General features: G+C 45.9%; 1 protein-coding gene across 2 annotated transcripts; it reads left to right on the forward strand.

The window, feature by feature from the left end:
* The first annotated feature begins 55,488 nt into the window (after positions 1 to 55,488).
* ASNS (asparagine synthetase (glutamine-hydrolyzing)) lies at positions 55,489 to 120,266 on the forward strand. Of its 2 annotated transcripts, none has more exons than XM_040352286.1 (13): positions 55,489 to 55,589; positions 57,046 to 57,313; positions 64,902 to 65,139; positions 66,408 to 66,593; positions 80,708 to 80,809; positions 82,647 to 82,774; positions 91,062 to 91,188; positions 98,616 to 98,722; positions 102,742 to 102,842; positions 103,829 to 103,910; positions 105,044 to 105,199; positions 118,854 to 119,108; positions 120,112 to 120,266. In XM_040352286.1, the coding sequence occupies exons 2-12, from the start codon at positions 57,065 to 57,067 to the stop codon at positions 119,061 to 119,063; spliced, it is 1,686 nt and encodes a 561-aa protein (XP_040208220.1). In that variant the 5' UTR covers positions 55,489 to 55,589; positions 57,046 to 57,064; the 3' UTR covers positions 119,064 to 119,108; positions 120,112 to 120,266. The 2 variants fall into 2 exon arrangements, with proteins under 2 accessions (XP_040208220.1, XP_040208222.1); XM_040352288.1 differs by having other exon boundaries at positions 55,502 to 55,589; positions 57,049 to 57,313.
* The last annotated feature ends 23,913 nt before the right edge of the window (positions 120,267 to 144,179 follow it).

The following is a 144,179-nucleotide window of genomic DNA, read 5'->3' on the forward strand; positions in this document are numbered from 1 at the left end:
TCCTTCATCTTAGAAACAGTTCCAAACAAATTGTTCCGTGTAGACAAACATGTGTGGTATTTAATCAAGCTGTATAAACAACGATAACAAAGCCCTGGCACCCCGTTCTCTATTTACTTTGTGATTCCGACACAATTAATTGCCTATTGTGAAAGTGTTGTACGATGTCAAACAATACACCTCTGAGTTACTCAGAACTATCGCACTGTTTCCTTCTACTCTGCTGTGACACGGATTAAAGCTAAGGAGAATGTGTGTAGGGGTTGGGAGGCACCATCCCCAAAAGATGTGCAACTACCGTATTTATCGGCGTATACCGCACACTTTTTTGCCCTTAAAATCAGGGCAAAATCGCGGGTGCGCGATTATACGCCGATAAATACGGTATGTGCACATCTTTTGGGGATATACGTCGATTCCCGCTTCCCGCGCAGTGTTTGAACCACTGCGCCGACATATACAGAGCGCAGTACACTCAGGTATACTCAGGCAGGCTCGGCTCCTCTCGCGGTCACGTCCTGTGCATCCTTTACGCGTGAGGAGCCGAGCCTGCCCGAGTATACCCGAGTGTACTGCGCTCGGTATATGTCGGCGGAGTGCTTCAAACACAGCGCGGGAAGCGGGGATCGGCTGAAGAACACAGCGGGGAGGACACCACGATGGCCGCAGAAGAACGCCGGACCGGACAAGGCCGCCGATGGACGCCGGGCAAGACACCGACGAGGGGCATCCAAACTGTAAGTATTTCTTTTTTTCCAGGAATTTTTCTTCTAGGTTGGGGGTGCGCGCTATACGCCGGGCGCGTTATAGGAAGATAAATACGGTATACAGTAAAACCTTGGATTGCAAGCTTCATTTTAAATGGACCTTGCCAAAATGTGCATTGACACAGGGTGACTGGTTACTGTGGATGCATCAGTATGAGTGTACCAATGTCCTGGTATTATGAAAATGGAAACTAATCTAGACTAGAAGAAATGGACTTTTGGCGGTACGAGTAATCAATATAAAAATCTATGAATATTTATTTGTAGGAAATTCATATAAAAAAGTATACAAACATATAATACTAGGTCCCCAGTGGGTACTTCAATAACACTTCCAAAACCTTATAGAAATGCAAGTACGCTCATAACATGAGAATACGTAAACATCAAAAAATATATGTAGGATTTGTGTCCTTAGAACTGGGTCCAATATGCGTAATAATGGTTCTTGCTTTACTCAACATGTTTCGCGTGAAAACGCTTCATCAGGAGCATGAAAGTCTAATAAAAGATATACATAAACAGAAACAGCATCAAAAGATGTTAATTAATCACACAAGTTTATACAAAAAAATAAAAACAGCATATTAACCACTTAAGACCCGGACCATTATGCAGGTTAAGGACCTTGCCCCTTTTTGCGATTCGGTAGTGCGTCGCTTTAACTGACAATTGCGTGGCCGATTCACCCGGACAGTTCTGGTTTTGAATCATGTGTCCAGGTTTCAGACTGCCTCAAACCCAGACACATTATCAGACCAGACTGTGGCTCCCCAGGTAACTGAGTACCACAACCACCGAGTGTATAGGCATGTGCACACCTTAAATCACCAGATTTTCCAACCACCCAGAGGGCTGGCTGCAGTTATCTAAGACAAGTGTCTGTGACACTCTCTTTCACAGTGCCCAGAGCCAGCATAGCCCTCCACCCCCAGGGATGGGAGAGGAGAAAGGGCTTGATGTGCTCCTCCTCCTACTCCTACACCTCTTTATCCAATTTATCTACCGGCTGCTGGGCTTCAAATTTCCCACCCACATAGCCCTGGGGATTGGAATGTGGGCAGGAAATTTAAGGCCCAGCAGCCGGTAGATAAATCGTGGATTAAAGATGCCAATGCCCGAGCCTCCATCCTCAGATGAGTGATCTCACCTTCCACGGTCGGTGGCTGAAGTCTCCCCCCTCCCACCCTTCTCTCTCTTGCATCCCAGTGAGTGACAACTAAGATAAGGGGAACCCAGATGTAAGGGGGGCTTTGGGAATAGTTGCCACCTCATCCCTTTAAACCTGAACACATATGAATTACCCAGGTTCGGAGCAGGGCCGTCTTTAACCACTTCCCGCCCGGTCAATAGCATATTGACGTCCGGGAAGTGGTTGTGTTATCCTGACTGGACGTCTATTGACGTCCTGCAGGATAACAGACGGCACGCGCCCCTGGGGGCACGCATCGCGGGGGATTCACGGCGATCAGTGGTGTGGTGTGTCAGTCTGACACACCGCAACACCGATCTCAGTAAAGAGCCTCCGGCGGAGGCTCTTTACCACGTGATCAGCCATGTCCAATCACGGCTGATCACGATGTAAACAGGAAGAGTCGTTGATCGGCTCTTTCTCACTCGCGTCTGACAGACGCAAGTAGAGTAGAGTCGATCGGCGGCTCTCCTGACAGGGGGGGGTTTGCGCTGATTGTTTATCAGTGCAGCCCCCCCTCGGATGCCCACACTGGACCACCAGGATGCCGCCCAGGACCACCAGGGAAGCACCCAACATGTGGATGGCCAGGTAAGTCCCCATGGCCATCCACATGTACAAATGTATACATAACATATGGCAATCAGTGCCCACAAATGGGCACTGACTGGCACCATCATGGCACAAACACAATATGTGATGCCAAGCAATGCCACCCACCAGTGTCATCAGTGCCAACCACCAGTGTCTATCAGTGCCCATCAGTGCCCACCTATCAGTGCCCATCCATGCCACCTATCAGTGCCACCCATAGTATTTTTTATTTGTTGCACAAAAAATAAAAAAAATCGCAGAGGTGATCAAATACCACCAAAAGAAAGCTCTATTTGTGGTAACAAAATGATAAAAAATTTGTTTGGGTGCAGTGTAGCATGACCGCGCAATTATCATTCAAATTTCTACAGCGCTGAAACCTGAAAATTGGCTCGGGCAGGAAGGTGTATAAGTGCCTGGTATGAAAGTGGTTAATGTTGATTGGATTCTGGGCAAAAATTTCTTGGCCCCTCCTTCCATGCAATTTAGCGCTACACCTGCTCTGAGACATACAATAAATATCAGCTAGACTTAAAATCGGTTTACTGTATCAGATCAGGCAGTGATTGCGATTGGTTGCCAGAGGTTACAGCATATCCTTACCACTTGCTCACTGGTTGCTAGAGGTTACAGCACACATTACGGCTCACTGATTATTTGCTAGAGGTTACAGCACATGATTTCTTCTTGTTGATTGGTTGCTAGAGATTACTGTACAGTAATACTGCTCACTGATTGGTTGCTAGAGGATACAGCACATCATCTCCTCACTGCAGAGGGGCATGATATACATATGAATGACGCCTGTATTTACATATGAATGCCACTGGCCTCAGCTATTTACATATAAATGTTGCCGCTATTTACATATAAATGTTGTCATTATTTACATATGACTGCTGGCGCTATTTACATATGAATGGCGGTTATTTACATGTAAACACAGGGTCTGCAGGTAAGTCATCTGTACACAATAGGGAAAAGCTGGGCAGCATTAGTAGCAGCACTTCACACTGAGATATCAGAACACAGCACAGGACTAAAACATAAAGGGGCAGGGGAATTTAAACTGGGATAGTTGGCAAGTATGAGGCAGCTGCTTTGGGCTCCACAACAATGACAGGGCCCAGTGTACAGACCACCGGATCGATCCGCGGGAGCCAATTCAAGCGGATAGATTTGTAGACATGTCTACAAATTTTTATCTGCTGGAATTGGGAAATTTCCGCGGATAAATATCCGCAGGAATGTACACACCATAGAATCTATCCGCTGAAACCGATCCGCTGAGATTTTTCAGCGGATGGATTCTATCGTGTGTACGGGGCCTTAAATGGTATGTACGCAAGAAAAAAAAAAAAAAAAACAACAGCATACTGTCGGTCTCATAGGTCGGCTCCATGCAATGTTAGAATTCTTTTTTTAGGATGAACCCCCGCTTTAATCGGCCACAAAACCTGTGTAATTAATATGTTTTCAGGTTTAAAGGGATAAGGTGGCAACCCTATTCGGGAATTTTGATTTAAGGGGGGATACTGGGCTTTGGTGAGCAAAAAATTTGCTGTGCGCGGCTAAAGTGTTCGGGTTTGGTTGAAGAAAAGGTGGCAACCCTAGTTAAGGGACCGGCTATACAAAGTTGACGGGGAGTAGCAATGACTTCAGCCTTGTCACAGTTTAGCTGAAGGAAATTTTGAGTCATCCACGTTTCCAGGTCACAGTTGGATATGAGAGAAAGAGACAAATTGGAATCTGGATTAGTATGGCTGGCTGCCTACCGAGCCGCCAGGAGACACCAGTCTTCATGGCGCACACAGGACCCAGTGTTATTTTTGTCACCAGTCATTTTTCATTTCCTGATTTCCTATGGCTGTTCTGTTTGGAAGAAGTGATGAGTATGTTTGCCAGCTGAGTAAATGACATGACAGCTCACACCCATAGAGAATACATCATGAGTGTTCTGCGAAGCTGTCTGGGTCATATACCAAGAGCAATTTCCACATACTATACCTTGTTACGTGGCAACCCAGGGAGAGGGTGAGGGAAGGATAGTATGGAGGGACGGAGGGTTGGACCTCTGTATACAAAGAATAGGAACACAGAAAGCTACGAGAACATGGAGGGCTGAGATCAGCACAGAGACATGGGGGGGGGGGGGGGGAATCAATAAAGCTGCTGCACCACTTTTCTGGTGTTAATCCCTCTTGTTAATGTTTTGCACCGAATAAAAGTGATTGTAAATGTATTTATTTATTTAACCACTTAACCCCCGGACCATATTGCTGGTCAAAGACCAGAGCACTTTTTGCGATTCTGCACTGCGTCGCTTTAACTGACAATTGCGCGGTCGTGCGATGTGGCTCCCAAACAAAATTGGCGTCCCTTTTTCCCCACAAATAGAGCTTTCTTTTGGTGGTATTTGATCAACTCTGCGGTTTTTAGTTTTTGCACTATAAACAAAAATAAAGCGACAATTTAAAAAAAATATATATATTTTTTACTTTTTGCTATAATAAATATCCCCCAAAAATATATATATAAAAAAAATCGCAATTAGCGTTTATTGATTGGTTTTGCGCAAAAGTTATAGCGTTTACAAAATAGGGGGTATTTTTATGGCATTTTTATTATTATTTACTTTTTACTAGTAATGGCGGCGATCAGCGATTTTTTTTTCCGGTACTGCGACATTATGGCGGACACTTCGGACACTTTTGACACATTTTTGGGACCATTGGCATTTTTATAGTGATCGGTGCTATAAAAATGCATTGGATTACTATAAAAATGCCACTGGCAGTGAAGGGGTTAACACTAGGGGGCGGGGAAGGGGTTAAGTATGTTCCCTGGGTGTGTTCTAACTGTAGGGGGGGTGGCCTCACTAGGGGAAATGACCGATCTTCTGTTCATACATTGTATGAACAGAAGATCAGCATTTCTCTCCCTGACAGGACTGGGAGCTGTGTGTTTACACACACAGCTCCCGGTCCCCGCTCTGTAACGAGCGATTGCATGCGCTCGGCGGCGATCGTGCCCGCCAGGCACGCGGACGGGAGTCGGGGGCGAGCGTGGCCTGCGCGAGAGCCGATGTATAGCTACGGGCTCTCGCGCAGGGGAGACGGCGGCTGGTCAGCAAGTAGTTAAATTCTGCCTAACTAGGAAAATACGTCATGGTTTTCAAGTGCAGTACCGGGGGTATGGCTGCAGCAATATGCCATAACCCCTAATATTGTTTTTTTTTTTTTCAACCAGTGATTTTTTAACCGCTAAAAGTGATCCAAGTGGCTGATGAGCTGCTGGCTCACTTTTAGAAGTGGTGGGAGGGGTTGCCCCGCCGCTTTTCTGTGGTACTTGGGCTTACCTGGATGATTGGTGACCCCGGGAACCGATCCGCTGGTTGCAGCGGTGGCCACAGAGATTAGCTGAGGAAAGATGGCCTCTGCTAAGAGATTATGGTCTAAGACAGGGGTCTACAAACTGCAGCTCAGGGGCCGGATGTGGCCCTTTGCCAGGGCACCGTTCTTCCCACAGACACCAATGATGGGGCACTATTCCTCTTACTGACACCAATGATGGGGCACTATTCCTCCCACTGACACCAGCGATATGGCATTTTTCCTCTCACTGACACCAATAATGAGGCACTATTCCTCCCACGGACACCAATGATGGGGCACTTTTCCTCCCACGAACACTAATGATGGGGCACTTTCCTCTCAATGACGCCAATGATGGGGCACTGTCCTCTCACTGACACCAATGATGGGGCACTATTCCTCCCACTGAAACCAACACCATTTTTTTTACTCCCACTGACCATCTAGCCTATTGCATTGTTTACTCCTATTGATGCCAGAACGTTTTCTACTTCCACTGAAAACTGCCCCCCCCAAAGTCGGAAGGATAGTAAACTGGCCCTTTGTTTTGAATGTTTGGAGACCCCTGATCTAGACTGCAATCCTGCACAATTCCTCTCACTGACACCTATGATTGGGCACCATTCCTCCCACTGACACCTATGATGGGGCACCATTGCTCCCACTGACACCTATGATGGGGCACCATTCCTCCCACTGACACTTGTGATGGGGCACTAATCTACTCACTGACACCAATGAGAGGGGAACTATTCCTCTCACTGACACCAATAAAGGGGCACTATTCCCCCCACTGACATCAATAATGGGGAATTATTCCTACCACTGACTCAAATAATGGGGGTACTATTCCTCCCACTGACACCAACACCAATTTGTTTACTCGCACCATCAACCCTTTTGCACTGTTTACTCCTACCAATGCCAGGACATTTTCTACTTCCATTGGGCACAGTTCAGCCCCCCTAAAGTCTGAAGGACAGTAAACTGGCCTTTTGTTTTGAAGGTTTAGAGACCCCTGATCTGGGAGGACCGGAGCTCAATGTAAACAAGGCCATTTTTTGGAAAGCATGAAATCTATGCTTTTTTTTTTGATCTCATGCTTTCCATTGTAGAGGAGAGATGTCCGGTCTTATTGATCCCGGATCTCTCCATAAGGAGGACCTGTCATGCTTTATTGCATGGGTCTTCAAACTACGGCCCTCCAGCTGTTCAGGAACTACAATTCCCATCATGCCTAGTCATGTCTGTGAATGTCAGTGTGTTACAATGCCTCATGGGATGTGTAGTTCTACAGCTGGAGGGCTGTAGTTTGAGGATCCCTGCTTTATTGTTATGGCAAGGGATGTTTACACTTCTTACGACAGCAATACAAGTGTTAAAAAAATGTAAAGGGACAGTGTAAAAATGTAAAAAAATGTAAGCCTCTGGCTCTAATCAGGTGCTTAAAAAAAAAAAAATCTGGCCGCTGTAATTCATGTGCCCGCTGCCCTGAAAAGGGCCAGACGCATGAATAGGGGGTGGCCGTGGATATATTTCAATCCATTGCATATACAGGGGGTTGCGGCGATCGCTTAAGAAAGGGGGTTGCGGTGATCGCTTCCATGCCACGCCATATAGAGGGGCCCAACCCAAGTACTGAGTACATATGCATGCTTCTACTTTTCAGAGGTCCGATATTGTTCTAAGTACAATCCTCCTTGTTTTATTGATTGCATGTAATGTTCTAATTTTCTGAGATTGTGGATTTGGGGTTTTCATGAGCTGTAAGCCATAATCCTCACAATGATGACAAATCACGGCTTGAACTATCTTGCTTTGCATGTAATGAGTCTCTCTCATTTTGCACACAGTGGCCCCGATCCTGGTCTTCTGGGGTCCCTCTGCGACTGTCTCGGCTCCTCCCCGCATCAGCTAACCCCCTTCATGGGAAGCGCTCTCCCAAGGGGGTAAGCTTGCGGACACACTCCCGTGGCCATAGCCGCCGACTGTATCACACGGCCCGCCCCCAGCACGACGTGTCATTGCATGTGATTGGCTCGCGCTGCTGTCAATCTAGCAAATCTAGCCAATCGACGGCCAGACTCCGAAGAGAAGAGGACGCCAGGGACGCGCACAGCAGATTCGGGGGGCTATCATTGCCAGTTTTTTTTTCACCTTAATGCATAGGATGCATTAAGGTGAAAAAAAAAAAAAAAAACCCTTTACAAACCCTTTATGGGCCTGATTTACCAAGCCTTTACTCCATGACTCATGGAGTAAAAGCAGGAGTAGCAGCCGTTTGGCCATTTACTAAAGAAATACGCTGCTAGTGCAGTGTATTTCCCTAGTTACTAATGTGCTCCGTGCGCCCAGGAGAGGGTGCATTGTGCACCAGTACAGACCTGGCGCACGGCACATTGAAGTGTAAATTGCGGGGGTTTGGGCGGGAGTTTATTAGGGGGGGAGGTGGGGGGATGCAGGGGAAGTGAAGTGACATGTGTTTTAAAGTGTTTGGCGGGCCGAATTGAAAGGGAAAGTGTTTTTTGAAAACAGATCCCCGTACGCTTGCACAGTGCGCCTGAACCTCGGGAGGTTCATTTGCATACTGGGCATGCGCAGAGAGAAAAGTCAGGGATTCCCGTGCGCCTTGTCAGTACGCCGTGAAAATCTTGGTAAATACCAAGCGGCGTACCCGTGATTGCGCTGCGTGACGCGGCGCACGGGAATCTCCGAGCTGTTTTCAGCCCTGAAGGGGAACTCGGCGCCAAATTTCAAACTTGAAATCGGCGCGGGTCCCCCTTCAGGGCTACATTAGGCTCTTAGGCTTGGTCCGGAACGTGAGGGGTTAAACCCGCGCCGATTCGGCGCGGGGGTCCCCCCCAGATCCAAACCAAGCCCTCATCCCAAGCATGCAGTCTGGCCCGGACAGGAATGGGGGAGGGGACGAGCGAGCGGCCCCCCCCCCCTCCTGAGCCGTACCAGACCGCATGCCCTCAACATGGGGGAGTGTGTGCTGTGGGGGAGGGGGGCACTGCCCCCCCACCCCACAGCACTCTTGCCCCCATGTCGATAGGGACAAGAGCCTCTTCCCGACAACCCTTGCCATTGGTTGTCGGGGTATGCGGGCGGGGCTAATCGGAATCTGCGAGCTCCCTTTAATAAGGGGGCCCCCAGATGCCGGCCCCCCACCCTATGTGAATGAGTATGGGGTACATCGTACCTCTACCCATTCACATGGGGGAAATGTAAAGTAAAAAAAACACACCACACAGAATAAAATATTTTATTAATCTGCTCCGGAGCCCCCCCTTTCTTCTTTAGCTCTCTTAGAAGGGGGGGTTTCTTCTCTCCCGATCTTCTGCCGGGACCCTGGGCTTCGGTGATTGCTGCCGGGGGAGGGCGCCATCCCTCGGTCCTCTCCGGAGCCTTCCGCCGGATGCCCCCACCCCATTTAAGCTCTTTTTCATTAGGGAGGGGCATCCGGACTTCGGGGTCTTCTGCCGGGGGATGGCGCCTATCCCCCGGTCTTTCCGGTGCCTTCCGCCAGGGTTCCGGTCTTCATGGTCTTCTGCCGGGGGTGCGCCAACTCCCCGGTCTTTTCTCTGCTCCCTCTTCTGCCTGGCTCCCCCGCGGAGCCAGGGCTTTCTTCCGTCTTCTTTCTTCCGTCTTCTTTCTTCTCTCTTCCTTCTTCTGCCTGTCTCCTCCGGGAGCCCAGGGCTTGTCTCCGCTGTCTTCTTCCTTCTCTTCCATTGGATGTTGACACGACGAGGTCCGGCGCTGGAATGCCGTCTGAGCAGTGGGCATGGACTTATATAGGGCAATGCCACCATGTGACCTCAACCCATGTGACATCACATTCCCATCATGCCCAGGGAATGTGATGTCACATGGGTTGAGGTCACATGGTGGCATTACCCTATATAAGTCCATGCCCGCCGCTGACACGGCATGTCAGCGCGGAACCTCGTCGTGTCAACATCGAATGGAAGAGAAGGAAGAAGACAGCGGAGACAAGCCCTGGGCTCCCGGAGGAGACAGGCAGAAGAAGGAAGAGAGAAGAAAGAAGACGGAAGAAAGCCCTGGCTCCGCGGGGGAGCCAGGCAGAAGAGGGAGCAGAGAAGACAGAAGAGAAAAGACCGGGGAGTTGGCGCACCCCCGGCAGAAGACCAGGAAGACCGGAACCCTGGCGGAAGGCACCGGAAAGACTGGGGGATAGGCGCCATCCCCCGGCAGAAGACCCCGAAGTCCGGATGCCCCTCCCTAATGAAAAAGAGCTTAAATGGGGTGGGGGCATCCGGCGGAAGGCTCCGGAGAGGACCGAGGGATGGCGCCCTCCCCCGGCAGAAATCACCGAAGCCCAGGGTCCCGGCGGAAGATCGGGAGAGAAGAAACCCCCCCTTCTAAGAGAGCTAAAGAAGAAAGGGGGGGCTCCGGAGCAGATTAATAAAATATTTTATTCTGTGTGGTGTGTTTTTTTTACTTTACATTTCCCCCATGTGAATGGGTAGAGGTACGATGTACCCCATACTCATTCACATAGGGTGGGGGGCCGGAATCTGGGGACCCCTTTATTAAAGGGGTCTCTCAGATTCTGATAAGCTCTCCGCCCGCATACCCCGACAACCAACGGCCAGGGTTGTCGGGAAGAGGCTCTTGTCCCTATCGACATGGGGGCAAGAGTGCTTTGGGGTGGGGGGGCAGTGCCCCCCTCCCCCACAGCACACACTCCCCCATGTTGAGGGCATGTGGTCTGGTATGGCTCAGGAGGGAGGGGGGCGCTCGCTCGTCCCCACCCCCATTCCTGTCTGACCAGACTGCGTGCCTGGGATAAGGGCTTGGTTTGGATCTTGGGGGGGACCCCACGCTATTTTTTTGGGCCCCGGTTTAACCCCTTATGTTCCAGACCAAGCATAAGAGCCTGGTATGCACCTGGAGGGAACCCACCTTATTTTTTTTTGGGGGGGTCTGGAGTTCCCCTTCATGAACAGCGATCTGTCATTTACACATGTCAGTCCCACCCCCCCCCTACAGTTAGAACACACCCAGGGAACATATTTAACCCCTCCCTCGCACCTAGTGTTAACCCCTTCCCTGCCAGTGGCATTTTTTGAGTAAGCAATGCATTTTTTACAGCACTGATCGCTAGAAAAATGCCAATGGTTCCAAAAAAGTGTTCGATGTGTCCACCATAATGTCGCAGTACCGATAAAAATCGCTGATCGCCCCAATAACTAGTTAAAACAACAAAAAAAAAAAAATTTGTAGACGCTATAACTTTTGCAAAAACCAAACACTAAACGCTATTTGCGATTTTTTGGAACCAAAAAGATGTAGAATACGTATCGGCCTAAACTGAGGTTTTTTTTAGTTTTTTGAATATATATTTTTGGGGATATTTATTATAGCAAAAAGTAAAAATAATTTTTACATATGTGGGCGGGACTTACGCAAGTCCCGCCCACATATATAAACATCGTTCAAACCACACATGTGAGGTATTGACGCGTGCATTAGAGCGAGAGCAATACTTTTACCACTAGACCTTCTTTGTAACTATAAACTGGTAACCTGGAAAAAAAAGAAAAAGGTCGCCTATGGGGATATTCACGGAATTCATTTTGGCCCCATTGCAGGAGTGTTTCCAATAGTAAAGCGTGACATGTAAGGTATCTATTTACTCAGTGTAACATCATCTTTCACATTATCCCCAAAAATTGGGCTCACTTTTGTGTTTTGTTAATTTTTAACCACTTGAGCCCGGACCATATTTCTGGTCAATGACCGGGCAAGTTTTTGTGATTCGGCGCGGCGTCGCTTTAACTGACAATTGCGCAGTCGTGCGACGTGGCTCCCAAACAAAATTGGCAACCTTTTTTTTCCCACAAATAGATTATTAAATGTGCGTGTTTACTTCTGTCTTTAACACCTCCCCTTCAGGCTGGAAAGCATCAGATCAGGGGAAACAAAAAAAAAAAAGCTCTCATTCCATTGCAGCTTGGTTCCTACATGTGTGATGAACTGAGCATGCTCAAACACTTAGAACAAAAATATCCTTTCTTTTTAAAAGGTGAAAAACACTCCTTGGATGCTCATAGAGCGTGGTTTGGATTAATTGCAGGTGTGCCCAATTACAAGCTCACCCAAACTAGAGACTGCAATTTGGTCATGTGATTTCAATTGCTTCATTACTAGCACTGTTATAAAAAGCTTGGATCGATCAGTCCTCAGCTGCCCTCAGAAGGGGCAGGCTGGCAGAAATGCTGTTGCTAAACACAAATGTGGTTTGTTGCATGGGTTTTGGTTTATTTTTAAATGATGTTCACTTTGATGTATTTGTCTATGTGGCCTTATTTTATGAAAAATGTGTAAAGCTATGGTTAATTAGAATTTTGAAATGTATTTTTGTTTGTTTGTGTTTTTTTGCTTTCCTTGTTTTGTTGACCAATAAAAATTACTTTAAAATTGTTAAGTTTGTCTTTTGTTACTTTTTCATGCTACATATGTTGACAGCTGCAGCTGAACTAGGTTTGGGCCTAACAAATTATGTGTGATTTTTGTCTAAGCTTCTTTCCTGGTGTGTAATCCTGAAATGTTTGCCATGTTTATTCTCCATGACTTTAAAGACAAAAACTGGTAAGTATTTTATTTATTCTGCAGTGGTCCTCAGCCCTCAAGTACCCCCGACAGGACATGTTTTGGGGATTTCTCTTATCAAGAATTGCTGTCCAGACTATTTTAAAGCACATGTGCAAGATGAAGGAAAACCTGCAAACATGGCCTGTGGGGGGGGGGGGGTTTGCTATTGGTGGACAGGCTTGACGTGCTGATTTACAGCACTGTGCTTAAATCTAGCGCAAGGCAATCCTATTCAAATTGTGGGTGTTTGAGGGAAGCCAAGTGAGTGTTAGAACCCCTGCTTTGTGTTTTTTTATTTTTGTGTTGAGCTTTGTGTCCCTTTTCTTAAAATTGGCTTCACTTCCTGTCACACAGCTGAACAGGAAGTGAGGTTAAAACCCTACCAGTGTCATTTCTTGGGGACACCGGTCAATCTAACTAGTGTCCCCATTAAGCAAATTGCACTCCAGCACTGCTGTGTACACCCCAAATCATGGGTCTTCAAACTACGGCCCTCCAGTTGTTCAGGAACTACAATTCCCATCATGCCTAGTCATGTCTGTGAATGTCAGTGCATTACAAGGCCTCATGGGATGTGTAGTTCTACAACAGCTGGAGGGCCGTAGTTTGAGGATCCCTGCCCCAAATGATTATTTAGTTTGGGGTTTAGTAAAGGCAAAGCCACTCTGCAGTACAAGCATAGTTGCTGAAAATCAGAGGAAGCACTGATGGTTTTAACATCCAATCCTGTAGAAGCAAAGTTGTTTTGTTTTCTTCCTTGCTTTGCACTTGTAGGAGTGGATTTGCCTTTAGTAAATGGACCCCAAAGTCCAAGATCCCTAATAATTTGGGGTGTACACAGCAAAATGCTAGAGTGCAATTTACATAATGGGAAACTATTTAGATTGATCTCTGTGTCCACAAGAAAATATATTAGTAAGGTTTTACCCTCACTTCCTGTTTGGCTATGTGACAGGAAGTGAATGAATTAGAAAGGGTGAAGACACCTCACAAATGTTGTCACTATCAGGGGTGCAGACATCCCCAAAAAAATGAGCAGATAATACTTATTTGCAAATTAATAATTTTTTAGTTAACATTGGGTGGGGTGCTCTAACACACACATTCCTACATATTAGCAACGCTCTATCCTGGCCTATTGGCATGGTTATATTTTCTTAGGGCTCTCAATAAAACTCTATGAAATTTGTGCTTAAACTAGAACCAGGGGCGGACTGACAACTCATGGGGCCCCTGGGCAATAGAAGATTATGGGGCCCCTCTGGCTTACAGATGACCACCACGCCAGGAGGTAGTGCAGAGGCGGGCAGCTAAAATCTTGGGATATTCACATTAAAAGCATGTCATTTTCGGACATATCAGGGACAGATCTAAAAAAAACACAGATTTTTACATACTGTCCCTGGTTTTACTGAGCCTGGCAACCCGGATGGGGCCCCCTAGTGGCATGGGGCCCTCGGGCAGTGCCCGAGTGACTCAATGGTCAGTCCGCCCCTGACAAGAACTATAATCAACAAGTTTTATTTTCTTTCATTTTGGATAGAGTGAGGGAGGGTTATAGGCCCTGTCAGTTTATTTTGTATTATCTGTGTCCAATTGGGGAGATTTGCCTTCACTTCCTGCCCCATAGCCAAACAGGAAGTGAGAGAAAAACTATGCAAATTAACCACTTCCCGCCCAGCCTATGGCCGATTTACGTCCGGGAAGTGGTTACACAATCCTGACAGGACGTCCTGCAGGATTTCATGCCGCACGCGCCTGTGGGGGCACGCAGCGCGGCGATCGGTGATGCGGGGTGTCAGTCTGACACCCTGCATCTCCGATCTCGGTAAAGAGTCTCTCACGGAGACGGAGACTCTTTACCACGTGATCAGCCATGTCCAATCACGGCTGATCACGATGTAAACAGGAAGAGCCATCGATGGCTCTTCCTCACTCGCGTCTTACAGACGCGAGTATAGGAGAGCCGATCGGCGGCTCTCCTGACAGGGGGCGTTCGCGCTGATTGTTTATCAGCGCAGCCCCCCCTCGGATCACCACACTGGACCACCAGGGATGCCCACCCTGGACCACCAGGGTGTGCAAAAACAAAAAAAATATAGAACAAAAAAACAAAAAGCATTAAAAAATAAGAAAAATGATGCCAATCAGTGCCCACAAATGGGCACTGACTGGGAAAATCAGTGCCACCCCACAGTGCCCATCCATGCACAGTGCCCACCTATCAGTGCCCACCTGTGCCACCCATAAGTATCCATCAGTGCCACCCATAAGTGCCGCCCATAAGTATCCATCAGTGCCACCCATAAGTGCCGCCCATCTGTGCCGCCCATGAGTGCCCATCAGTGCCGCCTATGAGTGCCCATCAGTGCCGCATAGCAGCGCCGCCAATCAATGCCACCTCATCTGTGCCGTCAGTACTACCTCATCGATGTCCATCAGTGCCATCTCATCGGTGCCCATCAGTGCCGCCATATCAGTGCCCGTAATTGAAAGAGAAAAACTTATTTACCAAAAAATTAACCTAAAAAAAGAAAAAGGTTTTTTTGTTTCAAAATTTGCAGTCTTTTTTTAGTTGTTGCGCAAAAAAAAAAACGCAGAGGTGATCAAATAACAACAAAAGAAAGCTCTATTTGTGGGGAAAAAAGGACGCCAATTTTGTTTGGGTACAGTGTTGTATGACCGCGCAATTGCCATTCAAAGTGCGACAGTGTTGAAAGCTGAAAATTGGCTTGGGCGGGAAGGTGCGTAAGTGCCTGGTATGGAAGTGGTTAAGGGAATCCAGTGCCCCCCCAGAACTAGTGTGTGGGTCCCCTGAAAATTACTGGGCGGGGTTATACAAAAACAGGGTGTGACCTTGACAGGAAGGGGTGGGTCATTTTTCTATTAGGAGGTGCAGATATGTAGTCAGGCCTAGGGCAGAACCAAACCTTAATATACTACTGCATATTAGGGCTTATTTAGACCGGAACCGATTTACAGCGTGTTTTTATATTGTGGGAGGAAACCCACGCAGGCACAGGGAGAACATGCAAACTCCATGCAGATGCTGTCACGGGCGGGATTCGAACCAACGACTCTTTTGCTGCTAGGTCAAAGTGCTATACACTACACCACTGTGGTGAACGAACATGATTGCAGCTGAAAGCATGAGATCTTTTTTTTTTTTTTCAATACCATGCTTTCCAGCCTTATTGACCCCGCCTCTCTCCATAAAGAGGACCTGTCACACACTAGTCCTATTACAAGGGATGTTTACATTCCTTGTAATAGGAAGAAAACTGATCATTTTTTTTTTATTTTTTTATTTCAGTGTAAAACATTATAAAACTAAATAAAAATAAATAAGAAAACCCCCAAAAAAATTTTTAAAGCGCCCCGTCGCGACGAGCTCGCGCACAGAAGCAAACGCATACGCGAGTAGCGCCCGCATATGAAAACAGTATTCAAACCACACAAGTGAGGTATCGCCGCGATCGTTAGAGTGAGAGCAATAATTCTAGCCCTAGACCTACTCTGCAACTCAAAAAATGCAACCTGTAGAATTTTTTAAACGTCGCCTATCGAGATTTTTAAAGGGTAAAAGTTTGACGCCATGCCACGAGCGGGCGCAATTTTTAAGCGTGACATGTTGGGTATCATTTTACTCGGCGTAACATTATCTTTCACAATATAGAAAAAAATTGGGCAAAATGTATTGTTGTCTTATTTTTTAATTCAAAAAAGTGATTTTTATCCAAAAAAAGTGCGCTTGTAAGACCGCTGCGCAAATACGGTGTGACAAAAAGTATTGCAATGACTGCCATTTTATTCCCTAGGATGTCTGCTAAAAAAAAATATATAATGTTTGGGGGTTCTGATTAATTTTCTAGCCAAAAAATTGTGATTTTCACATGAAGGAGAGAAGTGCCAGAATTAACCCGGTGGGCAAGTGGTTAAAGTACTCATGGCTATAAAGAATAGAGTCATTGCTCATTAAAAAAAAAAAAAAAAAAAGGGGGTCCCTCCAAATTAAATTACCAGGCCCTTCAGGTCTGGAATGGATATTAAGGGGAACCCCGCCGTAAAAACCCAAAAAAAAAAAGACGTCCGGTTCCCGGCAAATATCCATTCCAGACCCTTCAGGTCTGGTGTGGATTTTAAGGGGAACTCCACCCCAAATTGAAAAAAAAAATGGCGTGGAGTCCCCCTAAAAATCCACACCAGACCCTTATCCGAGCACGTTGACCTGGCCGGCCGCAGAAAAGAGGGGGGGACAGAGTGCGGCCCCCCCTCTCTCCTGAACCGCACCAGGCCACATGCCCTCAACATGGGGAGGATGTCCCCATGTTGATGGGGACAAGGGTCTCATCCCCACAACCCTTGCCCGGTGGTTGTGGGGGTATGCGGGCGGGAGGTTTATCAGAATCTGGAAGACCCCTTTAACAAAGGGGACCCCCAGATCCTGACCCCCCCCCTGTGTGAAATGGTAATGGGGTACATTGTACCTCTACCATTTCACCCCAAAAAAAATGTCAAAGTGATAAAAATGACAGTAGCCGGTTTTTGACAAATCTTTTAATAAAATCTTCTTTTCTTCTTTCCTTCGGGTTTCTTCCGCTGCTTCTTTCTTCTAGTCCACATCTTGCCCGACGTCTTCTTCTATCTTCTCCGTCCGTCCTTCCGCCTTCTGGTCCCGCATCTTGCCCGTTGTCTTCTCCGTCCGCCTCCTCGTCCGCATCTTGGGTCTTCTGCGGTCTTCTTCTCGGTCCGCCGCCTTCTCGTCCCCTGCGTTTGAATTTGATTTGGCCGCCGTTTTCCCGCTCCTGGGACCCGCCCCCCTCTGACGCCACAAGTAAACTCCTTAGAAGGTCATGTGCGTCAGAGGGGGGCGGGGTCGCAGAGCGTCACACAGCGGGGGAATTCAATTTCAATCGCGCCGCCCGGAGAAGAAGTTCCCGCCGTGTCACACTCATGTGACCCCGCCCCCCTCTGACGCCACAAGTAAACTCCTTAGAAGGTCATGTGCGTCAGAGGGGGGCGGGGTCACATGAGTGTGACACGGCGGGAACTTCTTCTCCGGGCGGCGCGATTGAAATTGAATTCCCCCGCTGTGTGACGCTCTGCGACCCCGCCCCCCTCTGACGCACATGACCTTCTAAGGAGTTTACTTGTGGCGTCAGAGGGGGGCGGGTCCCAGGAGCGGGAAAACGGCGGCCAAATCAAATTCAAACGCAGGGGACGAGAAGGCGGCGGACCGAGAAGAAGACCGCAGAAGACCCAAGATGCGGACGAGGAGGCGGACGGAGAAGACAACGGGCAAGATGCGGGACCAGAAGGCGGAAGGACGGACGGAGAAGATAGAAGAAGACGTCGGGCAAGATGTGGACTAGAAGAAAGAAGCAGCGGAAGAAACCCGAAGGAAAGAAGAAAAGAAGATTTTATTAAAAGATTTGTCAAAAACCGGCTACTGTCATTTTTATCACTTTGACATTTTTTTTGGGGTGAAATGGTAGAGGTACAATGTACCCCATTACCATTTCACACAGGGGGGGGGTCAGGATCTGGGGGTCCCCTTTGTTAAAGGGGTCTTCCAGATTCTGATAAACCTCCCGCCCGCATACCCCCACAACCACCGGGCAAGGGTTGTGGGGATGAGACCCTTGTCCCCATCAACATGGGGACATCCTCCCCATGTTGAGGGCATGTGGCCTGGTGCGGTTCAGGAGAGGGGGGGGGGCCGCACTCTGTCCCCCCCTCTTTTCTGCGGCCGGCCAGGTCAACGTGCTCAGATAAGGGTCTGGTGTGGATTTTTAGGGGGACTCCACGCCATTTTTTTTTTCAATTTGGGGTGGAGTTCCCCTTAAAATCCACACCAGACCTGAAGGGTCTGGAATGGATATTTGCCGGGAACCGCACGTCTTTTTTTTTTGGGGTTTTTACGGCGGGGTTCCCCTTAATATCCATTCCAGACCTGAAGGGCCTGGTAATTTAATTTGGGGGAACCCCTACACATTTTTTTGTTTGTTTTATGAATGAATCCCTTTAGAATTGTCAGAGCCGACAATTCATTATAGCCGCGTGTGAATTTTTAAATGACTTTTTTCCTTCAGAATGTCACTTTGTGCAGGGGGAGTTCTAAGTGCGGGAAAAATGCGCTATTTCACATGCTGACATTACACCCCCCCTAGGTACGAAATTTAAAGGAATATTTCACTTTTATTGTTTCACTTTAAGAATTATTAATTTCACTGCTCCCGAAAAAACGGCCGTTTTAAAAAATAAAACAGCATTAAAAAAAGCATTGATACATGTTCCCTGGGGCAGGACTGAGGTCCCCAAACACTTTTTAGGACAAAACTTGCAGATTAGCCTTTAAAATGAACACTTTTGATTTCTCCCATAGACTTCTATAGGGAGTTCGGCGCGGCTTTACATATTAGTTTCAATGCGCCGGCTGCTACGCTGGTTCATGCGCCCAATTAAGCCTCCACCCGGAGTACTAATTAACGCATGAACCAGCGCAGCGCACAGAGCATAGTAAATCAGGCCCTATGTGTCCCTCAGCACACTCTTGGATTCACTGAAAATAATTATTATTCAGGACTTACATAATGCAAACCATTTGCACAGTGCTTTACAGATGTAGTGCCCTCTTCTAGTTAGGCTACTAGGCTAAATGTAGTTTTTGTACATACTGTAATAATTGGTGCAGCAATTGATTGCTTTTGTCTGGTCAGCGTTTCCTAGCTGGGTGTTTGATTTCTCCCACCTGCTTCTGGTAGAAGTATATGGGGCAGGGAGAGTCAAATGACTAGTAAAAATATTTATGATGCCCCAACCAATCCCTAGAAAGAGGAATCCAGGAGGTGGCTGGGGAGGTAATAAATGTTTGGGAGCCCTTTCCAGTGTGTTCTTTCTCTGTCAAGAGGGTTCCAGTTCTCTTGGGGGTTACTCTTACTGAGTCAGGGTTGCATTCTTGGCTTTAGCAGGCACTAAGCTGGAGAATATTGCAAGAGTTTTTTTTTCTACAGTCTGGGCCTCTGCAGGAGTTAGGCCTGGAGAAGATTGCAAGTGGATTTTCACAATCTGTGGCTCAGCAGTAGCGGTAGCTGTAGCTGGGCTGAGGACAGGGAATACCGGTAAATGATCAGTGCTGGAGGCACTGCCAGACGTCCTGGTCTGGAGAAGGATCTTTTATCATGCTCATTGAGAATCTTCTGGTGGAACCTGAGTGGTGTACGGCTCCTAGGACACTGAGTAGGACCTGGTTTGGGACTTTAACGTGTGACGGCAGTTATGATTTAGTGTGAGTATTGTTACTTCTGCAATAAATTCTAAAAAGACATCCGCTAGACTTAGCCTGTATTATAGGTGTGTGTAAAACTGTGCTTGTGACCGGCAGCCTCTGTACTATTAAAGAAAACCTAGGTATATTCTCCAGAAGTGCTACACAAAATATCGGATAGTCCTGATCATGAGAGCTTACAATCTAAAAGATGCTGTGTGAAGAAGTTAGTTTGACCACTGTCACTGATAAAGCCTTTTATTTTTAGGATTACTTCTAGAGGTACTTTATTATTTGAGTACAAGTGGCAATCTAAGCACTGTGGAAAGTAAAACTCCCTTCATATCAATTCTACATCAAAAGTTGCCGTTAAGATACTCTGGAGACGAGTTTGGAAGGCACCCAAGCTCATGTGTATTTAAGAATTCCAGGAATGGTCTGCTGAATGAACATGCACACAACTTTAATATTTTATATATATGTACCCCTGCAGGAGATGCTGGTATGTTGTTGCCTGGGTCTTCCCCACCTTTTGCCCTGTTTTTACACCATCACTCCTTGTGGGGTGCTCTGGTGAAGACCAAAATGTTGCTTATACTTCATACCTTGGGTAAGCCCACATCACCTACCATGGGTTTCATTTCTAATAGCAATCTGCTTGCATGCTCACGTTCCCTTATCCTCTGCCTGGATGCTGACTACTCAATTGTCTTCTGCCTGCCTCCAACTCTGCCTGGACACTGACTACCCACTTGTCTGCCGCCTGCCTCCACCTCTGCCTGGACACTGACTACCCTCTTGTCTGCCGCCTGCCTCCACCTCTGCCTGGACCCTGACTACCCTCTTGTCTGCCCCCTGCCTCCACCTCTGCCTGGACACTGACTACCCTCTTGTCTGCCACCTGCCTCCACCTCTGCCTGGACACTGACTACCCTCTTGTCTGCCTCCTGCCTCCACCTCTGCCTGGACACTGACTACTCTCTTGTCTGCCACCTGCCTCCACCTCTGCCTGGACACAAACGACTCTCCTGTCTGCTGCCTGCTTCAACTTCTGCCTGGACACTAACTTCTTTCTTGTCTGCTGCTGTCTCCACCTCTGCTCACACTCTCATCTTTCGTTATCCTGTACTCTGTCACCACAATGTAGCCACCCTGTTCCTGCAACACTTTTGGAGGGATGATCCTGAGGACTGTGACCTGGTGTCATGTTGCAGCAAGCCAAAAAGACCACTGGGATCTCTGGCCCATCACTCCTTGTGGGGTTGCTCTGGTGAAGACCAAAATGTCACTTATACTTCATACCTTGGGTAGGCCCACATCACCTACCATGGGTGTCATTTCTAATAGCAATCTGCTTGCACGCTCACTTTACCTTATCCTCTGCCTGGACACTGACTACTCTCTTGTCTGCCACCTGCCTCCACCTCTGCCTGGACACTGACTACTCTTTTGTCTGCCGCCTGCCTCCACCTCTGCCTTGACACTGACTACTCTCTTGTCTGCTACCTGCCTCCACCTCTGCCTGGACACTGACTACTCTCTTGTCTGCCGCCTGCCTCCACCTCTGTCTTGACACTGACTACTCTCTTGTCTGCCACCTGCCTCCACCTCTGCCTGGACAGAAAATACTCTCCTGTCTGCTGCCTGCTTCAACTTCTGCCTGGACACTAACTTCTTTCTTGTCTGCTGCTGTCCCCACCTCTGCTCACACTCTCATCTTTTGTTATCCTGTACTCTGTCACCACAATGTAGTCACCCTGTTCCTGCAACACCTTTGGAGGGATGATCCTGAGGACTATGACCTGGTCTCATGTTGCAGCAAGCCCAAAAGACCACTAGGATCGCCGGCCCATAACTCCTTGCAGGGTGCTCTGGTGAAGAACAAAATGTTGCTTATACTTCATTCCTTGGGTAAGCCCACATCATCTGCCATGGGTGTAATTTCTAATAGCAATCTGCTCGCACTCTCACTTTCCCTTATCCTCTGCCTGGACACTGTCTCTCTTGTCTGCCACCTGCCTCCACCTCTGCCTGGACATTAACTACTCTCTTCTGCTGCCTGCCTCCACCTCTGCCTGGACACAAACTACTCTCCTGTCTGCTGCATGCCTCCACCTCTGCCTGGACACAAACTACTCTCCTATCTGCTGCCTGCCTCAAATTATGCCTGGACACTGACTTCTTTCTTGTCTGCTGCTGTCTCCACCTCTGTTACCCTGTACTCTGTCACCACAATGTAGCCACCCTGCTCCTGCAACCTTTTTGGTAGGATGATCCTAAGGACTGTGACCTGGTATCATCTTGCAGCAAGCCCTAAAGACCACTAGGGTGCTCTGGTGAAGACCACAATATCGCTTATACTTCATACCTTGGGTAATCCCACATCACCCGCCATGGGTGTAATTTCTGATAGCAATATAAGAGGTTCTATCTCTTTTCCACTCTATTTAAACAATGAATGGAATTTTACTTTTAATGCATAAAAAATGTTTCCCTTGTTATTTTGTACACCTGTAGTGCCTGGATACTTTTATAGCAGGTGCTGTTGTAAATTTAGAAGGGGGTCAGAGAGTTAATTGGCCCTGACCATGTTAATTTGGCTAAATTTGAGGCCTCTGGCTGTGCTGTGTGCCTATCCTCCTGTCTGGGGACTTCAGTCACCCCCAGACGGTAGGGGGCAACAGTAGAATCAGGGTCGTGTGGATACTTCTCCTCGGCAGCCAATCAGGGTTGATCGCCTCACTGTGCATGCTGGGGAGGGGTATTTTAGGGGAAGACGCCATTGGTTCGGGTCATCGCCGCCCCACGCCTTCCACCTGGGCAGTCGTCCCACCACCCCAGTGTGTGGCCCTCCTGGCCGGGGTGTGTGTGTGTGTTGCTGTCTTCCTGGCTCTGGGACCACGTTGGTCCAGAGCATTAATCTACCTCGTAGGCTCAGTAAGCAGACTGAGTCTACAAATTTACAAGTGGTCCTGTGCTGTCCGTCCAAAGTGGAGGAAGCCGGTCGATGGAGAACCTGTCTGAGGGACACCGAGCAAGAGGCTGGTGTTGCAGGAGAGGCCCATCTGCTCATCGAAGGACACTTCGTACCTGAGAGTCTGGACGGTGGTCGCCTGTCAGTTATTGATGCAATTGAAGCTGTTTGAAGGAGATCCGGGTGCTGAATCTAGTTGAGAGGGAGATTGTCTCCACCTTTAGGCGGGTCTGTGGCAGAGACTTTAACCTAAAGTTCCGAGTGACTCTGGCTGCTAGGCTGGTAAGAGAGGCCTATCCAGGTGCACTGTACCCACTCTGGATAGAGTGGTGAAGAGGTTTATCATTGGAAGCAGGACTGTTTCCGCGCCAGTTAACCCTGAATCCGCCATTTCCATTTCTTCTATCCCTTCACCTACTTCTACTTCTATCGTTTGGGTAATAAAAGCACAGAAAAGACACCTGTCGTGTGGACATTGACTTTATTACAGCTCTCATCCAGTATCCTAGACGGCGAGAAGCAGGGGAGGGCTGGGCTGGGGGGCAGGGGGGAAATTGCCTCCCAGGCTGCCCTAACTTATGTATAAAATGGCCAGCAGCCGCTGCCCTCTACCATTTTCTTTTTTATTCTGGTCTAGGAAGTTGGGCCAGGGGCATGGCCACAGCGGCCGACCACTAGCTGTTGCATTCCGGGAGTTGTAGTCCTCGCTAAAGCTGGTGGGTGGAAAACAGAGCAGCGCAGAGGAAACTACAACTACCTGGGACCGGATTCTTGGAAGCAGGCAGAGGCAGGGTGTGCCAGGAAGTCGGAACGCAGGGCTACAGGGCTGGGCGCTGGCTGCAACTTGACCCCCAGAACCAGGAGCATTACCCCCCCAGGAGGGTGCAAAGACCTGCTGAGCTGAGATCACTGAGATGAGATACCCTGACACCCCTAGCTGACCCCCCATCTCCCCCCCCCCACACACCCCATGTAACCTGCCCCAGCTGCACTGATTGGCACTGGTGAGGCTGCATTGAAAAACCAGGTGGGCCATGGATGGTGAGCTGATTTGGTGGTTCAATGGGCCACTTGACTGGACTTGCCCCTCAGGCCTAAGGCTGCCAACCCTCCCCTGGCGAGAAGACAGAGGTAACGTGCCACCCAAATCAAAGCAGCAGCTCCTTCAGGGAGCTGTAGGTGTTAGAAGAAATGCCACGTTACTGCAGTGACATGGAAGATCGATATGGGAAGTTCCACTGTAAATGGAATTTGAAGGTCAATCATTTTTTACAGCAGATCCCCAGTTTGCTGTGCACACACACAACCTTACACTACATTACCTACAGGACTCTCCCAGAATGGAGTGACTAATGATATCAGTCACAAGATATTGCGAAACCTTTTCTTTCTTAGTAACAATTCAACTTCTCACTTCACTGCCAATGTTTGTTTAAGGTAATAATTTGATGGGAAACTGGTAACAGCGGAGAGATCCGGTATGTATGTGGACTTTTACCTGTTCTATATGTCCCTCCCTGGTGCTAACAACAAGGTAGAACTACATCAAAGCAAAGGACAGGAAAAACGAATGGGAATGAGTCAAACTGATTTTTTTAATTTCCCCCAAATTGTTGTAAAAATTAAGAGACTGACGTAAAATTTCACCATTTTGCTAAAATGCATTGATATCGATAGGAATGGCAAAAATAAGGCATTTTCTGGTTTTTAACCACTTAAGCCCCGGACCAATATGCTGCTAAATGCCCAAAGGCGTTTTTACAATTCGGCACTGCGTCGCTTTAACAGACAATTGCGCGCTCGTGCAACGTGGCTCCCAAACAAAATTGGCGTCCTTTTTCCCCCACAAATAGAGCTTTTTTTTGGTGGTATTTGATCACCTCTGCGGTTTTTATTTTTTGCGCTATAAACAAAAATAGAGCGACAATTTTGAAAAAAATTCAATATTTTTTACTTTTTGCTGTAATAAATATCCCCCAAAAACATATATACATTTTTTTTCCCTCAGTTTAGGCCGATACGTATTCTTCTACCTATTTTTGGTAAAAAAATCGCAATAAGCATTTATCGATTGGTTTGTGCAAAATTTATAGCGTTTATAAAATAGGGGATAGTTTTATTGCATTTTTATTAATTATTTTTTTTTACTACTATTGGCGGCGATCAGCGTTTTTTTTTTCGTGACTGCGACATTATGGCGGACACTTCGGACAATTTTGACACATTTTTGGGACCATTGTCATTTTCACAGCAAAAAATGCATTTAAATTACATTGTTTATTGTGAAAATGACAGTTGCAGCTTGGGAGTTAACCACAGGGGGCGCTGTAGGAGTTAGGGTTCACCTAGTGTGTGTTTACAACTGTAGGGGGGTGTGGCTGTAGGACTGATGTCATCGATTGTGTCTCCCTATAAAAGGGATCACTCGATCGATACGCCGCCACAGCGAAGCACGGGGAAGCCATGTTTACATACGGCTCTCCCCGTTCTTCAGCTCCGGGTAGCGATCGCGACGGAGTGGCTATAAACGAAAAGCCGCGCCGTCGTCCCGGATCGCTCCCCGCGGGAATCCGACCGCCGCATGTAGCGCGGGGGGGGTCCCGATCGGACCCCCGACCCGCGGAAAGGCAAGGACGTACCTGTACACCCATTTGCCTGTACGTGCCATTCTGTGGACGTACATATACATGCGGCGGTCGGGAAGTGGTTAAGCATGCAATGGGCTTTCGATCACTTCTGAGGGTTAAAAGAATTTCCTTTCAACTTTCTTACCCTCTTCTTGTGCTAAAAATGGCCTGTCATTTGTCCCGTTCTTTTGTACAGAAAGAAAAAAACAGACAGTGACAAAGTAAAAAAAAATGAATGCAATTAAATTAAAATGTCAGTGCACACACGTCACTTTCACTGCCTAATCACTTAAAGGGGTTGTAAAGGTAAAACAATTTTTCCCTAAATAGCTTCCTTTACCTTAGTGCAGTCCTCCTTCACTTACCTCATCCTTCCATTTTGCTTTTAAATGTCCTTATTTCTTCTGAGAAATCCTCACTTCCTGTTCTCCTGTCTGTAACTACATACCGTAATGCAAAGCTTTCTCCCTGGTGTGGAGAAAGCCTCTTAAGGGGGCGAGCAGGAGTGTCAGGACTCCCACTAACACACAGCGCCTTTCTCTATCTGCAAAGTAGAGATTGTCCTGACTTGCCTGCTCGCCCCCTCCCCCCTCAAGAGGCTTTCTCCACACCAGGGAGAAAGCCTTGCATTACTGTGTGGAGTTACAGACAGAAGCACAGGAAGTGAGGATTTCTCAGAAGAAATAAGGACATTTAAAAGCAAAATGGAAGGATGAGGTAAGTGAAGGAGGACTGCACTAAGGTAAAGGAAGCTATTTAGGGAAAACGTTTTTTTCCCTTTACAACCCCTTTAAGGACTGAAAGGACTTGACCCCTTAATGACCAGGCCATTTTTTGCGATACGGCACTGCGCCACTTAAAGTGACAATTGCGCGGTCGTGCGACGTTGTACCCAAACAAAATGTATGTCCTTTTTTCCCCACAAATAGAGCTTTCTTTTGGTGGTATTTTATCACCTCTGCAGTTTTTATTTTTTTTGCGCTATAAACAAAAAAATATTATTTTTTTGAAAAAAAGCAATATTTTTAACTTTTTGCTATCCCAAATAAAAAACATAAAAAAAAAACGAATTTCTTTATTCAGTTTAGGCCAATAAGTATTCTTCTACATATTTTTGGTAAAACAAAAAACGCAATAAGCGTATATTGATTGGTTTGCGCAAAAAATATAGGGGCAGATCCACAGACGAAGTACGCCGGCGTATCTACTGATACGCCGGCGTACTTTCAAATTTCCTGCGTCGTATCTTTAGTTTGAATCCTCAAACCAAGATACGACGGCATCTGGGTTCGATCCGACAGGCGTACGGCTTCGTACGCCTTCGGATCTTAGATGCAATACTTCGGCGCCCGCTGGGTGGAGTTTGCGTCGTTTTCCGTGTCGGGTATGCAAATTAGCGATTTACGACGATCCACGAACGTACGCGCGGCCGTCACATTTTCTAACATCGTCTGTAGACGGCTTTTTCCGGCGTATAGTTAAAGCTGGTATTTTGCGGCGTATAGATAGACTTGCCATGTTAAGTATGGCCGTCGTTCCCACGCCGAAATTTGAATTTTTTTTATTTTTTGCGTAAGTCGTCCGTTAATAGGGACGGACGTAACTCAGTTAAAAAAATGACGTCCTAGCGACGTCATTTAGCGCAATGCACGGCGGGAAATTTCGCGACGACGCATGCGCAGTTCATTCGGCGCGGAGACTCGCTTCATTTAAATGAAACCCGCCCCCAACCCGCCCAATTTGAAATCCGCCGCCAGAAATACACTACGCCGCCGTAACTTACGGCGCGAACTCGCTGAGGATTCGAATATACGCCAGGTAAGGTACGGCAGCGTAGTGTATCTCTGATACGCTGCGCCGATCTAAATGTATGTGGATCTGGCCCATAGCGTCTACAAGATAGGATATAGATTTATGGCATTTTTATTATTATTTTTTACCACTAATGGCGGTGATCTGCATTTTTTAGCGGGACTGTGACGTTGCAGCGGACAGATCGGACCCTTTTGACACTTTTTTGGGACCACTGACATTTATACAGCGATCAGAGCTAAAAATAGCCACCGATTACTGTCTAAATGATACTGGCAAGGAGGGAGAGATCAAGGGGTTAAATGTGTCCTAGGGAGGTGCCTCACCATTGCCATGAATGCAGCCTATGAACGCGGCCTCACCATTGCCATGAATGCAGCCTCACCATTGCCATGAATGCAGCCTTACCATTGCCATGAATGCAGCCTCACCATTGCCATGAATGCAGCCTCACCATTGCCATCAGTGCAGCCTCACCATTGCCATGAATGCAGCCTCAACATTGCCATGAATGCAGCCTCACCATTGCCATGAATGCAGCCTCACCATTGCCATGAATGCAGCCTCACCATTGCCATCAGTGCAGCCTAATCGAAGAGGGGGGACAGGGAGGGGGGCGGGACGAGCGCCAAACAGATTACATACAGGAGAATCTCCTGTTTGCATGGCGGAATCTTTAACCACTTCCAGACCTTAGGTGTTTTTCAGATTTGGTGTTTGCAAGACTAAAACAGTTTTTTCTGCTAGAAAATTACTTAAAACCCCCAAACATTATATATATTTTTTTCTAACACCCTAGAGAATAAAATAGTGGTCATTGCAATACTTTTTGTCACACCGTATTTGCGCAACGGTCTTACAAGCGCACTTTTTTTGGAAAAAATTCACTTTTTTTAATTCAAAAATAAGACAACAATAAATTTGGCCCAATTTTTTTATATATTGTGAAAGATAATGTTACGCCAAATAAAATGATACCCAACATGTCACGCTTAAAAATTGCACCCGCTCGTGGCATGGCGTTAAACTTTTACCCTTAAAAATCTCGATAGGCGATGTTTAAAAAATTCTAGAGATTGCATTTTTTGAGCTACAGAGTAGGCCTAGAGCTAGAATTATTGCTCTCGCTCTAACAATCGCGGCGATACCTCACTTGTGTGATTTGAACACCGTTTTCATATGCGGGCGCTACTCGTGTATGCGTTCGCTTCTGCGCGCAAGCTCGTCGGGACGGGGCGCTTTAAAAAAAATGTTTTTTTGTTTTCTTATTTAGTTGTATTTATTTTATTACTTTGTACACTGAAAAAAAAATAAAAAAATTGATCACTTTTATTCCTATTATAAGGAATGTAAACATCCCTTGTAATAGAAAAAAGCATGACAGGTCCTCTTAAATATGAGATCTGGGGTCAAAAAGACCTCAGATCTCATATTTAGACTATAATGCAAAAAAAAAAAAAAAAAATTTGGAAATGTCATTTTTTCAAATGACAAAAAAAAAATATTGTCTCTTTAGGAGGCTGGGCGGGACTGACGTTTTGACGTCACTTCCGCCCAGCAGAGCTATGGGGACGGGCGAAGGAGATTTTTCCTTCAGTCTCGTCCCCGCTCAGCTGCCGAACGGTCCCGATAGCCTCCGCCGCTACCGACGGCTCCGGTAAGCGGCGGAGGGCGCGGGAGAGCGGCAGGAGGGGGGGCCCCTCTCCCGCCACCGATAACGGCGATCTCGCGGCGAATCCGCCGCGGAGACCGCCGTTATCGTTTACCAGACCGCGCACACTAAAGATTGATACCTCGGTTGTGGCAGCAGCTGCTGCCGTTACCGAGATATCAATCTTTAAAAAATGGACGTACATCGTCGTGCGCAGGTCTGGAAGTGGTTAATACAAAGTCCCACCTTCTTTCTGAATCCGGCCCCGAGTCTGAAAAACAGGCTCGGTCTTAAAGTGGTTAAATGGACTGTGGTGCAAATCTGCAAAATGCACAAAGCACTAAAACTGCCATAGGTGTGAATCCGGCCTTAGACAATATTTGCATATCCCGGAGTTCAGCTCCGAGTGTACATACCAGCTGTTATAATAAAGTTTTATAGTATTGCTCACCTCCCTGTTTATGTTTTATGGTAGATGTTATCATTGTCAATTTATTAAATCTATGAAAGGGTGACTTGTTTGTTCCAGTTTCTACCATTTTTTTTTCAAGTTCATTCGATGTGTTACTTAGTCGTATTAGTGCCCCCACATTACTATACCAAGTTGTATGCTTAACCACTTCCATACCAGGCACTTCCCCCCCCTTCCTGCCCAGGACAGTTTTGAGCTTTCAGCGCATTCGCACTTTGAAGGACAATTGCGCGGTCATACAACACTGTACCCAAACTACATTTTTTTAATTTTCTTCCCACAAATAGAGCTTTCTTTTGGTGGTATTTGATCACCTCTGGGGTTTTTAGTTTTTGCGCTATAAACAAAAAAAGAACGACAATTTAAAGAAAAAAAAACCTGACGGGCACTGATAGGCGGCACTGATGGACGGCACTGATAGGCGGAACTGATGGCACTGATAGGCGGAACTGATGGCACTGATAGGCGGAACTGATGGGCACTGATAGTGTGCTGATTATCAGCACAGACCCCCTCTCTGAGGGGTGTACTCACTTTTGTGAGATACTGTATGTAAAGCACTGTGTAAATCTTTCCTGCCCTATTGCTTTTCTTCTTCTGATTTTTTTTTTCTTATTATTTACTAATTTCTTTATTTAATTTTTATATAATATGGCCCCGATTCACGTAGGAGATACGACGTCGTATCTCCAGATACGCCGTCATATCTCTGAGTCTGAGGCGTCGTATCTTGGCGCCTGATTCAAAGAATCAGATACGCCAGAATTTGTCTAAGATACGACCAGCGTAAGTCTCCTACGCCATTGTATCTTAACTGCATATTTACACTGGCCACTAGGGGCGTGTACGCTGATTTACGCCTAGAATATGTAAATCAGCTAGATACGCCAATTCACGAACGTACGTCCGGCCGTCGCAGTACAGATACGCGGTTTACGTAACGCTTTTCCGGCGTAAAGTTACCCCTTGCTATATGAGGCGCAGCCAATGTTAAGTATGGACGTCGGGCCAGCGTCAAATTTTCCGTCGATTACGTCGTTTGCGTAAGTCGTTCGCAAATAGGGCTGTGCGTCATTTACGTTCACGTCAAAAGCATTGGCTTTTTGCGGGTTAATTTGGAGCATGCGCACTGGGATACTTTCACGGACGGCACATGTGCCGTTCGTGAGAAACGTCATTTACGTGGGGTCATGTTTTATATACATAAAACATGCCCACCTCTTCAGAATTGGAATTCGGCGCGCTTACGCCGGCAGATGTGCGCTACACCACCGTAACTTAGGGCGCAGGTTCTTTATGAATCCAGCCCCAGCCTCACTAAGTGACGGCGACGTAGTGTATCTGAGATACGCCCGCACAAACTTACGGCAGGCTTTCTGAATCTAGCCCTATATATATATATACACTATATTGTCAAAAGTATTGGGAAACTTGCCTTTACACGTACATGACCTTTAATGACATCTCTTAGGCCCCATACACACGAGAGGATTTATCCGCGGATACGGTCCAGCGGACCGTATCCGCGGATAAATCCTCTCGAGGATTTGCGCGGATTTCCATACGATGGAGTGTACTCACCATCGAATCGAAATCCGCGCCGAAATCCTCTGGCGATGACGTGTCGCGCCGTCGCCACGATGATGATGCGGCGACGTGCGCGACGCAGTCATATAAGGAATTCCACGCATGCGTCGAATCATTACGACGCATGCGGGGGATCCCCTCGGACGGATCTATCCGGTGAGTCTGTACAGACCAGCGGATCGATCCGTGGGATCCGATTCCAGCGGATAGATTTGTTGGCATGTCAACAAATTTTTATCTGCTGGAATTCGGAAATATCCGCTGGAGCATACACACCAGGGGATCCATCCGCTGAAAACGATCCGCTGAGATTTTTCAGCGGATGGATCCTCTCGTGTGTACGGGGCCTCAGTCCGTAGGGTTCAATATTGAGTTGGCCCACCCTTTGCAGCTATAACAGCTTCAACTCTTCTGGGAAGACTGTCCACAAGGTTTAGGAGTGTGTCTATGGGAATGTTTGACCATTCTTCCAGAAGAGCATTTGTGAGGTCAGGCACTGATGTTGGATAAGAAGGCCAGTCTCCACTCTAATTCATCTCAAAGTGATGCCTTTCCATGCCGCCTCATCAGCGCCCCTCAGTGAAGGAGAAAAATTACTTGTTTGCAAAAGTTTGCAAAAAACCGAAACATGTTTTTAATTTTTTTGGTCTTTTGTTTGTTTAGCAAAAAAAAAAAAAAACCCAGAGGTGATTAAAATACCACCAAAAGACTCTATCTGTCTAAAAAAATGATAAAATGCCTATGTGTGCATGGATACATAGGCTAACATTAAGGGGCATTTAAAGGCAGTGAAAAGAGAAGTGTCACTAAAAGTGGAGTTTAAAAAATATCCTGTTCGCATGAGGGGACCAGTGACACTAATATACTGTTATGTTGAGTTCCAAATCTCTAGCCTATAGAATATGGTTTTTATACTATTCACTGATAATACTCAATAAGCCTGAAACAGCTGTATGCAGTTTGGAATAAATGGCTCCATAATACTGTATTAGACTATATTTGCTCTATACATTATATTATATATTATATACATTAGTAGTTCTAGATGTGCTATGTCTTTTTCAAGGTACTTTATCGCCACCTTGTGTTTAAAGAGTTCCTTGCAGTTAGAATTCTGTAAGTGTATCATTTTCATTCAAATTCAAATTGAATATTTACATATTATGATTAGAGGTCGACCGATTATCATGAAAAATAGGCCGATTATCTGTCCGCCCGCTCGCTCGTTCACCCGCTCGCTGCTGACTTTTTTTTCTTCTTTTTTTTAGGTTAGGAAGTCGGCAGCCAACCAGCGGGCCGGTAACAGCCAATCGGCGGCCACCGCTGCCGACATCCTCCACTGTAAAAAAAACGTCCCCTGACGTGCTGCGCGCCATTGCCTCTGCCTACAATCCCCAGAATGCAGCGCGGGCCGGTAACTGCCGGTGTAGTGTCACCGTTTGCTCCCTATCGCAGAATGCTGCCTAAGTCACGTGGCGGCGAACTGCGCATGCGCAATGCGTTCCAACGGCAATTGTGATGCGTTCCAGGGGATTCATGACACCCTTCAGTGAACCCATCACAATTTGTCCCGGAAGTGACGTATTAGCATACACGGAGCGGAGGGGGGACAGAGAGAGACCCATTCAGAGCGAGAGAGAAATAGACATATAGAGATACGTAGATACATTCAGAGCGAGAGAGGGATACAGATAGAGAGATACTGAGAGAGAAGTGGGGCTCAGGGAGGGCATTACGGTACCTCCCCTATGTGCATTACTTCCGTTATCTATAATATATGTGCAACATCTCTCTCTCGCTCTGAATGTATTTCTGTATCTCTATATCTCTAACAAAAGGCTTGGTCATGAAGGGGAGTAAACCTTTCGAAGGTCAAAAACGCAAGTAAAAAAAAAAAATGTTGATGTAGTACAGGGGTGTCCAAACTTTTTTCAAAGAGGGCCAGATTTGATGAAGTGAACATGCACATGAATTACGTTAAATTAACTGCCAATTGCGCAGCCGTGTGACGCTGTACCCACACAAAATTCACATCCTTTTCTTCCCACAAACATAGCTTTCTTTTGGTGGTATTTGATCACCTCTGCGGTTTTTAGTTTTTGCGTTATATAAACAAAAAAAGAGCGACAATTTTGAAGAAAAACAAACAATGGGGGTTATTTACCAAAGGCAAATCCACGTTGCACTGAAAGTGAACTTGGAAATGCAGTCGCTGTAGATCTGAGGTGAAGCTCTGAAATGAGGGGAAGCTCTGCTGATTTTGTCATCCAATCATGTACAAGCTAAAATGTTGTTTTTTATTTTCCTTGCATGTCCCCCTCAGATCTACAGTGACTTTCAGTGCAAAGTGGATTTGCCTTTCGTAAATAACCCCAATATTATTTACGTTGTGCTATAAAACATACCCAATACAGAAAATGTAAAAAATCGAATTTCATCAATTTTGGCCAATATGTATTCTGCTACAAAAAATCCCAATACGTGTATATTGATTGGTTTACACAAAGGTTAAAGCATCCACAAACTATGGGATATGTCTATTTATTTATTTATTTTAATTGTAATGGCGGCGATCAGCGACTTATAGCGGGACTGCGATATTTCAGCGGAAAAATCGGACACTAACTGACACTTTTTGGGGACCAGTGACACTAATACAGTACTGTGATCAGTGATAAAAAATATGCACTGTCACTGTACTAATGACACTGGCAGGGAAGGATTTAACATCAGGGGCGATCAAAGGGTTAGATGTGTGCCTAGCCTTTCTCACGTGGAGGAGGTGCTTTGACTAGGGGAAAGCATGGATCTATGTTCCTTCTTTGCAGATACACAGGATCAATATCGCGACTAGAAATAGTGTCCTGGCGACTTGGCTTGGAAGGTGGCGCCATCTGGTGGTGAGCCGTTGGTATTACAAGTTATTACCACCAGATGTGAGCTGGCGCCATCTGGTGGTGGCTGTTGGTATTACAAGTTAAGCATTACAAGTTAAACAGCAATTCTAATGTCATTTTTCACTATTTTCACTGCCATCTTCTTCCCTCTAGTTAGAACCCCCAAACATTATATATATTTTTTATCCTAACATCCTAGAGAATAAAATGGCGATCATTGCAATACTTTCTGTCACGCCGTATGTGCGCAGCGGTCTTACAAGCGCACTTTTTGGGGAAAAATTACACTTTTTTTAATTAAAAAATAAGACAACATTAAAGTTATCCCCATTTTTTTTATATTATGAAAGATAATGTTACGCCGAGTAAATTGATACCCAACATGTCACGCTTAAAAATTGCGTCCGCTTGTGGAATGCCGACAAACGTTTAACCTTTAAAATCTTCATAGGCGACGTTTAAAAAAATCTACAGGTTGCATGTTTTGAGTTACAGAGGAGGTCTAGGGCTAGAATTATTGCTCTCGCTCTACCAATCGCGGCGATACCTCACATGTGTAGTTTGAACACCGTTTACATATGCGGGCGCTGCTCACATATGTGTTCGCTTCTGCGCGCAAGCTCGTCGGGACGGGGTGCGTTTTCTGGCTCCTAACTTTTTTAGCTGGCTCCTAGATTCCAAGCAAATTTGTCAAACCCTGACATAGGCAGATTGCCGTTTTGCCTGTGTCCTATAAAATTGGCGGGTGCTGGCAGATATCGAGTCTGCGGTACCTGCCGCTGGTCTCCCACTGTGTGTGACCTCAGCAGGAGCGGGTTTCCAGCGGCGCGCGCACCAAAGACCTGGAAGTGTCAGATCACATACTAGGTACATGTATAGTGGATGGTCCGCAAGTGGTTAAAGGGAATGTATTAGTCAAGTTTTTTTTTTTTTAAATGATTACCTTCAATGATCATCATCTCCACCTAGTGGCCAAAATGCTGTATTTTTTTATTGAGGTATTTCAGGAAAATTTCACATTATGGCCACGAGGTGGAGCTGATGGTCATAGGAGAAAACCACGTTATAAAAACAATATGGACATCGGCAAAGTAGATATTTTTATTTTATTTTTAGACCCCATTCTTTGAATAGACAACTGCAAATTGTCAGAACAGGGGCTAAGTGGATAGCACTCCTGTGTAGCAGCACTGGGGTCATTGGTTCAAATCCCAACCATGACACTCCCTGCCTGGAGTTTGCAAGTTCTGCCTGTGTGGGTTTCCTTCCACACCCACAGGCATCATGCTGGTAGGCTGGTTGGCTCCTGTCTATGTTGGCCCATGGATGTGAGTTGGGGACCTTGGATTGTAAACTCCGTAACCACTTGACAACCGGGCCTATTTTGGCACTTCTCTCCTTCATGTAAAAATCACAATTTTTTTGCTAGAAAATTAATCAGAACCCCCAAACATTATATATATTTTTTTAGCAGACATCCTAGGGAATAAAATGGCAGTCATTGCAATACTTTTTGTCACACTGTATTTGCGCAGCGGTCTTACAAGCGCACTTTTTTTGGGAAAAAATATTTTTTTTAAATTAAAAAATAAGACAACAATAATTTTTGCCCAATTTTTTTATATATTGTGAAAGATAATGTTACGCCGAGTAAAATGATACCCAACATGACACGCTTAAAAATTGCGCCCGCTCGTGGCATGGCGTCAAACTTTTACCCTTAAAAATCTCGATAGGCGACGTTTAAAAAATTCTACAGGTTGCATTTTTTGAGCTACAGAGTAGGTCTAGGGCTAGAATTATTGCTCTCGCTCTAACGGTCGCGGCGATACCTCACTTGTGTGGTTTGAACACCGTTTTCATATGCGGGCGCTACTCGCGTATGCGTTCGCTTCTGTGCGCGAGCTCGTCGGGACGGGGCGTTTTTAAAAAAAAAATTTTTTTGTTTTCTTATTTATTTTTATAATTTTTTACACTGAAATAAAAAAAATAAAAAAATTATCACTTTTATTCCTATTACAAAGAATTTAAACATCCCTTGTAATAGAAAAAAGCATGACAGGTCCTCTTAAATATGAGATCTGGGGTCAAAAAGACCTCAAATCTCATATTTAGACTTAAATGCAAAAAAAAAAAAAAAATTAAACTGTCATTTTTTCAAATGACAGAAAAAAAAAATGTTGCTTTAAGACGCTGGGCGGGACTGACGTTTTGACGTCACTTCCGCCCAGCAGAGATATGGGGACGGGTGGGGAGCGATTTTTCCCTCACTCGCATTCCCCACACAGGTGCCGAACGGACCCGATCGCCTCCGCCGCTACCGACGGCTCCGGTAAGCGGCGGAGGGCGTGGGAGAGCGGCAGGAGGGGGGGCCCCTCTCCCGCCACCGATAACGGCGATCTCACGGCGAATCCGCCGTGGAGACCGCCGTTATCGTTTACAGGACCGTTGGCACTAAAGATGGATACCTCGGTTGTGGCAGTAGCTGCTGCCGTTACAGAGATATCCATCTTTAAAGTGCCGCCGTTAGTAGACGTAAGGCGGTTGTTAAGTGGTTAAGGGCAGGGACTGATGTGAATGTATACTATATGTAGCACTACCCCCGGAGGAGCTGCTGGTTTGTTTTGGGTCTACGCTTTGTGATCAACCCCTTTAAGTGGCTCAAAACCCTCCCTTGACACACCTGGTAATATGGGAGTTGTGGACCCCAGTAACTTGTGGGGAAACACAATATCCGGTTACACTACAACAGATTATGCAAATAAAAGGGGTTACCTTAAAGTGGGATTCCACCCGCAAATTTTTTTTTTTAAAAGTCAGCAGCTACTAACAGTGTAGCTGCTGACTTTTAATAAGGACACTTACCTGTCCTATTGAAGAAGGTTTGTGTGGTTGGTTTCCAACACAGACAGTACTGCACCAGTCCTTAGTGGTTAAAACAAAAAGACAACGAAAAACTGAATAGGTATAAATACCGTATCAGTAGAATAGGACTTTGCGGTGTGTCGTGTCAGGGGTAGGCTAATGATTCAAGGTATAACGTTTATATAGAAAAATATCACAATTTATTTTAAATACATAAAAAAAGACAATTAAAGTGCAATGAATAAAATCATTGGTTGCCCTGTAACAGATGAGGTACAATTGAAAGTAAGATGAATTGGATGCTAGTCGCCGACATGTTTCGCAATGAGCGTCTTCTGGGCGCCGCAATCATCTATAATGCATTCTCATCTAATAATACGTAAACAAAAATAAATTAGTTACATATAAACTTTAACGGGCATAGAATATACAATCATATAGTTCAGGGTTTCTCAACTCCAGTCCTCAAGGCGCCCCAACAGGTCATGTTTTCAGGATTTCCCTCAGATGAAATGGCTGTGGTAATTACAAGGCAGTGAAACTGATCAAATCACCTGTGCAAAATAATGGACAGCCTGAAAACATGACCTGTTGGGGCGCCTTGAGGACTGGAGTTGAGAAACCCTGATATAGTTCATTCTTATATTGGTACAAGAATAGTAGGTACAGATACAAGCTCACCAGCAACTGTGGAATATCAAGTCCCGCCAGCAGAGACCTATGAGAACGAGCAAAGGGAGAGGGAAGCTGGACCTTGTCGCTGGGCGTAAGCTTGCCCGAGTCGCAACTAAACCCCCTGCGGGGGGGGGGGGGGGGGGTCAGATCCGCAGGGTTCTAAATGAAGACGTTCCCCTGGTCGGTTTCAAAAATTAATAGATAGAACAACGAGATCTATAATAGTGAGCTGGTGGCAAAAAAAAAATGCAGGCGCCCCCCCCTCCCTATATATATATATATATATATATCAAGGTTTATTTTCATTTTCAACTTTAGTATACCTTTAAACTTAGATTTTTTCCTACTAAGGTGAACAAAAAATTTATGAAAAATTAAATAAAACATTGACATGCTCTGATATATTGCAGCATATTCATCGAAAAATATTCAAGTATAGCGTAAAAATACACAAAATATATGCAAAAATTTTTTTAGATAGCGTACCTACTGTTGCGATTTAAACCACTCAGATACTCATAGGGGCAGAACGATGGAGGCAAAATCCTGGGGTGACAGATCATAAATGGAGCCGTGATACACAGGTTGGTATGGTGCTTGTAGTTCCACACCTGTATAATTGATATGAAACGTTGTTGCTACAAATACAGTGCAAAACGATAGGGGCAATACTTCTAATTTATAGCATATAGCCTAGTGGGGCTGGGTGGGACAAAGGTGCTGCAATGAAGATAAGATACTCTCCTATGCCTGATGTTGCATGTTACAAAAGGACTGTGCAATTACAGTGGATATCAGCATAGAAAGATAAAGAATCAACGGTCACCAGGTTCAATGCCCTGAGGGGATAGATAATATACATAGCAGACATGCAAAGAGAGGGGACCAGACTCCAAAGCAGCACTTCAACAGAGTCCCCCGCTAGTGCACCACATAAGCAGGATTGTAGGGAAAATAAACAGCTTTGTTTTGCATACCTCTAACTCAGGGCTCGACAAATCCTGGGCGCCAGGTCGCCATGGCGACTAGAAATAGGGTCCTGGCGACTTAGCTTGGAAGGGGGGCAAAAAAAAAATTTTTTTTTTTTTTTTGTGAGCTGGCGCCATCTGATGGTGAGCCGTTGGTATTACAAGTTATTACCACCAGATGTGAGCTGGCGCCATCTGGTGGTGGCCGTTGGTATTACAAGTTAAGCATTACAAGTTAAACAGCAATTCTAATGTAATTTTTCAATAGTTTCACTGCCATCTTCTTCCCTCTAATTAGAACCCCCAAACATTATATATATTTTTTATCCCAACATCCTAGAGAATAAAATGGCGATCGTTGCAATACTTTCTGTCACGCCGTATTTGCGCAGCGGTCTTGCAAGCGCACTTTTTTTGGGAAAAAATTACACTTTTTTTAATTAAAAAATAAGACAACAGTAAAGTTATCGCCATTTTTTTTAATATTATGAAAGATAATGTTACGCCGAGTAAATTCATACCCAACATGTCACGCTTCAAAATTACATCCGCTCGTGGAATGGCGTCAAACTTTTACCCTTTAAAATCTCCATAGGCGACGTTTAAAAAAATCTACAGGTTGCATGTTTTGAGTTACAGAGGAGGTCTAGGGCAAGAATTATTGCTCTCGCTCTACCAATTGCGGCGATACCTCACATGTGTGGTTTGAACACCATTTACATATGCGGTCGCTGCTCACGTATGTGTTCGCTTCTGCGCGCAAGCTCGTCGGGACGGGGCGCGTTTTCTGGCTCCTAACTTTTTTAGCTGGCTCCTAGATTCCAAGCAAATTTGTCAACCCCTGCTCTAACTGTGTTGGCTCTGAGTGTCCTCCCCCTGGATGTCCGTGTGCCTCCGTGGCCCCGGTGTGTGTATGTGCACATCACACGCCGGCGGTTAAATCACCAGGGTAACCCGGAAGTGAAGGGTCGATTGACCCCTGACATCACTTCCATTGGGTCCGGACTGTCCGCGCATGCGCAGATAGGCCAATAATGTGGCCGTACTGCGCATGCGCCGCAATCTGTGTGGATGGGAGAGAAGCCCATCCTCAGCAGCAGGACCAACGACTACACTAACTGGAAAGCTAGCGCTCAGGCAGCGCCACCCAGCGGTTCCCGGTGCTCATTGCCATATTCAATTGTCTTCACTGACAAAGCTTGAACATCCACATCCGCTACCAAATAACTATACAAAAGAGAAAAAGACAAAAGTAGAGATCAATGTACTATATAGTGCTGTGCATAATCAAACAAAACATTGTTTGATATGTATATTAAATAAATAAAACAATATAATATTAGAACCTTCCTAATAAAGGGGTATGTAATTGAGACATGAAAACATATATAAATTAATTATTGGTCATCTCTCCAGTAATCAGACATGATATATCTAAATACGCCCACTAGATGGCAGGTGTGGGCTTAGAGTATTATTAACCACTTAAGGACCTGACCAATAAATGACCCAAGGGTTTTTTACAATTCGGCACTGCATCGCTTTAACAGACAATTGCGCGGTCGTGCGACGTGGCTCCCAAACAAAATTGGCGTCCTTTTTTCCCCACAAATAGAGCTTTCTTTTGGTGGTATTTGATCACCTCTGCGGTTTTTATTTTTTGCGCTATAAACAAAAATAGAGCGACAATTTTGAAAAAAATGCAATATTTTTTACTTTTTGCTATAATAAATATCCCCCAAAAATATATATAAAAATTTTTTTCCTCAGTTTAGGCCGATACGTATTCTTCTACCTATTTTTGGTAAAAAAAATCGCAATAAGCGTTTATCGATTGGTTTGCGCAAAATTTATAGCGTTTACAAAATAGGGGATATTTCTATTGCATTTTTATTAATTATTTTTTTTTACTACTAATGGCGGCGATCAGCGATTTTTTACGTGACTGCGACATTATGGCGGACACTTCGGACAATTTTGACACATTTTTGGGACCATTGTCATTTTCACAGCAAAAAATGCATTTAAATTGCATTGTTTATTGTGAAAATGACAGTTGCAGTTTGGGAGTTAACCACAGGGGGCGCTGAAGGAGTTAGGCTTTACCTAGTGTGTGTTTACAACTGTAGGGGGGTGTGGCTGTAGGTGTGACGTCATCGATCGTGTCTCCCTATAAAAGGGATCACTCGATCGATGCAGCCGCCACAGTGAAGCACGGGGAAGCCGTGTTTACATACAGCTCTCCCCGTTCTTCAGCTCTGGGGAGCGATCGCGAGGGGGCGGCTAGAAACGAATAGCCGCGCCCTCATCCCGGATCGCTCCACGCGGGTTTTCGACCACCGCATGTAGCGGGGGGGGGGTCACGATCGGACCCCCGACCCGCGGAAAGGCGGGGACGTACATGTACGCTCATATGCCTGTACGTGCCATTCTGTGGACGTACATATACATGCGGCGGTCGGCAACTGGTTAAATACCGCCTGGGTTATTTTTATATGGAGCCATGTGGTAGTCTAGTAGTGAAAGCCTGCGGTAATTTACCACTGGCGGCAGCCAGCATCCTTAAATGTAGCTGGTTGTTAAAAAGCGGGTGGCCGCTGGCGTCCTTAACAACCAGTAATGTCATGGTTGTTAAGGAACGGGGGGGCTGCTGTGTCCTTAACAACCAATGAATCATCAGCTGTCAGCGAGGTTCCTCGCTGACAGCTGAATGTAAAAAAAAATATTTGCCAACAATTAAAAAAAAAAGGAAAATAAACGGATTCCCCCCCCCCCCCAATCCATACCAGACCCTTATCCGAGCATGAAGCCCGGTACGTCAGGAAGGACCATACCAAGCCACATGCCCTCTACATGGGGGGGGCTGTTGATGGGGACAAGGGCCTCTTCCCCAAAACCGTGGCCGGTTGTGGAGGTCTGCGGGTGGGGGGCTTATTGGAATCTGGAAGCCTCTTTTAACCACTTCAGCCCCATAAGGATATTTACCCCCTTAATGACCAGGACATTTTTTGCGATACGGCACTGCGTCGCTTTAACCACTTAAGCCCCGGACCAATATGCAGCCTAAAGACCCAAGGGGTTTTTACAGTTCGGGACTGCGTCGCTTTAACAGACAATTGCGCGGTCGTGCGACGTGGCTCCCAAACAAAATTGGCGTCCTTTTTTCCCCACAAATAGAGCTTTCTTTTGGTGGTATTTGATCACATCTGCGGTTTTTAGTTTTTGCGCTATAAACAAAAATAGAGCGACAATTTTGAAAAAAAAGCAATATTTTTTACTTTTTGCTGTAATAAATATCCCCCAAAAACATATATAAAAACATTTTTTTTCCTCAGTTTAGGCCGATACGTATTCTTCTACCTATTTTTAGTAAAAAAAATCGCAATAAGCGTTTATCGATTGGTTTGCGCAAAATTTATAGTGTTTACAAAATAGGGGATAGTTTTATTGCATTTTTATTTTTTTATTTTTTTTTACTACTAATGGCGGCGATCAGCAATTTTTTTCGTGACTGCGACATTATGGCGGACACTTCGGACAATTTTGACACATTTTTGGGACCATTGTCATTTTCACAGCAAAAAATGCATTTAAATTGCATTCTTTATTGTGAAAATGACAGTTGCAGTTTGGGAGTTAACCACAGGGGGCGCTGTAGGAGTTAGGGTGCACCTAGTATGTGTTTACAACTGTTTGGGGGTGTGGCTGTAGGAATGACGTCATCGATCGTGTCTTCCCTATAAAGGGAATGACGCGATCGATGCGCCGCCATAGTGAAGGACGGGGAAGCCGTGTTTACACACGGCTCTCCTCGTTCTTCAGCTCCGGGGAGCGATCGCGACGGAGCGGCTATAAACAAATAGCCGCGCCGTGGTCCCGGATCGCTCCCCGAGCGGACCCGACCTCCGCATGTAGCGGGGGGGGTCCCGATCGGACCCCCCACCCGCTAATAGGCGAGGACGTACCCATACGCCCATGTGCCTGTACGTGCCATATTGTGGACGTATATGTACATGGGCTGGTCCTTAAGTGGTTAACTAACAATTGCATAGTCGTGCGACGTTGCACCCAAACAAAATAAATTGATGTTCTTTTTTCCCCACAAATAGAGCTTTATTTTGGTGGTATTTGATCACCTCTTGCGCTATAATCAAAAAAGAGTAACAATTTTGAAAAAAAAAAAAGAAAACAATATTTTTTACTTTCTGCTATAATAAATATCCCCAAAAAAATGTATAAAAAAATGAATTTCTTCATCAGTTTAGGCCGATACGTATTCTTCTACATATTTTTGGTAACAACAAATTCCCAATAAGCGTTTATTGATTGGTTTGTGCAAAAGTTATAGCGTTTACAAACTATGGGATAGATTTATGAACTTTTTTTATTGTTTTTACTGGTAATGGCAGCGATCTGCAAATTTTAGTGGGACTGCGACATTGCGGAGGACAAATCTGATCCCAAGTGACACTTTTTGGGGACCAGTGACACTGATACAGTGATCAGTGCTAAAAAAATGCACTGATTACTGTATAAATGGCACTGGCAGGGAAGGGGGTTAACACTAGGGGGCGATCAAAGGGTTAATTGTGTTCCCTAGTTGTGTTCTAACTGTGTGGGGGATTGGCTTACTGGGACAACACTGATCATTAGGAACAGCAGATCTCAGTATTGTCCCCTGTCAGAATGGGAACAGCCTTGTTTACTTAGGCGGATCTTCGTACTGCCTCTCTGTACCGCGATCGCGGGTGGCCAGCGGACATCGACATCGAGCGGCGGGGCGCGTGCGCCCACAATATTACATGCATGGGCAGATGCACAGGTACGTCAGTTTGCGCAGCCGAGACGCCTTATCGCAGTATGTATGCAGAAGGTGATCGGCAAGTGGTTAACACCGTCCATCGTCAAACACAATGCCCGCCTCCACCGCTGGCCCAAAAAAAAAAAAACACTCCACTCCCGACGAAGGCTTCCAGCGCCTGTCTGACAGTTCTTAAATAACTAAGGGGTGGTGCCACGCACGCGGCGGCTGCCCACTACCTTAACAAACATGTTGTTTACTGGTTGTTAAGGATGCAGGTGGCTGCCGGTTTCTTAACCACTTCCATACCGCGCCTATTCTGGCACTTCTCTCCTTCGTGTAAAAATCATAATTTTTTTGCTAGAAAATTACTTAGAACCCCAAACATTATATATATATATATTTAGCAGACACCCTAAGGAATAAAGTGGCGGTCATTGCAACTTTTTATCTCACACGGTATTTGAGCAATCATTTTTCAAACGCCTTTTTTGGGGGGAAAAAAAACATGAATTAAAAAATAACAAAACAGTAAAGTTAGCCCATTTTTTTGTATAATGTGAAAGATGATGTTACGCCGAGTAAATAGATACCTATCTTGTCACACTTTAAAATTGCGCACACTCATGGAATGGCGCCAAACTTCAGTACTTAAAAATCTTCATAGGCGACGCAATTTTTTTTTACGGGTTACCAGTTTAGAGTTACAGAGGAGGTCTAGTGCTAGAATTATTGCTCTCGCTCTAACGCACGCGGCTAAACATCACTTTTATTCCTATTACAAGGAATGTAAACATCCCTTGTAATAGGAATAGTGTGTGACAGGTCCTCTTTATGGAGAGATGCGGACCCCACATCTCTCCTCCAGGTTGGAAAGCGTGAGATCGGGAAAAAAAATGTCACCGTTCTCATGCTTTCAGCCGCGATTGCGGCTTTGTTTACTTCCGGGCACCCGGGCGTGATGTCATTACGTCGCGCCCGGGCCTCCGACGGCCATAGAGATGACAGAAATTTCTATCCTCCCCATCCGGCGGCGGCCGATTCGTTCTCCGGGCTTCCGATGGCACGGGAGAGCCCGGAGAAGCACCGGATGGTGGCGGGAGGATGTCCCCTCCCGCAGCCTATAAGAACGACCAAGCAGCAGAACCGCCGCTCTGATCATTCTTATCGTGCGCAGAATCGCCGCTCTTTTGGATGGCAAGAACGCGGTGACGTCATCGACTACGACGATCATGCGCTCGTCACATTCGATACCGTCGCCGCCATCTTGCTACACCCTACACTATGCCTTGTAAGCTACCGCGTATGCGTCAAAGTCTCATCGAGCATGTGCGGGCTTACCGGGGCCAGGTAAGCATACATGCGCTTGGGTTTCTCGGCAGGAAAACGCTGGCGAGAATCCCGACGAGGAAAATAGAGAGCAGGTTCTATATTTTTCTCATCAAGATTCCCGGCAGTTTTCCCCAACGAGAAACCATACACACACACGCACAGTTTTCTCGGCAAAAAACTCTCCAAGTAGCTTTCTTGCTGAGAAAACCGTGCGTGTGTACGAGGCTTGACTCCCGTTTTATGCAGGGTTAAGGAGCGTTTTCGCTTTATGGATCAGGATCACACGTGGTATTTGGGAAAACACCTAAATACCGCATGGGATCTGGTTCTGTGAATGGGGAACCCGTCACTAGACAATCTTCCCATAAGATTATACAGTATGTGCATGGAACATATTCTATACATGTTATTTACCCCCCCTCCCCCATCCGTGTGTAGACATCCAGAAGCCCTGAGACTGCTGCTGGGTACGACCATCTTGCGTGTGATGTCAGCAGAATGTAGCAAGGGGAGCAAGAACATACAAAGGTAATGTAATCAAGACATACGTATAAGAAGATGCAGGGGTATGGCTCCACTCCTAGGCGTGCACACAGGGTGTGTCAGATGTGCCTGGGCACACCCTAATCACTCTGCGTGGCACAGATTACCCTTTGTCCTCTGCCCATTTCTCTGTCTCAAAAATGAGACATCAGGGTCTGTTTAGACCCAAAAGGGCTCCTAAATAAATGTTAAAAAATAAATAAATAAAAGCAAAGCTAATTTTGTTAATTAAAATAAAAAACTACTGATACCGCCCACTGCTCTACTGACACGTCCACTGCTCTACTGACACCACTCACTATCCTACTGACACATCCACTGCTCTACTGACACCATCCACTACTCTACTGACACTGTCCACTGTCCCGCGACCCGGTCCTAAGCTCCGTGACCACGGGACTCGTGGACCCGATCGCCGCTGGAGTCCCGCGATCGCTCCCCGGAGCTGAAGAACGGGGAGAGCCGTGTGTAAACACGACTTCCCCGTTCTTCACTGTGGCGGCGTCATCGATTGTGTCATCCCTTTTATAGGGAGACACAATTGATGACGTCACACCTACAGCCACACCCCCCTACAGTTGTAAACACACACTAGGTGAACCCTAACTCCTACAGCGACCCCTGTGGTTAACTCCCAAACTGCAACTGTCATTTTCACAATAAACAATGCATTTTAAATGCATTTTTTGCTGTGAAAATGACAATGGTCCCAAAAATGTGTCAAAATTGTCCGAAGTGTCCGCCATAATGTCGCAGTCACGAAAAAAAAATCGCTGATCGCCGCCATTAGTAGTAAAAAAAAAAAAAATTATAAAAATGCAATAAAACTATCCCCTATTTTGTAAACGCTATAAATTTTACGCAAACCAACCGATAAACGCTTATTGCGATTTTTTTTTTACCAAAAATAGGTAGAAGAATACGTATCGGCCTAAACTGAGGATTTTTTTTTTTATATATATTTTTGGGGGATATTTATTATAGCAAAAAGTAAAAAATATTGATTTTTTTTCAAAATTGTCGCTCTATTTTTGTTTATAGCGCAAAAAATAAAAACCGCAGAGGTGATCAAATACCACCAAAAGAAAGCTCTAATTGTGGGAAAAAAAGGACGCCAATTTTGTTTGGGAGCCACGTCGCACGACCGCGCAATTGTCAGTTAAAGCGACGCAGTGCTGAATCGCAAAAAGGGGCCAGGCCCTTTAGCTGCATTTTGGTCCGGGTCTTAAGTGGTTAAAGCATGTGAAGACAGTATTTCTGTTCAGCTCTATGACACATGAACTCTGCGTGTATTGTTATCTGTGAACCTGCTGACCCGCTGACCTCATGTCAAACCTTGGACACTGGAGCTGCGTCAAAAACCTGACATTCAAGATTCCTTATGTCATTCTCACATTTTCTGACCAGAAATATCCAGCAAAGCTCAGCTTTAGAAGAATTATGTCATATCAATTGAACAAGGTCATTCACTCATACCTAATTACTATGATTAATCATAAAACCAAATATGTTTTGCAAGCTTGCCATGAATTATAAATTTGAAATAATATTCTAACAGCTACTGACACATTCACTGCTCTCCTGACACCATCCACTGTCCTACTGACACATCCAGTGCTCTCCTGACACCATCCACTGTCCTCCTGACACATTCACTGCTCTCCTGACATCATCCACTGTCCTACTGACACATCCACTGCTCTCCTGACACCATCCACTGTCCTACTGACACATTCACTGCTCTCCTGACACCATCCACTGTCCTACTGACACATTCACTGCTCTCCTGACACCATCCACTGTCCTACTGACACATCCAGTGCTCTCCTGACACCATCCACTGTCCTCCTGACACATTCACTGCTCTCCTGACACCATCCACTGTCCTACTGACACATTCACTGCTCTCCTGACACCATCCACTGTCCTACTGACACACTCACTGCTCTCCTGACACCATCCACTGTCCTACTGACACATTCACTGCTCTCCTGACACCATCCACTGTCCTACTGACACATTCACTGCTCTCCTGACACCATCCACTGTCCTACTCACACATTCACTGCTCTCCTGACACCATCCACTGTCCTACTGACACATTCACTGCTCTCCTGACACCATCCACTGTCCTACTGACACATTCACACTGCTCTCCTGACACCATCCACTGTCCTCCTGACACATTCACTGCTCTCCTGACACCATCCACTGTCCTACTGACACATTCACTGCTCTCCTGACACCGTCCACTGTCCTACTGACACATTCACTGCTCTCCTGACACCATCCACTGTCCTACTGACACATTCACTGCTCTCCTGACACCATCCACTGTCCTCCTGACACATTCACTGCTCTCCTGACACCATCCACTGTCCTACTGACACATTCACTGCTCTCCTGACATCCACTGTCCTACTGACACATTCACTGCTCTCCTGACATCCACTGTCCTACTGACACATCCACTGCTCTACTGACACCATCCACTGTTCTACTGACACTGTCTACTGTGCTACTGACACCGTCCACTGCTCTCCTGACATCATCCACTGTCCTCCTGACACATTTACTGCTCTCCTGACACCATCCACTGTCCTCCTGACACATTCACTGCTCTCCTGACACCACCCACTGTCCTACTGACACATTCACTGCTCTCCTGACACCACCCACTGTCCTACTGACACATTCACTGCTCTCCCGACACCATCCACTGTCCTACTGACACATTCACTGCTCTCCTGACACCATCCACTGTCCTACTGACACATTCACTGCTCTCCCGACACCATCCACTGTCCTACTGACACATTCACTGCTCTCCTGACATCATCCACTGTCCTACTGATACATTCACTTCTCTCCTGACACCATCCACTGTCCTACTGACACATTCACTGCTCTCCTGACACCATCCACTGTCCTACTGACACATCCACTGCTCTCCTGACACCATCCACTGTCCTACTGACACATTCACTGCTCTCCTGACACCATCCACTGTCCTACTGACACATTCACTGCTCTCCCGACACCATCCACTGTCCTCCTGACACATTCACTGCTCTCCTGACACCATCCACTGTCCTACTGACACATTCACTGCTCTCCGACACCATCCACTGTCCTACTGACACATTCACTGCTCTCCTGACACCATCCACTGTCCTCCTGACACATTCACTGCTCTCCTGACACCATCCACTGTCCTACTGACACATTCACTGCTCTCCTGACACCATCCACTGTCCTCCTGACACATTCACTGCTCTCCTGACACCATCCACTGTCCTACTGACACATTCACTGCTCTCCTGACACCATCCACTGTCCTACTGATACATTCACTGCTCTCCTGACACCATCCACTGTCCTACTGACACATTCACTGCTCTCCTGACACCATCCACTGTCCTACTGACACATTCACTGCTCTCCTGACACCATCCACTGTCCTACTGACACATTCACTGCTCTCCTGACACCATCCACTGTCCTACTGACACATTCACTGCTCTCCTGACACCATCCACTGTCCTACTGACACATTCACTGCTCTCCTGACACCATCCACTGTCCTACTGACACATTCACTGCTCTCCCGACACCATCTACTGTCCTACTGACACATCCACTGCTCTACTGACACCATCCACTGCTCTACTGACTGACATAATTTACTGCTCTACTGAAAATGTCCATGTTTTAATACATTTTAAAATGTTTATTACATTTATTTAGAAGAGTGTATGTACATTATACACACACACACACACACACACACACACACACACACACATGTGTTTAAGTTTTGAAATGCACTCTCTAAGGGCCCTTTCACACTGACGTGTCCGTGTACGGGCTCCGTTTTGCTCAGCAGGCATCGCTCCGTCGATCCCCGCTGAGCCGGCAGATGACGGGTCTGTCTCCGCACACTGTGCAGGGACCGACCTGTCAGAGCGCCGCTCTCCTCTATGGGGAATCGGATGACGACGGACCATAGAATCCATTTTCATCCGATCCGCCAGACGGATGGAAAATAGGGTTCGGAGCGGGTCCGATGTCAGCGGGCATGTCACTGCTGACATCCGTGTCTCCATAGACCTGCACGGAGCGTCCGTTCAGGTCAGCTTAAAAAAACGGTCCACCCGTGTGAAAGGGGCCTAATGCTCTAGGCTGCACAACTCACGGGGCCCCGGGCAATAGAAGATTATGGGGCCCCCGGGCTTACAGATGGCCACTGCAGGAGGCAGTGCAGAGGCGGGGCAGCTAAAATCTCGGGATTTTCACATCAAAAGCATGTCGGTTTCGGACATATCAGGGACAGATCTAAAAAAAAACATAGATTTTTACATACTGTCCCTGGTTTTACTGAGCCTGGCAACCCTGATGGGGCCCCCTAGTGGCATGGGGCCCTGGGGCAGTGCCCGAGTGACTCAATGGTCAGTCCGCCCCTGCTCCACTTGTAACTAACATAGAACTTTTGGGTGGAATGACCCTGTAATAATATAGCTACAATTCACAGCGACCCCATAATATTATATTTTTGCCATTACTTCTAGTAATGCAATCTCCTGATTTTTTATTTTTTTTTTATTGGGTGAAAGCAGAACCCCAAATCCTTCATAAATGAAATATATAACACACCCTGCCTGAGCTATTATAATAATAAAACATCAGAGCAGGCAGAGTGATGAAATCAGAGCGGAGGGACATGAATGAACGACGTCGCTGCGTTGTACGCCGGGACCTGAGCGCACACACTGACTGATGAAACACCAACATGAGATTTCACGAGACCCGTCCAGGCTGGCTGCAGGTTGGAAATCTGTCATCTCTCCTCTCATTGGCTGGTGTCTCAAAGGGAATTCCATTCACCCCACCTACCTTTGTTACTATGGGAAAAAAGCTTTGTGGGTTCTGCAGAACGCGACTTCCTGATTGGTCAGTCACTTGTACAGAACATGATCCCTGAATTCTGCTCACACTGTAAGGCTCCAGTCACACTAATGCTTTTTTTTTATGCATTTTGCAGAAATGCAGGGAAATTTTTAACATGGTTTCTTATGGAACACATTCACATCAATGCTTTTTGTGCCTCTGCGTTTTTGGAAAGGGTCGGGGACTTTTTTTCCTGCAAAAAGCAGCGTTTTGCATGTAATAGAATTCAATGGACCCGCATCCAAAATTTTGGATGCGGGTCAATGGACCCGCATCCGTTTTTACCGCGATTTTGCCGCAATTTGCGTTTTTTTTAACCTGTTTATAGCTGGTTGTTAAAGGAAATGTAAAAAAAATTAAATTGATGGGCCAGATTCACGTAGATGGGCGTATTTTTGGGCGGGCGTAACGTATTTGATTTCCGTTACGCCGCCGCAAGTTTTTCAGGCAAGTGCTTTATTCACAAAGCACTTGCCTGTAAAGTTGCGGCGGCGTAGCGTAAATCACCCGGCGGAATTCAAATTCAGCGGGTAGGGGGCGTGTTTCATTTAAATGAAGCGCGTCCCCGTGCCGAACGAACTGCGCATGCGCCGTCCCTAAAAAATACCGGCGTGCATTGCTCTAAATGACGTCGCAAGGACGTCTTTGGTTTTGACGTGGACGTAAATGGCGTCCAGCCCCATTCACGGACGACTTACGCAAACGACGTAAAATTTCAAAATTTCGACGCGGGAACGACGGCCATACTTAACATAGGATACGCCACCTAGGGGGCAGCTTTATCTTTACGCCGGCATACCTCTTACGGAAACGGCGCATCTTTACTGCGATGGGCAAGCGTATGTTTGTGAATCGGCGTATCTACTAATTTGCATATTTTACGCCAAACTCAATGGAAGCGCCACCTAGCGGCCAGCGGAAATATTGCACCCTAAGATACGACGGCGCAGGCCGTCGTATCTTAGGAAGGTTTAAGTGTATCTCAGTTTGAGCATACACTGCAACATGCGACGGCTTAGATTGCGAGTTACGTCGGTGTATCTACTGATACGCGGGCGTAACTCTTTGTGAACCTGGCCCGATGGCTAAAAAAAAAAAAACACAAAACGCAAATAAAAAAACGCAGCAAGCACCGCAAAAAGCACTGCAAAAACGCTCAAAAGCAACATGCATAGGTGTGAATCGAGCCTAACAATGTAATCATTGGTTAGGTTACTTTTTTTTAATTTGTATAAATAGTAATAATATGTTTTAAAGAAAAGAAACATAATAACAGTTGCTCTCCCAGGAATTATAAATGTCTCTAAATTGTATTCTGTGCTCCTTTATTTTAGAAATCGTTCTTTCCGGTGAGTGTCAGTAAGGGCCCTTTCACATGTACGGACAAACGGTACGGTACGTTTATTACAAGTCCGTTTACGGACTTGTAATAGTCCCCTATGGGATTGCAGACGTTAGCGGATGCATCATCCGCTAACGTCCGCAACCATCCGCGTCTGCAAAGATCTGCTTTTGCGGACGGAAGAAAACCATATTTTTCTTCGTCCGGCGGAACGGATCGGATGAATACGGACACACGGTCCGTATTCATCCGATTCCCCATAGGGGAGAGCGGAGGAGAGACAGGGCGGTCTCTGCACAGTGTGCGGGGACCGCCCTGTCCGCCGACAGCTCAGCGGGTATTTATGGAGGAATCCCCGCTGAGCCAAACGGGCTAACGGAGCGGATCAATTACGGATCCGCTCCGTGTGAAAGAGCCCTTAGTGTTGACGCTCAGGGGCTCGCTGCCACGTATACATTCATCTATACTATGGGCCAGATCCACAAAGAAGTTACGCTGGTGTATCTATTGATACGCCGCGTAACTTCTAGTTTGCTCCGGCGTATCTTTGTTTTGTATCCACAAAACAAGATACGCCTGAAGCTGGGCTAGATCCGACTGGCGTACGTCTTAGTACGCCATCGGATCTAAGGTGCATATTTACGCTGGCCGCTAGGTGGCGTTTCCGTCAATTTCCGCGTTGAGTATGCAAATTAGCTAAATACGGCGATCCACGAATGTACGTCCGCCCGGCGCATTTTTTTACGTCGGCTTTTTTCGGCGTATAGTTACCCCAGCTATATGAGGCTTATCCTATGTTAAGTATGGACGTCGATCCCGCGTCAAATTTTGAAAATTTTACGTCGTTTGCGTAAGTCGTTCGCGAATAGGGCTTTGCGTAGAATGACGTTCACGTCGTAAGCATTGGCTTGTTGCGGGTTAATTTCGAGCATGCGCACTGGGATACCCCAACGGACGGCGCATGCGCCGTTTGGAAAAAACGTCATTTACGTCGGGTCAAGATGTATTACCATAAAACACGCCCCCATCTCATCCATTTGAATTGCGCGCCCTTACGCCGACACAGTTACACTACGCCGCCGTAACTTATGGCGCAAATTCTTTGAGAATACGGGAAATACGCTGTAGGTTGCGGAGGCGTAGTGTATCTGAGATACACTACGCCGGCTGTAAAGAAGCGCCGCGCTTCGTGGATCTGGCCCTTTGTATGGTATTGTATATGATTTTAATTCTTTATCTTTTTTTTTTGCCTTTTCTGTATCATGTATTGTTATAAATACAGTAAAACCTTGGTTTGAGAGTAACTTGGTTTGAGAGCGTTTTGCAAGACAAGCAAAATGTTTTAATAAATTTTGCCTTGATATACAAGCGATGTCTTGATATAATGCCGCGTACAGACGATCATTTTTCAGCATGAAAAAAACGTTGTTTTTCAAAAACGTCATTTAAAATGATCGTGTGTGGGCTACACATGCTGCATTTTTTAAAAAAATTTTAAACTATGTAGTTTTTCGGGTTGTAAAAAACGGTCGTGTGTGGGCTAAAACGACGAGAAAAAAAAACGCGCATGCTCAGAAGCAAGTTATGAGACGAAATCGCTCGTTCTGGTAAAACTACCGTTCATAATGGAGTAAGCACATTCATCACGCTGTAACAGACAGAAAAGCGCAAATGGTCTTTTACTAACACGGAATCAGCAAAAGCAGCCCAAAAGGTGGCGTCATCCGCATGGAACTTCCCCTTTATAGTGCCGTCGTACGTGTTGTACGTCACCGCGCTTTGCTTGAGCCTTTTTTTTAAAACGATGGTATGTGGGCAACGTCGTTTTAATGATGAAGTTGGGAAAACAACGTTTTTTTTTCATGCTGAAAAATGATCGTGTGTAAATTGTCCGATGTGTCTGCCAAAATGTCGCAGTCATGAAAAAAATCGATGATCGCCGCCATTAAAAAAAAAAAAATATTAATAAAAATGCCATAAAACTATCCCCTATTTTGTAAACGCTATAAATTTTGCGCAAACCAATCGTTAAACGCTTAATGCAATTTTTTTTAACCAAAAATATGTACCGTAGAAGAATATGTATCGCCCTAAACTGAGGAAATAAATTTGTTTTTTTTTATATCTTTTTGGGGGATATTTATTATAGCAAAAAGTAAAAAATATTGCATTTTTTTCAAAATTGTCGCTCTATTTTTGTTTATAGCGCAAAAAATAAAAACCGCAGAGGTGATCAAATACCACCAAAAGAAAGCTCTATTTATGGGGAAAAAAGGACGCCAATTTTGTTTGGGAGCCACGTCGCACGACCGCGCAATTGTCAGTTAAAGTGCCGAATTGCAAAAAGGGGCAAGGTCCTAGTTGTGAAATCCCGACTGGACGTCTATTGACGTCCTGCAGGATTTCATGCCGGCGCGCGCCCGTGGGGGCGCGCAGCGTGGCGATCGGTGATGCGGGGTGTCAGTCTGACACCCTGCATCTCCGATCTCGGTAAAGAGCCTCCGGCGGAGGCTCTTTACCACGTGATCAGCTGTGTCCAATCACGGCTCATCACGATGTAAACAGGACGAGCCGTTGATGGCTCTTCCTTACTAGCGTCTGACAGACTCGAGTATAGGAGAGCTGATCGGCGGCTCTCCTGACAGGGGGGGTTCGCGCTGATTGTTTATCAGCGCAGCCCCCCCTCGGATGCCTACACTGGACCACCAGGGAGTGCTGCCCCCCGTGCTCAATAGAGCAAAAAACAAAGAAAAAAAAAAACACCAATTAAAAAAAAAAAACACAATCAATGCCAATCAGTGCCTACAAATGGGCACTGACTGGCAACATGGGCACTGGCTAAAATGATGCCCAGCAATGCAATCAGTGCCACCCCTCATTGTCCATCAGTGCCACCCAGTGTCCATCAGTGCCACCTATTAGTGCCCATCTGTGCCACCCATAAGTACCCATCAGTGCCACCCATAAGTGCCACCCATGAGTGCCCATCAGTGCCACCTATGAGTGCCCATCAGTGCCGCCTATGAGTGCCCATCAGTGCCGCCTATGAGTGCCCATCAGTGCCGCATACCAGCGCCGCCTATCAGTGCCCATCAGTGCCGCCTCTTAGTGCCCATCTATGCCCAGTGTCCACCTATCAGTGCCCATCTGTGCCACCCATAAGTACCCATTAGTGCCACCCATAAGTGCCACCCACGAGTGCCCATCAGTGCCGCCAAAGAGTGCCCATCAGTGCCACCCATAAGTGCCACCCATGAATGCCCATCAGTGCCACCTATGAGTGCCCATCAGTGCCGCCTATGAGTCCCCATCAGTGCCGCCTATGAGTGCCCATCAGTGCCGCCTATGAGTGCCCATCAGTGCCGCATACCAGCGCCGCCTATCAGTGCCCATCAGTGCCGCCTCTTAGTGCCCATCTATGCCCAGTGTCCACCTATCAGTGCCCATCTGTGCCACCCATAAGTACCCATTAGTGCCACCCATGAGTGCCCATCAGTGCCGCCAAAGAGTGCCCATCAGTGCCACCTATGAGTGCCCATCAGTGCCACCTATGAGTGCCCATCAGTGCCGCCTATGAATGGCCATTAGTGCAGCATACCAGCGCCGCCTATCAGTGCCCATCAGCGCCGCCATATCAGTGCCCATAATTGAAGAAGAAAACGTACTTATTTATAAAAAAAAATTAACAGAAAAAAATAAAAACTTATTTTTTTTTCCAAAATTTCGGTATTTTTTTAGTTGTTGTGCAAAAAAAATCGCAGAGGTGATCAAATACCACCAAAATAAATCTCTATTTGTGGGAACAAAATGATAAAAATTTCATTTGGGTACAGTGTTCTATGACCGCGCAATTGTCATTCAAATTGCGACAGCGCTGAAAGCTGAATATTGGCTTGGGCAGGAAGGTGCGTAAGTGCCTGGTATGGAAGTGGTTAAAGTCCCCATTTCTCTCGTGTCTTCTGTATAATAAATATTGGGACTCGGTCCTCTTTCTGATCCCTCGTCACTCAGGACTCCATAGTGATGACATAAGAGAGTTGGATGGGTGCCGAGCTCCGGGGGACACACAGCAGTCTGACACGCTTCTCATACACAGAAGTGAAAGTCTCTGTAAGGACGGGAGATTCCTGCGTCCAATCAGCAGCTTTGTCAGCCACTCAATGGGAGAGACGCTTACAATGCTCTGCCAGATTATTTGCATAGCGTACCCCGCAGGCTCGCTAGGTGCCAGTCCTGACGGCAACGTGCAGCTGCCTGGTCGCCGGTAAAGACTACTCAGTCCTGGTAATCCAACAATCCTTTTGTATTGTTTTATTATTATTATTTGCTTTCTGATGTAATAACTCCCTCTGTAGTATTGTACGTTGCCTGTCATTGTGTGCTGCTGGGATTTACACAGAAATAACATATGTCAGCGATTGCGACATGTATCAGTGTGCGAAACCGTCTCCAACTCCAGATGCTGCCCGCCGCATGCCACACTCGCACTTGTAGTTCCACAACTGAAGAGATACACTATACAATCCGATTGTACAATCTCCATTAGATTTAACAAAATGATGTAATAGGAGAACAGCATAGAAGTGCGCAGCCTATTGCATTAGGGTGTGCACCCCAAAGCTCACAGGCTACTGATCACTCACTGAGTTCATTGAGAAAAGGAAGGGGTCGATAAATTACATATTTACCAGCCCCTTTCCCAGGGCCGTCTTAATAGCATCATGGGCCCCTGGGCAAAGTAATGCTCTGGGGCCCCTACATTGAAGGCAGTGCAGGTAAACAGATATCAAGTAGGTAGGAGGCAGACAAGTGGAGCTTCCCCTTTTGGGTGGAGATCCGCATTAACTACATGAACAATCATTCTGTACAGCAAATAACAGCGGGGAAAATACTACATACATAAAGTTACAAAGCTGCTAGATTGATGCCCCCCAGCACTCTGACTCCTCTACGCCCCAGATATCCCCCCAGCACTCTGACCCCTCTACGCCCCATATATCTCCCCTGCACTCTGACCCCTCTACACCCCAGATATCCCCCCAGCACTCTGACCCCTCTACACCCCAGATATCCCCCCAGCACTCTGAACCCTCTACACCCCAGATATCCCCCCAGCACTCTGACCCCTCTACACCCCAGATATCCCCCCAGCACTCTGACCCCTCTACACCCCAGATATCCCCCCGACACTCTGACCCCTCTACACCCCAGATATCCCCCCAGCACTCTGACCCCTCTACACCCCAGATATCCCCCCAGCACTCTGACCCCTCTACGCCCCAGATATCCCCCCGACACTCTGACCCCTCTACACCCCAGATATCCCCCCAGCACTCTGACCCCTCTACACCCCAGATATCCCCCCAGCACTCTGACCCCTCTACACCCCAGATATCCCCCCGACACTCTGACCCCTCTACGCCCCAGATATCCCCCCGACACTCTGACCCCTCTACAGGTACGTGATTGTGCCCAGCCGTGCCATTCTGCCGACGTATATCGGCGTGAAGCGGTCCTTAAGTGGTTAATGTTTTTTTTTTTGGTTGCCCCACATATGCCTTACGGTCTTCCATGCCAGTCATATATGAACACATCATGCTGAATTTTGACAACCTTTAAACTTTGAGGAAGCGGAATGCATGAGATTGCCAATCATCGTTGGTATGTTGATGGGTAGGCTATGACAACATATTTTATTCTGTCTAAACTTCTGTTTTTCTGTGTGTTTGTGATTTATCAGCAGAAGTGAAGAATCCAGGATGTGTGGGATTTGGGCTCTATTTGGCAGCGATGAGTGCCTGTCTGTACAGTGTCTCAGTGCCATGAAAATTGCGCACAGGGGACCAGACGCGTTTCGCTTTGAAAATGTGAATGGTTTCACCAACTGCTGTTTTGGCTTCCACCGACTGGCTATCGTGGATCAGCTGTATGGTATGCAGCCTCTCCGTGTGAAGAAGTTCCCCTATCTGTGGCTCTGTTACAATGGGGAGATATACAACTACAAAGAGGTATGGCTTTTATGTGGATGGTAACAAACTAAGGGTAAAATGGCCGGATACCAACTACAGTAGATGAGTCTAACCAAAGCTGACCTTTAGCTTGATATACAAATGGTGGGTTAAACGTACCCATGTGCCTCCAAACCCTGAGTGTTGTCTGTCTGTCTATCCATCTAGTTATCTATCCAGGGGTCCCCAACCCCCGGGCCATGGTCAGGCCCGGATTTCCCACAAGGCCACTGAGGCCAGGCCTTGGGGCGGCAGTGGCATGGAGTCCCCCGATGCCCGGAAGATACAGTTAAGGGCGGTAAGTTATGGGGGAATCCACTCGCTCGTTAACAAGTGATTGCGGCGATGTCGCCGAAATCACTTGTAAAATGTGTGCTCCCATCTGTCCTCCCCTCCCCCCCCCCACCCCACATATCTCTCTCTGCTGGCTCTGTCTTCGGGACTCCGTCCTCCCCCCGGCCACCGAGTCTGTCTCCTGTCCCTGCTGCCGATGTACACAGTGAGAGGGGAGAGCTGTGCTCTTCCCATCTCAGCTGTGACAGGAGTTCTAGCACAGTGCTAGGACTCCTGTTTTGGAGGTGACAGGGTCAATAAAGAGAACATGTCACCTCCAATTGCTATCACACAGGAAATTGTTTTCTCCTGTGTGATAGCAAAAAAGTTAAGTGAAAAAAAATTGATAAAAAATAAATAAATAATAAAGAAATAATAATTAAATTATTAAAATAAAAAAGTAAAGAATAAGAAAAATAATACGAAAAATAATAAGAAAATTATACAAAAATTTAAGAAAGTAAGCAACAAGCTACAAATAAATAAAAATAAAAAAAGTGATAAAAAAGTAAAAAAACAAACAAAACATATTTGATCTAACCGTGCCGCACATTCTCCGTTGATTTGGGGGGGGGGTTTCGGTTGGCGGGGAGGGGGTGCATCGTGGAACCTGGCCTTGGGGCGGCAGGGAGAGAAAATCCGGCCCTGGCCATGGACCAGTACCAGTCCACGGCCTGTTAATGGCCGGGCCGCACTGTGGGAGGTGAGCGGCGACCACGGTCCCAAAAGGGACTATCACAGACCACGGTTGCTGCTCACCTCCTGCTGTGGGACTGTGTCACTGAGCACGTGCGTCTTCTACCGGGGTGGGAGGAGCTGGAGATCCGCACTGGAGAGCGGGAGTCTTTCATATTAACCACTAGGGGTCCCTATTATAGCCGAATGACGGCCACAGCGAGGACCCCAAATGCCCAAATCCCCCGCACGCTGTGATCACCGAGTCACTGAGACTCGGGTGATCACAGATCCCGGCCCCTTACCACGTGATCAGCTGTCAGCCAATGACAGCTGATCATGTGATGTAAACAAATCTCAGTAATCATTTTTTTTTCTCCTCATGCTAACAGTGTGAGGAGAAAAAAGGCCGATCACCAGCTCTTGTGTAAGGGACATTGGTCCACAGTGGAAGAGTCACATCAGCCTCATTAGTGCCCACCAGTACCGTCTGCCAGTGCCCCCTGCCAGTGACCACCAGTTCTATAAAGTGCCACCTATCAGTGCCCATCACTGACACCAATCAATGCCCACCAGTGGTGCCAGTCAGTCCCTCATCAGTGCTACCTAGCAGTGCTGCCTATCAGTCTCACCTACCAGTGCTGATCAGTGCCCATAACTGCCACCTATCAGTGCCAATTGTCAGTGCCTACCAGTGACACCTATCAATGCCCTTCAGTGCCACACATCAGTGCCACCTCTCAGTGTCAGCTCTCAGTGCCCCCGAATGCCGCCTCTCAGTGCCGCCTATCAGTGCCCACCAGTGCAGCCTTATCGGTGCCCATCAGTTCCCCCTATCAGTGCCGCCCTATTGGCACCCATCAGTGCCCATCAATGCAGTCTCATCAGCGTACATCAATGAAGGAGAAAAATTACCCGTTTGCAAAATTTTAACAAAAAATAAAAACCGCAGAGGTGATCAAATACCACCAAAAGAAAGCTCTATTTGTGGGGAAAAAATTATAACAATTTCATTTGGGTAGAGTGTAACATGACCGTACGATTGTCATTCAAATAGTGAGAGTACTGATGCCCCATACAGACGGTCATTTTTTGTGATGAAAAAAAAATTACGTTTGAAGTGATGAAAAAAAACGACATTTTTGAAACGTCATTTTCAAAAACGATGTAGCATACACACCATCATTTTGAAAAATGATGAACAAAGTGACGTCACTCTAAAGGGGAAGTTCTATTCGCCTTGAGGCTGCTTTTAGCTGGTTACTTGTTAGTAAAAGATGATTCGTGCTTTTTTGTCTGTTACAGCGTGATGAATGTGCTTACTCCATTATGAATGGTAGTTTTACCTCCCGTCTCAAAACTTGCTTCTGGGCATGTGCGGGTTTAAAAACGTCGTTTTGCCCACACACGATCATTTTCATTGACACAAAAAATGACATTTTGAAAAACGACACAAAAAATTTGAGCATGTTCGAATTTTTTTTTTGTCATTTTTCAGAAGACATAAAATGACATTTTGCCCACACACGATCATCTTAATTGACATTTTTAAAAATGTCATTTTATTTCATCACAAAAAATGACCGTCTGTACGCGGCATTAAAGCTGAAAATTGGTCTGGGCAGGAGTGGGGTTTAAGTGGCCAGTAAGCAAGTGGTTAACATGATAAGTTTTGGCAGCTCCCGCCCTCCCTCCAGATATGCAGCTCCTCCCGCCCCCTGCCCAGCTGATAGGTTGACATCGGCAGCGGGGGGGGGGGGGGGGGGGGGGGGGAAGACCCAGCAGAAGACCCATGGCTGAAAACTACCTTAACCCTGCCACAGGTAGGACTGTGCAGGGGGTGGGCAGAGACTGAAATGGGGCACTGGAATAGGGCAGTGAGAAAGGAAAGGGGGGCATGACTGCAAGGGGCACTGTGACAGGGGGGCTGTGATGGCAAGGAACACTGTGATATAAAGTGGACTGCACTGCAATCATTACAGTGCCCCTTTACGGTGCTGTCCCCTTTATATCACAGTACCCCGTTTACAGTGCTGTCCCCCTTTACATCACTGTGCCCCTTTACAGTGCAGCCCCCAATACATCTCCATGCCCCTTTACAGTTCAGCCCCCATTACATCTCCATGCCCCTTTACAGTTCAGCCCCCATTACATCTCCATGCCCCTTTACAGTTTAACCCCCATTACATCTCCATGCCCCTGTACAGTTCAGTCCCCATTACATCTCCATGCCCCTTTACAGTTCAGCCCCCATTACATCATGCTTCCCATTTAAAGTGCAGCCCCCGTTACATCACCATGCCCCTTTCCAGTGCAGCCCCCATTACATTATGATGCCCCTTTACAGTGCAGCCACCGTTACATCTCCATGCCCCTTTCCAGTGTAGCCCCCCGTTACATTAATGAAAAGGGGACTGAACTGTAAAGGGGCACTATAATATAGAGGGGGGCTGTGATGTGAAAGGGAATAGAGGACACTGTGGGACTATCTAATGCCTAGTATTAATTAGTCACATTTAACAGTTTACTGGTTTATCCAAGCCATGTTTTCTGCTTCAGCGAGTGTCTGGAACATACCCCACCATTTATATTCACACAAGAAACCATATGATCACCTCCAGTCTCCATGGAAGGTGTCAAGATAGATATACAGTATTCCATCCATTGGTATACATGGCTGAAGTTCTAAACTGTTGTCGAATTGCCAGGAACTATGGGCCAGATCCACAGCCAGCGGGCTTAACTTAAATCTTCCTATTTAAGTTACACCGCCGCAAAATTTCTACCTAAGTGCCCGATCCACAAAGCACTTACCTAGAAATTTTCGGCTGTGTAACTTAAATCTGTCCGGCGCAAGGCGTGCCCAATCTAATGGGGCGAGTCCCATTTAAATTAGGCGCGCTCCCGCGCCGGACGTACTGCGCATGCTCCCGACGTGATTTTCCCGACGTGCATTGCGCGAAATTACGTTGCGCCGAGTTTTGTGAATCGCGCCGGGTAAAAAAAGTTGCGTCGGGAAAAAAAAAAGATGCGGCGGGAAAAAAAAAAAATTTAAAAAAAATTTGAAGGGTATACTTTTACAAGGTGTACTAACTTTACACTTTGTAAAAGCAGCCCTAATTTTGCGTTTGCAAACTAACAACTTACGGATACTTCACAAAGGGAAACCGCTTTGTGGATCTCCGTAAGTGCTAATTTACATACCCAAAGCGGCATTTCGACGAGAAATGCCCCCAGCGGCGGCCGCGGTACTGCATCCTAAGATCCGACAGTGTAAAACTATTACACCTGCCGGATCTTAGGAATATCTATGCGTAACTGATTCTGTGGATCAGTCGCATAGATAGAAACAGGGATACGCAGGCGTATCAGCAGATACGCCTGCGTATCCCTTTTGAGGATCTGGCCCTAAAATGGCATTATATAGTATGTGGAAGACAAATGGGGGTTGATTTACTAAAACTGTAAAGTGCAAAATCTGGTGCACATGTGCATGGTAGCCAATCAGTTTGTTCAATTATGCTTTGACAAAAAAATATTGGAAGCTGATTGGTTTCTAACTGGTATTCAGCATAGCCCCTGATGGTGGAGATGGGTTTTGCTGTGCGTTAGTGCCAGGTCCCGGTCCTCAGGATCACCCCACCAGGAGGGGGGGGGGGGTGTCAATTCTGGGAGACACAGTGGATTAAGTCAGCAGCTCTGCTCCCTCCTCCTTCCTCCGTGTCGGGCCAGTAGGAGAGCGCAGCCCAGTAGGGACCCAGCGTGAAGCCATAATGGTTCACTGCTTTGTTCCCTTACCGGCAATGACGGCGGCAGCACCCGACAGCTGATAGAGAAACATTAGCTGCGGTGCTGACATTGCTGGACTCCAGGACAGGTAAGTGCCCTATTATTAAAAGTCAGCAGCTACAGTATGTGTAGCTGTTGGCTTTTAATTTTTGCAGGGGTGGGTTTAAAGTGGAACTTTAGGTAAAAGAAAAAGGCAAACAGACAGCATTTTGAATGCAGAAGTGGCATACTTTGTCTCTTCTGCAATAAAGTTCCTTACTTGCCTGCACATGTGCAGCTCAGAGTACATTTTCAGCAACTCCGAGATGAATTGTCATCTCGGCCTGGCCATTGAAAATGGGTGAAGATCGGTACCTGGAAGCCAACTGGAGGATGTCAGTAGCTGGGTGTGAGTGGCTGACTGGTTCCTGTACTCCGCAAGTTCTCTTGCTGTTTTCTTATACAGTGGAACCTCGGATTACGAGCATAATCCGTTCCAAGAGAATGCTCGTAATCCAAAGTACTTGCATATCAAAGCGAGTTTCCCCATTGAAGTCAATGGAAACGAAAATAATTTGTTCTGCATTGACTTCAATGGCATGCAATACCACATGCAGCCAGAGGCTGGGGGGGGGGGGTCACCAGAGAGCCTTGTAAACACTCGGCTGAATTTGGAAAACCTTGAAAAGTTGAGTATTTCCGAGCATTACCAAACGGTTTCCGAACGGCGCCAATCGGCACCGATCGGCGCAGTTCGGCTCCAGCGCCCCCCACCTCAGGCCAAATGCGGTATTGCACACCGCTTTGGCTTGAATCCTGCTTGTTTTGCGAGACAACACTCGCAAACCGAGTCAGGTTTTTTTAAAATACAGTGCTCGTATTGCGAAACGCTCGTTAACCGCGTTACTTGCAATCCGAGGTTCCACTGTATTCCCACATCAGTGTCTTGGTTAGACAATTGCCAATATGTCTGTGAATTTTTCCATTCATCTAGGTCAGGGGTCTCCAAACTTTACAAACCAAGGGCCAGATTATTGTCCTTCAGCCTTAAGGAGGGCCAGATTGTGGCCAGTGGGGGCAGAACATGTCCTGAGCCCAGCATCAATGAGAATAATTATGGGCTCAAGGTTGGTGGTCAGTAGGAGGAATAGTAGTGCCCCTATTAGTTAGAGGATCAGTATCCTATCATTGGTAAGGTGTCAGTGGAAGAAATAGTGCCCCCTTGTTGGTGTCAGTGGGAGGAATAGTGCTCCAAGGGCCGGATAGAGGCTAGCAAAGGGCCACATCTGGCCCTTGGGCCGCAGTTTGGAAACCCCTGATCTAGGTCATGGTAGAGCTAGTGCTAGTTGGTCACAGTCAATCGGACATTTTCCTGTAATGTTGTAGAATGTTCCACAGTGTATCCAAGCCACTTCTTCAGTTTCATTGAGTGCCAGGAACATACCTCAACATTTATATCCACACAGGTAGCAGACCTTGATCCAATAACTATGGAATGTGTCAAGGGCTCAAGGCAGGGCAATGTAGTATGTAAAAGCAAGTACTAAGGGCTCTTTCACACGGGTGGCCCGTTCAGGTCCGCCTGGCAGTTTTTTAGGCGGACCTGAACGGGCGCTCTGTGCTCCTCTATGGAGCCTCGGATGTCAACTGTGACATGCCCGCTGACATCTGACCCGCTCCGATCCACCAAAGTGTGACGGAGGAAAAACCGACTTTTCCATCTGTCTGGCGGATCGGGTGAACACGGACAGACGGTCCGTGTTTATCCGATCCCCCCATAGGGGAGAGCGGAGAAAAGACAGGGCGGTCCCTGCACAATGTGCGGGGATCGCCCTGTCATCCGCCGGCTCAGCGGGGATATACGGAGCGATCCCCGCTGAGCAAGCGGAGGTTCACTACTGATCCGCCCCGTGTGAAAGGGGCCTAAGAGATTTCCATTTCCTCCAAGGCTCCTGTATACTCTGGGGCAGATCCACATACATCGGCGCAGGGCACAGCGTATGTAAAATACGCTACGCCGCTGTAACTTACTTTGCTTTTCTTTGAATCCTCAACGAATTTGCGCCGTAACTTACGGCGGCGTAGTCTATCTCTTGCGGCGTAAGGGCGCGGAATTCAAATGCGGCGGGTAGGGGGCGTGTTTCATTTAAATGAAGCACGTCCCCGCGCCGAACGAACTGCGAATGCGCCGTCCGTAAAAACTCCCAGGGTGCATTGCTCCAAATGACGTCGCAAGGACGTCATTGTTTTCAACGTGAACGTAAATGGCGTCCAGCCCCATTCACGGACGACTTACGCAAACGACGTAAAATTTTCAAAATTAGACGCGGGAACAGCCACCATATAGCAGCTTTAACTATACGCCGGAAAAAGCAGAACGGAAACAACGTAAAAAAATGTGACGGCCGGTCGTACGTTCGTGGATCGTCGGAAATAGCTAATTTGCATACTCAACGCGGATTACGACGGGAACGCCACCTAGCGGACGCCGAAAAATTGCATCTAAGATCCGACGGCGTACGAAGACGTACGCCTGTCGGATCTAGACGAGATGCCGTTGTATCTTGTTTTGAGGATTCAAAACAAAGATACGACGCGGGAATTTTGAAATTACGCCGGCGTATCAGTAGATACGCCGGCGTAATTTCTTTGTGGATCTACCCCTTAATATTTAAAAAAAAAATGTAACACCCTCATAGGAATTCTCAGATAAAATTAAAATGAAGTAGAAAATACTACGATGATAGAATCCACTCTACAAATAACTTTTATGCTAATGTTTCATACTAATCTCACTGGGTTGTTCCGGCAGGTGGGAAAACATTTTGGATTCGAGTATCAGACCCTGGTGGACGGAGAGGTAATCCTCCATCTTTACAATAAACACGGAATTGAGCAAACTGCAGCCTTATTGGATGGAGTATTTGCGTTTATTCTGCTGGATACAGCCAATAGAAAGGTCTATCTGGGCCGGGACTCCTATGGTGTTAGACCGCTCTTCAAACTTCTCACCGATGATGGCTTCCTGGGAGTTTGCTCTGAAGCTAAAGGTAATCATAATAAGATGCTGAGACCTGAATACAGAAAGAAGTGTTTTTTTTATTTTATGATTTTTTTTTATAATTGTGAAATATTTTTTCTGATTGTAACTCCATCGGGGAGGATTTACTCTCACTTCCCGATCCTGTGATCAACAAAAATTGTGTGGTTGTCATGGGGGCAGCCAAACATGGGCACAACTTATTCAAATTTGTGTACAGGGTGGGCCATTTATATGGATACACCTTAATAAAATGGGAATGGTTGGTGATATTAACTTCCTGTTTGTGGCACATTAGTATATGTGAGGGGGGAAACTTTTCAAGATGGGTGGTGACCATGGTGGCCATTTTGAAGTCGGCCATTTTGAATCCAATTTTTGTTTTTTCAATAGGAAGAGGGTCATGCGACACATCAAACTTATTGGCAATTTCACAAGAAAAACAATGGTGTGTTTGGTTTTAACGTAACTTTATTCTTTCATGAGTTATTTACAAGTTTCTGACCACTTATAAAATGTGTTCAATGTGCTCTCCAGTGACATGCGGCGAGCGCTACGCTGTGGGCTCTTGCTGAATGAAGCTAGGACAGCCACTGATGTTTCTTCATTAGTGACAGGTTTCATGCGTCCACATTTTGGCAAATCCAACACTGAACCAGTTTGACGAAACTTAGCAAGCAGTTTGCTAACTGTAGCATGGGAGATGGGTGGTCTCGTAGGCTGTCTTGCATTGAAATCTGCTGCAATGACCCGGTTACTGCATTCACCAGACATCAACACAATTTCTATCCGCTCCACACGTGTTAACCTCAGCGACATGTCAATGGCTGTAAAGAAAGAGAAACTTAGAAATAACTCATGAAAGAATAAAGTTACATTAAAACCAAGCACACCATTGTTTTTCTTGTGAAATTCCCAATAAGTTTGATGTGTCACATGACCCTCTTCCTATTGAAAAAAACAAAAGTTGGATTCAAAATTGCCAACTTCAAAATGGCCACCATGGTCACCACCCATCTTGAAAAGTTTCCCCCCTCACAAATACTAATGTGCCACAAACAGGAAGTTAATATCACCAACCATTCCCGTTTTATTAAGGTGTATCCATATAAATGGCCCACCCTGTACAATCTGTACTTGACCCAATTGGTGCTTGACATAATTTTTTATTTTTTTTTAGCAAAAGCTCTTAAATTTTCATATTTACAAAGGTTATATAAACTATGTACTGTTGTTTTCTCCAAAATTTGTAGATATAACACATTTTCTTCATCTTAGGTCTTATTAACTTGAAGCATTCTATGACCTCATGCCCAAAAGTAGACCCGTTCCCTCCTGGTCACTGTGAAGTCTTTGATTTAAAGCCCAGCGGGAAGGTTGCCTCAGTTGAATTGATAAAGTTCCGCAATTTCAAGGACGAACCTCAGCACGCAGCCTACGATTCACTGGGGAAACTACAAGCAGGTATTGTCATGTGTGACTACATACCGTAGCTAAGCCTTGTCTTGGATTTCTGGGGCAGATACTGTTTTTTTTAGACATGTGCATTTGCTTTCGTCCGAATGCATTTTCGCCTGAATTTCTGTTTTTTTACGTTCATTTTAACAAACGATAACGAATGCGCAGAATCCGAAATCCGAAAGATTTAACATAAAAAATGCTTTATTTTCACTTTGTTGCGACAACAGTTCGATATAGATAGAAGATTCGACATGACGGTGACAACAGCTAGATCAAGGTTTCTCAACTAAGGTACCATGGAACCCCAAGGTTTCTCCAGAGGTTTCTATGGGTTCCTAGAGCAATGAGAAATTTCTGCGTCTTAGATACATTCCCACTGACACCGTTTATCTTTTTAGCTATCTGTAATGCCGCGTACACATGACCGTTTTTAATGTCATGGAAAAAAACAACGTTTTTCGCTACGTGATTCTTGTCAAGCCTGCCTTGCATACACACGATCGTGAAAAAAAAATGCTCGAGCAAAGCGCGGTGACGTACAACACGTACGACGGCACTATAAAGGGGAAGTTCCATTCGGATGGCGCCACCCTTTGGGCTGCTTTTGCTGATTTTGTGTTAGTAAAAGTTTGGTGAGAGACGATTCGCGCTTTTCAGTCTTCGTGCTTTTCAGTCTGTTACAGCGTGACAAATGTGCTATCTCCATTACAAACGCTAGTTTTACCAGAACGAGTGCTCCCGTCTCATACTTTGCTTCTAAGCATGCATGTTTTTTCCCATCGTTAAAGCCCACACACGACAGTGTTCTAAATTTTTAATGGCCATTTTTCACGTTGAGAAAAATGCTCTGGAGCCTACACACGATCGTTTTTAATGACCAATTTAAAAAGTGGCATTTTTCTCGTCATTAAAAACGGTCGTGTGTACGCGGCATAAGGAGCATTCTTCCTAATGACCATCACACTGTATCATCAGTTGTAGATATAGTAATGTTTAGCAGGTGTTCCCTAAGACTGAACATGTATTTCAAGGTTTCAAGGGTGTTAAAAAGGTTGAGAAAGGCTGAGCTACATAATTAAGCTTAGGCTTGAGCCCAATGGTGTCGACAGTGATCCAACCATTTTGGCCAAATCAAGAGTTGGTACACCGAAAAGCAACTCACAACAGCCCTAAAAATAGCGCTGCTATCCCGCCTGAAAAACTCCTGCCCAGCTACCTCAATGTGAAAGCCGAAGGGCTTTCACACTGAGGCGATGCGCTGGCGGGAGACAAAAAAATCTCCTGTCAGCAGCATCTTTGGAGCGGTGAGAGGAGCGGCGTGTATACCGCTCCTTCACCGCTCCTTCCCATTGAAAACAATGGGAAACCGCGGCAATACCGCCCGCAATGTGCCTCTATATAGGCGCATTGCGGGCGGTATTAACCCTTTATCGGCCGCTAGCGGGGGTTAATACCGCACCGCTAGCGGCTGATTTCCACGGCAATCCCGGCGGTATAGCGCCGCTACTTTTAGCGGCGTTATACCGCCACCGCGGCTCCCGCCCCAGTCTGAAAGGGGCCTTAAAGCGGAGGTTCACCCGCACATGACCCTTTTTCCCCTTAGATGGATGCTCGTTGTGTCTAGGGGAATCGGCTAGTTGTTTTAAAATATGAGCCGTACTTACCGTTTACGAGATGCATCTCCTCCGCCGCTTCCGGGTATGGGCTGCGGGACTGGGCGTTCCTATTTTGATTGACAGTCTTCCGAGAGGCTTCCGACAGTCGCATCCATCGCGTCACGATTTTCTGAAAGAAGCCGAACGTCGGTGCGCAGGCGCAGTATAGAGCCGCACCGACGTTCGGCTTCTTTCGGCTACTAGATGGATGCGACCGTCGGAAGCCTCTCGGAAGACTGTCAATCAAGAAGGAACGCCCGCTCCCGAAGACCCATACCCGGAAGCGACGGAGAAGATGCATCTCAAAAACGGTAAGTACGGCTCATATTTTAAAACAACTAGCCGATTCCCCTAGACAAAACGAGCATTCATCTAAGGGGAAAAGAGAAAAAAATATATAATTGGGTGAACTCCCGCTTTAACAACTGTTTCTAGAATAAAAGACAGAGACTGCCTGCGCAAGGCCTTTCACCCCCAACTCCCCATTCTAATGCCGCGTACACACAACTGTTTTTCCTGTCATGCAAAAAAACTGTGTTTTTCTCGTCGTGATTCCTCTCAAGCCTGCCTTGCATACACACGTTCATGAAAAAAAAACGCTCAAGCAAAGCGCGGTGACGTACAACACGTACGACGGCACTATAAAGGGGAAGTTCCATTCGGATGGTGCCACCCTTTGGGACGCTTTTGCTGATTTCTGAGCATGCACTTTCCCCCCCCCCCCCCCCTCGGAAAAGCATACACACGATCGGTTTTCCTGACGAGAAAAAGAACGACGGGAAAAAACGACGAGAAAAAATAGAGCAGGTTCTAATTTTTTTCCGGACAGTTTTCTCGTCGAGAAAACTGCTATGGGGCATACACACGACTGGTTTTCACGACCAATCTAAAAAAATGGCAGTTTTTTCATCATGAAAAACGGTCATGTGTACGCGGCATTATAGTTCTAAACAGTAATGTTTGAGCTACAACACCGCTCCTGTTAAGAAGAATAAATCGAGACAGTGGGGTTATTTACTAAATTGAAGAGCACAAATTCTGGTGCAGCTCTGCATAGAAACCAATCAGCTTCCATTTTTTTTGTCAAAGCTTAGGTGAAAAAGCTGAAGTTAGAAGCTGATTGACTACCATGCACCTCTGCACCAGATTTTTCACTCTCTGGTATTATTAACCACTTGCTTACTTGGCACTTATACCCCCCTCCTGCCCAGGTGAAATTTCAGCTTCCGGAACTGCGTCGCTTTAACTGACAATTGCGCGGTCGTGCAACGTGGCTCCCAAACAAAATTGACGTCCTTTTTTCCCCACATTTGATCACCTGTGTGGTTTTTATTTTGTGCGCTATAAACAAAAAAGAGCGACAATTTTGAAAAAAAATACAATATTTTTTACTTGTTGCTATAATAAATATGCCAATTTAAAAAAAATATATATATTTTTCTCAGTTTAGGCCGATACGTATTCTACATATTTTTGGTATAAAAAAAAAAAAAAATATCGCAATAAGCGCAAAAGTTATAGCGCCTACAAAATAGGGGACAGAATTATTATTTTATTTTTTTTACTAGAAATGGCGGCGATCTGCGATTTTTATTGGGACTGCGACGTTATGGCGGACACATCGGACACTTTTGACACATTTTTGGCGCCATTCACATTTATACTGCGAACAGTGCTATAAATATGCACTAATTACAGTATAAATGTGACTGGCATTGAAGGGGTTAACACTAGGGGGTGAGGAAGGGGTTACATGTATTCCCTGCATTGTGTTCTAACTGTAGGTGGAGGGGGGTGACTGGGGGAGGTGACCGATCTGTGTCCCTATGTACAAGGGACACAGATCGGTCTCCTCTCCAGAGATAGGACGCTGTCTCTGTGTGAGCCGGCAATGAAAGATGATCTCATATGTTTACATATGAGATCATCTCTCATTGGCCGCACAGATCGCATCGCAAACGGCCACTCTGATTGGCCGTTCGCCGCGATCTGTAATTGGCTGTGTCCAAGGGACATGGCCAACACAGAGTTTCCCTGCTGCGCGCTCTGGAGCGCGCGCGGGGAACGCCCAAAGGGGCGGACATCAATTGACGTTGGGTTGGATATTCAGGTCCGCGCTGTAGCCGTCATTCGGCTATAGCGCGGGTCTGAAGAGGTTAAATAAACCCCATAGGGTCACTGATGGATCATGCATCCACCGCCAAACAATCTCTAATGTCTATGGCCGGCTTCACAATGGCTGTCAATAGCGTTAGTGAATTATACTGTGGTAGAAGTACAGTCGTTTAAAGGCAAAGTGGATTTGCCTTTAGTAAATCAACCTCCCTGCTTCCTCCAGTCTGAACACAGGAACTGGGTATTATTGCTGAATACCCAAGACTAGGCCACACTAGATACTGTAGATGTAAACTGGAACTCTTTTTATTGAAAACTCACAAAGAATTTTTAGCACACCAGATCAGGTAGGTCACATTACACTTATGCCGTGTACACACGATCGGTTTTTCCATCGGTGTAAAAAAATTAGGGTTGTCCCGATACCACTTTTTTGAGAGCGTGTGAAAGTACCGATACTTTTTTTCAAGTACTCACCAATACCGATACTTTTTTTTAATGTCACGTGACAGTGGCTTTTTTTTTTTACTATTTTTTTTTTAGTTATTTCTTTTTTTTGCAGTGATTTTTTATTTTTACAGTGATTTATTTATTTATTTTAGATGGGGGGGGGGGGTAATAGATTGTTAGTGTTTTTTTTTTATTATTATTATTATTTACATTTTATTTTTTAAATTATTTATTGCATTTTAATTTTTTTTTTTTTAATCAGCCCTGTTGGCTGATTAACAGACCTCTGACATCTCCCCTCTGAGACAGGGAAAGGGACTAGGGACACAGATTTCCCAGTCCCTTTCTCAGCAGCCTTAGCTGCGCTGAAAATGAATGGACAGAAGACAGCCGCTTCTCTTCATTCATAAACTGAAACATTGTAAACACAGGTTACGATGTTTCAGTTATGTGAATGGACAGAGTCAGTAAACACTGACTCTGTCCATTCGGAACAGTAAGGAGCCCGGATTTACCGGCTCCTACCTCCGCTCTCCATCCTGACAGTTCCAGGAGTGGGGACACGGAGGAGAAGGAAACACCAAGGGGGACACGGAGGGAGAAGGAAACACCGAGGGGGACACGGAGGGAGAAGTAAACACCGAGGGGGACACGGAGGGAGAAGGAAACACCGAGGGGGACACGAAGGGAGAAGGAAACTCTGAGGGGGACACGGAGGGAGAAGGAAACACCGAGGGGAACACGAAGGGAGAAGGAAACACAGAGGGGGACACATAGGGAGAAGGAAACAACGAGGGGGACACGGAGGGGGAAGGAAACAACGAGGGGGACACGGAGGGAGAGAGACTGCAGCAAAACGGAGGGAGGCTGGAGGAGGACACGGGACAGTCAGCGGTGATCGTGTGTGGGGGAGTTACAAGCACCAATCGCCGCTGATTTTAAAGCAGCTGAAAGCCGCGGGGGGGGGGTGAAGAGAGAAGCAGAGAAATTACTTTTAAATCTATACATCGGTGATCGATGCTTGTAACTTCCCCACGCACTGATCACCGCTGACTGTACAAGTATCGGGTGAAGCAAATGCTTGGTATCGGTCCTGATACCGATACTAGTATCGGTATCGGGACAACCCTAAAAAAAAGAACATGTTTTACATTTTTTCCGATGAAGAAAAAAAAGGATAGTAAATTCCGATCGTCTGTGTGGAACTCAGGAACTGATAAATCCGCCCATGCTCAGAATCAATTTGACGCATGCTCGGAAGCATTGAACTTCATTTTTTCTGCTCGTCGTAGTGCTTTATGTCACCGCGTTTTGCCACGGTCGGAATTCAGTCTGATAGTGTGTATGCAAGACTGATGAGAGTCAGCTTCATCGGAATTCCGACGAAAAATTCCATTGGATTTTATTCCATCAGAAATCCGATCTTGTGTACACAGCATAACAATACAAACTGTAAAAAGAAATATACAGGTGAAACTCGAAAAATTTGAATATTGTGCAAAAGTTTATTTATTTCACTAATGCAACTTAAAAGGTGAAACTAATATATGAGAGAGACTCATTACATGCAAAGCAAGATAGTTCAAGCCTTGATTTGTCATAATTGTGATGATTATGGCTTACAGCTCATGAAATCCTCAAATCCACAATCTCCGAAAATTTGAATATTACATGCAATCAATAAAACAAGGATTGTACATAGAATATCGGACCTCTGAAAAGTATAAGAATGCATATGTACTCAGTACTTGGTTTGGGCCCCTTTTGCAGCAATTACTGCCTCAATGCATCGTGGTATCAGCCTGTGGCACTGCTGAGGAGTTATGGAAGACCAGGATGCTTCAATAGCGGCCTTCAGCTCTTCTGCATTGTTCGGTCTCATGTCTCTCATCTTTCTCTTGGCAATGCCTCATAGATTCTCTATGGGGTTCAGGTCAGCCGAGTTTGCTGGCCAATCAAGCACAGTAATCCCAGGGTCATTGAACCAGGTTTTGGTGCTTTTGGCAGTGTGGGGGAGGTGCCAAGTCCTGCTGAAAAATGAAGTCAGCACCCCCATAGAGCTCGTCTGCGGAAGGAAGCATGAAGTGCTCCAAAATCTCCTGGTAGACGGCTGCGGTGACCCCGGACTTAATGAAGCACAGAGGACCAACACCAGCAGATGACATGACTCCCCAAATCATCACTGACTGTGGAAACTTCACACTGGACTTCAAGCATCTTGCAGTGTGTGCCTCTCCATTCTTCCTCCATACTCCAGTCCTTGGTTTCCAAATGAGATGCAAAATTTGCTCTCATCAGAATAGAGGACTTTGGACCACTGAGCAACAGACCAGGTGTGTTTTTCTTTAGCCCAGGTAAGACGCTTCTGACGTTGTTTGTTGGTCAGGAGGCTTGACAAGAGGAACGCGACATTTGAAGCCTATGTCCAGGATCCGTCTGTGTCTGGTGGCTCTTGATGTACTGACTCCAGCCTCAGTCCACTCCTTGTCAAAGTCCCCAACACATTTGAATGGCCTTTTCCTGACAATCCTCTCCAGGCTGCGGTCATCCCTACTGCCTGTGCACGTTTTTCTTCCACACGCTTATCCCTTCCACATAACTTTCTAATAATGTGCTTTGATACAGCACTTTGGGAACATCCAACTTCTTTTGCAATTACCTTTTGAGGTATTCCCTCCTTATGGAGGGTGTCAATGATGGTTTTCTGCACAACTGTCAGGTCAGCAGTCTTTCCCATGATTGTGATTCCTACTGAACCAGACTGAGAGACCATTTAATGGTTCAGGAACCCTTTGCATGTGTTATGGCTTAATTAGCTGATTAGAGTGGGACACTTTGAGCCTAGAATATTCCACCTTTTCACAATATTCTAATTTTCTGAGATTGTGGATTTGGGGTTTTTATGAGCTGTAAACCATAATCATCACAATTATGACAAATCACGGCTTGAACTATCTTGCTTTGCATGTAATAAGTCTCTCTCATATATTAGTTTCTCCTTTTAAGTTACATTAGTGAAGTATACAAACTTTTGCACAATATTCCAATTTTTCGAGTTTCACCTGTAATTAACAGCCAACATAAACATTAAGCTAATTAAACAACTAGTCACCTAGGTGACGATGTGCCCATTCAGACTGTTCGGCACCAAGCCTACAACCCTGGATACAAAGTGCATTACACATTATCATAAGCATAAACATCCTACAATAGTTCAATAACAAGTACAGTGGTCATAATAATCACACCTTCAAGATATGATCAGACAGACAGAAACAATAGACGACTCAATTAACAATGGGAATGCACACAATGGGAGAGACATACTTAACAGAAAGACACGTAACACCTTAATAAACTGACTATAGCAGGAGACCCCAGTATCAAGTTGATTTGAGCTGATCATATTATCATCTGCTCTGAGTATCACAGTCTAAAGCAGTCATTGCTGGTTTGGACATAGAGGCCCCAAATATGCATCTGGGTCCTCAAGTTCCCAGTGTCTGTGTGTTTTAGGGTTACATGGACTTGGATCCGAAGCAAGACTACGCCAAGGGTCCCCCAAGCACACACCTCCCAAAGAGTAGGGTTCCCTTAATAGCCTGGGGGCCAAAGTCAGTAGGCCACCCTACAGTCCCCTCCAAAAGCCCCTGTCCTGGTTGGGTCTGTCACAGGTACCAGGGCACTGCATAGTCTCCAGGCTGCGAACAGCTTTTTTTCCATCATGCACTGCAGACTCTTTATTATCTCTGCCTTGTGTCATCAACTTATGGTAGTAACTTTTGCCGTGCCATTTCCTAAAGCAGGGTTCTCAAACTGGCAGTCCTCCAGCTGTTGTAAAACTACAAGTCCCATCATGCCTCTGCCTGTGGGAGTCATGCTTGTAACTTTCAGCCTTGCAATGCCTCATGGGACTTGTACTTTTGCAACAGCTGGAGGGCTGCCAGTTTGAGGCCCCTGTCCTAAAGGGTAACCCGTGGCATTCTTACAGCTGACACTTCTAAGAACAGATGTTTATGAGTTTTTATTCATTTACATTTTGCTCTTATAGACTGAAATCGCTATATATCAATGTTCCACGGCAGGTCAACTTTACAAGAAGTGTTCAGCTATAAACGTTTAATTAGGACATTTCTTTTAGGACCGGCTTCATGGTCTATAAAATTTAATAGAGAAAAAAGTGTTTTCTTTAAATTGTTCTTTTGCTTGGATTTGATGAGATTCCTTGTACTTGTTAAAAGAGCTCCATATTTTTCATGGAGGGATGGACATTTAGCTATTTAGTTCTTAAAGCGCCACAAAATAAAAATTCTATTTAATTCATTTTACATACAGTGGAACCTTGGATTACGAGCGTAATCCATTCCAGGAGAATGCTCGTAATCCAAAGCACTCGCATATCAAAGCGAGTTCCCCCATAGAAGTCAATGGAAACAAAAAAAATTTGTTCCGCATTGACTTCAATGGCATGCAATATCACATGTGGTGATAGGCTCGGAAAGGCTTGGGAACTCAGTATTTCCGAACGGCTTCGCTCGGCTCCACTTGACTCCGGCGCCCCCGTACCTCTGGCCAAATGCGGCACTGCACACTGCTGTGGCTTGAATCCTGCTCGTTTTGCGAGGCAACACTCACAAGCCGAGTCAGGATTTTACACAAAATAAATGCTCGTATTGTGAAACGCTTGTTAACCACGTTACTCGCAATCCGAGGTTTCACTGTATTTAAAGCAAACTCCCCCCCATCCATCCATCAATCCATTAATCCATGTCTGCATGCTTTATTTTGTTGAGAAATCATTTTGATAACCACCCCCCTCTAGCATTTTTAGTTGCGGCCATCTTAAGTAAGGGGAGATGATTCGTGTGGCATTTACTTCCTGGAATCCACCTGCATTAGCTCAATCATGCAGGCAGGAGGATGTGCTTAGCCGAGAAAGCCTCCTGGGATGTATGACACCATTTTGGCCTTGGGCAGAAACCAGGGAGTAACTGAAGAAATGTAAAAAAAAGTTTAAAACAGGTAAATATCATATAAAATAAAATAAGCCGTGCAGATAGCGTGATGATTCAAACATAAAACCAATTAGAATGCATATTACTATTCATTGTGCTATGGATAAGTTGAAAACACTATAACGAATAGGTTAATCTATCCACAACATATTCCAATAAGTCCCAGTGAAAAAAATGATATAGTATGAAAAATAAAATATGAACAAGTCAATGTCCTATTTTCAAAGAACGGACGCATCGGATGATGGTTTAGTGGCTGAAAATACACTGCTCTACTTCACATATAATGGTGACATCAAACAAAGGGAAACCATAGAACAGTGATAAGATAGAAAGGAAGTCCTCCACCTTCCAAACAAACTGCCTCTTACCGAAAGGGAAGATCCCAACCAGAGATTAAGTCAATTCTATGACGAAACATGTCGGGGCCGTGGCTACAGTTTGACTTCTGACCATCTAACCAAACGTGAGAGGCCATTGCAGTGACTTATCTTCGCTAGTGACCAGCGATTGGATTTTGCTTTATGCCAGCTTTGTGGGCCACCATTTCAGTGTGGATCGAGTGGTGAGAGATACCTGGTTGTTTTTTCCTGGGTCCGCTGTGACCGTAGTTTTATCAGCCATACAATACTGAGGAATTTTCTGCTGTGCTGTGTTTCACGAATTTTACTTTGGCCGTTTGTGAGTGCATTTTTTTATGTGGTGTGTTATTAAACTGGTTTTACATTATCACACTATTATACGTTTTCTTCATTATTTATGAGGATCTTATTTATCACTTGGCTGGAAATGGAGGCTCGCCTAATGGTTTGAACAATCATTACATGCTATTGTGCCGAAACACGAGAGTGTCAGGCAAATCGTTCTGGTGAGTGGCCATTCTTATTGGTGGAGGAATCACTTGTTCACATCGGGTGTGGTGGAAGAATTCTTTGGAAATTAATTACTTTGAAGATTTCACATTTTGAGAGAGAGAATACGTTTTTTCCTTGCTACTTTTTCACAAACTTTTTTTTGCTTACGAACACTTTCAATCACGGGCTTTGCTCATTTGTCTATTATTATATTGTGTCGCTTGGGCTGCATTTATATACAAAAGTGGTACTGCATTTATATACAAAAGTGGGGCTGCATTTATATACAAAAGTTGAACTGCATTTATATATACAGTGGGGCTGCATTTATTTACAAAAGTGGGACTGCATTAATATACAAAAGTGGGACTGAATTTATATACAAAAGTGGGACTGCATTTATATACAAAAGTGGGACTGAATTTATATATACAGTGTGACTGAATTTATATACAAAAGTGGGGCTGCATTTATATACAAAAGTGGGACTGCATTCATATGTACATTGAGGCTGCAATGATGGGCACTGATGAGGCTGCATTGATCTCTTGTACCATGTCTTCAGTCTCTGACCATCTTTTGTACCATGTCTGCAGTCTCTGACCATCCCTGGTACCATGTCTGCAGTCTCTGACCATCTCTTGTACCATGTCTGCAGTCTCTGACCATCTCTTGTACCATGTCTGCAGTCTCTGACCATCTCTTGTACCATGTCTGCAGTCTCTGACCATCTCTTGTACCATGTCTGCAGTCTCTGACCATCTCTTGTACCATGTGTACAGTCTCTGACCATCCCTTGTACCACGTCTGCAGTCTCTGACCATCTCCTGTATCATGTCTGCATTCTCTGACCATCTCTTGTACCACGTCTGCAGTCTCTGACCATCTCTTGTACCACGTCTGCAGTCTCTGACCATCTCTTGTACCATTGTACCACGTCTGCAGTCTCTGACCATCTCTTGTACCATGTCTGCAGTCCCTGACAATCGTCTACAAACTATGGGATAGATTTATGGCATTTATATTTAAATATTTTTTACTAGTAATCGCGGCGATTATTGATTTTTTAGCGGTACTGCAACATTGCAGCGGACACACCAGACACCTAACTGATTTCTGTAAGCAACACCTTATTTTCTGGCAGTGCCCCTCTCGAGACTAGACTCTGGATCCGCCCTTGACTGCCCCAAGGGCCGGATGAAGACTAGCAAAGGGCCACATCTGGCCCTCGGGCCGCAGTTTGGAGACCACTGCTTTAGCCCATATAAATCTGCATTAAAAGCACTATTGATCGCTGTCCTCAGATGTCACCTTACTTGCTCGGTTTGCTGGTAGTCCATCCCGTTATCTGTAATGACGTCACCAGCACATGCGCATCTCTCCTGCGATTCACTGCACACTCTCAGACCATTGAGCAGTGTGCCAAGGCTGTCATATCCGCTCCCAATAGCACTACGCTCCAATACCGCGAGACTGCATGCTCAGCCTCTGAAACTAGAAGGAGGCTTGGCTGAGAAATGATCGCGCATGCGCAAAATGTAACCACTTAAGGACCGCCGCACGACGATATACGACGATAGAATGGCACGGCTGGGCACAAGGGCGTACATGTACGTCCCCTTTTAGAACCCAGCAGTGGGTCGCGAGCCGGTCCGATGCTCCGTGACCGAGGCCGCGTGACCCGCGGACCCGATCGCCGCGATCAGGTCACAGGAGCTGAAGAACGGGGAGAGGTGAGTGTAAACAAAACTACCCCGTTCTTCCCTGTGGCAGTGTCAGTCTGTCAGTCGTCTGTTTCCTGTCATAGGGAACGACGATCAGTGATGTCACACATACAGCCACGCCCCACCACAGTAAGAAACACACATAAGGTCACACTTAACCCCTACAGCACCCCCTAGTGGTTAACCCCTTCACTGCCAGTGTCATTTTCACAGTAATAAGTGCATTTATATAGCACTTTTCGATGTGAAAATGACAATGATCCCAAAAATGTGTCATAAGTGTCCAATGTGTCCCCTATAATGTCGCAGTTTACGGAAAAAAATTGCTGATAGCCGCCATTACTAGTAAAAAAAAAATTATTAATAATAAAAATGCCATAAAACTATGCCCTATTTTGTAGACGCTATAACTTTTGCGCAAACCAATCAATAAACGCTTATTGTGATTTTTTTTTACCAAAAATATGTAGAAGAATACGTATCGGCCTAAACTGAGGAAAAAAATGTTTTTTATATATTTTTTGGGGATATTTATTGTAGCAAAAAGTTAAAAATATTGTTTTTTTTTAAATTGTCGCTTTATTTTTGTTTATAGCGCAAAAAATAAAAACCGTAGAGGTGATCAAATACCACCAAAAGAAAGCTCTATTTGTGGAAAAAAAAAGGACGTAAATTATGTTTGGGAGCCACGTCGCACGACCGCACAATTGTCGGTTAGTGCCGAATCACAAAAAGGGGCCAGGTCCTTAACCTGCATAATGGTCCGGGTCATAACCGGTTAAGCAAAGGGCAGAAGTATTTTTTACTACAGAAGGGGAAAGAAAACCGCGCTAGACAGATAAATTATAAAAATATACGCGCTAGACAGATAAATTATAAAAATATAAAAGGCAGGCAGCTTATAGTGGGATACACACTTGGATAAAATAGTAAAAAATTTTAAACTGCGCCAATTGGTTGTTGGGAAACAAATATGTAAATTGAATCACATTTCATACAAGTCAGTCCTCAATGGATGGTATATGCAATACTGACAGCAATCACCCAATCATTAGTCCATATAAAAAGTCCACAAAAAATTATTATTATTAAATGTTGGAGATCGAGGTCTTAATCCACTCTTATCCTATCACACAAGGTAAGGGCCCAACACTGCAATATGTAACCGCTTACCAGATGGCAAGCACAAAAAGCGGTTGGCTATAACCCAGCCGCGGCCTTTGGCTTGCAATGTAGATGTAAACGACACAGGAACAAGCTGGACGGCTGGAAACTTCCGGTGTCGCGTACAGTCAATACCATGGTGTGCAGATTTGGCCGGACTTTTGAAACAGAAAAAGTTTGTCCGATAGAGCGTACACGCGGTCAGGTTTTTTGGAAAACGCTCATTTTGAAGTCCGACCGTGTGTACGAGGCTTAAGAGAAAGTACAGTATATCATAATATGGATTAGCCGCGTGTTGCTATGTATTTACGAAAGTACAAAATTATGAATCCATTAAACAAAAATTATTATCTAACAAAATTACGAATTTCGAATCAACGAAAATAAATTAGACAGAATTACGAATCATTCAGTATAAACGAAAATAAAACTGTTACGAAAATACGAATGGGTCCGAATAGGAAAACTTGAGTCTTACGAAATTACGAATCTTTACGAACCTACGGAACGAGACGAAACAAAACAAAAAAACACACATTTTTTTGTTGTGCTCATGTCTAAAAATATATATTGCACTTACATGTATATTAAAAAAGGATCGCGTGCATAGAAAGTTGCCGTTCGGCAAATATGGAGCCCTTCCTCCACTAGAAAGACGTAGTGACGTCACTACGTGCCCTCCAGACGCGTTTAGTCACAATCGAACGTTTTCAATGGGGATAGAGCGACGCAATTACTCACCACCTTATAAAGAGCCAAACCTCGTTCTGAGATGCAAAAATTTAGAACCTGCTCTATTTTTTCTCGTCGTTTTTCATGTCGTGAAAAACATGTGTAGGCTTTAACAAGGGGGGGAAAAACGTGCATGCTCAGAAGCAAGTTATGAGACGGGGAAATTAGCATAAGCAGCCCAAAGGGTGGCGCCATTCGAATGGAACTTCCCCTTTATAGCGCCGTCATACATGCTGTACATCACCGCGCTTTGCGCTAGCATTTTTTTTCACGATCGTGTGTATGCAAGGCAGGCTTGAGAGGAATCACTTCGAGAAAAATGTCGTTTTTTTCAATGACATGAATAACGGTCATGTGTACGCGGCATAATAATAAATGTTAACTTACAAAAACACATTTTTGTTTTAGGAATGGACCGAGAAACAGTGAAGAGGAACATCTGTCTTTTGTTTGAAAATGCGGTCAGGAAGCGTTTAATGGCGCACAGACGAATCGGATGCCTTTTGTCAGGTAAATTTTTTTTTTTTTAGATGGAGCTCATAAATTTCCCTCTATTTTTAGGCTGCTCACTCAGTTTGTTTTCCTGATCATCATCAGATTTTGGATGAAACCATTTTTCATATTCTTTTCATAATTCATCTCCTAGTCTGGACTGAACTGATTCCTATTGGATAGAATGGGACACTTTTGCGCTTGTAAAACAAAAGTAGCGGAAAGAAATTCCAACATTTTTAAAACTTTGGCCCATCCAAAACTGAAATTTTAACTTATAGATGGGCCAGCTATTGGTGGGTTAAATTATCTTGTGGCATCTCATACCTCTTGGCCATTCCAGTGAGTTCCAGGCCAATGATCTTCCATGGTCATCAGGGTTGTCCCAATACCACTTTTTTAGGACCGAGTACAAGTACCGATAATTTTTTTTCATGTACTCGCCGAAACCGATTACGAAACTTTTTTTTAATGCCATGTGACAGTTTGACTGATGGGCACTGATAGGTGCCACTGACTGATGGGCATTGTAAGGTGGCACTGACTGATGGGGACCGATAGATGGCACTGAATGATGGGCACTGATAGGTGACACCTATGGGCACTGGCACTGACAGGTGGTTGGCACTGATGGGTGACACTGACAGCTGGCACTGATAGATGGCACTTATGGGTACTGATGGCACTGATAGGCGGCAGATATGGGCACTGACAGGGGGCTGGCACTTACGGACACTGATGGCACTGACAGGTGGCTTGCACTGATAGGCGGCAGTTATGAGCATTGATGGCACTGACAGGTGGCTGGCACTGACAGATGGTAGGCACTGATATGTGGCACTGATAGACGGCACTTATGGGCACTGACAGGTGGCACTGATAGGCGGCAGATATGGGCACCGATGGCACTGACAGGGGGCTGGCACTTACGGGCACTGATGGCACTGACAGGTGGCTGGCACTGATAGGCGGCAGTTATGAGCACTGATGGCACTGACAGGTGGCTGGCACTGACAGATGGTAGGCACTGATGGGTGGCACTGACAGGTGGCACTGATAGACGGCACTTATGGGCACTGACAGGTGGCTGGCACTGATAGGCGGCAGTTATGGGCACTGATGGCACTGACAGGTGGCTGGCACTGACTGATAGGCGGCACTTATGGGCACTGATGGCACTGACAGGTGTCTGGCACTGATAGGCAGCACTTATGGGCACTGACAGGTGGCTGTCGCTGAAATGCAGCAATAAATGACATGACTAAATGATACACCCTGCACTCGACATCAGTAAGTATCAGCAGACATCTTGTTACACCCAGCCCGAACTATATGGGCTGGGTGTAACAAGATGTCTGCTGCTGGCTTACTGTGGCCAAGTGCAGGGTGTGCCAAGATGGGTGTCGGGATGTCCAAGCTGACGGCGACCGAATGTGACAGTCCGGTCATCGATCCTGATGCGACTGCACCCTGACAGCCTACCTTCCTATTTCTCTACTGCAGGTGAGGACTCTCCGGCCTGCTGACTTTGCCTGCTCCGCCCACTGAGGTAGCCCGCTCTGCCCACTGAGGCTGCCCACCCACTCCGCCTACTGACGTTGCCCGCCCTCTCTGCCTACTGACGTCGCCCGCCCACTCTGCCTACTGACGCCGCACGCCCTCTCCGCCTACTGACGCACAAATGCTCGGTATAGGTCCCGATACCGATACTAGCATCGCTATCAGGACAACCCTAGTCATTATCATGGAAGACTAATATCCCTTTGTGGAATTAAAAATTGGAGCTCAGTTGAGAGGGTGGAGTTGGGAACACCCACCGGCATTACCTTCAATCGTTTGTCTGTGTCTTTCCCAGGAGGTCTGGACTCCAGTTTGGTTGCAGCCACTCTGCTCAAACTAACGAAGGAACGCAATATGCCCTATTCTCTGCAAACTTTTGCCATCGGCATGGAGGATAGCCCTGACATAAAGGCTGCCAGGAAGGTAAGGTGGTATTCCTGTACTACACTAAAAGCCCAAACTTTAGATTCATGACCCTGACACCACTTCACACTCTGTAATTTGAATTGTTTTTTATTTCATCGTGACTAATGGATTTTTGTGCGGTTCCAATTATGTACGTGTAGCACTACCCCCGTAGCTGGTTTAGATTTTGGGTGGCACGTTACCTCTATTCTCGCTGTCCAGGGTGAAAGGAGAGTCCGAAGAATTTCAATGTCCACACACAATGGGCCTCTTTCTCTTGGGGTTTATTTTGAAGAACTTTAGTAGAAAAGAGGAATAAGGGGTGGAAGGGTAGGTAGGTTCAGGTGCAAAGTAAGGAAACACTCCTGTTTCCAGCAAACAGTTCTCGTCGCCACTCTAGCCAGAGTGGGTATTGCTCACCCGTATAGGTCCCTCTCACTGGCCTAGCAGCCGGGATGGCGCACAAAATAAAGTACAGTCTCTGCCACAGACCTTCCTTTCTCGGTGAGATATTTCATTCCGGAATCCTCTGCCGCAGGATTCAGCACCCAGATCTCTTTAGCTTTTCTCACTAGAACCTTTAAACTCGACAGGCTGACACTGTCAGGCCTCTATGTGCGCGGTGCATCCTTCGATGACGTTTCCAGGCCTTCTCCTAAGGCACCAGCCTCTTGCATGGTCCTTACCAGGATATGTCCTCCCCTGGTCTCCTTCATCAAGTGGCTTCCTCCCGCAGGACGGGCAGCACAGGATCACCTCTGCGGTACAGGTCCAAGTCGGACAACTGTGCCCACCAGACGAAGCCGCAGCCCCGGACCAACGTCGTCCTGAAGCTAGGATTCACAACACGCACCCCCGGCCAGGCAGGCCACGAGGCACGAACGGACCCCGCACCAATGGTGTCTGTCCCTTAAGTACCCCTCCCCAGCGGGGCAACCACTCCCACTGATTCGCTGCCGAGGGGGGACACTCAATGTACCATGACCTGACTGCTGCCACCCTTGGCCTGGGGTGGTAATAACACCCCCAGGCGATCAATGGTGGATCACTCCCAGCACAGCCATGGCTGGAACAGAGGCTAAATTGCCCTTAATCACTCTGGTCTGAGCCAAATAACAGCCCAGACCCCCATTCAATTTGAGGCAGCGCCTGATCATCAGGAGCAGGGCGCTACATACATTTGTAAATCCCTTTTTAATCTAGTGCATCCTCGCAAGACCCGCTGGTGAACTTTATTCCCCTAGATAGGGCACACAGCCTGTGCGTCTTTGGCTCCGTTCCAGGGCCTAATTCAAGCAAAAATTTGACCCTGATTCATCCCTGAAGTGGAGAACGAGGACACAACGGCCCCCCTGCTGTGAGCCAGATCTGACGGAGGTGTAAACCCAGCTTAACTGACACTTTTGACACTTTTTGGGAAAATATGCACCGTCACTGTACTAATGACACTGGCTGGGAAGGGGTTAAACATCTAGGGTAATCAAAGGGTTAAAGGGGTTGTAAACCCTCGTGTTTGTTCACCTTAACCACTTCAGCCCTGGAGGATTTGGCTGGCAAATGACCAGAGTACTTTTTGCGATTCGGCACTGCGTCACTTTAACTGCCAATTGCGCGGTCGTGCGACGTGGTTCCCAAACAAAATTGACGTCCTTTTTTTCCCACAAATAGAGCTTTCTTTTGGTGGTATTTGATCACCTCTGCGTTTATACAGCGATCAGTGCTATAAAAATGCACTGATTACTGTGTAAATGACACTGGCAGTGAAGGGGTTAACCACTAGGGGGCGAGGAAGGGGTTATGTGTGTCGTAGGGAGTGATTCTAACTGTGTGGGGGCTGGGCTACAAGTGACACGACACTGATCACTGCTCCCGATGAGAGGAAGCAGACAATCAGTGTCCTGTCACTAGGCAGAACAGGGAGATGACTTGTTTACAAAGGCATCCCTCTGTTCTACCTTTGCCGACCGCAATCGCGGCCGCCCGGGAACATTGAGTTACCGGGACCCGCAGGCACACTCACAAGTCACGCGGTGGGCGCGAGCGCCAGCTGGGCGGCAAATTTAAAGGGACGTACAGGTACGTCCATTTGCCTGCCCATGCCATTGTGTCGACGTATATCGTCGTGCGCTGGTCGGCAAGCGGTTAAGGTGAAAAAACTTCTGACACTGACCGGCCCCCCAATTTTACTCACCTGAGTCCTTCGATCCCTCAGCGGAGATGCGCTCTTCCTCTCTGCCCGAGGTTCTCGGCTCTTGATTGGATAGATTGATAGCAGCGCAGCCATTGGCTCCCACTGTTGTCAATCAAATCCAAGAGGCGGGCGCCGGGGGGCGGAGCCAAGTCCCGTATTCTGTGTCTATGAATGCAAATGCTGGACTCGAGAGCGCACCCGCAGGGTAACCCCCAGGGAGAGCGCTTCTCCCAGGGGGTTTACCAATGTGGGGAGAAGCCACGAGAGCCGCCGGGGGACCCCAGAAGATGGTGATCGGGGGCCACACTGTGCAAAACAAACTGCACAGTGGAGGGAAGTATGATATGTTTGTTATTAAAGAAAAAAAAACGAGGGTTTACCAACCCTTTAACTCTGTTCCTAGCCAGTGTTTTAGTTCACTGTGGGAGGTGTTTTTACTAGGGGGAAACATGGATCCTAGTTCCTGCTTTGCAGACACTTGGGATCCATGCCTTCCCTCCTGTCAGAACGGCAATCTGCCTTCTGTTGATTGCCGTTCTGGCTCTCTGTCCAACGATTGGTGGGTGGCGTGGACATCGAGTCTGGGGCAGACCCCCATTCTGTAAGAGGGGAAGATGAAGATCTTGTGTTTCTGCTAAGGATCTCTGTTTTCCCCCAGTCTAAGGACCCCCCATACAAATAGTAAGCACCCCCTAGGAGCATATTTAACCCTTTGATCACCCCTGATGTTAACCCCTTCCCTGCCAGTGTCATTAGTACAGTGACGGTGCAATTTTTTTTTTAGCACTAAACACTGTATTGGTTTCACTGGTCCCCAAAAAGTGTCAAAAGTGTCAGGTGTCCGGTTTGTCCGCCGCAATATTGCAGTCCCGCTAAAAATCGCTGTAATAAAAATTCCATAAATCTATTCCATAGTTTGTAGATCCTATTGGGCAGATCCACAAAGATCTGCCCCGGCGCAGCGTATCAGAGGTACGCTACGCCGCCGTAACTTACTTGTGTTATCTTCGAATCCTTAAAGATTTTGCGCCGTAAGTTACGGCGGCGTAGTCTATCTCTGGCGGCGTAACGGCGCGTAATTCAAATCGGCAATTAGGGGGCGTGTTTCATTTAAATGAAGCGCTTCCCTTCGCCGAATGAACTGCGCATGCGCCGTCCCTAAATTTCCCGCCGTGCATTGCGCTAGGACGTCATTTTTTTTTAACATAGACGTGAATTACGTCAATCCCGATTCACGGACGACTTACGCAAAAAAAAAAAAAATCTAATTAAACATGGGAACGACGACCATACTTAACATAGCAAGTCTAACTATACGCCGCAAAACACCAGCTTTAACTATACGCCGGAAAAAGCCGACTAGAGACGATGTAAAAGAATGCGACGGCCGCGCGTACGTTCGTGGATCGTCGGAAATAGCTAATTTGCATACCCGACGTGGAAAACGACGCAAACTCCACCCAGCGGACGCCAAAGTATTGCATCTAAGATCCGAAGGCGTACGAAGACGTACGCCTGTCGGATCTAACCCAGATGCCGTCGTATCTTGGTTTGAGGATTCAAACTAAAGATACGACGCAGGAAATTTGAAAGTACGCCAGCGTATCAGTAGATACGCTGGCGTACTCTCTCTGTGGATCTGCCCCTATAACTTTTGCGCAAACCAAGCAATATACGCTTATGTAGCAGCATAAATATTGGCCTAAATTTTATCAGAAATTAGACTATTTTTGTATTTTTTATTGGATACGTTTTATAGCATAAAGTTTTATTTGTTTTATTTTTTTTCAAAATTGTCGGCCTTTTTTTTGTTTATAGCGCAAAAAATAAAAACCGCAGAGGTGATCAAATACCACCAAAAGAAAGCTCTATTTGTGGGGGGAAAAAAGGACATCAATTTTGTTTTGGTACAGAGTTGCTATCGTCAGTTAAAATTGGAATCAGTGAATATATCCTCTCAGTAGTGTCACATCTGGAAATTGTCCGATGTGTAAATTGATGGCGCAATTTAAAGCGGGAGTTCACCCATTTAAAAAAAAAAAAAAAATCTCCCCTTAGCTTCCTGCTCGTTCGGTCTAGGGGAATCGGCTATTTGTATTAAAATATGTGCAGTACTTACCCGTTTTCGAGCTGCATCTTCTTCCGTCGCTTCCGGGTATGGGTCTTCGGGAGCGGGCGTTCCTTCTTGATTGACATTCTTCCGAGAGGCTTCCGACGGTCGCATCCATCGCGTCACTCGTAGCCGAAAGAAGCCGAACGTCGGTGCGGCTCTATACTGCGCCTGCGCACCGACGTTCGGCTTCTTTCGGAAAATCGTGACGCGATGGATGCGACCGTCGGAAGCCTCTCGGAAACCTGTCAATCAAGAAGGAACGCCCATTCCCGAAGCCCATACCCGGAAGCGACGGAGAGGATGCGTCTCGTAAACGGGTAAGTACTGCACATATTTTAAAATAAATAGCCGATTCCCCTAGTAATAACGAGCAGGAATCTAAGGGGGAAAAGTGCCCTCTAAGGGTGAACCCCCGCTTTAAGTACCTGAAATAATAAAAAAAAAAGTTTTAAAAATGCTGTGCTGCATATTACCACAAGGTGGCAGAACTCACCCTGGCAATCGGTTGCATATAGTACATGCTGCAGATGGATCTTCCAGAATAAAAAAATACTAAACCGGATACTTCCTGACTGTTTCTTCATATTTTCAAAAAGATATCAAGGAACATTTTTCAGAATCTTGGACTGTATTTTAAAGTGAAACTGAAACTATTAAGTGATTCTAAAGCAGTGGCGGCTGGTGCGCAAATATTTTTTGAGGGGCGCAAACGAACTGAAAAATTCCGAAACATGCTGAAACAAAAACATCAATTGCAGCCACTGTGCCCATCACGTGTAGCCAACTGTGCCCATCATATGCAGCCAACTGTGCCCCATCAATTTCAGCCTATTTGCCAATAATCTATTTGCCAATAATATGCAGCCACTGTGCCCCCCCTGCCCGCCTGCCTGCTGTCTGTCCAGCATTTACCCCATCGTGGTGGCGGCCGGCGGGTCAGGCAGTGGGTCAGTCGGCGAGCTGTGGAACGTGTAGCGCGGCGATGACTCCCATCCCTGCAAAAAAATAAAAAAGTCGGCAGCTACACTGGAAGTTAAAATTATGTTTTAAAAACGCCAGTAGCTTTGCAGTGCGTTTTTCAACATTTTCGCAATAGCATTTTTTTATTAGCGTTTATTAGCGTTTTTTTTTCTTCTTTAGGGCACACAAGCACAATATAATGTCACCAAACTGTTGGTAAAATGAAAAAAGTTGGGTTGCGCTGAGTAGTTAACAAACATGTAAAACCTTAAACTTGTGTGTGCTTGTGCAATGGTGACAAAGTTCTCTTGGTAACACATTTTCCATAAAAGCCTTTAGAGGTCATAAGTTTGGAGTTAAAAATTAATGATGTCCCTAGAATCATTGCCCTCGCTGTAGCATAGGGACACCTAATATGCGTAGTGCAATCCAGTGGCGACTGGTGTTTTTTTGTTTTTTTGTGCCCCATGGCACCTCAAACCCTTCCCCCCTTCCTTTGCTGTTTGCCGGTCCACCGGCACTTACCAAATCTAGGCGGCGGGCACATCGGGCAGTGGCGGGGATCAGGCATCGGTGGGCACATCGGGCAATGGCGGGGATCAGGCATCGGTGGGCACTTCGGGTAGTGGTGGGGATCAGGCATCGGTGGGCACATCGGACAGTGGCGGGATCAGGCATCGGTGGGCACAGGCATTGGTGGGCACATCGGGCAGTGGCGGGGATCAGGCATCGGTGGGCACATCGGGCAGTGGCGGGGATCAGGCATCGGTGGGCACATCAGGCAGTGGCGGGGATCAGGCATCGGTGGGCACATCGGGTAGTAACGGGGATCAGGCATCGGTGGGCACATCGGGCAGTGGCGGGGATCAGGCATCGGTGGGCACATCAGGCAGTGGCGGGGATCAGGCATCGGTGGGCACATCGGGCAGTAACGGGGATCAGGCATCGGTGGGCACATCGGACAGTGGCGGGGATCAGGCATCGGTGGGCACATCGGACAGTGGCGGGGATCAGGCATCGGTGGGCACATCGGGTAGTGGTGGGGATCAGGCATCGGTGGGCACATCGGGCAGTGGCGGGGATCAGGCATCGGTGGGCACATCAGGCAGTGGCGGGGATCAGGCATCGGTGGGCACAGGCATTGGTGGGCACATCGGGCAGTGGCGGGGATCAGGCATCGGTGGGCACATCGGGCAGTGGCGGGGATCAGGCATCGGTGGGCACATCAGGCAGTGGCGGGGATCAGGCATCGGTGGGCACATCGGGCAGTGACGGGGATCAGGCATCGGTGGGCACATCGGACAGTGGCGGGATCAGGCATCGATGGGCACATCGGCAGTGGCGGGATCAGGCATCGGTGGGCACATCGAACAGTGGCAGGGATCGGGGCATCGGCAGACATCAGGCAGCAGCTCCTGTATCTTCTCCTCCTCACTTCCCCCGTGCGTCTCCTCCCCTCCTCCTAGGCATCCAATAGGATCTGAGGATCAATGGGATCGCCTGTTCTTTCAGCCAATTGGGTGACGAGTATCAGACCCACTTTCCGATTGGCTGGGAGAAGGATCAGTGTTGCAACAGCGAACACTTGGGTGGGCTCATGGCGCAATGCTCTGCGCCACGGGCCCTTCCTATTTTGAAGCCTATTAGAGCATCCACTGCTGTAATTCATGCGCATCCTGAAAGGGGCCGGATGCATGAATAGGGGGTAGCGGCCATGGATGATAGAGGGTCAATTAGGATGTGGCAGCCGTGGAAAGAGGAGGTGGGGCCGGGCGCCCCTAATAGACGGGCCGCCACTGGTACAAAGGCACACCCGAGCTACACGTTTTTGTGCATTTATGTGAGGGTGGGGGCTTTAAACAGTTTTAGTTTGTGATTACGTGATACTTTTCACTGTTTTGGTGGGACCACGTGCACCTGGAATGTGTTTTAAGCAGAGAGTTCAGTTGGGCATTGAATACAAAGTAAATGAGCTGCATGTGGCCCATTATTTAGCATTATTTGTCAGGTCTATTTTCTTGCTGGATTTTTCAAATTTCTATTATGCCCGTACAAGCATAATAGAACAGGCGCAGAAACTCCCCAATTCTGTGTCACTTCTTTTCTCCGCCCCCTACCCACCTCTGAGCAACATCCCTTGGTTCCACCCCCTACCCCTCCCCATACCGCCCCTTTTAGAGACTACATAACCAAGTATTATTTTGAATTGATAAGTAATTTGTAAGTATTTTGTTAATAATACCAAGAAAAGCAGTACGGTAGATTTACAGCAAACCCCCCAGCAATAATAGTTTCCCCCAGCAATAATAGATTCCCCCCAGCAATAATAGATTCCCCCAGCAACATAGACCCTTCCCAGCAACAATAGACCCTTCCCAGCAATAATAGATTCCCCCAGCAACAATAGACCCTTCCCAGCAATAATAGATTCCCCCAGCAACAATAGACCCTTTCCAGCAACAATAAATTCCCCCAGGAACAATAGACCCTTCCCAGAAACAATAGATCCCCCCAGCAATAATAAACCCTTCCCAGCAACAATAGACCCCAGTAGCAACAACAGATTTCCCAGCATTAGCCCCGCGTCAATAGATTTCCAGTAGCCAGCAACAATAGACCACTCCCTCAACAGTAGATCCCTTCCATCAATAATTGATCTGCCAGCAACATAAGCCCAACCAACGACAATAGTTCACCCCCCACCAACAACAATAGACCTCCTCTGCAAAAATAGACTATCATGTAAAAATGTATTCCATCCCCAACAGCTAGCAAAAATAGACCCCCCCCCCCCGGCAACAACAATAGACCTCCCCCATGCAAAAATAGATCCCCAGCAGGAACAAGCATGAATAGACTCTCCAGCACACCCCAGCACCCCTTGCCATTACATACATTCAGTGCTGAAGGTGACGGAACTGCATTCCCTTGCGTTCCCTCGCGTTCCGTCACATTCTCTCGCGTTCACTCGCGTTCCCGCTGAAAAATAAACCATGTGCCCTTACAGTTATGCCCATGTTCACCACTTATATACTTTTCAGGTGGCCAATCACATAGGAAGCGAGCACCACGAGGTCATGTTTGATGCAGAAGAGGGGATCCAAGCGGTGGATGAGGTCATCTTCTCTCTGGAGACCTATGACATCACAACAGTACGAGCCTCCATTGGTAAGATCCGGATCTCCGCAGGTCTTTGAAATCCTCAAGGTTTACAGATTGCCTTTTATTCAATTAGACGTGTCTTTCCTGGATCGGGCTGCTCTGACCCAGGAGGATAAATGGAACAATCCGGCCCGCTATAATTCCCAGCATTGTCTGAGATAATAACATTCTTTCTCATTTGGGCAGTAATGTGCGTTCTTCTTTGAAGAGGAGAATCTTTTGATTTTTCATTGTGCCGAGTCTCCGACATATTTTTAGTTTCAGCCTCTCTTTTTTTTTTAATTGAAAGAATATAAAATATTTGACAAGGAACAGACATCATTAACATAATTATGTCTTATTATGGCTCATGGTGAACAACAAAATACTATAAAGACCAAAGTGTCTACTAAATGAAAGGAATGAATTGACTGTACGCTACTGGAAAATATTAAGATTAGACAGAACGTTGTTTGCATGAGATTTTCTGGAAGGAAAGGCGTTTTATAGTTAGATTGAAGCTATTCTGGTTTGGGGTCAATTGTATTTAATTTTTTATTTTATAGGTTTTAACGACTTAAAGCGGGGGTTCACCCTATAAACCCAAAAAAAAAAATATTTTTTTCTTCTACCATAAAATCAGGCATTGTATCGCGAGCTACAGTATGCCTGTCCCGATTTTTTTATCCCCGTACTCACTGTGCACTCGTACATCGAAGATACCGACTCCCCTCGGGGAATGGGCGTGCCTATGGAGACGGAGGATGATTGACGGCCGGCTCTGGAAATAGCCGAAATAGGCTTGGCTCTTCACAGCGCCTGCGCATTGCCTGTGCGCAGTCGCCGTGAAGAGCCGAGACCTACTCCGGCTGTCTTCGGGGAGAGTGACGTGCCAGGGCCGGCCGTCAATCATCCTCCCTCTCCATAGGCACGCCCATTCCCCGCGGGAGCCGAAATCTATAATGTACGAGTACACGGTGAGTACGGGGGTAAAAAAATCGGGACAGGCATACTGTAGCTCGCGCTACAATGCCTGTCTCGATGGTAAAATCATGTCACTGAGGGTGAACCACCGCTTTAAGACCCAGACAAATATTAAGGTTTAAGGACCTTGCCCCTTTTTGCGATTCAGCACTGCGTCGATTTAACTGAGAATTGCGCGGTCGTGCGACGTGGCTTCCAAACAAAATTGGCGTCCTTTTTTCCCCACAAATAGAGCTTTCTTTTGGTGGTATTTGATCACCTCTGTGGTTTTTATTTTTTGCGCTATAAACAAAAATAGAGCGACAATTTTAAAAAGAAATTCAATATTTTTAAATTTTTGCTATAATAAATATCCCTAAAAAGATATATAAAAAAACATTTTTTTCCTCAGTTTAGGCCGATACGTATTCTTCCACCTATTTTTGGTAAAAAAAAAATCGCAATAAGCGTTTAACGATTGGTTTGCGCAAAATTGATAGCGTTTACAAAATAGGGGGTAGTTTTATGGCATTTTTATTAATTATGTTTTTTTTACTACTAATGGCGGTGATCAGCGATTTTTTTTCGTGACTGCGACATTATGGCGGACACATCGGACAATTTTGACACATTTTTGGGACCATTGTCATTTTCACAGCAAAAAGTGCTAAAAAAATGCATTGATTACTGTGAAAATGGCAATTGCAGTTTAGGAGTTAACCACTAGGGGGCGCTGTAGGGGTTAAGTGTGACCTCATATGTGTTTCTAACTGTAGGGGGGGGGGCTGGACGTGTGACGTCATTGATCGTTTTTCCCTATATCAGGGAACACACGATCAATGACACTGTCACTGTGAAGAACGGGGAAGGTTTGTTTACACTCACCTTACCCTGTTCTTCAGCTCCGGGGACCGATTGGGGGACACCGGCGGTAATCGGGTCTGCGGGTCCCACGGCCACTGAGCTTTAGACCGCGTCGCGTGCGCGCACCCCACGGCTGTGCTCTTAAAGGCGACATACCTGTACGTGCCTGTGCCATTCTGCCGACGTATATCGGTGTTAGGCGGTCCTTAAGTGGTTAAACTGTTATTTTGTATCCATTTTTGCTTAAAAATATGGACCTCCCTTTTACATGAGGGGGCTGATCAGGTCTGCCAATCAGTTTTTTAGGTGGACTTGATTGGACCCCCCATTTCCCCCTATGGACTGTCAGGAGTAAATAGACTTCACTGTTTCCAATCTGATTCAGTCCGCTTGAAAAACTGGGGACAGGTCAATGACGTCCTGCATTCACAGGATGTCCTCAGTCTTTTGGGTTGAGTGGCGTCATTCAACCCAGAAGACTGAGACATCTGGTGGAGGAAAATAATTACTGCAGTTGACCAGGGCCGTCTTAATAGCATCATGGGCCCCTCCGGCAAAGTGATGCTCTGGGGCCCCTACAATAGAGACAGTGCAGGTAAACAGAAATCTAGTAGGTAGGAGGTAGGGGATATCTAGGGTATAGATGGGTCAGAGTGCTGGGGGGATATCTGGGATGTAGAGGGGCAGCCTGGGCTCAAGGACCAGCTGCTTTGGGGAAAGGGCAGGGGTCCCCCATGCAGCTGGGGCCCCTGGGCAGTGCCCAGGTGTGCCCTCTCATTAAAGCGGACGTTCACCCAAATAACATGTATATAAGATCATATTCTTTATACTTCCACCATGTACAGTATGCCCTTTTTTTTTTTTTTGGCCCTTCATACCTTATTACAGCTTTTTTCAACCCGGCTTCCGGGTACTGACTCCCGCGGGAGTAGGTGTTTCTATGCAGAGGCGCAATGTCACCTGGGACTTCGCCCAGATGATTGACGTCCTTGAGAAAAAGTCCCCCCTATTGCGTAGGCGCGTCAGGAGAGTCACGGAGTTTCCGAAAGTAGCCGAACTGCGAGTCAGCTCTATACGGCGCCTGCGCAGTCAGCTCTACACGGCTCCTAGTCGGTGCGCAGGCGCCGTGTAGAGCTGATTAGCAGTTCGACTACTTTCGGAAACTCTGTGACTCTCGTAACGCGCCTACGCAATAGGCGGGCGCGAGGGGGGAACTTTTTCTCAAGGACGTCAGTCATCTGGGCGAAGTCCCAGGTGACATTGCGCCTCTGCATAGAAATTCCTTATCCCGCGGGAGTCAGTACCCGGAAGCCGGGGTGGAAAATAGCCATAATAAGGTATGTAGAGCCCCCCCCAAAAAAAGGGCATACTGTACATGGTGGAAGTATAAAGAATATGATCTTATATACATATTATTTGGGTGAACCTCGGCTTTAAGATAGCCCTGCAGTTGACAGTGCCATAGAGGTGGTGAGTATTGCAGCCAGAGCTGTTTTTTTTTTCATCCTACACTATACTCTATATATATATAAAAAAAAAAAAAAAATAGGTTGTTTTGCAGGGTGAGGGTTTACAATCACTTTACGTCCCAGCTCTTGTAATTTTTTTTTTTTTAAATAGTGCCCTAGGAGGTATAGGATGAAAAAAAAAAAACAGCTCTGGCTGCAATACTCACCACCTCTATGGCACTGTCAACTGCAGTAATTATTTTCCTCCACCAGATGTCTCAGTCTTTTGGGTTGAATGACGCCACTCAACACAAAAGACTGAGGACATCCTGTGAATGCAGGACGTCATTGACCTGTCCATATTATGAAGTCCATTTACTCCTGACGGCTCCCCCGCGTGCCCACAAATCCCTGTGTACGAGCCAACGTACAATGACAGCGATTCGTGGAAACCAGCCACATTGCCGCGGTACAACTGCTGCGGCTGGTCCTTAAGAGGTTAATTCGGTAGCGGCTGGTGCCCAAATTGGTTTTGGGGGGGGGGGGGCGCAAACAAACTGAGAAAAAATACCATCAATTGCAGCCACTGTGCCAAACGCATCAACTGTACCCATAAATTGCCGCCACTGTGCCATCAAATGCAGCCACTGTACATATCAAATGCTGCCAGTGTGCCCATCATTTGCCGCTACTGTGCCCCATCAGATGCTGCATTGTGCCCATCAATTGCTGCTACTGTGACCCATCAGGTGCTACCAGTGTGCTGATCAATTGCCGCTACTGTGCCCCATCAGATGCTGCCAGTGTGCCCATCAATTGCGGCTACTGTGCCCCATCAGATGCTGCCAGTGAGCCCATCAGTTGCCGCTACTGTGCCCCATCAGATGCTGCCAGTGAGCCCATCAATTGCCGCTACTGTGCCCAATCAGATGCTGCCAGTGTGCCCATCAATTGCCACTACTGTGCCCCATCAGATGCTGCCAGTGTGCCCATCAATTGCCGCTACTGTTCCCCATCAGATACTGCTAGTGTGCCAATCAATTGCCGCTACTGTGTCCCATCAGATGCTGCCAATGTGCCCATCAATTGCCACTACTGTGCCCCATCAGATGCTGCCCAGCACTTACCTATCTCGCATCGGGTCAGTGGCGGTCTCCTGCACGTCCTCCATGTCTTCTTCCATCCTCTCTCAGGCGTCCAATCACAGCGCCTGATGTTTCAGCCAATCGAGTGACTGATAATAGACCCGGCAATCTGATTGACTGAAAGGCGGTTCAGTGTTAGCAAAGCAAATTCCTTTGCTTTGCTAACACACAGCTGAGTGAACAGCGAATGCCCAGCATGGCGCCCGCTGTTCACGGTTTTGGGCGCCTATTAGAGCCTCTGTCTCTAATCAGGTGCTTCCAAAAAACACCCCTGCCACTGTAATTCAGGTGCCCTGCGCCTGAAAAGGGGCCGGACACCTAAATAGGGGGTGTCAGCGGCGACCATAGATAGATTCATGCAATGCATGAATCTATGTTCTATGGTAGAACGGTGCAGGAGAGAGGGGGTGGCGCTCCTGCGCCCTTTATGGACGCACCGCCCAGGGCCATCTTAATGCAAGGGCACTCCTGGGCACTGCCCAGGGGTCCCAGGTACATGGGGGCCCCACAATAATCTTGCATTACATCAAACTTGCCAAGTGTCCAGGATTTGCTGGGAAAGTCATGCTTTTTACTTAACTGCCCCCCTGACCTCCCCCCCCCTGTACTGTGCCCTTTGTGTTAACTAGTTTTTTATTTATGGAATGTTTTCCTTTTGTAAAATCGATTTTATTAAAAGTACTAATGAATATATGTTAAATTTTATCAACTATTTATACTTTATTTCTTAAAAATAGGTGTGTAAATTGGGGCAAGCTGGTAGGGGCCCCAGGGCATTACTTTGCCCAGGGGCCCATGATGCTTTTAAGACAGCCCTGGCACCGCCACTGGGTTAATTAGTACCTGCCCACAAACTCACCATGAGAAATGACAAGCAGCCTTCATTGCATAGCTCCCAACTGTCCCTGATTTTGAGGGACTGTCCCTGATTTGGAGCAATGCCCCTCTGTCCCTCTGTCCCCCTCATTTGTCCCTCAGTTTGGTCTGATCTATATAGTTGTATAGAAAATGTACTTTTTATCTATCAACAAGTGTTTCTCAGAGCTAAATCTTTCATCCAATTTCTAAATTGCTGCATTTGTAAATTCCAAAAGCCAATATAAGGAATATTAGTGGTAAAAAAGAACTTGTGGGTTTAACCAATCTTGTTTTTTTATACAATTTTCCTTTAAGGGGCTGTGGCAAGGGGGTGTGTCCTATGCCTGCATACATTTTCTGATCGGTGTCCCTCATTTCTATCTCAAAAAGTTGGGAGGTTTGTTCATTGTAGTGCAGTGGTTCTCAACCTTTCTAGGGCCGTGACCCCTTGAAAACATTTCCCAAGTTGTGGGGACCCCCAACACTAAAAACATTTTTGTAGTGTTGGGTTGTCAGCACCCAAGGCAAGACAAGTAATTTGCGCCCCTAACCCACAGACATTTAATGCTCCCTGAGTCCCTTCCACCCCCACAGTATTAAGACCCCTTATGGTACATTTTAGGATGTTCCTCTTTGTTCTCCTTTCTTTCCTTTTTATCTCTCTCTCCTAATTTCTTGTTTTTGTTCCTCCCCCTCTTTTCCTCTGCCTTCCATGTATTCTCTATTTTTATTTCTTCTCTTACTCCTTGGTGGGTGGGTGGAATGGGATGAGTGGCAGTGCTGGGGGGAGTTCTGATCGGCCAACTTAGGCCTCGTACAGACGACCGGATCTATCCGCTGGGATTGATCCGCGGATCAGTTCCAGCAGATAGATCCGGTCGTGTGTATGTCCGAGCGGACATTTCCCGGCGGATAAAAATCCAGCCGACGGATTCCCAGCGGATAAAAATTTTGTAGCATGCTACAAAATCTATCCGCTGGAATCCAGTCCAGCGGACTGATCCGGTCGTCTGTACAGACTCACCGGATCAGTCCGTCCGCTCCCCTCCCTCGCATGCGTCGTAATGATTCGACGCATGCGCGGAAGTATTTACCTTCCGCGACACGTCACCGCGGATGTATTCTGCGCGGATTTCGATCTGATGGTGTGTACAGCCATCAGATCCAAATCCGCCAGAGGATTTATCCGCTGGAAACGGTCCGGCGGACCATTTCCAGCGGATATCCTCTCGTGTGTACGGGGCCTTAGGTGCTCTTGATGAAGGTCATCTGCGGATGTGAGAACTGTAGTGGGGACTTTTAATGGCAACTCTAATTACAGGTAGTGTAAGGGCTCTTTCACACGGAGCGGACCGTTTCTGGGTCCGCTCCGTGTGTCTCCGTCGGCTCAGCGGGGATCCTCGCTGAGCTGTCGGCGGATAGGGCGGTCCCCGCACACAGTGCAGGGACCGCCCTGTCTCAGCTCCGCTCTGCCCTATGGGGAACCGGATGCAGACGGACCGTCTGTCCGTCTACATCAGTTCCGTTCCGCCGGACGGAAGAAAAATAGGGTTTTCTTCCGTCCGAAAACCGGATCCCGACGGACGCGGACGTTAGCGGATGCTCCATCCGCTAACGGACGCGATCCCATAGGGATGTATTACAAGTCCGTTAACGGACTTGTAATAACGGACAGGAGGAGCGGACGTCTGAAGGGGCCTAAGTGACTTTGTGGTGTCTGATAGCAGTGACACCTATGCCGAAATCAGGAGATAGTGTCTCCTCCAGCCCCTCCCACTTCACATTCCTTACCAGTCAGCTGACCTCTAGTCTCTGCCCCCTCAGCCATGCCGTGAACTGAATGGGTGGCTGTGAGCTCCAGGAACAGCCCAGATGGGCAGCCACAGGCTCCAAGGACAGCCCTGCTGGGTGGCAGCAAAAAGGCGGGCAGAGCGATGCGGGCTTCAGGAACAGCCTAGGATTCGATGACCCCTAGAAAATCATCATTCGACCCCCAAGGGGGTCCCGACCCCCCAGGTTGAGAACCACTGCTGTAGTGCTTATAGACAGCAAGTTCCTGCAAAAAAAGTATTGTTTCACGGTACAAAGTGCTTTAGCAAACTAAATATCATTGGGTTAGGGCTTATAATACGCCATCTGAGAATAACGTAACGCATATTATTTGTATTTGTTGCAGGAATGTATCTGGTTTCCAAGTATATTCGGAAGAAAACGGACAGCGTGGTTATATTCTCTGGTGAAGGCTCTGATGAGCTCACCCAGGGGTACATCTACTTCCACAAGGTTAATAAGTTTCATTATTTCTCATCTGAATTCTGAGTCTTGTGGGAAGATGATGGATGCATTTATGGAATGTCTGTAATTGTTCCTGACCGGAATATGGCGTGGCCCAGAGACACGCCATTAATGCTCTTGTTCCCTGTGAGGGTCGTGGACCGGCTCATTCCAAACAGGGAAAACAAAATCCAGATGGCAAAACTTTAATCAGCTTTGTGTTTGTACAATGTGCATTTTAAGTAGCAGAAGCAGTGAAGGTCGATTCGATTCAGATATACAATATAAAATTGTAATATCAGCTGCAAAATCCAATTACATCTATACTACATCACAAGGAGACTACAACAACTCAATTATAAAAACTTTGTAAAAAAAAAAGAAAAGGAAAATGAAAATACATTTCAGAGTAAATACTGAAATGAAATGAACAAACATTACGGTGATTCATCACTTTTTTTTTGTTCTAAAACCTTTTAGAATTTGCTTTTTCATGAGCAAATGCCCTTTGGCTTACATCTTCCTGTTGCTTGCCTGCCATTGAATGCTACTTTTAAAGGATACCTGTCTTTATGAAATATAGAGGCTTCTATTGCTAATTTTCCCCTTTCTAAAAAATGCTGTTCATCTGGTTGTCATACTCAGTGGCGGCTGGTGCTCACATTTTTTGGGGGGGGGGGGGGTCAAAACATCAAGCGCAGCCACTTTGCCCATCAAACGCAGCCACTGTACCCATAAATTGCCGACACTGTGCCATCAAACGCAGCTACTATGCTCATCAATTGCTGCCAGTGTGCCCCATCAATTGCTGCCAGTGTGCCCCATCAATTGCCGCCAGTGTTCCCCATCAATTGCCGCCAGTGTGCCCCATCAATTGCTGCCAGTATGCACCATCAATTGCCGCCAGTGTGCTCCATCAATTGCTGCCAGTGTGCCCCATCAATTGCTGCCAGTGTGCCCCACCAATTGCTGCCAGTGTGCACCATCAATTGCCGCCAGTGTGCACCATCAATTGCCACCAGTGTGCACCATCAATTGCCGCTACTGTACCCCATCAATTGCTGCTACTGTGCCCAATCAATTGCGGCCAGTGTGCCCCATCAATTGCGGTCAGTGTGCCCCATCAATTGCTGCCAGTGTGCCCCATCAATTGCTGCCAGTGTGACCCATCAATTGCCACCAGTGTGCACCATCAATTGCCGCCAGTGTGCCCCATCAATTGCCATCAGAGTGCCCCATCAATTGCCGCTACTGTGCCCCATCAAATGCTGCCAGTGTGCCCCCCCACGCTCGTCACTTGCCTGTCTCGGAGCTGTCCTCCACGCTCCGAGTCCTCCATGTCTTCTCCCGTCTCCTTCCCGTCATCTCTGCTATGATTGGACACCTGATAGACATCCAATCACAGCACATGTCGCTTCAGCCAATCAGGTGTTAGGGTAACCAGACCCAAGCACCTGATTGGATGAGAGGCCGGTCAGTGTTAGAGAAGCAATTTTATTTGCTTCCCTAACACAACACTGTGTAAACAGCGAATGCTCAGCAGTGTGCCGGCTGTTTACCAGTTTAGAAGCCTATTAGAGCCCACGGCTGTAATCAGGACGCCTATTAGAGCCCACAGTGATTTATTGATGATAGATGCATTAATCTACAATAGATAGATTAATTGATGATAGATGCATTAATTAATTAAGATGCATTAATCTATTGGTGATAGAGCGGTACAGGAGAGAGGGCTCCTGCGCCCTCTATGGATGCACCACCACTGACTGCTCCAGTGTCTTTAGCATTTTGTGAGTCCCTGTCCCATAGCAAGTATGCAGATCAGGAATTCTAACTTAATTCTGAATTTGTTCTTGCGTTGTAGATGAGCTGAGAGTAGACTGGAAGTCTGGCTGCTTGGAAGTCTTACTGAATAAAGTGGAAGCCTGGCTGTTAGGAGCTCCTAAGAAGTTGTAGATGGCACTCAGATTAGAGAGGACACCATACTCTCTATCTGTTACAAATTTCTGAGATTGACATGAAGCTCAAACAGGGCTACTGGTCTTATTGTACAACTGTTAGGAGTTCCTGAAATTTAAATGGCACAAAGACTGATTCGGCAGGTGTCCAGCTGTTAGGAGTTCCTAATAATTAGATACGAAATCATACTTGGGGGTACACCCTAAAATGCATTTACATTCAAGATGGTGCTGGTAATAATTAAAGGGGTTGTAAACACCTTGCAGTCACCGTTCCCCCCCGAGCCCCCATTTTACTTACCTGAGCCACGAATTATCCGAGGGCGCGATCACCCGTCGTTCTCCCCATGCTTAATCAGCTCTTCATTGGATAGATTGATAGCAGCGCAGCCATTAGCTCCCGCTACTATCAATCAAATCCAATGATGCGGCCACCGGGGGGGTGGGGCCGAGTCATACAATTGGCGTCTATGGTCTCTCTGAGATTTAAATGGAGCTCATACTAGTTGAAGGTCTTCCCATACAACTAGTAGGACTTCCTGCTCAGGAGCGCACACCTGGATGGCAGTCTTCCAATACAACTAGTAGATCTTTCTAAGATTTGGATGGAGCTCATGGTGGGATGTGGTCTTTACATACAATTGGTAGCTCGTCCTGAGTTTTAGATGAAGCTTACTGTCATGATAAGGGGTCAGGATAGAAGACTAGTTGATATAGCAGTGGGAAGCTCACAGAGAAACCAGCAGGATAGGTACACAGGCAGGTCACACTGGTGGATGACGGAGGCTCAGCTGAGGTGCGGAGTCTAATTACTACCGGTATTCACCAGAGCTCCCGATGGTGGAGATGGATTTTGCTGCATGTTAGCACCAGGTCACCATCCTCAGGATCGCCCCACCAGGAGATGAGCAAGCTGAGGTCCAGGAGTAAACAGAAGCGTAATTGAGGAGGATAAAGCCAAAAGGTCAGTAACGATTAGTTGCAGGTTGGGATCAGGCAGGAGCGTAGTCGAGGAACATGCCAGGGTTGGATAACAAGTGGTAGCAAAATATGGACAGCAGCAGGGAAGACAAGGGCGAGATACTGGCTGAGAGAGCACAATAATCTGGCAAACAGGAAGTGGAAGGTCTTAAATCAGGAAGTCCACGGGAGGAGCAGAGTTCAAAATTCAGCTGAAGCCTAGGCACAAGGCAGGGTTGTCCAATGGATCAGATAGAGTGCTGTCCAGCATCTCAGGTAACTGAAGAGTTACTACCAGACATAGCAGAGGTTCTGGGTTCAAGTCCGGGTCCTAGCACATACACTTCTAAATGGCCGAGACACTCGTGGACATCACTGGTCAGAGATGGGCTCAGGTAAGCATTAAGGGGGCAGGGGGGCTGCATTGGGTGGTGGCCAGCCAATACAGCTGGTAGTTCTTCCTGAGATTTGATGGAGCTCCAACTAGGCTGGTGGTCTGTCTGGCTGAGTAGACTGGAAGCCTGGCTGTTGGGAACGCCTAAGAAGTTGTGGCCCTCAAATTAGACTGTAAACCCTCTTTCCATACAGCTGATAGGTCTTCCTGAGATTTAGATGGAGCTCACACTAGGATGGTAGTCTTTCTATACAGCTGGTAGGCATCTCTGAGATGTAGATGGGGGTCCAATCAGGCTGGTGGTCTTCCCATACAGCTGGTAGTTACTTGTGAGATTTAGGTGGACCTAGATGTCAGTCTTCTGAAACAGCTAGTAGGTCTTCCTGAGTAGTGGTCTTCCAAAAGAGCCATTAGGTTTCTCTGAGATTTAGATGAAACTCCCATAAAGCTGGTAGGACTTCCTGAGATTTAGGTGGAGCTCATGCTAGAATGTGGCCTTCACATACAACCATTAGGTCTCTTAGTTTTAGACGAAGCTCACACTGGGTGTTGATCATTCTGGTAGGCCTTCCTGAGATTAGATAGGGTTGGTGGTTTTCCTCTGCAGCTGCGGTGTTCCTTGGATTTTTATGGAACTCATATTGGGCTGGTTGTTTTTACATGTAGCTGGCTTGCATTTAAATATGCAATAATGCACAACATCAATTCTCTCACAGGCACCATCTCCAGAAGAGGCAGCAGAGGACAGTGAGCGCCTGCTACGAGAACTCTATATGTTCGACGTGCTTCGTGCTGACCGGACAACAGCTGCACATGGGTAAGTACCGTATATACTCGAGTATAAGCCGACTCGAATATAAGCTGAAGCACCAAATTTTACCACAAAAGTGGGAAAATGTATTGACTCAAGTATAAGTCTAGGGTGAGAATGCAGTAGCTACTGTAAGTGGAAAAGAGGGTCAACAATGCCCATTTTCCGCCTATTGTGCCCAACAAATACCCAAAGCCAGATACAAGTCCAAAGGAGAGCGAAGATTTGCGGTTCAAGGCCCCAGACTATGAAATGCTCTACCAACCAGCATTCGGTTGGAGGAGAATCACTTGACCTTTAGGAGAAAGATCAAGACCCACCTCTTTTGAGTCCAAAGGAGAAATGAACAACGACCGCCCAGAGGCGATTCAGTTCGCATGTGCAGCGCTATATACATTTTTCATTCACTCATTTGCAGCCTCACTGTGTCCATTTGCAGCCTCACTGCGCCCATAAGCAGCCTCACTGTGCCAATGTACCTTATCCGCTGTGTCAGTATTGATGATGAGGGAAGGAAAGCCATATTACGCTGTACATTGTCCCCTCTGATTCACAGCAGGGCTGTATGTATCGTAAGTCCGCGCCGTCCACGCCGTCTACTGTAACAAAGCTCCGCCTTCTCCTTGTCACGGACGGACGAGGAGGAGGCGGGACGGCATGAACGGCGCGCAGACTTCCTATACACACAGCGCCGCTGTGAATAAGAGGGCACAATGTACTGTGTAAAATGGGTTTCCTTCCCTCCTCATCAAGACTGACATGGCGGGAGAGGAAATCTGACTCGCGTATAAGCGTATAAGTAACAAAAAATGGGCTGAAAAACTTGGCTTATACTCGAGTATATAAAGTATGGTAAGTTATTGTGAAATTCTTGTGAGACCAGCTAAATAGGTGGAATACAAGATTAGTATTATGGCTGTAGAGAGGAAATAAGCATGGCACAAACTAGGCTATGACCCAACACTGACTTTTGTTCCATTTTGCCCCCCCAGCCTAGAACTTAGAGTGCCGTTCCTGGATCATCGTTTTACAGCCTACTATCTGTCCCTGCCTCCCGAACTACGAATTCCTAAGGTAACCGATCACAATAACACAAACATTGCTTAAATTCAGGGCTGCCATCAGGAATTATGGGGCCCCTTACACAGCTTCAGGCATGGGCCCCCTGGAGCAGAGAACCGGGGGGGGGGTGCTGCCGCCTGAAATTCAGAAGCGGGGGGGCTGCCGCGAATTGAGAAGTGGGGGGGGGGCCCTTTACAAAAAAAAGAAGAAATAAAAAGGGGGGTTGCCATCTGGGGCCCTGGGGACCTCTGGGCCCTTTAATATATATTTTTTTTTATAAAAAGAAATTACAAAAAAAAAGGGCGTTTGCCACATGGGGCCCTGGGGACCTCTGAGCCCTTTAATAAAAAAAAAATATATATATATATATATAAAAAAAAGAAATAAAAAGAAAAAAATATATATATATTTTTTTATTAAAAAAATATAAAAAAAGGGGGGGGGTTGTCATCCGGGGTCCTGGGGACCTCTAAAAAAAAAAAAAAAAAATTGGCCCTTTAATAAAAAATAAAATAAAAATATATTAAAAAATTTTTTTTTTTATAAAAAAAAAAGGGGGGGTTGCCATCTGGGGCCCTGGGGGCCCCCGGGGACCTCCAGACCTCTAAAAAAAATAAAAAAATTGGCCCTTTAATAAAAATAAAATAAAAATATATTAAAAAAAATATATATTTTTTATAAAAAATAAATAAAAAAAGGGGGTAGCCATCCGGGCCCCTTACAGGTGTACTGCCTGTACCCCCCTGATGGCGGCCCTGATTAAATTACCCAATTATGTCATGTTGGGACCAGTTCCGATCTGCCTACACAAGCATAACAATTCTTCCAGCTTTTTCAATTAAGAGGGTGTGGCGTATACACATAAAATACTGACTAACAATGCAGATTTTTTTTTTTTTTACTAATCAGTGCACAACACTAGTTTATGCTCCTGTGTGTACAGGCCCATCAACAACAATGAGCTGCATTAGAAGGTGTTTTTAGGCATCACTTTCTGTCTAGACAGGAGAGGCTGAGATCTCCCCAGCGGAGGAACAGTCTGCAAATAAAAGCTTCTGACCCTTTCACAATCTGCCCAAATCAAAAATAAGTTTTGGGTGGATTTTTAGCTTAAACAATTAAAAAATATTTCTGCGTCTTCACAGAATGGAGTAGAAAAATACCTCCTGAGGGAAGCCTTCGAGAGCTCCGATCTCATCCCTAAAGACATTCTGTGGCGACCAAAAGAAGCATTCAGCGACGGAATGACGTCCATCAAGAAGTCATGGTTTAATATCCTGCAGGATCACATAGAACATCAGGTACTACTATCACAGTCCTTGTTTTCTGACAAAAATTCGTTTTACAGGTCCACTACTGTGAAAGAAATATTAAATCCGATAACTGTATGCGAATAATACTGGTAATGACAGCATTCCGTTTTACAAATTCCTTATTTTATCCCACAGGTCTTTTTTTAAACTCTTGTGGACTTTTAGGCCCGGATTCACGTAGAATGGCGTATGTTTGTACGGGCGTAACGTATCCTATTTACGTTAAGCCTCCGCAACTTTGACAGGCAAGTGCCGTATTCTCAAACCAAAGTTGCGGCGGCGTAGCGTAAATAGGCCGGCGTAAGCCCGCCTAATTCAAATGTGGGCGTGTGTTATGTTAATTTAATGTGACCCCACGTAAATGACGCTTTTTACGAACGGTGCATGCGCCGTCCATGAAAGTATCCCAGTGCGCATGCTCCAAATTAACACGCAAGAAGCCAATGCTTTCGACGTGAACGTAAATGACGACCAGCCCTATTCGCGAACGACTTACGCAAACGACGTAAAATTTTCAAAATTTGACGCGGGAACGACGTCCATACTTAACATTGGTACGCCGCATGTATGCCTCATATAGCAGGGGTAACTTTACGCCGGGAAAAGCCTAACGTAAACAACGTATCTGTACTGTGTCGGCCGGGCGTACGTTCGTGAATTCGCATACCTAGCTGATTTACATATTTCTAGGTGTAAATCAGCGTACATGCCCCTAGCGGCCAGCATAAATATGCAGTTAAGATACGACGGCGTAAGAGACTTACGCCGGTCGGATCTAATACAAATCTATGCGTAACTGATTCTAAGAATCAGGCGCATAGATACGACGGCTCGGACTCAGAGATACGACGGCGTACCTGGATATACGCCAGCGTAATTTGTACGTGAATCCGGGCCTCTGTGTAAGATTTATGCCCTCATTTTTTTTGGATGAAATACACGGGGCATATGCCATACATATGTCCTGTCCCTCTCCCCTGTTGCTGCTAAAACTACTAGACATGTGCAGTTTGTTTAGTTCCGAACTTGTTTAATGAATTTCGACAAATTAGCTTTTACCGAAATTTCCAAAGTTTTCAATTTCCGAATTTTCTAATTTCCGATATTCTAATTTTTAAAATTTCGGAAATTCCAAACTTTTGAGAATTCAAAAATCCGTAAGTAAAAATTAAAATCTGAAAATTCGAAAACCCGAAAATCTGAAATAACTAACTAATAATAACTTAACTATTACTAACTATTAAATTATAGGTATTTGAATTCTCTTTCAAATTTGGCTGTTAGTGAACGTAACGAATACAAATTTATCCGAAGTTACAAATTATCCGAAATAACGTATCTAAACAAATGGAACGTAACAATCTAATAATAATAAAAACTTTTTTATTATTTTTATTATTTATTATTAATTTGTTCCATTCCATTTGTTTATATGCGGCATTCGTTATTTCAGGTAATTCATAACTTCAGATATATTTGTATTTGCTACGTTCACTAACAGCCAAATTTGAAAGGAAATTCCAATACCTATAATTTAATAGTTATTATTAGTTTGTTTATTATTTAGAATTCTACAGATTTACTTTTTTTTTTCAAATTTTCGGATTCCAAATTTGCGAAAAATAGAAAATCGGAAATTTGAAAAATCGGAAATTTGAAAATTCTAAATTCCAAAATACGAAAATTCTAAATTTTGAAATTCTAAAATTTTGAAATTTGAAAATTCTAAAATCGGAAATTCCAAAATGCGAAAATTCTGATATCAAAAATTCGAAAATTCTGAAAATTAGAAAATTTGGATTTTCGAATTTCCGGATTCAGAATTTCCGAAAAAAACAAAAAATAAAACGAAGGAAATGAAAACAAGCAAATTTTTCGGCAGTGCACATGTCTAAATTTCCAAATTTCTGAAAAAAGCAAAAAAACTGATGAAACAAAAACAAATACATTTTTGCTTCTTCCTTTAGCTATTATTTAAATTTTTAACCACTTGGTGCCTGTGCTATAGCCAAAAGATGCCTATAGCACAGGCTTTTTATACATCAACGTCCTCCCATTCTCACGCCACCCGCACGCCCCAGCAGCGCGCTCTGTGAATGCCAAGTCCATGGGACTCAGCCTATCACAAATCGGGTAAAGGACCAATAACAGCAGGCCATTTACCATGTGATCAGCTGTCAGCCAATGAGGGAGATCTGGGGTCTTTTTGACCCCAGATCTCACATTAAAGGGTCATGTTATACTTTCCTCTACTGTGCAGCTCGTTTTGCACAGCGTGTCCCCTAACCCTGTCTTCTGGGGTCCCTCGGCGGCTGTCTCGGCTCCTCCTCGCAAAAGCTTTCTACCTTCATGCGAGCGAGCAAGCGAGCATGGTAGAAAGCTTTTGCGAGCCCGCTCCCGTGATACAGCGGCGGGCATAGCCATCGGATATGGGGGGGGGGGGGGGGCAGTACCATCAGATGTTTTTTCACCTTAATGCATAAGATGCATTAAGGTGAAAAAACATTTACCTTTACAACCCCTTTAAAGAGGTCCTGTCATGCTTTTTTTCTATTACAAGGGATGTTTACATTTCTTGTAATTGGGAAAAAAAGTGATCAAATTTTTTTTTTAACAGGACAGTGTAAAAATAAAAAATAAAAAGTAAAATAAAGAAGAAAAAATAAAATTTAAAGTGTCCTGTCCTGCTGTGCTCACGCGCAGAAGCGAACGCATACGTAAGTTGCGCCCGCATATCTAAACGGTGTTCAAACCACACATGTGAGGTATCGCCGCGATCATTGGAGCGAGAGCAATAATTCTAGCAAAAGACAATGGCCCGGATTCAGAGAGATCTGCCTATCTTTAGGCGGGCGTAGCGTATCTCAGATACACTACGCTGCCGTAACTTAGAGCGGCAGGTCCCGTATTCAGAAACAACTTGCGCTGTAAGTTACGGCGACGTAGTGTATCTGACACGGCGTAAGCCCGCCTAATTCCAAATAGGCTGGTAGGGGGCGTGTTGTATGCTAAACAGTCGTGACCCACGTAATTGACGTTACTAACGAACGGCGCATGCGCCGTCCGTGAAAGTATCCCAGTGCGCATGCTCCAAATTACGCCGCAAATAGTCATTGCTTTAGATATGAACGTAACTTACACACAGCCCTATTCGCGTACGACTTACGCAAACGACGTAAACAATGCAAAATTTGACGCTGGCCCGACGTCCATACCTTACATTGGCTACGCCTCATAGAGCAGGGGTAACTATACGCCGAAAAAAGCCTTACGTAACCGACGTAAAAAAATGCGCCGGGCGCACGTACGTTTCTGAATCGGCGTATCTAGCTCATTACCATATTCGACGCGTAAATCTACGGAAGCGCCACCTAGCGGCCAGCGTAAATATGCAACTAAGATACAACGGCGTAAGAGACTTAAGCCGCTCGTATCTAGGCAACTGTGAGGCGTATCTGATTCTATGAATCAGGCGCCGAGTTGCGACGGCCTGCATTCAGAGTTACGACGGCGTATCTGGAGATACGCCGTCGTAACTTCTTTCTGAATCCGGGCCCTCCTCTGTAACTGAAAGCTGGTAAGCTGTAGAAATTTGTAAACGTCACCTTAGGAGATTTTTAAGGGTCAAAGTTTGTCGCCATTCCACGAGCGGGCGCAAATTTGAAGCGTGACATGTTTGGGTATCAATTTACTCAGCGTAACATTATCTTTCACAATATAAAAAAAATGGGCTAACTTTACTGTTGTCTTATTTTTTCCCTGTCCCATATCGTTGAGTGTCTGCGCAAATACGGTGTGACATAAAATATTGCTATTTTTTTTCCAAGGTGTTTAAAAAATATATATATATATATATAATGTTTGGGGGTTCTAAGTAATTTTCTATAAAAAAAAAATGATATTAACTTGTAAACAACAAGTTTGAAAAATAGGCCTGGTCCTTAAAGGGGAGTTCCAGGCTTTTTTTATGTGTAGTGTAAAGTGTAGCTGCTGGCTTTTATTAAAGCGGTGGTTCCCCCTTAAAAACAACTTTTTTTTATTCCACTGCCCCCTCACATTCCATCACGATTAAGGCACATATTTTTTTTTTCCTGCTGTACATACCTTACTACAGCATATTCACCCGTGCATCCGGGTTGCGAGTCCCGCGGGAGTGGGCGTTCCTCACATGCTGTTGATTGACGTTTTGCCCAAAAACGAGCTCTCCCCCCGTCGCGTAAGCCGTGTCACGATTGGCGAAAGGAGCCGAACGGCGATGCGCATGCGCAGTATAGCGCCGACTCGCCGTTCGGCTCCTTTCGCCAACCGTGACGCGGCTTACGCGACGGGGGGAGAGCTCGTTTTTGGGCAAAACGTCAATCAACAGCATGAGAGGAACGCCCACTCCCGCGGGACTCGCAACCCGGATGCACGGGTGAATATGCTGTAGTAAGGTATGTACAGCAGGAAAAAAAAAATATGTGCCTTAATCGTGATGGAATGTGAGGGGGCAGTGGAATAAAAAAAAGTTGTTTTTAAGGGGGAACCACCGCTTTAAACAGACACTCACCTGCTCCACGGTCCAGTGATGCGCTGGCAGGAGCTCCGCTCCTCTCCTCTCCTCCCCTCTCCGGCTGGCGTCTTCGGGCACCCGGTCGTGACAGCTTTCGGTTTCACGGCTGCACTCTGTGAGTGGTCAGACGATCGCCTGGGACCTGTCACATGTCCCAGGCGATCGCCTACAGGGAGGGGCCAAGCAGGAACAAAGATTGTCTCTGGACAGCCGCACTCTGAACAAATTGTAGCCTTTTATTAAAAGAAGGACAGCACTACTAGTCACAGCAAAACCTGACCTCTTACGTGTTTCGCACTGAAACTAGTGCTTAGTCATGACTAAGCACTAGTTTCAGTGCGAAATGCGTCAGAGGTCAGGTTTTATTTTATTTTGCTGTGACTTGTAGTGCTGTCCTTCTTTTAATAAAAGGCTACAATTTGTTCAGAGTGCGGCTGTCCAGAGACAATCTTTGTTCCTGCTTTGCTAAGTGCATTGCCTGCACCTGAGTTGTCTGCAACGGAGGATATTCATCTGGGTTCCCACCTGGAGCGGCTACTCCCTTTACTCTTACAGTGAGGGGCCGCCGTGGGCAATATGAAGTATCGCCTAAACGGTCCCTAGGCGGAAGTAGGAAGTGGGACAGGGAATCGCACTCCTACTGAAGCCCCTACTCCCCCCCCCAAAAAAATGACATGCCAAATGTTGCATGTAAGGGGGCAAGGAGTTGATTAAGCAGGAGTTCCACTTTTAGGTGGAACTCCACTTTAATTGGTTAAAACACTTACAAACCTTGTCAAATGTTTCAAGACAATGGAAAACAATAGACAGAGATTAAAGAATGAGCATATGACAAATTCATGAGTTGCTGATGTACAGTAAATGGGTCCTGAAAATGAACACCAATGGTTATGTCTCTCTCCACCACAAGGGGGCGATGTTGCATTGCTTTTAATGCTTGTTTGGTAGGTTAGTCTCAGCAGTAAATATACATCCTGGCAGTGGTTTGTAGGCAGAGTATGATCCATACAGTGACTCAGAGCTGTGTCTCAGTCATTGTAAAGTGTCACAAAATAATCCCTTACATTTTTAATACATAGAGAAATTACAAATCCACATTCTGCTACTTTGTCATTTCATCCACTTGGCTGGAAACTCCGTCTGTTTATCATTATTGTGCAGATTTTTGTTGTCATCATGAGCGATGTCTCTCCTGCAGCAATCAATCTCTTCTAAACTAGGATTGGGGGGGGGGGGAGGGGAAGGGGGGGAACCAGCGAGATCCATCAGCCCTGGGTGAACAACAAGTCACAGCATGCCAGTTCCTGCCTCCCTAGATATACTCAGTATCAGACCCTAATTGTAAAGATTCATCAATAGACCCCTGATGTCTCAGTAAAGGGAACCTGTCACACGTTTTAGTTCGATCACAAAGGAAGCATAGAAGGATCGTTAGTCCCCTATGTGATGCCAATAAAATGATGACCTCAAAATAACAAAAGGAAAGTTCAAAACAAAACTTATGCCGCGTACACACGGTCGTTTTTCGGCATGAAAAAAAAACGTTGTTTTTCAGCATGTCCAAAAAACGAAGTTTTTTCAACTTCATCATTAAAAACGATGTTGCCTACACACCATCGTTTTTGAAAAATGATGAACAAAGCGCGGTGATGTACAACACGTACGACGGCACTCTAAAGGGGAAGTTCTATTCGCCTTTGGGCTGCTTTAGCTGATCCCTTGTTAGTAAAAGACGATTCGCGCTTTTTTGTCTGTTACAGCGTGATGAATGTGCCTACTCCATTATGAATTGTAGTTTTACCAGAACGAGCGCTCCCGTCTCATAACTTGCTTCTGAGCATGCGTGGGTTTAAAACGTCGTTTTAGCCCACACACGATAATTTTTTACAATCCGAAAAATGACATTTTAAAAAACGACATTAAAAAATGCAGCATGTTTGAATTTTTTTTGTCGTTTTTCAGAAGCCAAAAAACGATGTGAAGCCCACACACGTTTTTTTTTCATGCCGAAAAACGACGGTGTGTACGCGGCATAAGATTATTATTTTACTAAAAGGGTAGTTGATGCTTAGAATAGATTTCCAGCAGAGGTAGTGAGTCAGTCAACAGTAAGTGGCTTTGCCCACTTGCTTACCGAGCCACTTGTACCCCCTTCCTGCCCAGGCCAATTTTCAGCTTTTAGCACTGTTGCACTTTGAATGACAATTGCGCGGTTATGCAACAAATAGAGCTTTCTTTTGGTGGTATTTAATCACTGTTGGGCTTTTTATTTGTTTGCTAAACAAACAAAAAAAGACCAAACATTTTAGAAAAAAAAAAAAAATGTTTTTCAGATTTTGTTGTAAAATTTTGCAAACAGGTAATTTTTCTCCTTCACTGATGGGCACTGATAGGTGAAACTGATAGGCGGCACTAATAAGCACTGATGGGCACTGATAGGCGGCACTGATTGGAGGAACTGATGGGCACTGATAGGTGGCACTGATGGGCACTGATAAGGCAGTAGTGGTGGGCATTGATCAGGAGGCACTAATGGGGCTGCACTTTTGGTTTGCTCTGATCGGCACTGATAGGTGGCACTGATAGGCGTCAATGATGAGCACTGATAGGCGGCAATGATGAGCACTGATGGGCGGCACTGATAGGTGGCACTGATAGGTGGCACTGGTGGGCACTTATCAGGAGGCACTGATGATGAGGCACTGATGGGCACTGATAGGTGACACTGGTGGGCACTGATAGGTGGCATTTATCAGGAGGCACTGATGATGAGGCACTGATGGGCACTGATAGGCGGCACTGATAGGAGAAACTGATGGGCACTGATAGGTGGCACTGATAGTGGTGGGCACAAGTAGTGGTGGGCACTGATCAGGAGGCACTGATGGGGCTGCACTGATGGTTTGCACTGATAGGTGGCATGGAGAGGTGGCACTGATATGCGGCAATGATGAGCACTGATAGGCGTCAATGATGAGCACTGATAGGTGGCACTGATGGGCATTGATAGGTGGCACTGATAGGTGGCACTGGTGGGCACTTATCAGGAGACACTGATGATGAGGCACTGATGGGCACTGATAGGTGACACTGATTTGCAGCACTGGAAGGCACTGATCAGCAGCACTAGGTGGCATTTATGGGACCGATGTCCCTCTAACAGAAGTCAGTGACCGTCTTCTGTTTACTTCCGTGATCAGCTGTCATTGGGTGACAGCTTGACGTAATTTCCCTTGGCGCCTGTGCTCGCTAGTGCTCCTGGGAGATGTGTCTCATCCTTTCCCAGGAGTCAGTGGGCAGCGCCAAGGTTTAAGTTGCCATAACAACGGGGCGGGTACTTCCGCCGCCCGTTGTGATGGCAACCAGAGAAGTTTCCACTGCTATGTGTGCATAATGTGCATGTGCGAGATCGGGGGGTGCATGCTGGTTAAAGGGGTTGTAAAGGTACAATTTTTTTTTTCCTAAATAGCTTCCTTTACCTTAGTGCAGTCCTCCTTCACTTATCTCATCCTTCCATTTTGCTTTTAAATGTCCTTATTTCTTCTGAGAAATCCTCACTTCCTGTTCTTCTGTCTGTAACTCCACACAGTAATTCGAGGCTTTCTCCCTGGTGTGGAGTGTCATGCTCGCCCCCCTCCCTTGGACTACAGGAGAGTCAGGACGCCCTCTAACACACAGCTCCTTTCTCTATCTGCAAAATAGAGAGCCTCCTGACTCTCCTGTAGTCCAAGGGCGGGGGCGAGCACGACACTCCACACCAGGGAGAAAGCCTTGCATTACTGTGTGTAGTTACCGACAGAAGAACAGGAAGTGAGGATTTCTCAGAAGAAATAAGGACATTTAAAAGCAAAATGGAAGGATGAGGTAAGTGAAGGAGGACTGCACTAAGGTAAAGGAAGCTATTTAGGGAAAACAAATTGTACCTTTACAACCCCTTTAATTTAGCAGCACCATACCCCGGAAGATCATCCTTGTGGGCTTCCCTTGCCCACAAGCAAGATGGGGAACGCACAAAAAGAAGAAATATAAGGTATATTTCTATATAAAATACAAATGATAGAAGCGTAATATAGAAGAGAAATGTGTGTCACTTTATAATAGTATACCGTATTTATCAGCGTATACGCACACTTTTTTCCCCTTAAAATAAGGGGAAAATCGTGGGTGCGCCATATACGAGAGAAGCCGAGTGTGGCCGAGCATGCCCGAGTGTACTGCGCTCGGTATATGTCGGCGGCGGCGTTCAAACACAGCGCGGGAAGCGGGGATCGGCTCAAAAAAAGCGCGGGAGAAGCGGGGAGGACACCACCGAGGCCACAGACGAATGCCGGACCGGACAAGGCCACCGATGGACGCCGGGCAAGACACCGACGAGGGGCATTCAAACTGTAAGTATTTTATTTTTTTCAGGAAATTTCCCTACCAGGTTGGGGATGCGCGCTATACGCCGGGGCGCGCTATACGAAGATAAATACGGTACTTATAATAGATGGATTTAAAACTAAAAAAAAATGCTAGATGTTGTTGGAACTCCGCTTTAAACAACACTGGCTGCACCTGTGATATAGAGGAAGTCCCGGCTGACATTTTGACAGCCAGGATTTGCCGGCAATTGTAGTCTGGCCGGGATTGGTGGCCTGGGAAGAGGAGCATGTCCTACAAACTAGGAAATGTATTTGAGGACATATCCCGAGGGCAGGAAATGGTTACAAAAACATTAAATGTGGTTTAAAAGATTGCAAAGATAACTGTATAAGATCTCGTAATGATAACTGACACAACTTATCATTACTGAGAGCCTACCCTTTCCCACTAAAACAGAAATTTTATTTCCACATTTAAAACTCTCTAGGGGAAAACAATGAGTACCCAATTAGATTAAATACTTGCAAATTAAATTGTCTAAAAATGGGAATTAATTTCAAACAGATTGAGATATTCAAATGTTGAAATAAAAGTTATATTTTAGTGTGATAAATGATAAAGTGTGTCAATCATCATTACAATAAAAAGGACAAAATGAATCGTTCATATAACTGCCTTAAAGTGGAGTTCCACCCATAAATATAACATTACATCAGTAGTTTTAAAAAAATGTCATTAGTCCTTTTTAGATGCCTTCAAAGTGTTGTTGCTAGGCAGAATAGTTAATCTTTCCACTTCCTGCACCTAGGTGCTTAAGCTTCCTAACCTACACCGCACAGACTCCTGGGAATGTCTCAAAGAATCATGTGACTTGGACAGCACAGGTGCTGAAACCTGATCTGACACTGCTTGTGCAGCACTGAGCATGTGCGAGATTTGCAAGGCTGAAATCCAGGAAGTCATACAGTCTGGCTTCATGATGCCCACACTTAAGATGGCCCCAGTCAATTTCTATTTTTAAAGTGTCTAAATGCTGTAACAACCTAACAAAACGGACCTTAGTTTACAGACTAACTTTACTAGAATACATTAAGCTTGTGTATTACAGGGGTATTTATATTTAAAAAGTGAAATTGTGGCCGGAACTCCGCTTTAACTCCGTCTTATGTTAGTCTACAATCCTCTGCACTTCAGAAATCGGGCTGACAGTGGAGGGGTCTGCACCGTGGGCCAATGAGGCTCTATGGCAAGGGGTCTCCAAACCTTTTTAAACAAAGGGCCAGTTTTGCTGTCCTTCAGACTTTGGGGGGGGGTTCCAGACTATAGTCAATGGGAGTAAAAAAACATTACATAGCGTCTGTGGTCAGAAGACACGTGCACTGCCGAAAAATTTGTTAGTTTTCGTTTTATTTGGAAATTTGGAATTCATAAATTCGTAAATTCAGAAAATTCAAAAATTTGCAATTCAGAAATTTGAAAATTTCTATTTTCAGATTTTAGTTTTTCTGTATTTTCGAACTCTGAATTTTGGAATTTCGAGTTTTGGAATTTCGAGTTTTGGAATTTCGAGTTTTGGAATTTCGAGTTTTGGAATTTCGAGTTTTGGAATTTCGAGTTTTGGAATTTCGAGTTTTGGAATTTCGAGTTTTGGAATTTCGAGTTTTGGAATTTCAAGTTTTGGAATTTCAAGTTTTGGAATTTCAAGTTTTGGAATTTTGGAATTTCAAGTTTTGGAATTTCAAGTTTTGGAATTTTGGAATTTCAAGTTTTGGAATTTCAAGTTTTGGAATTTTGAACTTTCTAAGTTTGAATTTTCTAATTTCTGAATTTCAGAAAATTAGAAAATTAGAATTTTCAAATTTCACATTTCCGTAACTCCGAAATTCAGAATTTCCGTAATTTCGACAATTCGTAATTTCCGAAATACGAAAATTCACGTGCACTGCCGAAAAATTTGTTAGTTTTCGTTTTATTTGGAATTCATAAATTCGTAAATTCAGAAAATTCTAAAATTTGCAATTCAGAAATTTGAAAATTTCTATTTTCAGATTTTAGTTTTTCTGTATTTTCGAACTCTGAATTTTGGAATTTCGAGTTTTGGAATTTAAAAAGTGAAATTGTGGCCGGAACTCCGCTTTAACTCCGTCTTATGTTAGTCTACAATCCTCTGCACTTCAGAAATCGGGCTGACAGTGGAGGGGTCTGCACCGTGGGCCAATGAGGCTCTATGGCAAGGGGTCTCCAAACCTTTTTAAACAAAGGGCCAGTTTTGCTGTCCTTCAGACTTTGGGGGGGGGTTCCAGACTATAGTCAATGGGAGTAAAAAAACATTACATAGCGTCTGTGGTCAGAAGAAACGTGCACTGCCGAAAAATTTGTTAGTTTTCGTTTTATTTGGAAATTTGGAATTCATAAATTCGTAAATTCAGAAAATTCAAAAATTTGCAATTCAGAAATTTGAAAATTTCTATTTTCAGATTTTAGTTTTTCTGTATTTTCGAACTCTGAATTTTGGAATTTCGAGTTTTGGAATTTCGAGTTTTGGAATTTCGAGTTTTGGAATTTCGAGTTTTGGAATTTCGAGTTTTGGAATTTCGAGTTTTGGAATTTCGAGTTTTGGAATTTCGAGTTTTGGAATTTCGAGTTTTGGAATTTCGAGTTTTGGAATTTCAAGTTTTGGAATTTCAAGTTTTGGAATTTCAAGTTTTGGAATTTTGGAATTTCAAGTTTTGGAATTTCAAGTTTTGGAATTTTGGAATTTCAAGTTTTGGAATTTCAAGTTTTGGAATTTTGAACTTTCTAAGTTTGAATTTTCTAATTTCTGAATTTCAGAAAATTAGAAAATTAGAATTTTCAAATTTCACATTTCCGTAACTCCGAAATTCAGAATTTCCGTAATTTCGACAATTCGTAATTTCCGAAATACGAAAATTCACGTGCACTGCCGAAAAATTTGTTAGTTTTCGTTTTATTTGGAATTCATAAATTCGTAAATTCAGAAAATTCTAAAATTTGCAATTCAGAAATTTGAAAATTTCTATTTTCAGATTTTAGTTTTTCTGTATTTTCGAACTCTGAATTTTGGAATTTCGAGTTTTGGAATTTCGAGTTTTGGAATTTCGAGTTTTGGAATTTCGAGTTTTGGAATTTCGAGTTTTGGAATTTCGAGTTTTGGAATTTCGAGTTTTGGAATTTCGAGTTTTGGAATTTTGAACTTTCTAAGTTTGAATTTTCTAATTTTGAATTTTCTAATTTCTGAATTTCAGAAAATTAGAAAATTAGAATTTTCAAATTTCACATTTCCGTAACTCCGAAATTCAGAATTTCCGTAATTTCGACAATTCGTAATTTCCGAAATACGAAAACTGAAAATTCGGAAATTTTTAAATTCTGAAATTCGGAACTAAACGAATTGCACATGTCTAGTGGTCAGTAAAAATGCAGAATAAAAATAGTTTAGTAGTTTGACATGCAATGTTTTAGGAGATTCAATGTTTTAGGACCATGCAGGACCTCTTTTCTCAAGGTGAACTAACAAAGGAAAAAACAACTTGCACATTTCTTCATATTCACATTGGAAATAAAAAAAAAACAGCAAAAAGCTGAATGTGTATTTCAGGAGTGCCGTTTATAAACAACGGTCCAGAAAACACACCCAAGCCAGTGCGCCTGTGAATGGCTGTGATTTGAGCTGTCATTGGACAGTACAGATTGCAATCATGATGTGCAGAGCCCATCAGAGTGGCTCTGTTCCTTGTAATTGCTGTAAACCAATAACAGCCATCACAAGTAGTGTTTACAAACATTCAGGGGAACTTCAGAACAATGTGGAAAAAAAGAGGACTTTTATGTGACCACGTTGTAACCCCAGGTAAAAGAAGTGAGTATACTGAATAATAGTAAAAAAATAAAAAATTACAAAAGTTTATCCTAAAAGGATATAAAAAACGTTACTATAGTCTCTTATCCCCAATTGGGGAAATTACTTCTCACCAGGTGGGGTCTCTAGTAATTTGGGGGGCACTTCGCAGCTTTGCGGGGCCCTAAGCGGCTTGCATAGTGAGCCTATAGGGTGGATCGGCCCTGGCTGCCGGCCCCCCGAGCCCCCGTTATACTTATCTGACCCCTCGAAAGTCCCGCTCTCCGTCCCGAGATCCTCTTCGCTGCTCAGCCTGGCCGCTGATTGGCTAGAGCGGATGGATTGAGAGCAGCGCAGCCATGTCAATCACATCAAGTGATGCGGCGCGCCGAGGGGCGGGGCCGGGTGATATGGGTGATATGGCCACTCGCTGTATCACGGGAGCGCGCCCGCAATTACTTACCACCATGCGAGCTCTCTCATGACTGTGGTGAATACTTGCGGGGAGGACCAGAGACAGCCGCCGAGGGACCCCAGAAGACGTGGATCGGGGCCACTCTGTGCAAAACGAACTGCACAGTGGAGGCAAGTATAACATGTTTGTTATTTTAAAGGAAAAACAGTTTTTCCTTTACTAACCCTTTAAGTAGTCTAGTCGTATTTTTTTCAAAAAGTTTTTTTTTTTCTAAAATGTATTTTATTTGAAGGATAGGCCCAACTTGAAGGAAAACCCCCAACATCGTTAACACGATTGCATTTTGGGGGAAAAAAAAAACAAAAAACGATTGCCTAATCTTAAATATTTGCCAGACCAAAGCCACGTTTGCCATGTCATTACCATTGTTTGCTTGATTCTTTATCTACAGGTCGATGACATTATGCTGGAAAAGGCTGCTGAAAAATATCCTTTTAATCCACCCAAGACAAAGGAGGGCTACTTCTACCGGCAGACCTTCGAGAAGTACTACCCGGAGCGTGCCAACTGGATGACCCATTACTGGATGCCTCGTTGGACTCACGCCACGGATCCCTCCGCCCGCACTCTCACGCATTACAAGTCGGCTATCAATGCCTAAACTCTATTCTTCCTCTGAGATAAAGAAATAATTAGCTTAGTTGCTTTAACCACTTACCCCCCGGACCATATTGCTGGTCAAAGACCAGAGCACTTTTTGCGATTCGGGACTGCGTCGCTTTACCTGACAATTGCGCGGTCGTGCGACGTGGCTCCCAAACAAAATTGGCGTCCTTTTTTTCCCACAAATAGAGCTTTCTTTTGGTGGTATTTGATCACCTCTGCGGTTTTTATTTTTTGTGCTATAAACAAAAATAGAGCGACAATTTTGAAAAAAATGAATATTTTTTACTTTTTGCTATAATAAATATCCCCCAAAAATATATAAAAAAACGTTTTTTTTCCTCAGTTTAGGCCGAGACGTATTCTTCTACGTATTTTTCGTAAAAAAAAAATCGCAATAAGCGTTTATTGATTGGTTTGCGCAAAAGTTATAGCGTTTACAAAATAGGGGGTATTTTTATGTCATTTTTATTAATATATTTTTTTTACTAGTAATGGCGGCGATCAGCGATTTTTTTTCGGTACTGCGACATTATGGCGGACACTTCGGACACTTTTGACACATTTTTGGGACCAGTGGCATTTTTATAGCGATCAGTGCTATAAAAATGCATTGGATTACTATAAAAATGCCACTGGCAGTGAAGGGGTTAACACTAGGGGGCGGGGAAGGGGTTAAGTATGTCCCTGGGTGTGTTCTTACTGTGGGGGGGGGTTTGGCCTCAGTAGGGGAAACACTGATCCTCTGTTCATACATTGTATGAACAGAAGATCAGCATTTCCCCTGCTGACAGGACCGAGAGCTGTGTGTTTACACTCACAGCTCCCGGTCCCCGCTCTGTAACGAGCGATCGCGTGTGCCCGGCGGCGATCGCGCCCGCCGGGCACACGCACGGGAGTCGGGGGCGAGCGGGGGGCGCACGCGCGCCTGCGGCGGCGCGCACGCGCCCCTAGTGGCCGCTCGAAGAGCTGACGTTATACTACGTGCTCTCGCCCAGGAGAGCCGACTTGCCGCCGTAGAATGACTGCGGCTGGTCGGCAAGTAGTTAAAGTACAGTGAGTGCCAAAGGTGGTTTACCGACCGGCTAATCGGTGGAAATAGCAGATGGACCTAACGCCCTGTTTTTTTTTTTTTTATTTCACTCTGAAATGACATCCAATTTTAGTCTGACTTTCAATAAATTGATGTTTACCTCCAGAATACCTGAGTGACAGATTTTATTATTGGAGAAAATTTCGCTGCTTCTGTCCAGGGGATTTCTGAATCACAAAAGTTACAAGGTTTCCAGAATTGTAAATGGGAACCGCAGTGTTTTTAAGTTTTTTTTTTTTTTTCTAGGTATACACGTGAAACAGAGCTGAACTCCAGGCAGATATAAAAGATACACATGGTATCTTGCTCTAAATAAAATATTAAAGAAGAATCCCAAGAAAAGATATTGATACATTTTTTAACCAAAAAGTAACGGCGCTAGTGGAGTGATGTACCGTGTATACTCGAGTATAAGCCGAGTTTTCAGCAAATTTTTTTGTGCTGAAAATGCCCCCCTCGGCTTATACTCGAGTCACCTCTTTGCGCCTGATCTCCCTGAATTTGGGGACCCGGTACACTTCCTCTACAAGTGTGCAAAGTCGGGCATCCCTTCTATAGACTCCAATGTTAAATGGTAATTTCTCCGATAAATTTGGGGACCCGGTACTAGCCGGCCGTAGGTCCCCTGGAGCCTGAAACTTGGCACACATGTAGCCCCGGTTCTCCTCTATAAGTGTGCAAAGTGTTTCTGTCTGGGGGACCTACGGCCGGGGAGCATCGATTTTTCAAACCTGGGCACCCCTTCCATAGACTCCCATGATAAACGTAAGTCGAGGCATGGGCACAGTGAGGCATAGAGACAGTGAGGCACAGTGAGGCATGGACACAGTGAGGCATGGGCACAGTGAGGCATGGGCACAGTGAGGTATGGACACAGTGAGGCATGGGCACAGTGAGGCAAAGTGAGGCACAGTGAGGCATGGGCACAGTGAGGCATGGGCACAGTGAGGCATGGACACAGTGAGGCATGGACACAGTGAGGCATGGACACAGTGAGGCAAAGTGAGGCACAGTGAGGCTTGGGCACAGTGAGGCATGGGCACAGTGAGGCATGGACACAGTGAGGCATGGACACAGTGAGGCATGCAGATGGATACCCTAGGCTTATACTCGAGTCAATAAGTTTTCCCATTTTTTTGGTGGTAAAATTAGGTGCCTCGGCTTGGATTCGGGTCGGCTTATACTTGAATATACATGGTAAATTTAAACAGGAAGCAGCTAGCGCTCTATGAGATATTTTTAATACTAACCCAATATTGATATGCGTGCTGTGATACATAAAAAGATACAGTAAAACCTTGGTTTGAGAGTAACTTGGTTTGAGAGCATTTGGCAATTCAAGCAACATTTTTTTTAAATAAGTTTTGATATGACTTGATATACAAGCGATGTCTTGATATAAGAGTAGCGTCATGTCAAAACTGAGTATAAAAGAGAAGAGAGGCACCTCTAAGTGTAACAATATGGTTACATTTATTGAAGGTACAACATTTTAAAAACTCCAGGTTCCAGGACCTTTAGGGTGCGTGCATCCAACAGACCCCGGCGATGGCATTCCAGGCCGGGGTCGCATGCTACGCAGAGCTCCAAATTGCTGAGAGGGGCCCCAGTGACTTACTGAGTCCCCCAAATTACTGAGAAGATCCACGCTATAGCCGAAAGACGGCTACAGCGCGCACCTGAATTGCCGGGAGGGCGCCCTTAGACGTCCTCCTGTGTTTGAGCGTCATGCGTGCCCCCTGCAGGGCGCGCTCTGTGATCAGCGAGTCAATGAGACTCGGCTGATCACAGATTGGAGTAAGGGGTCGATCTTGACCCCTTAACACATGATCAGCTGTCAGCCAATGGCAGCTGATCATGTGATGTAAACAGAGCCAGTAATCGGCCATTTTTTCTCCTCATGCTGATAGCTTGAGGAGAAAGAAAAAGCTGATCACCGGCAGCTGTCCGAGGGACATTGGTTCCGATGAAGGAGAGGTGCCACCTGCATACAGGGCTGCATACCAGTGACCACCAGCGCCACCTATCAGTGCCCACAGTGCCACCCATCAGTGCCCACGGTTCTGTCCACAGTGCCACCCATCAGAGCCCACAGTGCCACCTATCAGCGTCCACTACCAGTGCCGCCCATTAGCGTCCACTACCGGTGTCGCCCATCAGTGTCCACTACCAGTGCCCATCAGTGTCACCTACCAGTGCCCATCAGTGTCACCTTCCAGTGCCCATCACCGTCCACTACCAGTGCCCATCAGCATCCACTACCAGTGCTCATCCGTGTCACCTACCAGTGCCCATCAGTGTCACCTACCAGTGCCTATCAGTGCCGCCTTATCTGTGCCCATCAGTGCCACCTTATCTGTACTAGTGAGCCTGCACACTATGATGCCATTCCAGTATACAAAGAATTGCCTCTCTCCTAAGGAAATTTTTGCTTGCCTCACGGAATGGACCGTTGTCTCATGAAATGCCCCTTTCCTCACAGAATAGCTCTTAGCCTAAAAAAAAGACCACATTACCCCACGAATCGGCCTTCATAGAAGAAACCTTGCATCACAGAGTGGCCCATTCCTTACGGAATGTCAATCTGCTTCATATAACTGCCCCTTGCCATAAAGAATGGACTCAGCTCATAGAATGGGAATGTGAACTTTTGACTGCTAAGAACGCGGTGAGGTAAAAGACTATGAAGAGCCGAGAAAATGAAGTTCTATGCTTTTGAGCATGCGTCGATTTGTTTCCGAGCATGCTCAATTTTTTGCGTGTTGGAAAAGCATACAGACGAACGGTTTTCCCGCTAGGATTTTTTTCCGACGGGGAAAAAAGAGATCCTGCAGTTTTCCTGTTGGAAAATGTCCGATGGAGCATACACACGGTCGGGATTCCCAGGCCAAAAGCTCTCATCTGACTTTTTTCTGACGGGAAAACTGGTCGTGTGTACGGGGCATGAGCCTCAAAAAGGGCCTGTGACTCAAGTAATGGTCTTTTTCCTCACATGCCCCATGTCCCCTTGCCCCCACAGATTGTCCACTTGCCTCATGGAAGGCCTCTATCCTTCTAGGCTAGCCCCTTGCCTTACTCAGTGTCTCACCTGCGGTTAATGAACACTTTCTGAAAGCACAGTTTACGTCAGTCAGGAAATCACTTAGAAAAGAAAATGTAACTCCCCATTATCTTGTCACAACATGTCATCCATTTAGACCCTGGGGAGAAATATTCCCTTGTGGTATTTCTGCATTGACCTTGGATATATTTAGAAAGAGTCATCCCTGCAAACTAACGAGGAGTAGATTCTAGGATTGCAAACAACGCTTGCACCGAGGTCCCGGCAACAATTTATGAGCTTAGGAAATATATCCACTTTCTCAAACGAGTGTTTCTGGATGTCCTATCTTCACTGTGAACCCAGAAATAGACTCGGTACATGGCCCTATCAATTATGCTTATAAATTTAGCATAGTGGGTGACATCAGAGGCGTTGCTAGGGGGGTGTGGGGGGTGCGGTCCGCACCGGGTGACACCCGCTAGAGGGGTGACACCATCCCGTGTTTTTTTTTTTTTTAGCTGACATGCCCAGCCTGCCCTGTGCAATCCCAGCCTGCCCTGTACCACCCCAGCCTGCTCTGTGCCACCCCAGCCTGCCCTGTACCACCCCAGCCTGCCCTGTATCACCCAGCCTGCCCTGTACCACCCCAGCCTGCCCTGTACCACCCCAAACAGCCCTTTACCACCCCAGCCTGCCCTGTACCCCCCCAAACAGCCCTGTACCACCCCAGCCTGCCCTGTACCACCCAGCCTGCCCTGTGCCACCACAGCCTGCCCTGTACCACCCCAAACTTTCCCATGCCACCCCAACTTACCCTGTGCCACCCTAACTTGCCCTGTACCACCCCAATCTGCCCTATGCCACCATAACTTGCCCTATACCACCCCAACCTGCCCAATGCCACCCTAACTTGCCCTGTACCACCCCAACCTTTCCCATGCCATCCCAACTTGCCCTATGCCACCCTAACTTGCACTATACCAGCCCAACCTGCCCTGTACCACCCTAACTTTCCCTGTACCACCCCAACCTTTCCCATGCCATCCCAACTTGCCCTATGCCACCCTAACTTGCACTATACCACCCCAACCTGCCCTGTACCACCCTAACTTGCCCTATACCACCCCAACCTGCCCTATGCAACCATAACTTGCCCTATACCACCCCAAACTACCCTATATCACCCCAACATGCCCTATACCACCTTAACTTGTCCTATACCACCCCACTACACCAACCTGCCACTATACCACTCTATGCTACCCTAACCTGCCACTATACTGCCCTATACTATCATTTACAGGGGCTGGTTTGGGGTGCGCCCCGTGCCCGTGCGCTGCCTGCTTGGTGCTGGGCAGCCTAGACAGAGGGGGGGGGGGGTGACACCATGTTTTACCGCACCGGGTGACACCAACCCTAGTGACGCCACTGGGTGACATTTGCAGTCTTGAAGTGGAGATCCAGTCTCTTAGGAGAGGTGAGGTGATAAGGTGAAAAATACGGCTGGTCACCTACTACAATCTTTGTGATGATTTCTCAGACCGAGGTTACCAGTTATTTTCTTCTCCAAAATGGTGAGCCTGAGGAAGAAACCACACATAACAAACCTCATGCATGAAACTCAGACTTCCATTACACAGGCCTACTATAAACAGGAACACACAAATAAAAATTCTTATGTTAGTACCACTCCTCAGGGGTGGTCCTACTGGAAGTAGACTTCCCAGAACAAATAACGTAACCCCCTACAAAGCACCCACCCATTTGTTTTTTATAGTTAAGTGAAGAAAGGTGAACCTCTTCTTTAACCACTTAAGGACCATTATGCAGCTTAAAGATCTGGCCACTTTTTGCGATTCGGCACTGCGTCACTTTAACTGACAATTGCGCAGTCGTGCAACGTGGCTCCCAAACAAAATTGCCTCACTGTGTCCATGCCTCACTGTGCCCATGCCTCAATGTGCCCATGCCTCACTGTGTCCATGCCTCACTGTGTCCATGCCTCACTGTGTCCATGCCTCACTGTGCCCATGCCTCACTGTGCCAATGCCTCACTGCGTCCATGCCTCACTGCGTCCATGCCTCACTGTGTCCATGCCTCACTGTGTCCATGCCTCACTGTGTCCATGCCTCACTGCGTCCATGCCTCACTGCGTCCATGCCTCACTGCGTCCATGACTAGACTGACGTTTAACATGGGAGTCTATAGAAGGGGTGCCCGGCTTTGAAAAATCGGTGCTCCCCAGCCGTAGGTCCCCCAGACAACAAACTTTGCAGACTTGTAGAGAAGTAATGGGGCTACAAGTTCTGGGTCCAGGGGACCTATGGCCGGGTGGTACCATTTCCCCAAAGTCACCAGAGAAATTACCGTTTAACATTGGAGTCTATGGAAGGGGTGCCCGGCTGTGAAAAATCTGTGCTCCCCGGCCATAGGTCCCCTGGACAACAAACCTTGCACACATGTAGAGGAAGAGTGGGGCTACATGTATGCCAGGTTTGGGGTCCAGGGGACCTACGGCCGGCCGGTACCGGGTCCCCAAAGTCTGGGAGATCAGGCGCAAAAATGTGACTCGAGTATAAGCCAAGGGGGGCATTTTCAGCACAAAAAAATGTGCTGAAAAACTCGGCTTATACTCGAGTATATACGGTATATAGATCAGACCAAAATTAGGGACAAATGAGGGGGAAAGAGGGACAGAGGAACATTGCTCCAAATCAGGGACAGTCCCTCCAAATCAGGGACAGTTGGGAGCTATGCCTACCTACAGCTGGCCAAGCTTTGAACCTAGAAGAACGCATTTGGCCTACGTTTCTTGGGATTGCAATTTGGAAAGCAAGGCAGCAATCTGCAGAAAGTCAATGCTAGAGACCCCCGTCAGATAAGCGGTGTAATCTGAGGGGCTTTTAATGTAACATCTTCATCTGTGACTGATGTGTACTTTTAATTACTCTCAGAGTACTTGAAATTGCATTCCTCTGCCAGCAACTTCATAATACCTGGAAAGGCCGCAATACAAAGAAAGTGGATTAAATCATCTGAGGGAATGAGAGAGAACGAGAAGATTCATTTATCGGAGATTGAAGAGAAACCTTTATACATCTACGGGAACAAAGTGACACGGGAACAAAGACACCCAATCTGCTCTTAATGATTGCTACTTATCTGACGTGGGGGCAATTTACCATCAAATTGTACAATGCGTGCTCAGTTAATGATGCGAGTGACAGGTCGGAGGATTCATTGGCATGCTTGATGATGGTGTGTTTAGTAAGAGCTGGTTAAGTAGAACGGATCTAAGAGTAATGGAAGACAATTTTTCTCCCGAGCTGTTTTCTTTTTTAGTATTTTAGATTGTTAGCTCTTTGGGGTATTTAAGATTTTAACCACTTAAGCCCCGGACCATTTTGTTGCTAAATGCCCAGGCCAGGTTTTGCGATTCGGCACTGCGTCGCTTTAACAGACAATTGCGCGGTCGTGCGACGTGGTTCCCAAACAAAATTGGCGTCTTTTTTTCCCCACAAATAGAGCTTTCTTTTGGTGGTATTGGATCACCTCTGCGGTTTTTATTTTTTGCGCTATAAACAAAAATAGAGCGACAATTTTGAAAAAAAATGCAATATTTTTTACTTTTTGCTATCATAAATATCCCCCAAAAACATATCTAAATTTTTTTTCCCTCAGTTTAGGCCGATACGTATTCTTCTACCTATTTTTGGTAAAAAAAATCGCAATAAGTGTTTATCGATTGGTTTGCGCAAAATTTATAGCGTTTACAAAATAGGGGATAGTTTTATTGCATTTTTATAAAAAAATTTTTTTTTACTACTATTGGCGGCGATCAGCGATTTTTTTCGTGACTGCGACATTATGGCGGACACTTCGGACAATTTTGGCACATTTTTGGGACCATTGTCATTTTCACAGCAAAAAATGCATTTAAATTGCATTGTTTATTGTGAAAATGACAGTTGCAGTTTGGGAGTTAACCACAGGGGGCGCTCTAGGGGTTAGGGTTCACCTAGTGTGTGTTTACAACTGTAGGGGGGTGTGGCTGTAGGACTGACATCATCGATCGAGTCTCCCTATAAAAGGGATGACACGATCGATGCAGCCGCCACAGTGAAGCACGGGGAAGCCGTGTTTACTTGCGGCTCTCCCCGTTCTTCAGCTCCGGGGAGCGATCGCGACGGAGCAGCTATAAACGAATAGCCGCGCCGTCATCCCGGATCGCTCCCCGAGGTAAGCCGCCCCGCCGCACGCAGCGGAGGGGGTCCCGATCGGACCCCCGAGCCGCGGAAAGGCGGGGACGTATATATATACGCCCATCTGCCTGTCCGTGCCATAAATAGTCGTGCGGCGGGCATTAAGTGGTTAAACTGGTAGTTCTTTAACCCCTTCATGCCCTTTAAGACCCCTTTCACACTGGGGCGTTTTTCAGACGCTTTAGCGTTAAAAAAAGTGCCTGTAAAGCGCCTGAAAGAAGCTGTATCTGCAATCCCAATGTGAAAGCCCGAGTGCTTTCACACCAAAGCGCCTGAAAAACGCCCCAGTGTGACGTATTCTTCCACATATTTTTCGTAAAAAAAAAAAATCGCAATAAGCGTTTATTGATTGGTTTGCGCAAAGGTTATACCGTTTACAAAACAGGGGGTATTTTTATTGCATTTTCATTAATATTTTTTTTTTACTCGTAATGGCGGCGATCAGCGGTTTTTTCGGCACTGCGACATTATGGCGGACACTTCGGACACTTTTGACACATTTTTAGGACCATTGGCATTTTTATAGCAATCAGTACTATAAAAATGCATTGGATTACTATAAAAATTCCACTGGCAGTGAAGGGGTTAACACTAGGGGGCGGGGAAGGGGTTAAGTATGTCCCTGGGTGTGTTCTTATTGTAGGGGGGGTGGCCTCACTAGGGTAAATCACTGATCATACATTGTAGATCAGCATTTCTCCCCCTGACAGGACCGGGAGCTGTGTGTTTACAACGAGCGATCGCGTGTGCCCGGCGGCGATCGCGCCCGACAAGACGCGCACGGGAGTTGGGGGCGCCCCTAGTGGCCTGCGCGAGAGCCGACGTTATACTACATGCTCTCGCGCAGGGGAGCCGACTTGCCGCCGTAAAAGGACGGTGGCCGGTCGGCAAGCAGTTAGTGATTTTTTTTGTATGGCCAGAAGTGACAACAGGCACAGGGAGCTTTTATGAAGCCACCAGCCACGGGGACAGGGGCACTTTAAAAAAATGTTTTATTGTTAATTAAACGTTTCTTTTTTTTTTTTACACTTTAAAAAATAAAAATTACATTTTGATCATTTCTTTTCCTATTACAAGGAATGTAAACATCCCTTGTAATAGGAATATGACATGACAGGACCTCTTTACAGTGAGATATGGGGTCAATAAGACCCCACATCTCAGAAATAGGCTGGGAAGCCTAAAAAAGAAAAAGAAAAGATCACTGCTTCACAGCCAAAGCGGCAACGTTTTTTTGAATGCATAGGTCGGGCGTGACGTCATAACATCACGCCCGGCCTCCGACGATCATAGAAACTCTGGCGACCATAAGGTCCACCTGAAATCTCTATGGTCAACATCCAAGGCCGATCGCACAAGTGAGTCGGGAGAAGCACCAGAGGGCGACGGGAGGGGGGGGCATCCCCTTCCGCTGCCCGTAAGAACAATCAAGCGGTGGAACAGCCGCTATGATCATTCTTGTGGTGTAGGGAATCGCCGGCTGAAACCGGCAATATCTGAATGATGCCTGCAGCTGCACCCATCATTCAGATATACCACCACAAAGCCCAGGGCGTCATATGGCTTCCTCCGGGCGCCAAGTGGTTAAATAAAATAATTTGATTTATGAGTCTGATGATATTTACCAGATTCAACCTGTAATAGTATATACAGTATGGCCCGGATTCACAAAGCACTTACGCCGACGTATAACAAGTTACGCCAATGTAAGTGCAAATGTGCGTCGTCGTATCTGTGCGCAAGACCCACAAACAGAGATGCGCCTAAAACCAGGCTACACCCCGCCGACGTATCTTGCTTACGCCGGCGTAGAGTGGGCGCACATTTAGGCTGGACGCATGGTGCCGCTCCCATTGATTAGTCATTCAAATATGTATATGAGGGAAATACAGCGATTCACGAACCTGCGTGCGCCCAACGCAGGCAACGAGAGGTGCGCGTATGTTGTACCTCCGGCGTAAAGTTATGCCCCATAAAGGAGGTGTAACCCAGCAGCAGACATGCAAAGGTCTGCACCAGGGAACACAAGCCGGCCAAGCCGGCGTATTTTACATTGGACGTGTGTCTGGCTGGGCGTAGGTTCCGCTCATGGTGTACGCAGTGATCCGGCGTATCTTAGGCAGTTGTTTCCGACGTGGTTGTGAGCATGCGCAGGGGGATGCGGCCACGTCACGGCGCATGCGCACTTCGGTAAACGTACTTGTATGGCGCTCGAACCATCATTTGCATGGGGTCACACCTCATTTGCATGGGTTTGCATGGGTCAAGCCCACTTCCACCTACACCGGCCTGCGCCTTCGAAACCTACGCCACGCCGACGCAGCGTTGGGAGCACTGGCTTTGTGAATTCCATGCTTGCCTCTCTGTGCTGCGTCGGCGTGGTGTACAGCGTTTGCGTTACGGCGGCGTAATGTGCGCCCAACTCTCTGTGAATCCAGGCCTATATCTCTTCTGTCAAATATGAGGAGTGGATTCGAGATTTTGCTCCCGAGCCATATAGTTGGTTATCTACATTTACCACTGCATAGAGATATTTAAGAATATAGGGCCAGATTTACAGAGGAAATACACCGGAGTATCTACTGATACTCCGGCGTATTTTCAAATTTGCCGCGTCGTATCTTTATTTGTAATTCACAAAAAAGATACGATGGCTTTTGGCTAAGATCCGACAGGCGTACGGCTTCCTACGCCTTCGGATCCTAGGTGTAATTTTCCGGCGGCCGCTGGGTGGAGTTCGCGTCGTTTTCCAGCGTCGGGTTTGCAAATTAGCTGATTACGGCGATCCACGAAGATACGCGCGTTCGTCGCAATCTCTTACGTCGTCGTTAGTCGGTTTTTCCCGTCGCAAACTTAGGCCTGCTTTTTCATGGCTTATCTTTAGAACAGCCATGTTAAAGTATGGCCGTCGTTCCCGTGTCGAATTTCAATTTTTTTTTATTTTGCGTAAGACGTCCGGGAATACGAAACGACGTAACGCACGTCGCCGTTCAAACAATATGTCGGGTTGCCGTAATTTCGCGCAAAGCACGTCGGGAAATTTCCTAACGGAGCATGCGCAGAACGTTCGGCGCAGGAACGTGCCTAATTTAAATGGTACACGCCCCATTTGAACTAGTCGGGCTTGCGCCGGACGGCTTTACGTTACACCACCGTAAGTTTACACGCAAGTGCTTGGTGAATCAGGCACTTGCGCTGAAAACATGCGGCGGTGTAACGTAAAGGGGATACGTTACGCCGCTGCAGATAACTGTGAATCTGGCCCATATTGCCTTTTTTTTTTAACTGTACATATTAACTAAATTTACACCACACTTTTTTTAAGGTTATTATCCGATTAATTGAAACACTAATCGGGCCAACTAATCGATTATGAAAATAATCTTTAGTTGCAGCCCTATACAGTAAATTCCTGTCTTTTATAATTGAAAAGCCATAGGCTGGGTCCACACCTGAACATGAGCTTCTATAAGAATTTTATTTATTTTTTATGTGCCGAATGCAAGTATTTTTCTGGTGTCTTCAGGCCTGAGTACATTTGCTTTATCCAATGGAGAGCTCGTTAGTAGGAGAAGTTGCCCAAAAAACTTGCACTATGTGCACTTTATTAAGCGTTTTCATGCTATAGGGACCAAAAACATTCTACTCTACCCCAAAGAAGCTCATGTACTTTTTCGAGTACAAGCTTTAAGCAACACAATGCTCAGGTGGTAAATGGGCAGCATAGGATACAATGGAAATCCTTATGTCAAGCTTTGAAGCACTTTTAGAAAAACACTGAAAATTGTGAAAAGAGTCTTACAGCATCTTAGAGAGATAATGTCAGGAGGCGTAACTAGAACCTTCAGGGCCCCCCTTTCAGTGCAAGAAATCATGAAGAACCCCCTGGTCCCCGACCAGGGTCCCTACCACTGATTCTGGGGCCCTTTATTCCCATTGTGGGACCCTTTATTACGGTCCAGCAGCAGGCCACCTTTCTGCCATCTTGGGGTCCCCCCATGGTGGCGGAATGCCAGAGCCCAGTCACAAGTGTGACCCTGGTAGTTCCGCCACTGGTGTCAGTCGTTTTTTTACAATTTGTTGGTTTTTAACATTACATTTTTGTTTTTGTTTTTTTACAATTTAATTTTTTAATACAATTTTTTTTTACATATTTTTTAGGATCCCCGTTGGAGGGCTTTGGTAAAATATCAGGGATCTAAACAGACCCCCGATGTCTCACTTTTGAGACAGAGAAAGGGACTGAGGACAGATTCATCAATCCCTTTCTCTGCAGCCTTAGCTGCACAGAATAAATGAACAGGAATAGCGCTGTATAGAGCTTCCAGTTCATTCATAAACTAAGGCATAGTAAAATGTGAAATAGAAATTAATACATTTCATACCGCATTTAATAAAACCAAATCATGCAACATAAATCACTCATGTATACATATGCATGTGACAAATAATATAAATGAACTTTAAAAATACAACAATAAAATTATAATGGTAAAGTCCATGAACCACCAACAAACGATTCTTCAATTCAGTGCACAGTGAAAATACAGCTCTGTGAAAGAGAAAAGCGCCGTCCTCCACCAATCCAGGCAAACATCCTACTCACTGGATGGATCTGACACCCATGACAGGTGTCAAATATGCAGAGAATGTATATCACGATGTCCCCACCGAATATAGGTGTCTCTGCCCAACGATATGGCCAAACGACATTTGTAAATCAGAGAAAGAAAGAAAAGCTCCTCATAGTGTAGCTTGTAGCCGTTTATTTGAAAAATGTACTCATTCCATTAAGAACACATAAAATGGAGCCGGTACGCCAAGTTGCACTCCACCTGTGATCCAACCACGATGGCAGAAGTGACATATCACGCACGTAACTGACGCGTTTCGTCAGCATGTCTGACGTCCACAGTTTACTATGCCCCAATTATGAATGAATTAAAAAAAAAATATCAGTGTTCGATACCAATCACTGACTATTTATGAAGACAAGAAAGGGGTCAGTAAATGTGTGTGCTCCTTCCACGCTCTCCATCCTGACAGTATACCCCCCCCGGCAGCTGCCGATGAGAGTGGGAAACGCAGCAGTATGCGGGAGTGAGGGGGCCAGGGAAGGACACAGGAGCCCCGGGGAAGGACACAGGATTGATTCCTCTTCATACCGCCATCTCCGCTGCCCTCCTATCCAGACGTACAAAGGGCCACACGGCCCCCCTGGAGCTTGGGCCGGGTCACAATGGCGACCCCTGTACGTACACCCCTGGATGATGTCTTTAGTCTACGGCAGGAAGGAGTAAGCATTTCCTCAGTCTCCTTCCCCCAGTAATCAGACTGTACATTGTAACTGTGTATCAAGTCACAAGGTAAAAGGCTGTAGCTGAACACAGCCAAGTACTGCACAAGCACCCGAGTTTCCCTGATTGTGTCATCTCTGAGCTGCCATCTCAGTCTAGAAAGTAGATATTGACCCCGGATAATTCCTGGACAAAGGTGTCCCTGTAGTACCGAGGTGAAAGACAGAAAAAGGCATTGTCAGGGGGAGTACTATGATCTCTGTGAAATATAATAAATTATCCTAAGTGACATACTTACACAGCACTTAGCATGCAGGCACTTAACACAGAAAATTATATCTGATATCAGGTCTGCTTTAAGACAGAATTCTCATTCTTAGTGCATTTGTGCATGTTTTAATGTTCTTACAACCACATCTGATAATAAGTGTAAGTAATGGCACAAGACCTTAAGTGAGAACTGTATTTAGTCCATTATTAAGTAAATTGAATTCGGAACAATTTGTAAACAGTAATAGGCCACAACAAGGAACGGTAGTATTAAGCAATGCCGAAATTACAAAGCAGGCTATAGCTCATAATGGTACAGTGCTAGTCAGCCATCATGCAGCCTGCTGAATCTATATACCACAGATGTCCTATCTCTGGTGGCTGTGACAGCCCTTTTCATTATACGTTTTCTGGGGGATCCTCAGAGGTGTGGTCTGTGGCCTTTATAATCTACTTTTTCTGAGGGATCCTCAGGATCCTTTGGCCTTTTCACTATACTTTTTCTGGGGGATCCTCAGGGGTGTGGCCTGTGGCCTTTTCATTATACATTTTCTGGAGGGTCCTCAGAAGTGTGGCTTGTGGCTTTTTCACTATACTGTTTCTGGGAGATCCTCGGTGGTGTGACCTGTGGCCTTTTCACTATACTTTTTCTGGCGGATCTTTAGAAGTGTGGCCTGTGGCCTTTTCACTATACTTTTTTTTGGGGGTCCTCAGGGGTGTGGCCTGGTGTTGTGGGTGTAGTGCAAGTACAACAATCAGTGCTCATATCTGTACAAGGGGCCTCCTATATGAATAGCATATAAACAGAGAAGGTGCACAGGGACAGGAGCGAGAACTTTGTTGCTTCTCATGGGAAGTTTGTGGATACATTGCTCCATAGTGCCTACAACTACAGAGGACAGTCGGCTTGTTTTAAAGCTTTTTTTTTTTTGCTGTTTGTTATAAATATGTAAATACTTAAATGTGCAAAGCCTAGTCACAGTTTTATTTTAAATATACCTTCCCCATTGACTGTCACTTTCACAAACCCCCAGTGGTACAGTATTATGTTCATTAGTGATTGCAGTCTTTTTAGGGTTAGATTTACTTAAAGGGATATGTTTAGTATATTTAAGTTTAGGAGTTAAAGTATATGTCAAGACAAAATAAAAAAAGACATTTGCAGCATTTATTTGTAATACATGCAGCATTTATTTGCAATACATGCACATTTCACTGAAGCCGCAAGGCTCCACTGCTTGTTTCCCTCAGTAAGGATGGTGGCGCCGAGAGCTGCCAGGATCGAGCGATCGGCCTCGGGGGGGGGGGGGGGGGGGGGGGGGGCGACATCGCGGGCGCCTAGGACAGGTAAATGTCCTAATTAAAAGTCAGCAGCTACAGTGTTTGTAGCTGCTGACTTAAAAAATAAATAAAAAATCGCGGGTTGGACCCCGCTTCACCCAGTTGAGTCCCCATGTCTTTTCTCCCTAAATTCCCTTTAAAGTGGTTGTACACCTCTGAGATTAAATATTAACAAAGCATATCCTTCTATAGCGTGTACTTGCCTTTGGTAGTGTGATTCCTGTGTGGAGGGGGAGGGGCATGTTCCTTCCCTCCACTCAGGTCTCAGATTACACTCAGCTCTCTGCTCTGTACTGTACAGTGTGTGACATCAGATCCCCGCCCCCGCCTTCTGAAGCTCAGAAATGCTGTGTAAATTCTGGACTTTTGAACCGCTGTAGAGAAGAGAGGGCTGAAGATAAGCAGGAACAACTTATGTAGGAGGATTTGTTTCATTTCTGTATATCACCGGAGGCCAGTCACTTCACTGGGTATATGTGAGGGTTTACAACCACTTTAATTCCCAGAGCATTTTTTTCTGTTTTAGCGTTGTCTTGGTTCTGAACATTATGGCCTGGATTCACATACATCGGCGCATATTTATGCCGGCGTATCGAATATACGCTACGCTCACGCAGCGCACAGAGGCAAGCACAGCATTCACAAAGCACTCGCCCCCAAATCTACGCTGGGTTTCCTTGGCGTAAGCCAGCGTAGGTGGAAGTGGGCGTGAGCCATGCTAATGAGGCGTGACCCCATGTAAATGATGGACTGAGCGGCATAAAGATACGAATAGCGTACGGCGCATGCGCCGTCCCGTGGACGCAACCCAGTGCGCATGCGCAGAATCAAGTCAGAACTACTCCCTAAGATACGACAGATCACTGCTTACGACGTGAACGTAACCTACGCCCAGCCCTATTCACGTACTACGTAAACGACGTAAAATACGACGGCTCTGTTCCATGGTCCATACCTTTGCATGAGTTGCGCCTCCTATATGTGGAATAACTTTACGCCGGACGTATGCTTTAAGCAAACCGCATATATTATGCGCCGGGCGCAACTACGTTCGTGAATCGGCGTATCTCCCTCATTTGCATATGTGCATAGAAAATCAAAGGGAGCGCCCCTTGCGGCCAGCGTAAATATGCGCCCACGATACGACAGCGTAGGAAAGTTACGTCGGTCGTATGCAGCCTATTTTCAGGCGTGGGCACGGCACATAGATACGACGGCGCATAGATAGACTTACGCGGCGTATCTCGAGATACGTTGGCGTAAGTGCTTTGTGAATCCGGGCCTATATATTTTAGCATCTACCCTAGCATAATGTGTGTTTTTTTTAGGGGGGGGCTTTAATATGGTAGCAGATTTGGTTACTGAAGAACAAAGGAGCAAGCAGCACTAACCCAGTCCCAGTAACACTGGTGGACATTGTCAGGGCAGATACCCAAGTACAGCGATTCAAGTGGTGTGTCATTGCTCATAGACCCTGGACTGCTTTACCACAAACTTCTGTAGATGTACCTATGTGGAGCCTGGTGTGGGGTTCCTGTCCTAAACTACCTGGGCTATCTTCTGCAGCTGGTCCCCTAACTGGAGAGAGGATGTAATCTTTTGCCTTAAAGAAGAATTCCAGTTATGCTATATTTTATATGTAGTTACATTGGTCCAACTTGGACCAATGTAACTTTGTATATACCATACCTGTCCAGTGCCCCTGGAAGCTGAAGATCACTGTATAGACACACTGCTACTCTCTCATCTTCACTTCTGGGTCCCATGCCGAGTTGCCAGCCTGATGCTTTGTGAACACAACAGGTTGGCCGCTCACCACCGGCAGCATTCAGAGAATGCTTTGTATCTTCTCAATGAATGCAAAGCGTTCTTTGATTAGATAAGGTTGAGAGCATGGCGTCACTGCCCCACCTCTACACCTTGTCAAATCAGAGAACGTTTTGCATTTATTCAGAAAATCCCCCCCACCATCCACTTTTTCAGGCAAAGCTTCTCCACCTCTTACAAACAGAGCAGTGCTTCTTTGGGCATATAATTGTAAGCTCTCATGGGCAAGGCCCTCCGAAACTTCCTATTTTGTAAAGTGCAAACTGCTGATGCTATATAAATCCAGGAGTATTAGAAAAGGAAAAAGGAGAAGAATGAGAAGAAGGAGGAGGGGATGAAGGAGAAGGATAAGGAGGGGATGAAGGAGAAGGATGAGGAGGGGATGAAGGAGAAGGATGAGGAGGGGATGAAGGAGAAGGATAAGGAGGGGATGAAGGAGAAGGAGAAGGAGGGGATGAAGGAGAAGGAGGGGATGAAGGAGAAGGAGGGATGAAGGAGAAGGATGAGGAGGGGATGAAGGAGAAGGATAAGGAGGGGATGAAGGAGAAGGATGAGGAGGGGATGAAGGATAAGGACAGGAGGGGATGAAGGAGAATGAGAAGAATAAGGACAGAGAGAGAGAGAGAGGGAGAAGGAGATGGAAAAGGAGGAGAGAAAGGAGAAGAAGGAAGGAAAAGAAAAAGCAGAAGAAGAGGGAGAAGAAGAAGAGGAAAAAGGAGGAGGAGGAGAAGAAGGAGAAGAAGGAGGGGACAAAGGAGAAGAAATGGAGAAGGAGATGAAGGTGGAAGAAGGAGAAGGGGAAGAAGTAGAAGGGAAAGGAGGAGAAGAAGGCAAATGAGGAGATGGAGAAGGAGAAGCAGAAGGGGGAGATGGAAAAGGAGAAGATGGAGAAAAAGGAGAAGAAGAACAAGGAGAAGAAAAATAAATAGAAGGAGGAGCAGGGCCGATCCTAGGCAGGGTGCACGGGGTGCTCCGCACCCAGGCGCTGCAGAGGTGGGGGCGCCGAAGCTCCAAAGTGCTCCCCTCCCTCCTCCATGTCTGTGTCCAGAGGCGGAGCGCATGTAGCGGGTGCTGCGGTTCCCCATCCCCCTTGCTCTCTCCGCTGGCAACTGACAAGAGTGCATACCTCCCCCTGTCCCTGGAATCCGGGTTGGGTACCACAGCGGAGCCTAGCACCGGAACACGTTCCGGCACTAGGCTCCACTAATTAATTCTGTCCAGTGTGCATTGAGCAGTCTACTGTCTGCCCCACCCCCTCTGCGTGTGTCGGCTCTTCTCCCATAGGGGGGGTGTGATGAGAGGCTTCTGGGTTGGCTGGAGCTGCTGCCAATCATCCTGTGCACTCCCAGAAATGCTCTCCGAGTGCCACCCTCCTAGTAACCAAAGATGCCACGGATGCCCCGCCCCATGTAAAGTGCTTCTGCTCCCAGCGCGCCCGAGCTACAGGGATCTAATGGACAAGTACTGATCTATGGGGACACCTGATGTGAGGGGCTCTGATGGGGACATCTGCTGTGGGGGGCTCCGATGGGGGGACACCTGCTGGGGGGGCTCTGATGGGGGACACTAATGAAGAATTCTTAGGGGAGCATCTCTGTGTTTGAGTCATAGCCATAGAAACATGTGTAAAGGGGAGGAGTTAGTAAGACGACTACACCCATTTTGGGGCGCCAGAAATATTTCTGCACCCAGGCGTCTGTAACCCTAGGATCGGCCCTGAGGAGGAGGATTAATGTGATAAAGGTGAAGGGGAAGGAAAAGAAGAAGGAATATGAGAAAGATAAGGAGAATAAGAAGACAACGGAAAAGGTGAAGAAGGAGGAGACAGAGAAGAAGAACAAGGAGAAAAGGAGAAGGACAATGAGAAAAAAGAGAAGGAAAGGAGAAGAAAAAAGGAGAAGGGGAAGGAAAAGAAAAAGGAGGGGGATGAAGGAGAAGAAGGACAGAGAGAGAGTGGGAGAAGGAGATGGAGAAGGAGAAGGAGGAGAGAAAGGAGAAGGAGGGGGCAAAGGAGAAGAGATGGAGAAGGAGAAGGAGAAGAAGAGGAAGAAGAAGAGGAAGATGGAGAAGGGAAAGGAGAAGTAGAAGGGAAAGGAAAAGGAGCAGACAAATAAGGAGATGGAGAAGGAGAACCAGAAGGGGAAGATGGAGAAGGAGAAAAAGCATAAGAAGAACAAGGAGAAGAAAAAGAATAGAAGAAGAAGGATAATGCGATAAAGGCGAAGAAGAAGGGGAAGGAAAAGAAGAAGGAATAGGAGAAAGAGAAGGAGACAGAAAAGGTGAAGAAGGAGGAGACAGAGAAGAAGAACAAGGATAAAAGGAGAAGGATAACGAGAACAAAGAGAAGAAGGAAGGGAGAGGAAAAAGGAGAAGGGGACAGAAAGAGAGAAGTAGAAGAAGGAGGAGGTAAAGGAGAAGGGGAAGAAGGAAAATGAGAAAGAGATGAAGGAGAAGGAATAGGAGAAGAATGTGTGCTTATAGACCATGAAAGTTGTCATACACAGCCATATGAGATGCATACCTCCCAACTTTCTGAGATGGGAATGAGGGACACCTACCAGCAAAAGTATGTAGGCATAGGACACACCCCTTGCCACACCCCTTAAAGGAGAATTGTACAAAAAAATAAGATTGGTTAAATCCACAAGTGCTTTTTTTACCACTACTATTTCTTTATATTGGCTTTTGGAATTTACAAATGCAGCAATTTAGAAATCAGATGAAAGGTTTAGCACTGGGAAACACTTTTTGAAAGATAAAAAGTGCATTTTTTTATACATCTGTATAGATCAGACCAAAATGAGGGACAAATTAGGAGAATGAGGGACATTGCTCCAAATCAGGCACAGTCCCTCGAAATCAGGGACAGTTGGGAGGTATGGCGATGTACTGTGTATGTGATTGTCCGGATCGAAGCAATGTACTCTACAATGAAAATGAATTGCTCAGGGGTCCCCCACTCCCCTTACCAGCTCACAGAGCAGATGAAATCGGCAGTCCATGGCAAATCTCTGTCTCCCGTATACGAATCGGTGGTAAATCACAGTTTGCGGACAATGACTGGCTCATCACTAGTAACAAACAGCTCTAGTCCAGTAACAGGCACTGCCAGTCTTCAATATGCTACAAGTTTCACCCGCTCTCATTACTTGTTTATCTTCCCAAACCTCCAGACAGCTTGTCAGGAAGCAGTGTTGACAGGCAGCTTATTATTTAAAGTTGCAGAGGAGTCAAAATAAAAATAGCTGGTGTAAAAATAAGAGTATCGAGAGCACATACAAGATACAATCCAATTCTCGGAGCCGCTGATAAATATTTACTGCTTAGGGTTTTCTGAATAAGAATTGGGAACATTGCGCCTATATCATATATTTCTGTAACCCCAATTCATAAGATCTTATATAAGATTATAACATGTTACTGCCTTTTCAAAAGTAATTTTCCAATCATTTTAAATCTTCAGCTATCGTTAAAGTGATTGTAAAGTCTCGTCTTTTTCCCTTAAAAATAACAAACATGTTATACTTTCCTGCTCTGTTGCAGTGGATTTGCACAGAGCAGCCCAGATCCTCCTCTTCTTGGGTCCCTTTTCTGTGACCCTGGTCCCTTCCTCCTGTTGGGTGCCCCCACAGCAAGCTGCTCGCTATGGAGGCACCCGAGTCATGTCACAGCTCTCTGTATCCATTCAGACATGGAGCCCTGATTCGGCCCAGCCCTCTTTTTCCTTTTTCCCCAGATTGGCTAGCTGGAGGGAGGATCTCAGAAGGCCTCAGACACTTGTGTACATTGCGGGGCAGAAAGGGACCTCAGGTAAGTGTTAGTCTAGCTGGGGTGGGGGGGCTGCTGCACCCAGAAGGCTTTTTATCATAATTTATAAAATGCCCAATGACCGGGCCATTTTTTGCGATTCGGCGCTGCGTCTCTTTAACTGACAATTGCGCGGTCGTGCGACGTGGCTCCCAAACAAAATTGACGTCCTTTTTTCCCCACAAATAGAGCTTTATATTGGTGGTATTTGATCTCCTCGCAATAAGCGTATATTGATTGGTTTGCGCAAAAGTTATAGCGTCTACAAAATAAGGGATAGTTTTATGGCATTTTTATTTTTCATTTTTTTTCATAGTGATGGCGGCGATCTGCGATTTTTATTGTGACTACGATATTGCATCGGACACTTGTGACACTATTTTGGGACCATTGTCATTTATACAGCGATCAATGCTATAAAAATGCACCGATTACTGTGTAAATGACACTGGCAGGAAGGGGTTAACCACTACGGGGTAAGGAAGGGGTTAAGTGTGTCCTAGGGAGTGATTCCAACATCACAACATCGCGCCCGGGCCTCTGATGGTCATAGAGATGACGGGTGACCATCTGGTCACCCGTCATCTCTATGCTTCCTGCCTGCGCCGGACAATTCCTTCTCCGGGCCCCCGATGTCACAGGAGTGCCCGGAGAAGCACCAGATGGCGGTGGGAGAGGGCGGATGTCCCCTCCCACTGCCTATAAGAACGATCAAGTGGCGCTATGATCATTCTTATGGTGCGCAGGATCGCCGGCTGAAGACATGGATATCTGAATGATGCCTCTAGCTGCAGGCATCATTCAGATATCCCCCCGCAAAGCCCAGGACGTCATATGACGTCCACCCAGGATGGGAGATCCCATCTGTGGACGTCATATGACGATGGGCCGGTATTGAAGTGGTTAAAAATTAGCTTTCCTTTTCAATCTGCAGCCGCTGTAATTGTCTATAAATGTAAAGCAATATGGCTAAATGGAGTTCTGTACACAGAATGAACAAACGACTCAAAAATGTGGGTGTTCGCCGAATGGGCAAACAGCCAATGTTCGGCCCGAACTCATGCTCGGGCCGAACCATTCACCCAGCTCTACTTAGGCTATGCTCATTCAAGTAGTCATTTATTCTAAATAAGCAGTAAAGCACTTTTAAACCGTCTCTCACTGACCTCTAGGGATTGTGAAGCAATACATCTTCAAAGATCATACCAAAGATTCTGAAACACCTTTTTTTCTCAGGAAGCAGAGACTTGCCGGCCTTCTAATGTAAACAAACAGTAGGTGCTGTGAACTGTTAGAAACTGAAAAGAACTACATTTATATTCTTTGTTGTGATCTTTGAGGATGAATTGTTTCATAGTACATGCAGCTAGAGAGATTAGGCTTGTGATCTCGCCATTTTATTGCTTGTGAAGAATATTGCCTAGATTCACATACATGGCCGCAACTTTAAGGCCCCATACTCACGACCAAACATGTTTGCTGAAACTGGCCCGCGGACCAGTTTCAGCATACATGTTTGGTCGTGTGTAGTTACGAGCGTACAGAATTTCACCGTACATTTGCCCGCCGGGCCGTTTTTCAGCAGACATTTATTTCCAAACTTGTTTTAAAACCGTCCGCTCAAATCCTGTCCGAACGTACATGTTTGGTGGTGAGTACACAAAACCAACGTACAAAAACCCCGCGCATGCTCAGACTAAATGAGGCCACGGGAGCGCTCGTTCAGGTAAAACTCACGTTTCTTTGGGATATGGCAGATTAATTCTAGCAATAGAACACTGAAGCAAAACACACAATAACCAATGCTTGATGCCGTCGTTTTATTCATTCTTCTCTTGCTATAACTAATCAGTTATTTAGCTCATGTTATTTCAACTGAGTTGTTCCATACTGAAAAGTGACATTTGTTAGCTGTGATGTAGTAAGATTTTTGCAAACTTTTATTGGCCCGACGTATCATATTTTTAGTGGTCCTCCACATTTCAAATTTTTTGCTTTTAATGTTTAATGGTTATCTTTCCCACTTTCTTTAGGTGTTTATAGTTATGTCACCATTTAGAATATTTTAATAGGAAATAGTTTTGATTTAGCTTTTGTTTGTATATTTAACATGATTTTTTTGAAGGTTGTTTAAATTGTCTACCATGTTGGCACACCAAATGACCCCCCCCCCCCCCCCACATGAGTTAGTGAATAGTTTAGATTAAACATTTTATTTGTTTGTAATGTTTGATGCCTAAAATAATACCCACAGTATTACAAACAATAGGCACGTTTTTCAAATCAACAAAAAGGCTTTTATTTGAGCAAATTATAAAAAGGATCAAAAACAGAATGGCAGCACTTGAACAGCTAGCAACATACATGCAAACTTGCATTTCAAACATGGTGAAGGATAAACTAGCCAACCTCAGGAAGCACACAAAATAAAATCTGAAGCAGCAGCACATAACCAAAGGAACCCAAGCTGTGGTAGTCCAAACAAGATGCCATTTGTGGGGGATCAAATGGAAGGCAGGGCATCAACGTCTCCTCTTCCTTGCAACCTTCCTTCCAGGCTGCCTTCCAGCGGGTCTTCCCTGGGCCCTTGCAGGTGGGGATGATGTGGCAGCAGGAGTATGATGTTCAGCAAGCCGGGCCGGGTCACATAGCCCAGTGTCTGGGGTCAGCAGCTCCCTCTGCATCCACCAAAGGGCCTGGTTGATGATGCCCTTGGCCAATTGCCTCTGCTCCTCCGTGCCTTTATTGAGGTCATGTGCCACGGAGGCACTGTAGGCCTCAGTGGGGTTGAGGGGGGCCCTCATGATGGCACTCGCCTCCTGAATCATTTTCAGGCTGGCTTCCTCCACTGCCCCCAATTTCTTCTTACGGCCTGGTGGCCTAATATAAAGGGGAGGAGCCTGGCTGGTGGTGCTTGTCCTGGGGAGCTGCTGAACGCCACTGGGCCCGGCCTCCTCCTGGCTGCCACTGACCCCTTCGTCCTGGCTGACAGTGAGGAGAGGATCTGCCACCTCCTGGCTGGTCTCTTCTTCCTGTGTAAAAAAAAGGGACATGTTGTAATATATTTAGGAATATACTCACTCACATTTTCATGCTTGAATCTTATTTTTTGCCTTGAATTTAAACTTGAAAACAGACTCACCCTCTGACCCCTGCAGTTGTCATCCCTGACACCTATTTGTTTGCCCACGATTTTAGATTTTTACTTCCCAGCTTGTATTTTATTAACCAATATCAAGTCAAGAATCAAACAATAATTAAGATTATTACATAACTAGTTATGAAACTACTATACCTCATCATCGTAGAGGCGCAGATCTGCCTCTCTGTCAGCCAGGCCCTCTTCATCCGACTCTGCAGGGCTGTGGTGATCTGGGGAAGTCCCGCTGGGAGGTAGCGTGGAGGAAAGGTTGGGATTCAGACTTGACATTGATGCCCTGCCTTCCAGTTGATCCCGCAAAAATGACATCTGGTTGTAATACCACAGCTTGGGTTCCTTTGGTGGTCTTGCTGCTGCTCCAGATCTTAGCTGCTTTTGGTGAGCTTTGTACGCTCTCCTATATGTGCCCCTGAGGTTGGCAAGTTTATCCTTCACCATGTTGGCACTGCATTCTGGCACCCATGTCCTCATGTATGCTGCTAGCTGTTCAAGTGCTGCCGCTCGTACGTCCTTGTTATGATAATGGTCCTGCTTTGAATCCCACAGGATGGGCATTTCCCTGAATTTATCCAGCAAATGCTGGATAATGTCTTGGCTCTGCAGGAGATCCATTGGGAAATTAGGATTTACTCTTTTTTTTTCTAGATTGAAAAAATAAAAAGAAACCAAAAACACAATTAAAAAAAGCCTCAGCATTTACATTGATAGAATATGTTGTTTAAAAAGTAGTACCTATATAGAAATACAAACACAGTGTCTCTTGTTTAGAAAATGCTGGCCAGCTCTGCCCCATTGGTTGGTTTTAGCTAACATTTTTTTATACATGCCGCCCCTTTGGTTACATTGCAGGAAATAATATAAATCTACAACCATACACAATTATTACAAATGACAGCATTCATCAAGCCACTATTGCATGTGTAGATATCCTGCCCCTCAGCATTGATTACATGAAAGAAACTTCCTAATGACCTCTGTCCAACCAACACAGAACAATACTTGGCCTGATCTGA

The sequence above is a fragment of the Rana temporaria genome, chromosome 5 (genome assembly GCF_905171775.1).
Source record: "Rana temporaria chromosome 5, aRanTem1.1, whole genome shotgun sequence".
Taxonomy (NCBI): domain Eukaryota; kingdom Metazoa; phylum Chordata; class Amphibia; order Anura; family Ranidae; genus Rana; species Rana temporaria.

What these genes read in the sequence shown, in the direction of transcription:
- ASNS (XM_040352286.1), top strand. Translation starts at nt 57,065, where the DNA reads ATGTGTGGGATTTGGGCTCTATTTGGCAGCGATGAGTGCCTGTCTGTA. An exon ending in ACATAAAGGCTGCCAGGAAG is followed by an intron (nt 82,775 to 91,061) that starts GTAAGGTGGTAT and finishes TATACTTTTCAG; the next exon opens with GTGGCCAATCACATAGGAAG. An exon ending in AACAGTACGAGCCTCCATTG is followed by an intron (nt 91,189 to 98,615) that starts GTAAGATCCGGA and finishes TATTTGTTGCAG; the next exon opens with GAATGTATCTGGTTTCCAAG.